The sequence below is a fragment of the Uloborus diversus genome, unplaced genomic scaffold (genome assembly GCF_026930045.1).
Source record: "Uloborus diversus isolate 005 unplaced genomic scaffold, Udiv.v.3.1 scaffold_12, whole genome shotgun sequence".
Taxonomy (NCBI): domain Eukaryota; kingdom Metazoa; phylum Arthropoda; class Arachnida; order Araneae; family Uloboridae; genus Uloborus; species Uloborus diversus.
In genome coordinates, this window is record NW_026557876.1 from 6641030 (window position 1) to 6770305 (window position 129276).

The 129276-nt window shown below is 34.2% G+C and overlaps 1 protein-coding gene across 1 annotated transcript; it reads right to left on the reverse strand.

Moving 5' to 3' along the window:
* Positions 1-62178: 62178 nt before the first annotated feature.
* Positions 62179-121245, reverse strand: LOC129232484 (receptor-interacting serine/threonine-protein kinase 4-like). The gene is made up of 8 exons (XM_054866629.1): positions 121156-121245; positions 118857-118945; positions 109653-109721; positions 109509-109568; positions 91162-91230; positions 91025-91084; positions 86701-86804; positions 62179-63398 (listed from the first exon to the last, which is right to left on the reverse strand). The coding sequence occupies exons 2-8, from the start codon at positions 118869-118871 to the stop codon at positions 62198-62200; spliced, it is 1578 nt and encodes a 525-aa protein (XP_054722604.1). The 5' UTR covers positions 118872-118945; positions 121156-121245; the 3' UTR covers positions 62179-62197.
* Positions 121246-129276: the final 8031 nt, after the last annotated feature.

The window sequence follows — 129276 nt, forward strand, 5'->3', positions numbered from 1 at the left end:
GCTCTTATACCCTCTAAGGGCTACTTGCCGATAAATTTTTATTTGATTCCGTTCATTATTTCTTGAGATACAGCAGTCACAATTGACGACAAAAAACGTTCTATAGCTCAACCCCCGTTTGAGTTATTGACACCAAAATTGAATCAACACCTGTTCCTGTTAATGGCAACATATGGACTAAATTTTGTTTGATTCCGCCAGTTACTTCCTGAGGAATAGCAAGCACGCGTAACTCAAAAAACGTCCCATTGCTCCACCCCCCTTGGAGGAATTCGCGCCAAAAACCAATGGGCACAAGTTCACATAGGGGCACATATGTGTACCAAATTTCGTTCGATTTCATGTAGTTTTTGCTGTAGAGCGGCCACAAAAAACTGGTCACACACAGACGTGACACATACACACACACACACACACACACAGACAGACAGACATTTTCCAAAAATAGTCGAAATGGACTCAGCACACCTCAAAACGTTCGAATCCGTCGAAATTCGAAAATTTGCACGAATCCAATACTTTCTTCTATATATTAGATATAGAAGAAAGTAAAAATCAACTACAAACTGCTGCAAGACTGCTTTTTTTGTGTTTGATGTCAGTAGTGCCAATGTAAACCATGCCCCCTTTCCTTCGCAATACGTTTTTCAGTGTGAGATAAATGCTGATTTATCTCACATTGAAAACGTACGCAGTTCTTCACTGCAAACCAGGATTTTTTTTTTGGCTGAAATCTTAGATGTGAAAGCTCAGAAGTATGATTTTTTTGGTTTATTTAAAATTTGTTTTAAGTCTATAAATTATAATAATAATAATTTAAAAAAATAAATAGCAGTAACTTCAGGATGTATTTACATTAAAGTGCTGATCGAAAATATCGGATATATACATATACCCAGATCAAAATATTCGGATATATATCAGAGTAACGGATATTTTCGAAAATATGATGATCTTTTCGAACCCTGATTAGGGGCCTCCACTCCTTCGTTGCCCCGGGGCCTCCACAATTCCAAATCCGGCCCTGCTAGTAATATTCATATACATTACAATAAAATAATTATTTACTAAAAAACAGCTGGGAAAATTAGATGTTTCTAAATTTGCGGCATTTTCTATGGTACGGCTAATGTTAAATGGAGGGGTCATTGAGCACCCTTTTAAAATTTGAGTAGCAAGCTAAAATTTTTACAGCATAATATTATTAGTAAGTTAAAAAAAAAAAAAAAATAGGGGGTGTCCCGGACTCTAGCTGAAAAGAAGTTTTCTTGAACCACCATACTGTATTTATTTCCTAATGCTAAAAAATAAATTACTTTTTTATGTGGTGGATTTTAGACTTTGGATTTCAGGTTAGCCGATATTTGGAGCTCTACTCCACTTGACTGTATTAATATTTTCAGCGTTACAATTCTCAATACAGTAGAAGACCGTTATAATGCACACCTTGGGACCAGAGCTTTTGCATTATATAGGTTTTGGCATTATATAGATCATTTCACAAATTTTGAAACTAATATTCAGAATATATATATATATATTAGCACTTCAGAATGAGTTCTATTTGCAATGAGTATTAAAACACTAATTATACAACTAATCATTCACAAATAAATATGCTTTACAATTAAAAGAAAGTGAATTATCCTAAACTTCTGCCAGCTTCATAGTTTGCATAAGCAAGTCTTGAGCAAAGAAGAGACCGAGGGGACATGATTCAGTTGTTTAAATTTATTAAAACGAAAGATGTTACAGGGTTAAAGTTTAGCACTGAAAACAGGACGAGGGGTCATTGTTTTAAGCTATTTAAATCTCAGGCTAACATGGATATTAGGAAGAATTATTATTTTAGCAGGGTAGTGGAACAGCTTACCGGAACAGGTGGTAATGGGCAAGGGAGTAGATAGTTTTGAGAGGGCCATTGATCTTCACTGGGGATTGTAAATTGACTAGGACCAGTCTAGCTGGGCCCAGAGCCTGTTGCTGGTCGTCACTTTTGTATTTGTATTTGTATAACAGCTGCATTTTCAAGAGCCATCTGGTATTTTTCTATTTACTGTAAGTACTAATTTTCCCTTAAAAGCTTTGAATTAAGATGGAAAGATGAGAAACTGTTTCAAAATTTAATTTTCCTAGCAATTTTTATGTTAGCAAGGCAAAACAAAGGGATTTTTTAAGCTTAAAAACCAATTGTTTACTTCTGAAAAGTTGTGCGGTTTATAGAGAATTGCGTTATATAGGTCGGCGTTATAAAGGTATTCTACTGTATTTTCCTTTGCAGACTTTAAAGAGTATATCAGAGAGGGCAGCTAAGGGAGAAAGCCTGTACTCGACTGAACTGTTAAGTTCCGAACAGCGAAGGAGGATGTTGAATAAGGAGGCCAATCTCTTAGTCGAGTTTTCACAGCCTTTATATCTCGACCCTGCTCCTGTTTCATTGCGCGAACAGTTTAAAATGAGGGAAAATTCGCTCTCCAACCCCGAATTTCACGAGTAGGTATTTTTTTTTATTGTTTGTGTATTACTTGATGCTTTCTCCTTTTTAGTAATGCTAAATGTTGTGATATTCTTTGTGGGGCAATGGTAAATCTTCAAACATTGATATTGTTAAGCATAGTTTTCAATTTAAGTTATTCATACATTTTATTGCAGTCTATAGTTGGTAGCAAACTTAACCTGGCAGCTTTGTGATGATGTGATTGGGATCTGCATAACCTTCACGATGCTGCCAGGTTAGGTTTGCCTCAACTGTAGAAGCAAACAGAGGCGGCAATTGGGGCTCACAAGGGGGGGGGGCAAAAAAAATGAAAAAAAATAAAAAATTGAAAAAAAAATATGTTTATAAAAAATTAAAAAGAAAAGAAAAAATACATGGAACTTGTAGTGGCAGCAAAAAATGAAAAAAGTACAAAATTTTGTTAGGGCTGGTTTTGAGAGCAGATAAGTGGAAATTGATGTAAATCTAACAACTGAGCTTACGTTTTTCTTAAGATTTTGATGAGTTATGTACGTAATAACTTCCCTTGAAGAAACTTAGACATGAATAAGACTTACATTATTTATTCTGAAGTATTTTTGAGGTGTCACAAACACTTGGTAATAACTTTATTAAACAAGTATGTCTTGATCTAGTTAAACAATTGATTTACTAATAAACAATGAATACATAAACTAAAAGTTATTGCTTGTGCTAAATAATGTTTCGTAAACAGACGTACAAAGTAAAACAAATAATTATGTTCTGAAAATTTTGACGTTTCTGCTTTTTTTGTAATTTCTAGTTTTGGTTCCTTAATTGGAAAATAAAATAAATTTCCCATAAAAATTGCCCCCCCCCCCCCCAATCGCTGCCACATTAGTCACATAATCGCTACTTCACAGGAGAGAAGGGAAATATTTGCCTGGTGCATACATAGGGTGGAACTTGTGCTCTTTTAACACTGGAAAATAACTACAAATAATTTTTTTTTTAGAATTACGTTCATATGCCTCGACGCGAAATAGGATTCTACATACAATGCACAAATAAACTGCAAATCGCATTTGTTGAACTTGCGCTAGTCTGGGCTCTGCGGTACAGATATTAGAATAATCTGAAGAGTCTTGTGTCTGAAGTATTTCATCAAGGTATTACAGTTAGGCCCCGATTTAACAAATTCATCGGGACCGAAACTTTTATACGTTAAATCGGGGTTATTTGTAATATCAGGGTGTGGAAAACAAAATTGCACTTACTTTATAAGCCCTAATAAGCGATTGCGCATAAATATCCAAAAGAAGAAGGTGTACACTCTTTTTCAGCATTCCACGAATTATTACACACTGGTTAATTTGAAATTTTAAAGTACTGAGTAACAGATTTTGACAATTTTTTTGACACTTGACTGGAAATAATTATCTTTTGACTTTATGGAGGGAAGAAAATACTGTGTCATTTGCAGCCTGCTGCATGAGATACAGTTTCAGGCCATTCAAAGCATTTGAAAAAGTAAGTTTTAATGGGAGTTCCATTATCGCTTTCTGCTGCAGAATCGCTTATTCATTGGTTGGCCCCTCTCCTGTCAAAAATTGCAAATTCCAACAAAAATGTTTTTCTGCTTCAGACAATATGGATATGTCGTTTGGAAAACAATCCAATATTTACTAACTCAAATTGACAAAAAAAAGGCTGTTGAAATTATTTGTTAATTCAAGGTTTATTATTCACTAGTGGTACCCGCACGGCTTTGCCCGTTATGGTGAATTTTCTCGCCAAGTGGCTTGTGCCCATGTTACGGTTCCACGTTATGACAACTTGGTAATTTACTCGTCCATCTAATGATAATTTTGCTTGGGAAAATGTTCCTACAATTGGAATAGAAAATGAACAAAATCGAATTTTCGAAAAATCGCTTCGAGGTGCTCACTCCCATGCTACAAACTAACTTTGTGCCAAATTTCATGAAAATCAGCCAAACGGTCTAGACGCTATGTGCGTCACAGACATCCAGACAGAAAGACTTTCAGCTTTATTATTAGTAAAGATTGAATAGGGGTTTTTGCTTTCATTTTAGTCCGGGGAAAATAAAAATTTGCTAAATCGCGAAATTCCTTAAATCGGGGTCCGACTGTATTAACCTTCGGAAGAAAAACTATACACTTGGAGGATTCCTCTATGGAGCAATATTGATACAATCAGAGATCAATCACACAGCCATTGATTTTGCCTTTGGTAGAGACGGGATTCGACAAACTACCATTTCTGGACATGTCACTGGCCGTGGTGAAATGCCTGATATACGAATTGGGTCGCAAAAACCTTTTCTATCTACACCAAAGAGGAATAGCAAAGGCACAGAGGAAGCTTCGCCCAGTCTGATTTTGGCTTGTCTGGGTCTAGTTAAGGGGCACCTCTTTAAATGTCGTCTACTTGTTTTTTTAACCCCCTACAAACAAAGGAAGGGGGTTATAAGTTTAACGTGTCTGTGTATCTGTGTGTCTGTCTGTGGCACTTGAGCGCCTAAACGGATGGGCCAATTTTGAAAAAGAAAAAAAATTTTGTTCGAAAGGAGAGTTGAGCAAGAGTGTTCTTAGCTAGGTTGCATCTTTGGATGACATTAATTAACGGAGAAATTTATTAAAAACCTCTAAAAGGTTTTTCGCCATTTTTGCTGTGAAAACATAGTTGAAAATTTAAAAATTCAAATCCAGAATAAAGAGAATTTTTTTCCGCATCTGATAGAATGTGTTTGGATCTTCCATGTTTCATAGAATTCGAAGTTTGACATTTTTTTAAAGCAGATTTTAATAATCGCTAAGCTTTTATGCACGCGATTGAATTCATTGTTGACCGACAAGGAAATAAAACGCAATGATTTAAAATTTTTATCCGATGCCAGTTTGTATTTAGTAGCAAATAAAAAACTTGACATTGACTTTTAATGATATAAGGCTTTTAAAAGGATTTTCATTTTTCCCTCTTGATTCTACAGTTGCAACTCAGTCTGGGTTTTTAAAATTTTTAATTTTATCATTGCTTGTATTTTATGAGGACTTCTCAGCTTATGGACCTAGTCTAGCCAAAAAGTTAGGCCAGGGCCGGATTTAGGGGAGGGCAGGCGGGGCTACTGCTCCTGGGCCTCCACAACAAAGGGGACCCTCACAATAAAATTTTTACAAAATATTCTAACTTTCATGGGTCAAAAAAATTAGAAAATATCGGATATATGCATATATATCAAAATATTCGGATAAATATCAAAGTATCGGATATTTTCAAAAATGTGATGATCTTTTTGAACCCTGATTAGGGGCCTCCACTCCTTCGTTTCCCCAGGGCCTCCACACTTTCAAATCCGGCCCTAAGTTAGGCTAAGATGGATCAGTTACAACAACAATGACAAAGTATGCATGCTGTCAACATGCATATATTTTTTAATTTTTCACAATCATTTGGAAAATTTAAGAGCATTTTGCTTTATTTTTGGTATACATTTTATATGTTCGTCGCGTTAATCTTATATGAGATGCATTCGACTGGTTAAATAAAAATGCATGTAAAGCTTGACCATGCATGATAACTTCATTTGTATCATTTGTAATAAGTTGTTTGTTATTATTTTATAATAGATAGGGCCAGTGGGAAGGTACTACTTGGTTTTGTTCTTGCTGCTATAATTTTATTAAATCATAACTTTATGGGAATACTTATTAATTGTGAAATATTTTTTAATTAATCACATAATTAAAATTAACATTAATCATAATCGAATAAATCTATAAAGAAAATGTTAATTAATCTTTGGTATGACTTGTTTTTTACATTAGAAGTAATCAAATTCAACGAAATGAAGCTGCTGAACGTAGTTGCATTATAATATTATTGCGTAATACAAAAAAAAGAAGCGTTAATTTCTCATGGTATAAATATTTGAAAATAAGTAAATAACATTTATTGAGGAAGTACAAATAATCTCTCATTAGTTTTTATGAATCATAATGCAATCTAATGTTAAAATAGTAAATGTCTATATCATTGTGCTTTTTAATTCATATATTTGTTTAAATTTTAAAAATGTAGATTTATTTTTTCTCTTTAAATCTGTATTTACTTAAAAACAACCTAGGATACCACAAGAAATTATGGTTAAGTTTGCTTAAGATACTAAACTAAAAGTAAAAACATGCACAATAGATTAAATTGGAACCAAAACAAAAGAGCTCAGCTTTAAATGTTCATTAATATCATAACAAGTATAGGTTTCATTTAAATGTATAATGTGACTCCAATAAGTTGAAGCTCGACCTTGATAGCGTTTAGTCCTTTTTGGAGCAATAGGGAAAAATGATCGGCTCAGAGTTGAGTTGGTTGCTTTTGTTAAAAGTTTTGCAAAAGTATTCCAGCTCAAATTTGTTTAGCAATAATACTTCTCATTTTTCACTGAACTTTCCAAGAAAGTAATCAATGTCAAGGTCAAGCTTGAACTTATCAGAGCTAGACTAGAATATTTTCTTTCTTGACATTAGCTTGTTAATTTATTTTAAGACTTTTGAATTTCGACTCAAAAACTTCAATTTTTTTTTTTTTTTTAATTAATTTCTTAATGCAACAATGCAACCTGCCGACAATGTTACAACATACCAATATTGCAATGTACCAGACAATTATCTCTTGTTTTCATTTTGTTAATGCATTAGTTGGCAGTGAAACAGTTATGTGACAGAAAATGTTAATTTTTGTATAAATGTACCTGTTTTTTTTTTTTTTTTTTTTTTTTTTTTTAATTGTTATTTCATTGCATATTGACCTAATATCAATAATTCTTTTTTTTAAGCTTTTACCATTTTTTAAAAAAAGCCTAGTAATTAACGCTAAATTCCAGTAGATAGCGTTAATTGTTTTAGTGTCTTCGTTTTCCTAAAATGAAAGTCTTACCAGTAGAACAGTTAGGTTACTGAATCGAGTTCAGCCTTGTCACAGTAAAGCATTTCCCTGCATGTCAGACATTACCAAAATATATTATCAAATAATTATGCCGTGGCGCGTGTTTCATTGCTGAAACATGTGCCTTACTTGATCATCCACTATTATTTATATGAGGATGTTTCTGCATTTTCAGTTAAGAAACTTAATAGTTATAGTAGGTCTGTCAAGTTTCTAATTGATAATTAATTAACCTTCAACAATACTGATAATTAACCTTCACTTAAGTAAGTGAAGGTTAATTATCATTATTCTTTCATATTAGATAACCTTTAGATTTTTGCATGTTTCATGTCATTGTTCCTTAACGAACGCTAGAATTCGTGACGTAAGTAGTCTTGGAATAGTAAACGGCATGTGTGGTGGGTGTTGTCCATGATGTCACTACTTTGGGAAAAACCCCTGACGTCGGCCCTTCTAGAACCAATGACGTCACTTGCACAGCCACTGAAGATCACCGATCAGGTAGCATCGGTGTGATAACATGCTAATGAGATTGGAGATATAAGCAGTGGCTGTTATCGGTTGACCTCACTCTCACTTCTTGCACAGCCTCGATGCGTTGCATTTGTTCCGGCAAGCCAACCTGCTGTTTGTTCAGCAAGTTTCGGCTGTTAGTCTTTATGTTTAATTGAAGTAGAATGTTGGTTATCCCTTGAAGACTTTGTTCCTTCATGAATGAAAGTTGAGTCAGTTAGGAATTAAACTAACTTAGTTGTCTAGGTCAATGGGATAACTGCAATAATGTTATGCTTTCTTATTTACTTTTATTAAAGCCATGTGCAGTCGGACCTCCATATATCGAAGTAGCAAACTGCCGGAAAAAAATTCGATATATAGAAATTTCGATATATGAAAACGATCTTATTTTATCCTAAAAATCTCCTAAAACATTAAAATTAAAGCTAATTTTCGTGTATGAAACCTAATTTCTAATTTATACGAGCATCGAATCAATTGAAAAATAATTAAAAAAATAACAGAAATTACATTTTTGCGCCTTCATACATTTTCATTTTTTGTCATTTCTTTCAATCTACTTAACTTGAATGATTTTTACTGCAGCTAAAACGACAAGGAACGATAATCAACAGACAAAATTGATGACTTGAAACTGATTTTACAATGTTACTGGTTACAACTAAGATATTTGAAATAAACTTGAGGGAATTCAAGAATTTTAGAACGAAACAACGACTTATCTACACACCTTTCAACCTCAGATTCCTTATGAGTTTCGTAGCAATCTTTAGTGAACATAATTTTCTCCCCTAACCTTTATATTTTCTTGAGACAAACAGTCTAAAGAGGAAAAAAAATCTGCGAATGTCTCGAAAAAAAATCGATATATAGAAATTTTTTCGATACATAGAAACAATTTTTCTATGTAATGAACATAAAAATTTGCTGGGATTTCGATACATAGAAAATTTTGATATGTGGAAGTTCGATATATGGAGATTCGACTGTATTATATTTTTATCTCGTAATAAACTAATTGATGTTTACTAAACTTTTTGTCTTCAGTCATATTGATTCATGAACTCGAATTTCACACTCTGCGAAATGTATCACATTGTTTGGGTAAGATTTAATATCAATCATACTTTACCAACCAACAAAACTTTAATGTACAAAAAAAGCATGCGCAAAATGATTGTTTGTTCGGGGCGGTTTGAGGGGGGAAGGGGGAGAGATCGTTTCAGGTTATAGTTTAGTTTCTGGGCATTAATAAAAAATTAAATAAGTGGGAAGGGTTTTTTTTTTCATTTCAAACCGTCCTCTCATTCAATGATTTGCATTTATCCCTTGGACTGGAAATCAATTAGCTAAAGATTGTGGCTAGCTCATCCAAAGCAAGCTTTTCCTTGTAATAATTTACATTAAAATTTTAAGCGTATAGTTAGACAATTTAGATAAAACAAATAAGATCTGCACTTATAGTGCTGAGTAAAAAATTGGAAAGAATGATGCTTAACAAAAAATATAAATATACTCTTTCCAAGCTTACGTTCGACAACCTCGACCAGTAGCTACCGATCGGTTGATCACGTGACAGCTAATGACGTCAGTGGTTACTAACCGGTTGTTCACCAACCAATGCTTTAATAAACGCTTTTGGTTGATCGCCAGTTACTTGTGCAGATGAATAACGCGCAGGTGAAAAATACTCATAATTGGCCAAAAATGTCACATTCAATCAACCAATCAACCAGCTTAACTTGCAGTCGACCGGTAGCTCAACCAATGAGGCAACACCGGTATCAACTAGTTAACCGGTAGATTTCATAGAATGCTGCGGTTAGTTGCCGGTCGACCAGTTGAAGCCATCAAACGCAACCTAATAAAGCTGTTTTTGCTACATTTCAACAAATAAAATTTTACACTAACACAGTTCTCTGCAATGAATCCCGCATTGCTGTACAACTTACTTACTCATTAGGGTCTGGTGGGGGAAAGTGGTCAATGGGGTAAAGTGGTCATACGTCAAATAAATGGCAATAGCTTGGAAATAAATGTTCGAATGAATGTAAAAATTTTATTTTAGAGTAGGGCAGTTAGAAACTACATTTTGAATACAAAATTTTACAACTGGCAAAATTTTATTTGGTTAAAAAAAATATTTTGCATGAATATGAAATTTTTTAAAATCTAAACACCTATTTTAACTTCCTTGGGAAATTTTGTTTGTTAGAATTAGGAACAGATTGACTGCACAGGAAGCTTCCTACATGTCTCAAGAACTCTTACTCGTTAGTAGTTAGCTGAATCCATTTTAGGTAATTTTTTAGAACAATTTAAGTAAGATGGGGTAAAGTGGTCATAATATTAGGCTTAACGAATATTGTTCTTCTAATGTCACTTAATCTTTAAGTATAAAGCAGATACAGATTAAATATTATTTTTACTTAATATTTATTGTTTTTACAGTAAACGGGGTTAAATATACGAGTATATGCGTATATATACGCATAAATGCTCGTGCAGGCACGTACATAGGCATATTCACATAAATGCGCCAATAAATACGTATATGGGTATGTCCAAGTATTTTTTTTATCCATACAGCTATACATTCTACTATACACGTATATGTTCGCTTATACTCGTATATAATATACGCGGTCGTACTCGAGTAGACACTTAGCATAAGAAATACAAGTATACAGGGTGAGTTTAAACTCTTGAGCAAATTATTAAAAGGTGTTCGAAGGGAGGATAAGAAGCAAGAATCATAAGGAACATATGGTCACAAACACAATGCTGACGCGCTACATGCATGCAAAGCCAGAAACTGATGGATGCAAAAAAAGTCACAAATTTACTACACAAAGACAATTTTACACAACATTTTAGGTCTCAAGAAAGTTTTCAAGAGGTTGATGAACTGCAGCTGTAATACATGTGCCTTTCAATCACAAAGCACTCTCTGTTGCAATAACGAGACTTTTGAAAAACTTTCATCAGCCGCTGCGCCTTTGTTGCGATGCTAACTACAGGCCGTAACTTTTAACAACTGCTCTAAATATTCTTAAAAACTAAAATAGTAGGTAAATTAAAATTTGTGCAACAAATTTCTGCCCTGCTTTGCATCCATCAGTTTCTGGCTTTTTGTGCATGTAGTGCGCCAGTGATTATAACTTCCTTATGATTCTCGACTTTTTATCCTTCTCTCTCACACCCTTTTGATTTTTTGCCCAAGAGCTTAAATTCACTCTGTAGGCCGACATGCATATAAGCGTATATTCTCGTGTATACATACATGTACTTTTCTCCGCACACACCCCACCTCTTAGCCGTAGGCCTTAGGTTCCACCGCCCGGGGGGTCCGCGTAGCGGGCCCCCCGCATCGGCTGGGTGCGGCGGTGTATACATACATGTACTGGTGTATGCATGTAAATGAACGTTATACGTCTATACAGGTATATGATCGTTGTTTACGCGTTTACATGCTAAAATACTTGTGCTTCCCAGAGGCGTAACTTGGCCACGTGAAGTAGGGGGGCAAAAAAAATTTTCAAGGGAAATTTATTTGATTCATATTCTGCCATCCAACAAAAATAATGAAAAAATTTACTTTTCATAAATAAGTGAATAAATTTAAGCAATCATAATAACTTTTAACGCAATGTATGTTATTCAGTTTAAACAGAACAGAGAACTACAGAGAGTAATGCGCACATACATTCGGAGAAGTTCACTCTTTCCCCAAAAAATATGCTGACCCTCTTTTGTCTTTATGTTCATAATTTACTCGATCGATGGTGCCAAGCAGTTGTGCTTACGTTTTGTAATCATAAAGTACATATTTCTTTTTCTAAGTTGCGTTGATTTCAATTCGTTAATAATTCCATGGACTAAGTAGAAAGTTCAAGGAATTCAATAAGTACTTTGGAAAAAACTTTTCTTTCTTCCAAAGTTGCTTTCCAGGATCCCAGGAATGAAGAAGTACAGAGTACACACCCCTGTTATTAGTGACCTATGCCCTGAATCAAAGTGATATTCCATTTCAATGACGCAAAGAGAAAAAAATTTTTTTTGGGGGGGGGGGGGGTCATCGGAAAAGAAAAGAAAAATTTATATCTGGTAGAAAAGGGGGGTCCGGGGGCACTCCTCCGGAATAACTTTAAAACTAGTAGCTTTTAAAACGCAATTTTAGACTTTCTTCTCTGATGTTTGGGAGACAAAAGGTCTCAGTGGAATTTCTAGAAATTGAAGCTTTAAAAACTCAATTACAGGCCATATTTATCGACGTAAGGGTAACGGAGCGAGCTTAAGGACTGTCCCCGATGGATTTTTTTCTTATAGGTCGAAATCAATACCTTCGCCCCCCAGTTTTCGACATTGAAGTTTCGAAAACTCAACTTTAGACAAATGTTGAAGATTTTTGCAGGAAGGAGGTTCTTAACTTCTGAAGCTCTTCCTAGTAAAATTTTCAAAATTAAGATGCTCAAAACTAAAGCAATGTTTTATATTCAGGGGCAAGTCCACTTAAATTTCTTGTAAGTGTAGTTTAAAAACCTAATTGCTTATGATATTAGAGAAAGGTGGGTATAGGGACCCTTGCCAGAATATATTATTCAAGTCCTGAAAACGCGATTGTTAAAGCCATAATTTGGTAGTTTTTGGGTCAGTAATTTTTCGAAATTAAAGCTCCAAAAATGCAATTTTAAGTGATTTTTGATGTAGTTCGGTATTTGGGGGCTTTACCCTCGCGAAATTGAAGACTTGAAATCAATAATAAAGAATAGTTTTGAAAAACATTCTACTCAGCATTCTGGAAGGGGGAAAGGCTGTGAGCCCCCTCTCCCTCCCCCACTGTCCTATTTTGACCCGTCAATTACATGGTTGGCTGTTCATTGACGTGAGCGCCAGTTAAAGGATTGAAAGTAAATTTCGCTTTCAAAAAAACTTTGGAAATGCAGCAACATTTCCGCTCTTTCTCGAAAACACTCATTTTTTGGACATCTAATCCTAGTTTACTACCTAAATTTAGTAAACTAGGATTACATGCCTATATATATTGGCCGGGGGGGGGGGGTTAGAGGTTCAACATCACTTTGGGATCAGGTACGCGCACAGGAGCCTCTTCTGAGTTTCAGATTGCGCCGCTATGGTGCAGTTTAAAAACAGATAAACTATAGGTTGAAATTACTAATTGTTGGCTGAAGTCAATGGTACAACTTTTGCATATAAATTATAACAATTGCATTGGTAATACGCGAATTACATTTTATTATTGTTTGAAAATAAGGTAAAGATCATTTGAAAAACAATTTAAAAAAATCCTTTGCTTAAAAACTAGGGGGGGGGGGGGCAAAATAATAACTCTGCCCATTGCTCAAAAAAGTAAGGGGGCACTTGCCCCCCTATGCTCCCCCTAGTTTACGCCAATGGTGCTTCCATATTATATATACGTGAGTAGATACATACCAAAGACGCACTGGATGTATCCACGAATTAACTCGTGTATACACCCGTATATGTATGTATGTACACATATATGCGTATATACGTCTACTATACACATATATACTCAAGTATGCACGTATTTTCTCGAGATACAAGTGCATACGCGCATATGATGTTCGTTTATACGCGTATATACTCGTATACACATGACACGTGTATACACGTGACACGTATGTACTCATGTAGACACGTATACACTCCTGTAGGTAATCACGTATACATGCTTATGTACTCGTATAGTATATGCTTATATACTCGTATATACTTGAGTAGGCACGTGCATGCATATATCTGATGTATACATGTATCTGCTCATATAGGAATGTGTTTACTCGTGTATAACACACGAATATTTTCGTGTATGCACACATGTACTCGTGAATATACTTGTAACTATAAAAACAACCGAAATATACAAGTTTTAGGGTTATTTAAAATGGTTTTGCATTTATTTTTAATTATGACCACTTTACCCCATGCTATGACCACTTTCCCCCACCCCATGGGGTAAAGTGGTCATAAAAACATCGGGAAAAGAAAGTGCTATAAAACTACTAAAATTAATGTTTTTCTTCCTAAAATTCAATGTACCGTGTTCTTTAATAATGCAATGTAAAATAACAATAAAAAAAATTTAAGTGTTTAAAGAATTTGTTGTATTTATTATCCACGTAAGTTGAAAACCTGCGATTTTATGACCACTTTACCCCACCAGACCCTATGAAGTGTAAATTCAGTAGAGATGCATAGCATGTCATTGTCACTTTAAAAGCAGATAACAAGCGACCTGCACAGTTCATCTTTTCAGTAGTGGATGATGAAGAAGTAAAAATTGTTTTTAAATATTATGTTCTGAAAGCTTTATATATGATATTAAAAGCTACGTATTTTTGCAGACTTCGTCAGAGCAGTTGGCAGTCAACTAAGTCTTCAGTTGGTTTTATTGGATGCATGAAAGACGAGGTAGAAGATGCTGCATCTGTGAGGCATGATTTTGAGGGTTTCTTGGAGGATTTCTTGCAGCTTTGCAGCGAACCATATCTAAACGTAAGTGTTTTGAGAATTGTACTTAAACTTTTTCCTCGTATAAATAATAGCCAATGATTGAGTAACCCGCATGTTTCAACAATGGCACACACGCCAAGGCACACAGTGGGGCGAAAATGCCAAAAAGCGCTTATTAATGGATTTTCTTTTCCTATACTAAACCATTTGAGGATTAATAAATTTGCACAGGCCTACCTCTTAGGCAATCAGAACTGGAATTTCAGAGCCCTTCGTTCACTACAAAGCTGAAGGCAGCCTTTAGAAAGTTGAAGAAACATGAGTGCGGGAATTTCCAAAAATTGCTTTTAAGCAGTCGAGAGATTTTTTTTCTTATTAAAGGCAGGTATATTTAATTTCTCTCATGTCCAACGATAGTAATAGGACAAAAAAATGAGTCATTGGAATCTCAAACCGAAAATTGGTTTTGATCGGCACCAAAAATTTCGGAATTCAAAGTTATTTTTTTCCAAAACACTCTACAAAAATGTCCTCTTATGTCCTCTAAGAAATGAATGTTAATGAGTCATAAATGGTCTGTAGAAAGACTCTCAAATGGAATTAGCTGCGTAAACCTGCAAACTTTGGACCCTGAGCCCAAACAAATCGAGAAAAATCCATTATAACAAACAAGCGAGACATAACTGTGTAAACAAACAAGCGAGAGAGGTTTAAAAACACTTTTAAGCGCTTTTTGGCGTTTTCGCCCCACTGTGCGGCATGGTAATTTGATAATATGCTTTGGTAATGTTTAACATGCGGGGAAAGCTTTGTTGTGACAAGGCTGAACCGGCAACTGAACTGTTTTACTGGTGAGACTCATTTCAGGGGAATAAAGAAACGAAAAATGGTCAAGAATGAATGCTACCTACTGGAATTTAGGGTTCGTCCACTGGAGTTAGGGTTACAATTTCAACTATCAAAATATCACCAAACAGGCGATGGCTTCGTTCAAATGTTGAAGAGTAGAAGCAATTTTCACCCACCATACGCTCACAGACGATTTTCTAGTTGTACAATATTGCTTATTTTGTTTCCACTGAATATAAAGCAGGAAAAAAACGTCAAAGTCCAACATTTCCCTCTAGCTAGTATGGAATTCAAAACATGTTTCTTCAAATATCTCGAAAACTCATTTCTGCAGATACTGCCTTTTACCTTCCCACAGCAGTGTAACCCTCCTCAGCATTTTTGGCGTTCAGTGGAAGTGTCAAAAACACCACACTTGTGTGGTGGGCAGTATGTGGGATTGTTAACACTAGAATTACTGCGTTCCTCGTATACCTAGAATTACGGCTGGGATCATTTTGACCCTCCGAGAAGAAATCTGCATAGTTTCCTACATAATAGCATATACAGTTGAACTGGGCAACTTTCCAGTAGAAAAATGAAATACAGCCCAAAATTCATCAATGTGAAAGGCATAGATAAGTAGGGAAGGAATGTTTGCGTTACCTGCATAGGACTGTCCTATTGGCCTATTTAATTTTTTTATAACCGCCCTGTCTTGCCAGCACACATAACTTATACAAACACGCATCAGAGTCTTATTATTTCATTCTTTGCCCCCTTATTTTAGAATAGGATCTTCCGTATTGTCTTGAAAAGTGTTTTGTCTCATTTCTTCAAAAATCGAATTTTTCTATTATTTGTTTTTTTTTTTTTTGCGATTGTAGAAGAACCATTGAATCTACAGACTTCGTTATTGGCTTAAATTAAAGTCAATTAAATATACAGCTTTTCTCAATTAGAGTTGGAATTCATGTCCATATTTGGAGTGGAATGAGATCAAAGGATAAGTTTTTTATTTATTTTTTTTTTTTTGCCAAAAATGGCCAGCTTTTTAAGTAGAATATCTCCTAAGCTATTGGTTGTACAGAATGCCACTTGAGCTTAATTTGATCAAAATTTAATGTGCTTTAAAACGTGTATTCACATTTAGTATCAAGAGTTGCATAGTTTAAAAGTTTTAATGGAGAAACTAAAAAGAGTCCATAAATTTCGCAGTTTTTCGTGAATTACGCAGCGAGCACAAGTTTTTAAAAACTGCAAACTTAGGTTTACAAACACAACTCTAACTGACCGAAACAACATATTAAAAAATCAGAACTACATCGCACTTTGCGACTTTAATGTCTAATATGACTGGACTAATAAGTTAACTTGTTCATTGAAAAATAATTCTTAGACAGACCATATAACAAGTAAATAAACATCGAAATAACTTTATTTATCATGCAGGATTCCTTATGGTGTTGCCATAAAAAATGGAAATTGTTAGTTTCGGTCGTATTCTACAGTAAAAGAAAGATCATTTCTTCATTTTGTGGGAGGGGGAGGGGAAGGAGGGATACATTCCCATATCACACCCCTTGGATACGCCACTGGTGACGCCTAAAAAAATTTCTTGTTCCTAAGCTTTTGTCATTATTGTGGGACTCGGCTAATAAGCATGATTTGGCTGTTACAAAGTTTCACCTATAGCTGTACAATCAGTAAGTTTGATTTTTCAAAAGGTATTCATACTGTATTTTGTCTTATTTGTATTGGTTACTTTTGTTTAAAGTTTTTTTTCAATATTATATAGCGTCTAAATTCTCTGTTTACTTTTTTAGACACTTGCAACTGCTCCTGCTCCTAGCTTTAAAGAATTTTTGGTAAGTTTTGTTCTTTTTCGGCATAGTTAAAACATCTTTACATGTGCATTTTTCATCATATTAATAACATGTTTTTTTCTCTTTTTTCCCAGAAGAAAAGAATAGTGAAAAATGTACCAAGAGCTAGACACAAATTGCCGGTAATTATTTTTAAGCAATATTTTTATCGTTCAATCTTACTGTCATACCTTTTACCTTTGAAGACAAATTTGAAGTATTTTATGTCCTACTGTAACATTTATTTTTACTGTTATGGTTTAGTTAATTGATTTATTTGTTTCATTTCATATTTTAGAGCTAATTCTGTTGATATTTTTATTGGAAAAACGGACTTGTTAGTGATATATCTTTTGGCGTAAATTTTCAATATGTAAAGACTACTATATTTTTATGTGTGTCAAAATTTGATTTTCCTCAAGAGTTTTTGTGATAATTTCATTAAAAACTTAAGAAATGCAATTGTTTTAATTCTTTTAAGTCAGAGTTAATGTGAGATTTTTATTTAGGGTTATTTTTTCGAGAGACAATGAAGAAGTGAGATTTATGCGAATGTGCAATGTGGCAAGATACGGAGCGATGGGAAATTGCTGTATAGATTTAAATAAGCAGTTTTATCTTGACGAAACAGGTTTAAGCTCCAACGAAAGATATCAGATTTTCAAAGTTATGCTAAATATCTTTGTTAATTCGTTTCTTTATTGTTTGCAAAATGAGGCTATTACTTTTTTGCTTATGAGTTTGACATTTTTTGTTTACCCATTTTTCAAAATCATAAGAGAAAGTTTTTAAATCTTAAGAACTAAGTTTAATAGATTTGTGTGGGATATCTTTGTTTATTATCTTTAAACCTTTCACTCATAAATCATGTTTTCAACGAATAATCAATCAAGCGATGAAAATATTCACAAAAATTTCAAGGTTCTTTTTATCCTTCGTAATGATGTGAAAGATGGCACTGTCATTCAATTTTTATACACGTGCGAAGTTTTCTGTCTCCCTCATGACATAAATCTTACGTTTTACTGTACATATAGAAACAGCTGTGGTTAAAGAGATACGGTGGATGCCGGTAAATTGAATCAGCGGTTAATTGAATTAACCGCTTTAATGAATTAACTTGTCAAAAACTGAACAAAATCCAACTTTTTTGATTTAGCTGCTTAATTGAATCATCCGCTTTATGGAATCAAAACTGTTTAGAAAAAACGTGGTTCATATAAGCGGCGGCCACTGTAGTTATCAATTTGACTACCTCTGGAATAATTTTGATGACACACATTCAATTGAGGATAAAAAATTAGGTTCAATCGGTTTGCGTAGGTGTTACATTTTAATGCATATACAGTTGGCTCTCTGTTTAACGATGCTCTATTTAACGACTTTCTCTATTTAAAGACGACTTTTTACGGTCCCGGAAGCTCCTCTGTATATTTAAAAGCATTCTATTTATAGGCCAGTGCCAATAATGTTTGAGACCAAAAAAATTTAGAACAGGATAAAACCAGTTCGAAAGGTAAGAAAATCTAATAACATTAATAGGAAAAATAAATTACGGGCGAGCTGAGTTCGGGAAGGGGGGTGTAGGGGGGTTTAAGGGGGGGAAAACGGTTTATCACGATTTCCGGAAAAACTAAGAGTCCTATCGAAAAAAACTAAATTGCAAGAAGTTGGTAATAAAAAGATCTACAACCTTTTCATTTGCACTTTTTTTCTATAACCTCAAAATATATGCGAAAAATTCAAAAAACCGACTTTTTGGTTTTTTATTTTTATCTCCCACAAAAAAAAAATTTTTTTTTCACTAAATTTAATGAAAAGTTACCTTATTATGTCCCAAATACACTGTAATTTTTTGGATTTAAAATATTTATTTTTTCTCCTTATTTTGGTTCAGTAGTAAAAAAGCATCAGAATTTTCAATCAAAAATTCTCACGTCAAAATATCTGATTTTTTCTAAAAATCGGAGCAAGTTTTTTTCGTTGGAATCTCTACTTTTTGATGGTATAAAAAACAATATACAATACTATGGAAACATTTTGCAAAAAATGAAGAAAATCAAAAAAACTCGAATTTGAAAAAAAAAAAAATCATCACTATGTAAAATTTTAAGCTATTTATTAAATTAACAGCAAACACAATAATTAACAGCAAACACAATTGGAAAGCTGATTATTTTTCATAATACTCAAGGTTACACAGTTCGAAATTGCGGAAATTACTCATTTATCCCATCCTACAGTGTAGCTTGATATTCGTAACTCTAAAGAACTATAGGGGGCACTGCAGTCACCGTCTAATGATGGACGAGAATGGTATAAAACAAATGCATGTTGTAGCTTGATTTTTAATTATTTTAATATATTTTTATTTTCAGTTTGTGACAATGTCACATGGAAAATTTCATTTTTCGAGTAATTAAAATGTACATTTTAATAAGGAGCTTAAAATTTTTACATAGTTATGACTTTTTTTTTTTTTTTTTTTCAAATTCGAGTTTTTTGATTTTCTTCATTTTTTGCGAAAAATTTCCATAGTATTGTATATTGTTTTTTATACCATCAAAAAGTAGAGATTCCAACGAAAAAAACTTGCTCCGATTCTTTAAAAAAATCAGATATTTTGACGTGAGAATTTTTGATTGAAAATTCTGATGATTTTTTACTACTGAATCAAAATAAGGAGAAAAAATAAATATTTTTAAATCCAAAAAATTACAGTGTATTTGGGACATAATAAGGTAACTTTTCATTAAATTTGGTGAAAAAAAAATTTTTTTTGTGGGAGATAAAAATAAAAAACCAAAAAGTCGGTTTTTTGAATTTTTCGCATATATTTTGAGGTTATAGAAAAAAAGTGCAAATACAAAAGTTGTAGATCTTTTTATTACCAACAACTTTGCAATTTTATTTTTTTCGATAGGACTCTTAGTTTTTCCGGAAATTGTGATAAACCGTTTTCCCCCCCTTAAACCCCCCTACACCCCCCTTCCCGAACTCAGCTCGCCCGTAATTTATTTTTCCTATTAATGTTATTAGATTTTCTTATCTTTCTAACTGGTTTTATCCTGTTCTAAATTTTTTCGACTTTTTACCATTTTCAAAGCTATTGGCACTGGTCTATTAAGGATGCATTCTACTTAAGAACGATTTTTTATAGTCCCTTGAAAGTCGTTAAATAGAGAGCACACTGTCAGGGATCTGTCCAGGATTTTTCATAGGGTCTGTTTTTTGTGAAAAATTAAATAATTTTTGTGAAAAATGAATTAATTTTGTGAAAAATCTAATAATTTTGCACAAAAAAAGTTGTTAAAACGAAATTTTAGAATTTAGAGATGGTACAAACTGCATCTTAACTTTACTTAAATTTAAAGTTGAGTGTTTTCTTCTTCTATATTGAGAATATCATTCTGGGGTTTTTCTAGCATTTGGCGGGGGGGGGGGCAGCATCACTCTCTCAAGTATTAATATTTATCTACCATTCTACATCATGTTAAATTATACTAGAAATATTTCTGTACATTATTTAAATAATTGTAACAAAAAAAAAATCAGACACGGGTTCAGCAATTAACTTTTTGATCTAAGACACGCTTAAAAAGCACATAATTTCTTTTAAAACTTATAAATTCCGTGATTTTGACAAAAAATAAAAAGAGATTTTATTTGTTTACCTCTTAACAAAGCGACCTAAACATCTAAAATTCGAAAAATCGGATTCCCCTAGCAGATGCAAAGAGATCGCAGTTCTCAAAGTAAAGGCATTAAAAGTATAAAAACGACTTGTAAAAGAAATATTTTTGACAAAATTATTTAAAATTGCATTTAAGAGTCCTATATTAAACATTAATATGTGTGGACACAGTTGAAGAAACAAAAAAAAAAATAAACCATCGATTCAGCATTTTAATTTTTGACTCATAAAAGAAAATTAAATTTTGCTTTAAAAACTTGAAATGAGAGTTCTAACAAAAATAAAGAGACTTTTCATTTATTTAATATTGTATTATATATATATTATATACAGTCGACTCCCGCTACAACGCGATTCGACTTACGCGAAATGGCTATAACGCGAGTTTTTCCCGAGTAACGAATTTTAAGATTAATGCGAATTCCTCTTCTGCAGTGTGATTTTTTTTTTTGGAAGGAAGTAATGGTATCGTTATTGTGTCCTAAATATTGATTTCGTGAGTATATTTTATCCCTATTGCGTCACTGATAGCGAAAGTTCCCTTCACCATACTAGTCCCCGCATCACTTTATTAGTGCATCAAGTGACCACTTGGCGTCTTTCTTTCTTTTTTCTTTTTAAAATATACAAATACAAATACAAAAGTGACGACCAGCAACAGGCTCTGGGCCCAGCTAGACTGGTCCTTGTCAATTTACAATCCCCAGTGAAGATCAATGGCTCTCTTAAAACTATCTACTCCCTTGCTCATTACCACCTCTTCCGGTAAACTGTTCCAAGTGCCCACGACCCTGCTATAATAATAATTTTTCCTAATATCCATGTTAGCCAGAGATTTAAATAGCTTAAAACAATGACCCCTTGTCCTGTTTTCAGTGCTAAACTTCAGCCCCGTAACATCTTTCGTTTTAATAAATTTAAACAGCTGAATCATGTCCCCTCGGTCTCTTCTTTGCTCGAGACTGTACATTTTTAGCCTTCTAAGCCTGGAATCATAGTCTAAATGAGAAAGTCCATTTATTAGCCTTGTAGTCCGCCTTTGAACTCTCTCCAATACATTAATGTCTTTCTTAAGATAAGGAGACCAAAACTGAACAGCATACTCCAAATGGGGCCTTAATAAACTTCTATATAAGGGCAGAAGAACTTCTTTAGATTTATTTAAAATAGATCTATTGATAAACCCAAGCATCTTATTGGCTTTGTTGCTAGCAATGCTGCACTGTTGGATGAACAGTGCAGTTGATGTTGAACTGTTGAATGATAGTTGTACTGTTGGATGAACATTTAAAGTTGATGAAATAAAATGGCACCTTAGTTCACTGTTTCAACTAAAGTTTGTAAAGATGCTTAACTAAAAAGTATGTTGGCGGTAGCACGATATCAAGTATAAGTGATGCACGTGTCATGTAGTTTTATTTTATGTCTTACCCTGCCATTGATCATTGTGCATCTTAACAGTCTTTTACGTTGAATAAAGCAGCTTTTTTTTTTTTTTTAAGTACAGTAAAAGTACAATTCTTAACTATAAGAAACTTTAATGTTTTGTTGAGCAATGCTTTAAGGGGAGTCAGTACCCCCGTATACCGTCAATGTTAATTTGCACAGGTTCATGTACCTTTTTCTGAAAATCTATTAAAGATACAAGTATGAATTTTTTTCTGTACCTCAAGTAGACTCTGTTCTCTATACTGAAGTAAAAATTTACAGAAAGAAAGCTTAGTTTTTTTGTAAAAAATTCTAATGTGTAAGTCACTGTATTTGTTTCAAAAAATACCATTTTGCCACACAAAATCAGCTCTATAAAAAAAATAATTTTCGAATATGAGAAAAAGTTTACTTCAGTATATGCAGTTAGATGTATGGAATAGGTGGTAAAATTTTCAGAGCCTAACACAATTTAGTTTCTGAGAAACATTTAGTTTAAAAAATACCATTTCGAGATATTGCAATTTAAAGGGGAAAATCATGCCTCATCAAAATAGGTTTTACATTTTTTAAAACTTATTTTAACTTACTTCTAATATGAGCACGTTCAAGATGTTTGTACCATTAAAAAGGTATTAAAATGGAGTTTCAAAATATATAAAAATCAAAAAATCGAATTTTTGAAAGTATTTAGGGTACTGACTCCCCTTAGTTTGAGGGGTGTTTATAAGTGTCTTAAAGAATTTGGTATGTTTCAAAAAAATTTGTATACATACCCTTTTCTACAACGCGAAATTTCAACTTACGCGAAGAGTCTCTGAACGCATCCCTCGCATAAGTCGGGACTCGACTGTTAACATACTGGCTGAGCGTACCTTATTGAGAGGTTCTACTGTATTAAATAAATACTGCACCGAGTATTAGAAGGTCTCGATATTTGAAATGTTAATCACAAGAACTTTATCATTTAATAATACCAAAAATAATTTTCGACTTACAACAAAATATTACAATATGTGCGTCAATTTTTGAAAATTTCTTGTACTTCAGTCGGCCCACCGCAATTTTCGCTTCACTACATCGCGATTTTTCCCGATTTTTTTTCCTTCCAAATATAGTAATTAACCTTTTTTACGCGCTCGTGTAAACTTTTTCCACCAAAAGAATAATAAAGTAAGTGTCTTTTAAGTAAGGTAAACTCTTCTGAAGGGCTGTAGTTTTACTAGTTGAGAGAGTGGAGGTATAAAATCGCCGAAGAAAGTGTAGGGAATCGCTATCTCATTTTGGCCATTAAACACTAACTGGAAAGTATAAATCATTGTACAGTTAACCCTCATTTATCGCGGTTAATTCGTTCCAGACTTCACCGCGATAACTGAATTTCCGCGAAGTAGGATTCTGTATTTATAAACCGAATATTTTCCTAATTAGAGGGCATAAAACTTACTGATGACAATTTAAATGGGTTTTTGACGTAGTTAGAGCCCCCTAGACATAAAACAGCAAGCACCCTTACCTAACATTACATTTGTATTACATAATATATTGCACAAAATATAAGAAAACGAGATATATTAGCCGGAATTGATATCACATTAATTATTGGGAAATAAAGTACACACACACACATGCAATTCTTGCACACTACTACTAACCTATGATAATAGCTCAACTTGAACTGGTTCAATTTTGAATTAATTTCCAGTTAATGACCGTATGTGCCCCTTTCTTCCTCTACATCGCTCCTCATCAAAGGTATTACGCATACAGCTTAAAAAGCTAGTATGTTGTTGAACACCATTAGAGATGTATTTCTCCCCTAGTAATAATACAGTGATTTATACTTTGCAGTTAGTGTTTAAGGTTAAATTGAGATAAATTTTCTTCGTCGATTTTAAGCCTCCACTCCCTCAATTAGTACAATTACAGTCCCTAAAAAGAGCTTTCCTTACTTAAAAGCCATAATTTGTATTTCTCTTGTAAGAAAAAGTTTACACGAGAACATAAAAAAGACTCATTGCTATAATTGAAAAAAAAAACGGAAAAAACCGCGATGTAGTGAAACCGCGAAAGTCAAAGCGCAAAGCAGTGAGGGACGACTGTATTATTACTTGGGGATAAATACGTTTGTAAATGGTGTTCAACAATGTACTAGCTTTTACGTAATCCCTTTAATGAGAATAAATGTAGAGGAAGAACGGGGGTACATACAGTCACTAACTGGCAATTAATTCATCATCGAACAAATTGAGCTTTTTTCATAGATTAGTAGTAGTGTGTAAGAACTGCATGTGTGTGTGTAGTTTATTTCCCAAGAATTAACAATGTGACATCTATTACGTCTAATATATCTCATTTATTCCTATTTTGTGCTATATATTAAGTAATACAAATGTAATGGCGTCTAAGGGTGCAGTTTCATGTCTAGAGAGATCTAACTAGGTAAAAACCCTATTTAAATAGTTGCAAGTAAGTTTTATGCACTCTAATTAGGAAAATATTTGGTTTATAAATACAGAATCCTACTTCTCAGAAATTCAGTTTTTCTGGTAAAGTCTAAAACAAGTTAACCGCGAAAAACGAGGGTTGGCTGTATCATATTGCTTGATTTTCAGAGGTTATTTCTTCTTGGCTGAAATAGACTACATGTGTTACTACGTAGTTAAAATGTTACTAGATAGGTGGCGCTAAAAGCAAATTAAATATTTCACCATTTCACTTTACCATACATTCCAAACAAGATATTTGCTATAAAATCCGTCCTAATGAAATCTTTCGACACCTGCGACTTTTTCTTATGAAATTAGTATGAAAACTTATTATTTGTAGAGCTTCTGTACTTTCTTCAGAATTGATAATAAATTAATAAATGTAAATTAAAATTAAAATTGGCATTTTTTACTGATTGGCATTAAATAATTATTTAAGTTCTGCATCTAATGTGACTTAAGAGTCAACACACATTTGTTTTTTCTTCCAAAATAGTTATTTTTGATAATCTGATTTCATTCTGCTTGTAACATTTTTAGGTGCTGGTGGAGGAATTTGGATTTGAATGCATAAAACTTCGCAAAGATGGCAGCAAAGAAGTTATCAAGAGAACTTTTTTTTCTGTCTTTCAAACGAAAGATGGTTCTTTTTATGCCAAAGTACATTTTACTGGGCAGAACAAACAGGTTAAAACTAAGGTGAACTGGTAAGTTTTATTTTTTATAGTGCCTAATTTTCAAGTGCATTTAATAGTATTTAATTCAGCCTTGAAATATGGAACTTTTAAATGTAAACCGACTTTTTAATTGCTCCAAATATTAATAACTGAATGAGGTTTTTAAAAAATATTTTTCAAAAATCTCTTTTCACATCAAATTAACGAAAAAGAAACACTTTTCAAATTAATGTCAAGTAAGTCCACTAAAAACATACAGGTTTAAGGCTACCCACATATTGAAAGAAAAAAAAACGGTGAAGAAAAATATTTTTTACTTTTTTTTTTAACCAATAGTTTTTTGTTTAAGACCCCTCAAAGTACTCAAAAAGTGGTAAAAAGTAAAATTCGGTGCTTACAAATTTTTTTTTTTCCGCTTCTATAAGAACCATGATATCATACTAGGTATCATTTTAAAACTCATCGAATAAGCTTTCATATGAGGATTCATTTAGCAAGGTTATTAGGCATTGATATTTCAAGGTTATAAAAAAAAATTGATTTGACCTTGAATATTTTCCAGGCCCGGCTCCTGGGATAGGCGGCCGCCTAGGGCGGCAAATTTTGAAGTTGAAACTTTTTTTTTAAAGTATGAATATCTGTTTTAACGGTATAAGATTCTTAGCTTCCATGCTAAAAACAAATAAATTAGAGTGTGTACCAGTGCTTGGATAAAATTCCGCAAGTTAAAACTCCTTTAAAATTCTGATATCTGTTTCAGTGCCATAAGATGCACTACTTTAATGTTGAAAAAGATAATTTAAAGTGTGTTGTATCAGTGCTTGGATATACAAAACCCATTTTGGAATTTAACTAGGAACTCACATTAATTTTAAGCACTTTATTATTATTTTTATTTCATTAATTAATATTAATCATTAATTATTATTTTATATTATTATTATTATCATTATTATTCAATGGGGGGGGCACTTGTCAATATCGCCTAAGGGGCAAAACTAGAGCCAGCCCTGATATTTTTAAAAGTATTAAGATCTGGAAATATATATTTTTTCCTTACTATAGTGGTCAACAGGGCCAGATTTAGGGGAGAACAGGCAGAGCTACTGCCCTGGGGCCTCCACAATAAAATTTTTACAAAATATCCTAACACTTTCACAAGTCAGCAAATTCTACATTTTTTTCTCCCAGACATCTTTTTTTTTTTTCGTAACTTCAGGATGTATTTACTATTAAAGTACTGATCGAAAGTATCTGATATATATACATATACCTATATCAAAATATTCGTATATATATCAAAGTATCAGATATTTTCGAAAATATGATGATCTTTTTGAACCCTGATTAGGGGCCTCCGCTGCTTTGTTGCCCCGGGGCCTAAACACTTCCAAATCCAGCCCTGGGGGTCAACACGAGTGAAGAATTCCAGAATGAAACTGCAGTGGGATCATACAAATAATTAACTATGAAATATTTGGATGCTGTAGAATAATGTAACTTTTCCCACTGCGTAGTTGCTAACTAATAATAGATGAAAATCCATTCTTTTGCTGTTATAGATGTGCAAAGAAATTCAGAATGAGAAGGAAATTGATTCATGTTGAAAAAGAACGAACTTTTCACCGTCGCACCATTAATGTTATTGAAGTTGAGTTGTAAGCAATTATGGTATCTGAAAATGTTTAACTGAAGACTATAGTAGAGAGTAATTTTGACTGCAGCCTCTCTCTGTGGTGTGTTAAATTTACTTTATCTACCAGCTTGTTCGCACTCTCAGCTTCAATGAGATGACATCTGCCTCCAGCTCAGTTATTCACTATCCCAGACTAATGAGCCCATAACAAGGACAAAACTCCAGTCTCCGGATGGGATAACTGGGCTGTCGGTACATTGCATGTAGTTGTGCTTTAGCCCTGGCTTAGGGACGGCAAGTTACTGCTTGAATAAATCAGTCTATTTGAATCTTTCTTTTAAAATACCAAATAAATTCTGGCAGTATATCAACTATATTCCACGTTATTAGCCCGTAAAATCAAAGTTCTGAGTTGCTTAAATGATTCATTGTAATAATGTTTATGTTAACCATGCGTTTTAACATTGACCATTCAGTAGGAGCTGTTTTTCAAATAAAACAGGTTTTTGACAGCAGTTTTTTATTGGGAGATGTTCACACCAGATTGCTTTGCTGTGTGATAGTACCAACCAAAAAGTATCAAATAGCAAGGAAAAAAAATTGAAAATGCATGGAATGACCTGATCTTGATACTAAGTTCCTCATATAGAATATTGCTCAAAGGTCAGCCCCGCTTATTCGGGTAACGGATAAACGAATACCCCGCTTATACGAATAAAAGCTCCCGGAAGCAAATATTTCCCCCATAGGTGTAATGTTAGAGATTCCTTCTGAATCGAATTATTTCCCCGGTTGATCGAATAATAGTAATCAGCTTTTACATATATTTTTGCTAAAAAATTTTGAATACGTTAAAAATAAATTAAATAAGAGCAATTATTGACGTCAAAATCCAAATAGTACTTTTTGGCATATAACGGGCGGGAAAAACAGCGTACATATTCCATCAAAGCATTTCCACTATTCTAAATAGTTTCTTTTATTGTTGCCATCAGCAAGAGACAGTCGATAATGAAATTAAAAAACACAATAAAATACAAACGCTGCAGACGATAAGAAATTGATAAATATAAATAACGTAAACCATGGTAATTGAAATTAGAAAAGTATTCTCAAAATACCTTGAGCAAGGAATCCACTATTATGGACTTTCTCCAAAAAATATGAACTGAAAAGAGATGTCGAAACAAAGACTTAATACCTCAAGTTGTAAGTTACATATTTATAATTTTCATACGTACTTGTATCATATGTACTTAATTGTTACACTATTTTGTTGATTACTTAGCTTTCTTAAAACGCTTTTTAATCTAAAACGTTTTTTCTTCTATCAGATATTGATATACAGGGTGTCTCAAAAGGTCGTTTACAAACTTAACATGCTGGTCTGTCATATGATGAGGAACAAGATTTACATAGGAAAATGTGTTCGCAAACGCAATGCTGGCGCACTCCATGCACACAAAGTCAGACACTAACGGATGCACAACATGTCACATATCTATTATACAAAGACGGTTTTATACAACATTTTACATTTTAGTCTTTTAGGAAAGCTTAAAGCAGTTGCTAAAATTTGAGTCCTGCCAGCTCTCATAATCACGTTGCAACGACAACGCAGCGATCAGAGAAATCTTGTCAGAATGGATCGTTATTACGACGGTCGGTACTTCGTTCGTTGCGACTGTGTCTGACAGTTAAAGGCAGCAAATTTCAACAACAGCTATAAGCCTTCCTTGAAAACTAAAATGTTGTGTAAAATCGTCTTTGTGCAATAAATATGCGACATGTTCTGCATCCGTTAGTGCCTGACTTGGTGTGCGTAGTGCGCCAGCATTGGGCTTGCGAACGTATGTTACTATGTAAATCTTGTTCATCATGATATGGCAGACCAGCATGTTAAGTTTGTAAACGACCTTTTGGGACACCCTGTATTATTAGGTTTTAAGACAAAAGTTGTCAACAAGGAAAGGTAAAGAAAGTTTCCCCGTTTAGTCAAATACCCTGCTTAATCGAATAATATTTCTTGGAACCGACAGTATTCATTTAAGCGGGGCCAACAGTATGTGCTTCCAACTCATCAAACTAATTTCAATGAGTCAGTTAAAAAAGTAACACAAGAGTAACTTACTAGTTCATTAGAAATTAGTTTTGTGAAATCACTTGAAATTACTCTTACAGATACTATTGGTAATAACTTGTCTGAAATGTTATAACTTTTATATTTTGGTCGTTATCACGACAACTTTGGGACTGTCAACAAAGTGTCGTCATAGCCGGAGCGACGTCATAACCGGAATAGTTTTAAAAATTCATAATTAAACATTAGTTAACCATAAAATTAGATTTAATGAAGAGATTCATACTGTTCATTTTTTAATTAGATTTAACTAATGTAAATTTGAATTATTGTTGAATATAACAAAAATAATTCAAAAAAATAAAACCCTTCACTTATTTTTTTTTTTTTTTCATTTTTACAATTCTGCAATACTTTCCAATAAAATTTTTGATAAATTTTTGAATAACATTTGTCACACTCATTCTTCACGAAATTACCAGCAAGAGTTCAAAACTCTTTTCACTTTTATCCGCAATTTGATTAGATTTTGACAGCTAAGCCCCACCTTTCCCTTTTTAATCCTTTTATCCACTTTAAGAGTTGTGTTTCCCTTTTCAATCTAATGAGGAGCCCCTTATCTCTTTTTCTCTCATGGAAGAAGCTTGTTGGGACAACCTACAGCTTAATGTAGCTATGGTCTTTCTCTTCTCTTGCTGTTTTCCTCGTCCAGTATTGCAATCCACCTGCTTTGAATTCCTTTCTATTGTCCCTCTTGTCAAAGTCTGAAACCTGTACCTTTCAGAACTTATCTACTCGACCCCCACCATTCTTGAGGTGTCGTGCCTGGTCAAATCTTTAGTCTGAAATTCCTACAACAAACATTTGCAGATGTCTTCATTATTTTACTGAACATTTTTCGATTGCAAAGAAATGTTTGATCCAGTCTGCGCAGCTCGAAGCGTCGTCATAACCGGAGTTGCACTAAAAAAACTGTCGTAAAATCCGGAGCCACATAACATTGAAATTATGTGGCATAAGTCCGGGACTTTGAAAAAGTGACGTGACATCCGGAGTGTCGTGAAATCCGGAGCCACATAACATTGAAATTATGTGGCATAAGTCCGGGACTTTGAAAAAGTGACGTGATATCCGGAGTGTCGTGAAATCCGGAGCCACATAACATTGAAATTATGTGGCATAAGTCCGGAATTTTAAAAAAATGACGTGACATCCGGAGTGTCGTAAAATCCGGAGCCACATAACATTGAAATTATGTGGCATAAGTCCGGGACTTTGAAAAAGTGACGTGACATCCGGAGTGTCGTGAAATCCGGAGCCACATAACATTGAAATTATGTGGCATAAGTCCGGGACTTTGAAAAAGTGACGTGACATCCGGAGTGTCGTGAAATCCGGAGCCACATAACATTGAAATTATGTGGCATAAGTCCGGGACTTTGAAAAAGTGACGTGACATCCGGAGTGTCGTGAAATCCGGAGCCACATAACATTGAAATTATGTGGCATAAGTCCGGGACTTTGAAAAAGTGACGTGACATCCGGAGTGTCGTGAAATCCGGAGCCACATAACATTGAAATTATGTGGCATAAGTCCGGGACTTTGAAAAAGTGACGTGACATCCGGAGCCACATAACATTGAAATTATGTGGCATAAGTCCGGAATTTTAAAAAAAATGACGTGACATCCGGAGTGTCGTAAAATCCGGAGCCACATAACATTGAAATTATGTGGCATAAGTCCGGGACTTTGAAAAAGTGACGTGACATCCGGAGTGTCGTGAAATCCGGAGCCACATAACATTGAAATTATGTGGCATAAGTCCGGGACTTTGAAAAAGTGACGTGAATTTTAAAAAAATGACGTGACATCCGGAGTGTCGTAAAATCTCCCGGAGCCACATAACATTGAAATTATGTGGCATAAGTCCGGGACTTTGAAAAAGTGACGTGACATCCGGAGTGTCGTGAAATCCGGAGCCACATAACATTGAAATTATGTGGCATAAGTCCGGGACTTTGAAAAAGTGACGTGACATCCGGAGTGTCGTGAAATCCGGAGCCACATAACATTGAAATTATGTGGCATAAGTCCGGGACTTTGAAAAAGTCCGGAGCCACATAACATTGAAATTATGTGGCATAAGTCCGGAATTTTAAAAAAATGACGTGACATCCGGAGTGTCGTAAAATCCGGAGCCACATAACATTGAAATTATGTGGCATAAGTCCGGGACTTTGAAAAAGTGACGTGACATCCGGAGTGTCGTGAAATCCGGAGCCACATAACATTGAAATTATGTGGCATAAGTCCGGGACTTTGAAAAAGTGACGTGATATCCGGAGTGTCGTGAAATCCGGAGCCACATAACATTGAAATTATGTGGCATAAGTCCGGAATTTTAAAAAAATGACGTGACATCCGGAGTGTCGTAAAATCCGGAGCCACATAACATTGAAATTATGTGGCATAAGTCCGGGACTTTGAAAAAGTGACGTGACATCCGGAGTGTCGTGAAATCCGGAGCCACATAACATTGAAATTATGTGGCATAAGTCCGGGACTTTGAAAAAGTGACGTGACATCCGGAGTGTCGTGAAATCCGGAGCCACATAACATTGAAATTATGTGGCATAAGTCCGGGACTTTGAAAAAGTGACGTGACATCCGGAGTGTCGTGAAATCCGGAGCCACATAACATTGAAATTATGTGGCATAAGTCCGGGACTTTGAAAAAGTGACGTGATATCCGGAGTGTCGTGAAATCCGGAGCCACATAACATTGAAATTATGTGGCATAAGTCCGGAATTTTAAAAAAATGACGTGACATCCGGAGTGTTGTAAAATCCGGAGCCACATAACATTGAAATTATGTGGCATAAGTCCGGGACTTTGAAAAAGTGACGTGACATCCGGAGTGTCGTGAAATCCGGAGCCACATAACATTGAAATTATGTGGCATAAGTCCGGGACTTTGAAAAAGTGACGTGATATCCGGAGTGTCGTGAAATCCGGAGCCACATAACATTGAAATTATGTGGCATAAGTCCGGAATTTTAAAAAAATGACGTGACATCCGGAGTGTCGTAAAATCCGGAGCCACATAACATTGAAATTATGTGGCATAAGTCCGGGACTTTGAAAAAGTGACGTGACATCCGGAGTGTCGTGAAATCCGGAGCCACATAACATTGAAATTATGTGGCATAAGTCCGGGACTTTGAAAAAGTGACGTGACATCCGGAGTGTCGTGAAATCCGGAGCCACATAACATTGAAATTATGTGGCATAAGTCCGGAATTTTAAAAAAATGACGTGACATCCGGAGTGTCGTAAAATCCGGAGCCACATAACATTGAAATTATGTGGCATAAGTCCGGGACTTTGAAAAAGTGACGTGACATCCGGAGTGTCGTGAAATCCGGAGCCACATAACATTGAAATTATGTGGCATAAGTCCGGGACTTTGAAAAAGTGACGTGACATCCGGAGTGTCGTGAAATCCGGAGCCACATAACATTGAAATTATGTGGCATAAGTCCGGGACTTTGAAAAAGTGACGTGACATCCGGAGTGTCGTGAAATCCGGAGCCACATAACATTGAAATTATGTGGCATAAGTCCGGGACTTTGAAAAAGTGACGTGACATCCGGAGTGTCGTGAAATCCGGAGCCACATAACATTGAAATTATGTGGCATAAGTCCGGGACTTTGAAAAAGTGACGTGACATCCGGAGTGTCGTGAAATCCGGAGCCACATAACATTGAAATTATGTGGCATAAGTCCGGGACTTTGAAAAAGTGACGTGACATCCGGAGTGTCGTAAAATCCGGAGCCACATAACATTGAAATTATGTGGCATAAGTCCGGGACTTTGAAAAAGTGACGTGACATCCGGAGTGTCGTGAAATCCGGAGCCACATAACATTGAAATTATGTGGCATAAGTCCGGGACTTTGAAAAAGTGACGTGACATCCGGAGTGTCGTGAAATCCGGAGCCACATAACATTGAAATTATGTGGCATAAGTCCGGGACTTTGAAAAAGTGACGTGACATCCGGAGTGTCGTGAAATCCGGAGCCACATAACATTGAAATTATGTGGCATAAGTCCGGGACTTTGAAAAAGTGACGTGACATCCGGAGTGTCGTGAAATCCGGAGCCACATAACATTGAAATTATGTGGCATAAGTCCGGGACTTTGAAAAAGTGACGTGACATCCGGAGTGTCGTGAAATCCGGAGCCACATAACATTGAAATTATGTGGCATAAGTCCGGGACTTTGAAAAAGTGACGTGACATCCGGAGTGTCGTGAAATCCGGAGCCACATAACATTGAAATTATGTGGCATAAGTCCGGGACTTTGAAAAAGTGACGTGACATCCGGAGTGTCGTGAAATCCGGAGCCACATAACATTGAAATTATGTGGCATAAGTCCGGGACTTTGAAAAAGTGACGTGACATCCGGAGTGTCGTGAAATCCGGAGCCACATAACATTGAAATTATGTGGCATAAGTCCGGGACTTTGAAAAAGTGACGTGACATCCGGAGTGTCGTGAAATCCGGAGCCACATAACATTGAAATTATGTGGCATAAGTCCGGGACTTTGAAAAAGTGACGTGACATCCGGAGTGTCGTAAAATCCGGAGCCACATAACATTGAAATTATGTGGCATAAGTCCGGGACTTTGAAAAAGTGACGTGACATCCGGAGTGTCGTGAAATCCGGAGCCACATAACATTGAAATTATGTGGCATAAGTCCGGGACTTTGAAAAAGTGACGTGACATCCGGAGTGTCGTGAAATCCGGAGCCACATAACATTGAAATTATGTGGCATAAGTCCGGGACTTTGAAAAAGTGACGTGACATCCGGAGTGTCGTGAAATCCGGAGCCACATAACATTGAAATTATGTGGCATAAGTCCGGGACTTTGAAAAAGTGACGTGACATCCGGAGTGTCGTGAAATCCGGAGCCACATAACATTGAAATTATGTGGCATAAGTCCGGGACTTTGAAAAAGTGACGTGACATCCGGAGTGTCGTAAAATCCGGAGCCACATAACATTGAAATTATGTGGCATAAGTCCGGGACTTTGAAAAAGTGACGTGACATCCGGAGTGTCGTGAAATCCGGGTGTCGCAATAGCGAGGTTTGACTGTAATTTTACTGTAACCACAAAAGAATAGTGTTCCTCATGTCTTAGCACTAGAACGACTGACATTTTCTGTATACCTAGAAAGACTGAAGGGGCCAGTGTGGCCCCTACCCATTTTTGGGGCGAATTACTTTAAAAATTCTTCCTGAGTGTGTCCACATGCCCAATGCACCTTCTTTCATGACTAAATAAAAACTTAGTATGCAATTATTTGTAGTGTTGCTCTCTATACTGGCCAAAAGCTTGGATCAGTTTTTCTTTTCAAGAGCAATGGCTACCATAAGGCTGGTAAGCAGTCAGTCCTGTTTATAGCATTTGGATATCCAACTGGCTGTATAAAGCGGAAGTTACAGGTTATACTAGAGAGAATGGCCTTTTTTTAAGCTAGAACAATTAGGGGAAAGGAAAAAAAAAATTTTTTTATTGTAAAAAAGCTTAGGGGGCCACTGTGGCCCCTCCCGTCTTTCTAGGTATAAGGATCAATATTAACAGTACTATGAGGCGTATGATAAAATGATTAAACAAGCATTCAAATAGTGTCATATAATGAAAAGTCAGGAAGTTACATTACGTTCCGTTAGACATTATCCGAGGTATTAAACAACAAACTATGCGAGGGGCCACACAGGCCCCTTCGTCTTTCTAGTGTTAGTGTCATTGACTATTTAATTAAATTAAATAAATGTGTATTTACCTTCTTGATATTTAGGATCAATTTTAAATGTTTATGTCTGTTTTTTTTTTTTTAGCTATGAAGTTCCAAATGCATCACAGTTGAATATGTAAGTGAAATACTGTGCAGAAAATATTCGTTGATTTCAGGTCTAATTTGGCAGAGGAGTAAAACTTAAAAAAATATATTCTGCATGAAATTACTTGTTATATTTCTCATTTATAGAGTATACTTTTCAATTTTTGTATCCTTATCTAAAGAAATACTATTTTACCTTATTGGAATTTTATTAAGGGTTAATGAGAATATTAGGTCAATGTTATTGGGTTAATGCAAGCTTTAGTTCTTATGTAATGTAGTAATGTCTTATGTTATGTATTTCTGCCTTCATTTAAAATCCAACATTCTTTTGTGTTTTAAATGAAAATATTTTACCTTGAAATGTTATATGGGAAACAAGTTTTTTTATAAAAAGAGTGCACTTTCAGAATATTTATAAAAAATTTTAAATACTTCAACATGTTCAGGGTTCCCATGGGTCCTCAAAAGCCCTTATTTTCAAGTATTGTTTGTAGTGGCTGCTTTAAAGGCTATATTTAGTACTCAGAAGTCCTAAAAGTTGATCATAGGCCCTATTTTTCCGGATTTGACAAACGCTTCGACCTTTAATAAATGCAAAGACATTTGGTAAAAAGCTACAGCCTTATAAACTGATAATTTGGAAAATAGTAGATTTAACAAAGAACTTTGCTATTTATATACAATGCTCATTTTTGAAAAAGCATATGATTTGGTTATAAGGACATAGATCACTTTCATGAAGTTTCAAAGAGTGACCTTATCACGAGGTTTGGCTGTATACCTGCACGTTTCTATGTACGTGTTTATAAGATAAACTCTTTCCACCTTGAAAAGTTTCTTGTTGCGACACTTGTGTGAAGTTGTCCTATGTGTTTAAAAACGTACCTTGAAAAAGGCCATAGAAAGCAGGGTTCGTGTTTTTTTTTTTTTTTTTCAATTTTTTTTAATCGAGAAAATCCGATATTTTTATTTAAATCGGATTTTCTTGATTTAAATCAGATTTTTTTGATTTTTTAAAAAATCTTCAAAAATTTGTAGATTTTAATTACTTTACATTTATAAACATAATATATTTCATACAGTAGATGAATCCATTCAACTTACATTTAAAATGAAGATAAGTTCTCTAAGTATTGAATAATATTTTAAGATTTATAAATACGTCATAATGCTTAGATAAGATGTGATTTTGTTTTATGCTTTGCTTAAAGATAAATTTTCCATTATGGTGTACGTTTTTAGTGTAAAATAATATGTTGAACAATTACTTTTCTGAACTATATTAGTCATGGTGTGTAAGAAAAACTCCAAATTTTAATTTTGTTCTAAACTGTAATTTTGGAGTAAAAGCAATATGGAGTGAAAATCTGTTACGCACTCAGAAAGAGGGATCTATGGCCTGTGGAAGTTAAGATAGTATAATGCAGTGTAGTTAAATTTAGAACAATACATCCTGAAAATGCACAATTAATTTATAAAAGTAAAATCAACTTATTTTAATCAATGATTTTGTTAAAAGAATCACTTAATTCAAATCAATTGATTTAAATCATTGATATCTTTTTAAAAATCACTTGATTTAAATCAATGATTTTTTTTTAATCACTTGATTTAAATCATGATTTAAATCAATGAACCCTGATATAAAGGCTCTATTTTTAAATCTGCTGGAAGAGTGGGGACTCTGAAACTTCTTTTTCTTTCTCAGGTGTCTACTGAGGCATGCAAAACTGATGACAGATGGAGTATGGCCCAGTTACCTCAGAGTTATTCATAAAATACCGTCTGGTCCTGCCCATGTTGCCTTTGATAATGTTCCTTTCTACCCTGCTAGTGTAAGTAACATACTCTTTCTGAATTTATTAACTCCTTTTCTGTAAAAGTTAAAAGCCCAATTCTTATTTTGTTGCCTCTGTATAAGTAACATCAAAAAGGCTATGTCAAGTCTTTTTAACCGACTTCAAAAAGGTTATCATTTTTTAAAAATGTATCTCACTTAGTGAATCCGTTTTGATGATTCTTTTTTGATGGATAAACGATGGTCTAACTTATTGCAAAACAGTACAACTTTGTGCCATGGCGATGATTTTGCTCTCTAGTGGCCCCTTTTTCGAACTTACGAGCTCCAAAAAAAATCATCAGGTAGTGTAACCATTAAGGTAGTTAAAGACACTTTTTCATCAGAGATTGTCGTTATTTTTGTACGCCTTAGATAACTTAGTTGTTCTTACCAGGAAACATCACGAGTTCAGTAATCATGAAAAAAGTTAAAAATGGTCGCATTCGAAAGAGTATCTTTAGAAAAAAATTTGACCCAAATATTGTGTGCCCTCGTCCTTTTGTTTTTGAGATATGGAGGGTCAAAGTCTGTCGAAATCTTACGAAAATTCGCCAAATTTAAAGACTTGGCAAGAAATGGAAAATACCACGTGATTTCATCGCCTGCGTCTAGCAAGACTCTCATTTCCATTTCTGGTCATCTGCAAAGCGCAAACGATGTTTCGAATTAACCCTTTACTTGTGTGGGTAAAATTAAAAAGTAACTATGAAGAAGCCTGTGAAATGGAAACTAGAGAGCTTTATCCAGAGGAGCTACAACTATATAACGAAATTGAACGTAGGATTTAACTTTGTAATCGTGATAATAATGCATTTCAGAATTTAAGTGCATTTCAAGTGTGTTTTACTTAACTAATTTAAGTTTGTACTATTGTAATGAAATGTGTTGTAAGTAATTAATAATTATGTACGAGAATTAATATGAATGAGTAAAAAAAAACATGCTTATTAAAGCTTATATATTGAAAATAAAATGGATAGTTTTTGATGTTGAAAGAACATGATCATGGATTGTAGTATCCCAGCTCTTATTTATTTTTTCAAAAGGTATTATCATTCATGAAGTTTTATTGTCTGACCACTGCTAGCGAAAATGTTTAATTTAAATCGAAAAAAAATAATAATTAAAAAAAGGAAAACAACGGATAGTAAATGTCAAAAATTTTCACAGCAAAACTAACGATGTCGGAAATTACTTCATAACAGATTCTTATCAAAAATTTTATAGTCGACGTTCATTACAACAACCAATGTAGTTCGAAAAAGTCTGTCACTGCAACTGAAAGTCGCTATAACGTAAATGCACATCATATTGCATGTTATTTAGTCATTTTTAAAAATACTGAAGTCACTTTTACCAATTATGTTTCACGTTAAAAGGGAATTCAAATACGAGCAAAATAAAAATTAATACAGTTTTTTTTTTTGAATTGTTAGAGGGTTTACACATAACTTGAAAACGATACACATAACGAAAAACACACTGGAAATAACTGAGAGAAATCGTTTTTTTTTAAATTTGAGAACATGGTTTGAAATCTTTAAAAATGTCGTTTTCTTCGTATTTAGATACTGTTGAAGACTTCAGATTTACGACTTTTCAAAAAAAAAAAAGACTTTAAAGTGTGTTTACCGTTTCTCTACGGTTATCATATTTTTTTCAAAACAGTTTCATCATCGAATAAACTCTTTCAGTGGAAATATTTCACCCGCAGAAGCATAAAAGTTTTAAACATCAGTTTTTTAACAGTCTTAAGAATAACAAAAAATTCCATTGTTTTTACAATAAAATAAAACAAATATTTCGGGCTGTGGCGTTTTCCCCTATACAGTTGCACGTTAACCTTTTACCTGCCGATGTTCCCAAATGGGAACATTTTTTTGTGAATTTTTTTAGTAACCTAATTATTTGTTTAGACTTGTCATATTTTCTGAAATGACACATAACAGTATGAATTTATTTTAAGTGTTCTTAATTTTTAAAGTACGTTTAACCTTTATCTTGAAATTAAAGTCAAATTTATTGAATTTCTGAACTTAGAATTTGTCTAAGTTTTTTTGTATCTGCTTTTAAAGAAAAAGTCGTAAGAAATATTTTATTGGCGTTATTTAGTAGCCAGAGGACATATATTTTATTTCAACTTAACAAAATGTTTCCAATTATTATTCCTTGTGAGTTATTTTCATAAGAACCGACACGTTCCCATTTGGGAACATCGGCGCTTAGAGTATAGTATTTGAGGGGGGTTTTAGTCAATCACGGAATTTGAGTGTGATTCCTCTTTATTTCAAATATTTTGTTGTGGAAGATCTGTTTTGTGTTAAATATGCGTGCTCGGTTCTTTCATTCACGAACATACATTTTTTATCAATCAGCTTGCCCTTCACACCACTATTCTATTGTAAGTATAACCTTCACACCCGCCTTCATGCATTCTCTCTATTATAAGTAAATCGCGTTTTCGGGGTTAGAATTCTTGTTTTCTACCCTACTCACTTTCTATGAATTGTATGTGTTTCACACTTTTAAAATGTATCTCGTGACTGACGGGTAGATAAAGATAAGGGCCTTTTATGAACTTTGACCAGCCTCATTTCGTCATTTCATTTCATTACTCGGCTCACGTGCGTTCTGTTTCTTTTAGCGAGTCTCATACGTACCAACGATTTTGTTTTTAGACTCAGAATAATGTAGTTTTAATCTATTTAGTGTTTTTGAACTATCATTCCGTAGAAACAGCAATCTCCTCGCAAGTTTTTAACGTTAGAAGCTGCGTTAGATTATTTCCACAGCTTATTCAACAGCGAACTTGATGACGAACACGAGCATGATCTTTGTATTTTGCTGCCTGATAAACACGCGAGTCTGAGTGATGAAGAACACATAAATGATGAAGCCTTAAATGAAGTTTATCCTAAAGATGTCTGCGGCCATGTTGACTTGTTGCTTAGCGATGAAGATACAGGTTCAAATAGTTCAGATGATCAGCTTCACAATTCAGGATATCAAAAGGGAAACACAACCTCATGCTCGACTCCAGAAGCAAAGAAACGGAAACAAGAACCTTATCCCAGGTGGAAAAAATATGCTAAGTTGGAAGAAAATCTTCCGGGAAAAAAACTCGAAAAATTGACTGGAAAATTCCCCGAGCTTCAGGCAATGGATCTCCTGCAGTTATTTTTCAAAATACTTCCTCTGGATTATATGCAACATCTAGCTGATATCATATTAACTCTCAGTGAAGGTGTCAAGCAGACCTGAACCTAAATCACATCTTCCTGTTCTGAATTTAAAAACAGATAACCATTATCTTGTCCCCTTCACTCAGAGACGTTGTACGGTTTGTCAGAAGAACGTGCGAAAACGGGCATTGAATGTGAAACGAGACTCCGCTCATCTTGCTTCCCCCAATACCATGGACAATAAGGAAGAAAAAGTGTCATTCAGAAGAGAAAAGTATAATAGTATGTAAAATAAACAAAAATATTCATATTTTTTCATCCATTTCGAAGTAATAAAGTATCGAGATCAATCATCCCGTTTACTTCATTCCAAACGCCGATGTTCCCAAATGGGAACATCCTGAAATTCCTATTTAAAAAAAATTTTTCGCCAAAACATGTTTAGGTTAGCTATTCTGGAGGTAAATTGAGACATTTAAGCAAAAAATTAAGAGTAAAAATTAAAAATTTGAATTACGGCGTTTAAAAGGTTAATATCCCGGAACACAAGCCCCTAAAAATTTCAACGCCGCAGTCTGTGCCACGACACCCCGCGCCACGGTAGTCACCCTGAGTAAAGAATTAATGCGATATTTCTCACGCGCTTTGGTGGTGACCAAATATGGAAGTGAAATGTCTTGTCAGATGCAGATGTTGAATTCGCGCCGTACCTTCCATTTCTGAACAAAACTCGCTAAATTTGGCGACTTTACTAAAAATTTCGGCAATTTTTAAGACATCATATTTCGATAACGTGGTCATGAGGGCACGTAGTTTCAGTGCCATAAACATGTTTTCCAATGCTCTTTCGAATGCCACCAATTTCGAATTTTTTTGAATTTCCCTGATCGTGATGTTTCCTGGTTAGTGCGTGATTCGACTCACTCGTGGACGAGCCAATAGTCTCCTTTGGGAAGACCACTTATACTGTTTTCAAAGATCTGGCAAGTTCATATTTGCTTTACTAATTTGTCAGTTATGAATTAAGCCGCTTGTTGATTTAAAATGTTTCTTAGTTTTCACAAGTTCTCAACATTTATCGAATACTAGCTGCGTCGCCCGGCTTTGCATGGTCCACCTCGAAAATAAAAGTTACGTCGAGTGACGCGAGTTCAACACTCAGACTTGAACCAAAAAAAAGTCTGTGAAATTTTGCAGCAGATTGCGGAAAAAACCCCAAAAGTAAGTAAACATTTTAAATCCCCTGATTACAGGAAAAGCCTCAAAACAAAAACCAGAATTTTACCTGTTCATATTCGAGCAAAAGAAATGGCAACAGATCTTTCATCTCAATGATTTTCTTCGCACTGTAAATTTTAATAAAAGCATTGTTACGGAAAGTTGAGGTGAAGCACTGAATAATAATTTGAATGGAGGAAAGCCTTCGAAAAATAGGGATTTTAAGTTGAAATCTGTCATAATTAATAGTTTTTAATTGATATCTCCGCTAATTATTATTTGAGGATTATGTTAAATAGCCAAACATGAAGACAAGAAGATGACGAATCCATCCATACCTGGTTCGATGGTCAGTTCACTGTCGTTCGGGAGAAGAAGCTTGGACATACATAGAAACATACGCTTAGTTTTTAATTATATAAGATGGGAATATTGGGGGTGCAACAATGGCCACCTATTTTTCATGGTTTTTTGTGGTTCTAAGCTTGATTTTATTCTCTGTAGGGATGCTTTCGTCATATTTTGTGTTACTTATTGTAAATAATGGCAAGAAAAGACCAAACAAGGCTTGGGGTTGCGGTATCCCCCGTACTCATGAGCCTGTACTAGGAGTTTTTGAGGAAGGTGCTGAGTGAAATCCAGACCAAATACAAACTGAGATAATTTTTAAAAATAATTTATTTTGAAGAGATTTGGAATAAGAAATATGATTTCGCATTTTAGTTTTCAAATTGTTTTTTTGATCTTGTTTAAAGGTTGTCAGACCTATGTATTTTCCGAGACCTATGTGTAGGTACCTAGTCTTTAGTTGTTGATGTTTAATGTTTCTACATCAAAACCTAGGCAAATAATAGAAAACGTTGCCTATGTTTACCATGTTGAAATTTATTAATCACTCAAAATGACAAGTGATGATTTAATCTTAAAAAATGTTTAAAAAAAGGTAAATGATGGACTAAAGAAAATTTGTATACAGTTTCAAGCAGAGGACAACATGTAGTCTCAAGACGACAATAGGTCAGATCGAGTGTTCCCTGTGTTTTCTAGGTTAAAATGAGGTAGCCCATAGTTATACCCCGTAGCAGTGCAACTATGGGCCACGGAGGAAAAATTTCTCTTCCTCTTCTTTCCAACTTACATTTTTTTTGAACATTTCATTCGAAAGACGAGATGTATGGTACCACTGCTAAAGTCCTCAAATTTTCTAAATTAAAGATGTACACGGAATTTTCTTTGAAAACATTGAAAAGTGGCCCATAGTTGGACCATTTTACGGTAGGTCCTACATTTTTACTTGACCATATTTTTTCCTTTAAAAAAGTCATGGATAGAAAACAGTACATTTCATGTAATTTCAGTACTGAATTATTGAATAGAACACCCATTGTTAAAAAAAAGTGGTTGCCATAAAACGAAATATTAATAATAATTATAATGAAAACTTCTCTGAAGCAAGCATGAAATTCATACCCTATGATTACTCTAGTGGTATTTTTATCTCCATCTATGACAGTAATAGATAACAGGGCCAAGTAAGGACACAAGGACGCCCATATAGGGGGGGCAAGGGGGGCTCAAGCCCCCCTTTGAGATTAGAACTTCCTTGCTTTTAGTACTTAACTGAATGACTAAGTTATTAAAAATGTTAAATTTTAATAACTCTAATTTGTGCTGAAATCAGTTTCCATTGGAAAAATATCCTGCTAAATCATGAGGAAAATATCTAAGCTCCCCCCCCCCTTAAAATTTTGCATATGGGCGCCCATGTAAGGACATAGAATTTTTAGCACGAGTAATATGGTCTGAATTGTTGTGTAACAAAAAAATGGTTTTGAAAACTGCGTTAATATTTAAATGGTTCTAATTAAATAAATTAGCACAGAAATAATTCCCGGAGAAAAAAACTTAGTTTTTATTTCCAATTGCTTAAAATTTTAGATGTGTTGATAGTTTTTTTTTTTTTTTATTTATTTTTATTTTTTAGTATGGAGCATATGTATGTGTAAAAAGAAGGTAAAGTTTTGTGATAATAGTATTATACTATTTCTGAAATACATTTACACTGAAAAGAATGAGATAAAAATATTTTGAAGCTAAAATAGCTGCAGTTTTGAAGTTGTTTCCATTTTATTTGTGTTTATTGCTCTGTTTTCTAGAGCTAACAAATAGGACTTTATAGATCGTAATGCTTCAACCTCAACTACTTTTTTACACAGGGATACACTATGCTTTCTTATTAAGCATAAAATTAACATTAATTAACTGCATGTTTATAAGTTTTTCATTAAAATGTTATTAACATATTTTATAACATTAATAAAAGTGTAACGGCATTTAGTAAAATTACAAATAATGCCTACACATTTAGGGCTCATTTAAAAAATCCCAGTGCTGATAATCTATCGAAAGTTATCAAGTATCATCTGTTACTAATAGCTAAACTTTTCTTCTCTAAAATACTGTTTATTTAACCAATAATATATTTGCGACTCTGTGCATTTATAGAAGTATGAATGTACGAAGCTAAAGAGTAAGATTATTTTCTTTAAGTAATTATTGTTTGCCAATATGTTTTCTAAAACTTATTGATCTAATGCTTGCAGTGCAAATTAAATGCTGTGAAAAACCAGCGGTTGGAAAACTACATTTTTTTTTTTTGTTGTTGTGAATTACAAATACTGTATTACAAATGCGGAGTAACTACAAGTACTTTTTTTTTTAATGTAGCAAAAAAAATTTTTTTTTTTGAAATGTAATTGCTATTTTTAGGAGACAAATTTTTCTGGAATAAACAATTTAAATTAATTTTTTCATTTTGCAAAAAAAAACAGGTGAAAAAAATTGAATAACTATTTTGCAAAAAAAAATGGTTTGGAATAATAAATTATCCTATTTCAACATGGAGAGAAATAATTAAGAATTTTACATAGATGTGTGGGTTTTTTTTTTTTCACCAATTTGTCCTAGTTAAAAAAGTGCTAGACATTTGTCAAACATTTGTGGTTTTGTTAAATATTTAAAAGATTTTTAATATCCTTCCACTTTACACCTATGGGAACATCACTGGATTACCTACGACCAGTGATGTTACCATCAATTTTTCTGAGGGTATACTCCATTATGCATAATATGTGTAAGCGATCATAAGGCGTTGATTTATTAGGTGTTAAAAATATAAAGAAATAAGGTTGCTTGTGGGAAAATGTGGTTAATATAAATACATTATTTTTGCTTTAGGAAAATTTTAAAATGCCATGATAGCATCTGAATTATGAATGAAAATTTTTGCAGCTTGAGTGTATACGCTATGATTCTAAAAATTGTTTGAGAGTATGTGGCGTATTTGGAGTATACCCTATGGGAACACCACTGCCTACGACTGCTTTTGAGAGAAAGGGTTTGGGGGGTTCTCCCCTCGACCCCCCCCCCTCGAAGAAAAAGAAGTAATATACTACTCTAAGTTACGGAGCGAAAATGTTTCTCTCCATTTAAAATGACATGAACACATTTTATTAATTAAGAATTTAAGATCATGAGCTCACATTTCCGTTTGAGTACATGACCAAAATAAGGTGTTTAATTGGCTATTATCCATAAGTAATTGCAATTTCTAAAAAAGAAGCATTATAAAATATCTCTTTTTTTTGCACTTGCTGTGCTAGGTTAAAGCATTGCTATTTCCTTTTATATTAAAGCCTTAAGAAAATCGAAAATATAAATGGGAATGAAAATAATGCTGTTATTATGCCTTCTCTGTTTTGGGTAGTTGGTTTGGTTAGTGGCAGTGGTGGTGATTTGGGGGGGGGGAGGCGATCGCCCCCGCACTTTTTTGTCACTAACGCGATTGCCTCACCATTAAGATTTTAATTTCAAAACATTCTGGGTGATATTACCCGAACTTCACCGAATATAGCTTAAAATTCCAGTTTCAAAGCTTCAATTTTGAAAATTTTCCAAGAGAAAATCTCCGAGCGCACTCCCTCCTACCTTTAAATTCAAGGATGACCTAAATTTGCATTATAAAAGACTCTAGTTTAAGGGGGGGAAATCAAGAACAGAATCCCCCTAGATAGCGTAAAACTGTGTTTTTAAGACTCCAATTTAAAAAGAAAAAAAACCCGGAGATCTTTTTCTGAAGTCCCCAAAGGAAGTTCAAAACTGAGTTCTTAGGATTTCATCAGTTCAAAAAAAAAAAAAAAAAAAATTAGGAGAACCTCCGAGCTCTTTTGTTCCTCCTTCAGTCAATAAAAGACAAGTCTGAAAGAACGTTTTAAATTTTGCAAAATTTCTCAGAGCGAACCCTAAACCCCTTGGGTTTAAACACTTAGTTTAACCAGTTAGATAGGGCCGCAAAGTCAGTTCTTTATTTTGATCCGGACCAGGAGCCGAGCAACCCCTGACCCAGCACCCCGGAGATATTGATTTGGAATAGGAATTTGAAGGAGTTTGCGATCACCAGCATATTTAGTGTGCTTCAGGAACCATTAGCGATCACGGAGGACCTTTGACCGGCTGGCATCGAACCCAGGATCCTCCGGTTATGAGTCTGGCCATGGCCTTGATGTATTCTATCCACTAACTGGAAGTCTATTAGAATGCTTCTGGTTATTGACCAGTGAGCCCAAGTTAACTGGTGGCTCTGTTCAAACGCAACCTTCACGAACTTTGAAGATAATCCTGGTTTTCAAGGCTTTTCTCAACTCGGTTCTTAATTTAAATTTAAAAAAAAATCTTTTACTGCATTCTTAGTCAAACAGTTTAAAAAGGCTCTTCATATTGTAAAGTACTGCCCCTGAATTGACTTACCTGTAAGTCAATTCAAATATGCCCCAACTGAGCTTGGGAAAACACAGGCAGGGATTAATGCTTTTGAAATGAAGGAAAGAATCCAGGGTTGGCCAGATTGAACCCAATGGTTTTTTTGAAAAAACCCATTATTTAGCCCTCTTTTGGGTTTTTTTAAATTTTCTGAGAAGTTTTTTTAAAAAATAATTAATTTAAATACTTTTACAATTTAAACTTCTTTTTTATTTGGTCTTCACCACAGAAAATGGACATAAAAAATGAATTTTGAACTTTAACGGCATTAAAAAATACTTTAAAGATTTTAAATAAATATATTTAACTACTTTCTTTAACTGGTCAATAAATAACTCAAATTATCTTGACTAAGTCCTGTCACCTGTGATTTTCTCAATATTTGTAGATTGTACAGAGTAAACTACTCTAGCTAAAAGGCTTTCATGTGAATTATGTTCTGCAAACCAACACCTCACAAATCTCGAATAAACAAGGTATATTTTTTAGAAATTAACAGGTTTACAAACGGTCGGACAGAAAACAATAGGATGTACAGTACTTTCATTATCTGATGAAAAAGTTTAATATTTGTTATTCTGTACACAGAAATAGAAAAACAGGCATTATAAAATTCAAAGAAATGTCTTGATTAAGCTGGAATTCAGTAAACATGGGAAAACAAATTGAACTACTTGATTTAAACTACTTGAGGTTTTACAGTAGTTTTGCATAACAAAATGAAATACAATAAAGTAAAATGCAAAAAAAAAAAAAATGTAGTAATTAAAAACACAATATATTTTATCACTCAAGAAGTAACTTTGCCTTAACTGTTGGTAATCATGAAAGCTAAGAAATCTGAAACTTCACCATTCTTGGGTTTCGTCGTCTTTTATACTTTTCTTCAGAAAATGCTGAATTTTAACTAGTTTTCCAGCTTTTTTTACCCCCAAGACAATTTTTGCCCTTTGTCTATATACATACGCTACAATATGCTACACGTACCCCAAATTTTCCCTAAAAAAAGACAAAAAAAACCACATTTCTTTTGAAAAACCCAGCTTTAGTTGGATTTTTTTTGGGGTTTTATTTAAAAAAACCAAAAAAACCCTGGGTCCATGGGCTTTTTTTAAAAAAAAAACCCTGAATCACATTGTAACAAAACATAGTACCTAGTAAAGAAATTCTGCAGGAGGAAGAAAACTTTCCAGTTTTTATGTATGATTAACAGCTGCCCCTTCCTTTTCCGCCAATTTACTGAGCAGCTCACCAAGAAATTGTATAATGTATAGTGTGAAATGCATACTATATATGTTTGATTTGAATTTTAAAAAATCAAATAAATTTCTCCTTTTTTATTTTAACATGCGCATTATTGGTTCAACTGCCATATGTCTACTTTTGGGCAGCATTTGGCAGAGTGCTTCAATTCTTCTTTGTTTTCGTATAAACTTTTTTTTTATTCTTGTTATTGTTATTTATCTTATTGTTATTTTTACTATTTTGGTAGATTAAAATGCCAATGGGAGTACCGTGAAAATAAAAGGCTTGGATTCTGAGAGAATACTCCAGTGATGAATGCACTAATTTAAGGGAAACACCTAAGGATAAATGCACTAATTTAAAGGAAACCACTAACAACAAATGCACTGCTTCGGAGGAAACTACTGATGGTAAATTCACTGCTTCTAAGGAAACCACCAACAACAAATGCACCGATTCAAAGGAAATCACTGGTGATCATGTTGCAGCTTCAGCGAAAACTACTAATGATAATTGTACTGATTCAATGGAAGTCACTAATGACAAAATTGCCAATTTAGTGAAAACCACTAACGATAAATGCACTATTTCTGAAGAAACCACTGATCCCAAATTGGCTGCTTCAGAGAAAACCACTAACAAGGAAGGCACTATTTCTGAGGAAGCCACTGATGCCAAACTAACTGTTTCAGAGAAACCCACAAACGAAAAAGGCAGTATTTGTAAAGAAAGCACTGACGCCGAACAGGCTGCTTCAGAGAAAACCACTAACGGGGAATGCACTATTTCTAAGGAAACCACTGATGACAAACTAACTGCTTCAAAGAAGACAGCTACTGACGAACTTGCTGCTTCAGGGGAAACCACTAACAAGAGTTTCGCTACTTCAGAGGAAACCACTAACGAAAAGTGCGCTATTTCTACGGAAACCACTGATGACAAACTGACTACTTCAGAGAAAACCGCAAACGAGGAATGCACTATTTCGAAGGAAACCACTAATGACAAGCTGACTGCTTCAGAAAAAATGACTGCTGACAAACTTGCTGCTTCAGAGGAAACCACTAACGACAAATGCATTGACTCAAAGGAAACCACTAAAGGCAGCCCTACTACTTCAGAGGAAACCACTAATGTCAGAGGCATGGATTCATAGGAAGCTGCTCATGATAAGTGCGACAGTTCAGAGAAAACTACTAACGGCAAATGCACCGATTTAGTGCCGGGGCTTCCACTTTTTAATTCATGATTTCACTTTTTGAAGCCCCCAAAAGTTTTTTGTAAAAAAGAAATCATTCCAAGAAATGGTGTTCTACAAGAAAAAAAAAGTTATGAAGCACTTCTTACATAATGTGAGGCCCCTAGTTTCAAAACCGGATACTTGCAAAAAATTCGATTTTCTTTTTTTTTTTTTTTGTTAATCTTGTAGAGAATCATAAGGCCTATTTGCCTGCTCAATATTAGGTTCAAAAACCGCTTCTTTCCCCCTTGAAATGGGGGTGGGAAGGTCTGCCTCAGTTTCAAAACCGGACTTTTTACAAGTTGAGCGTTTGTCCGCTCCTACAAGTATCCGGTTTTGAAACTAGGGGCCTCACGTGTCATAGCTTCTTGAAAGAGTTTATTACTTTTCATATGAGAAAAATGAATAACCAAAATCAATTTTGAGCCGTAAGCTGAATCGCTCAAGCAGAATCTATTTCAGAAAATCTTTCAGACAGTACTAAAACTGCTATCCAGCAAAAAAAAACAAGCTGATGTGTGCATCACATGACTTCCTTTTACTCCAATTTTGTGTCATTTTCTCATGATTGTCAGTTTTAATGTGATTCAATAGTTTACTCTCAAAATATCACCAACAGTGGCCAAATTAAAACCAGATTTAAAAAATGAATAAAGAATCGCCAAATTTGTCGCTAAGTTGGCGACCAAAAGACGGGCGTTATATCGCCAAGTGTCCGCCAAATTATAACACCACTTGAGTTTACATCGAAATTGACAATGATTTCCCCACAAAAAGGGACAAAAGACCCCCTTAGGAACATCCGAATGCAACCAAAAGGGGGAGGTGCACAACTAGACCCCACTAGGAGACTAAGTACCAAATTTCAACTTCCTAGGACATTCCGTTCTTGAGTTATGCGACATACATACACACATAGGCATACATACGTACATACAGACGTCATGAGAAAACTCGTTGTAATTGACTCGAGGATCGTCAAAATGGATATTTCGGGTGTCTGTACGTTTCTAGGCATATATCCACATGTGGTCGGGTTGAAAAAAAACCTCAACATTCATTTGGGGGTGAGCAAAATGGAAATTAAGGCCAATTTTTCAGTGAAAATGTTTTTGCGAATACAATACTTCCTTTTTTGTAAAAGGAAGTAAAAAGTTTTTCCCAAAAAAAAAGGATTCTTACTAAAATGATTTCAGTGTTTGAAAACATTTACATGTATGAAAGTTTCTTCCATGAAGTTGATTAAAAATTAGCACAAAATTTCAATTTACAGATCATTTCTAGTTATTTACCTAAAAATTGCAACTACAGGCATGGTGTCTTAATCTCACTTTACTCTGACACACTCCACTTTGATTCTGGCGAGTCAGCTCACTACTAGGTAACAAAACAATAATCCCTGGGTACAGATGTGATATACCCCCCCCCCCCCCCCCATTTGGCGACATCCGATTTTTTGCACAAAATTGAAATATTTTTCTCGCCAATGAGGCGATAATTTTTTAAGCATGGCATCCTTGGTGAAACTAACCTGTGTTTGGCAACACGAAGGCAATCTTGTTCAAACTTGTTTACTTGGGTTGTTTACACGGTTTCACTCAGGAGAGATACTGTTGTTTCGTGTAATATACCTTACAGGAAAGCTTATTTTGTGTTAGTTTAAACTCAGTAGTTGTGTTTTGAAGTAAAAACATTAGAAAATGCCAGTTTCTTCAAACTTGAGCGTTAATTAAAAGTTAACTCCAACGTGGTGTGTATCTGTAACGTGCCATTGTCAGATGATGTTTTGTTTTGGACTGAGTGTGAGGATTTATACCATAAAAAGGTAAGTTCTTTATTTTAGAATTCAAAAATAAAACTCTCACTTCCGAAATTCTTTGTTTTTACAAATCCTTGAGGGGTTCTTGTAGTTTTTAACTTTATTTTTACTGTATGTAAATTAATTTTACAAAAATAGTACGGTTATTTTGTTCTAAAAGTTCATTCTTATCGATGCCACGAATTATTTAGACATTCTATGAACGTGCCTCCTTTAGGTACTGAATTTCTGAAAATAAGTTGACTCCAGCATTTTATAAAAATATAAAATATAATAGGTATTTTGAAAGCATGTCTGGATAGCAAATAAATGTATGGTATTTTTGTATTGTTTATGTTTAGGATGGTTCTGTTGAGACATTTTTACTTTTCATACATCATACATTTGAGTAACTAAGCGCTTTCTTGGCTGAAATAGTTATTGATTTTGGGGATGTTTTCCGCTTTAAACATCGCAATTTGAATCGCTTTGCTCTTTTTTAGCAGAGTATGAGAAAAGTTTTTCTTCGATGAAATGCATGTTGGAAAATAGCTTTTATTTCTATTGGTATATATTTCATTGGTGAGCGTTATAGTAATTGGTCAATTTAAGCATTTTAAATACTTTCTAGTAATTGTTCTTTGTGTACAAAAACTTTCTAGTTTCTGGTATTTTTGAAGCGTATATTCCTGATGTTTTTTGTTGTTGTTTTATGGTTGTTTTTATATATATTGTGTTCTGAAGTGCTTTGATCATGTTTTTTATCTGATTTTTTCCTGTTGGCGCTAAAAAAAGCATCGCTAAGAACGATGTATGACATATGTCGTCATACATCGTTTTCTTGGCGCCAACAAGAAAAAGTCGCCAAGGGTGGGGTATATCACATCAGTTCCAATCCCTGTTCACTCGGAAAGTTGGTGAAAATGGTGTGTGAAACACCTCCTAAAGCTCCGACTTCAACATGTAAATTATGCAAACGTTGTTTACCGCCTTAAATTAATTAAATATAAATATGCCATGTATTACTTGGGTAGTACTGTTTTTCTAGTTTATGAAATACAAATATGTTTTATGTGTATTTTTCTATATGAATCTAACTAGGAATCTTCTTGTTGAAAATTAAACATGGATGATGGTTTACTCTGGCATAAGACCATCCATTTAATAACTGGGCAGAATGGGTCTAAACCAATAAGCTCATTATTTTGCAGGAATCCTTTTAGTATACAGTTGAAGACCATTATAATGCACACCTTGGGACCAGAGCTTTTGCGTTATACAGATTTTGGCGTCATATAGGTCATTTCACAAATTTTGAAAGTAATATTAAGAATATATATATACATTAGCACTTCAGAATTAGTTCTATCTGCAATGGGTATCAAAACACTTATTATACAACTAAACATTCACAAATATGCTTTACATTTAAAAGAAAATGAATAATCCTGCACTTCTGCCAGCTTCATAGTTTGCATAACAGCTGCATTTTCAAGAGCCATCTGATATTTTCTCTTTACTGTGAATATTAATTTTCATTTAAAAGCTTTGAATTAAACTGGGAAGATGAAAAACTGCTTCAAAATTTAATTTTCCTTACCATTTTTATGTTGGCAAAGCAAAACAAAGGGATTTTTAAAACTTAAATACCTATTGTTTACTTCTGAAAAGTTGTGCGTTATACAGGTCGGCGTTATAAAGGTATTCAACTGTAATCACTAGAAAGTCGCCCGTCAAGGTATGACAGGTGCACGGAGTAGGAAGAAGGAGAGAAATGTCCTACGGGATTGCGAGTGTAAAAGTGGCAACGTTTGTTCACTATTTCCAGAGGGCGCTGTATGTGCACCGCTCCCGACAATCGCAGCAGATCAATGTAAATGATGCTAAGTTTCTCATTTTTTAGAGGCAGCTATTAAAGCACAAAAAGAAAAGAAACTACTGGAAATTGGTTGTAATAAGGGGGACAATATAGTGGACGATGTACAGCTTTCGTCCACAGGAAGTTAGCGCAGTATTTTGATGGAAAAATTTATTTTATTTTTCATCACCAACTTGCCGAATTCGTCTGCTATTAATATTGCGCTGTGCGATGTTGTATTTTTTACGAGTTGGAATGTTTCTATTCCTGAAAATAATTGACGAAATGAGAACGTAGTAGTAATTACGTAAATTCTTTTATTAATTAGTTGTAAATTTCGTGACATGTTTCGAGAACTAATTAAAGCGAAATAAATTTTTGCTTTCACGACCTTCAACAGATAAAAATAAATATTAATGTTCCATTCACTTAACTTCAAGCTGATATTGATTATAATAATTTTAGTCACGTATTTTTATTCACGTGTTACTCACGTGATATTGATTATAATAATTTTATTACGTGTTTACTCACGTGTTTATCTGCTTAAACAGATTGCATTTTTTTCGACAACCAAATGGAAAAAAAATCGACAAACCTTATTCATTCAAAAATATTATACCTTGGAACGCTTTTTTGAGATAGTTTGTGGGGTTTTCTGTTGAAAATAATCATGTGTATTTTTTAAATGAAAAAGGTTTCCCGATTTTTTTTCGATTTGGTTGTAGAAAAAAATGCAATAATAATAAAAAAAATAATGATAACAATTCTGTTTAAGCAGTGAGTAAACACGTGAATAAAATTATTACAATCAATATCAGCTTGAAGTTAAGTGAATAGAACATTAACATTTATTTTTATCTGTTGAAGGTCGTGAAAGCAAAAAATTGTTTCGCTTTAATTAGTTTCTCGAAGCATGTCACGAAATTTACAACTAATTAAAAAAAGTATTTACGTAATTAATTCTACTATATTCTCATTTCGTCAATTATTTTCAGGAATAGAAACATTCCAACTCGTAAAAAATAAAACATCGCACAGCGCAATATTAATAGCAGACGAATTCGGCAAGTTGGTGATGAAAAATAAAATAAATTTTTCCATCAAAATACTGCTCTAACTTCCTGTAGACGAAAGCCGTACATCGTCCATTATATTGGCCCCTTATTACATCCAATTTCCAGCAGTTTTTTCTTTATTTTGCTTTAATAGCTGCCTCTAAAACAATGAGAAACTTAGCATCATTTACATTGATCTGCTGCGATTGACGGGGAGCGGTGCACATACAGCGCCCTCTGGGAAAAGTGAACAAACGTTGCCACTTCTGCGTAGTAAAGATTTATCTCCTTCCCTTTAATCTCCCTGGACAGGTGAAAATTGCTTCTATATTTGAACGAAGCCATTGCCTGTTTGGTGATAGTTTGATAGTTGAAGTGGTAACCATAACTCCAGTGGATGAACCCCTAAACTCCGGTAGGTAGCGTTCATTGTCGACCATTCTTTCGTTTCTTCATTCCCCTGAAATGACAGTCTTACCACTAAAAGTTAAGTGACCGGATCGAGTTCAGCCTTGTCGCAATAAAGCCTTTCAATGCATGTCAAATATTCTTCTTCATCAGCACAACACAGGGCATATTTTAAGGAAATTGGACTGTGTGGGCAACTCCAACTTCGTCGGAAAGGGGGTGGAATTGTAAATGTGCAGTTTATGTTCCACAAAACTCTGTTGACGTGTTACGTGCTGCCATCTATGAGTTTTGGAGTGCGAGACATTGTTGTTTAATAGTTTTATTTATTTAAAAAAACTTTTGCTTGGAACGGTTAGGGATCACGCTTCCATTTTTTATAAAAAGAGAGCGTGATCCCTAACCACAGAAATATAAAAAATCTATAAAAAACGCATAACCGATGGAAAAATTTAGGAAAATGTAGGTGGGCAATTTTATTTGACTATAGGGCCAATTTTATTTGACTGTGTGGGCAATTGCCTAAAAAAACCCCCATTAAAATATGCCCTGGCACAACAGCCTGGTGCAGGCCAAGGCATAGACTAATAATAAGAGTAGACCGAGCTATGGCAACCCTTTTGCTGCTCATAAACCAAACCATGTGACTGGTGGATATCCTAGCAACAGCGGGCGTTAATCGTAGCAGACGATCAACGCCAGCGCGAAATGAAATAAATAGAATTGATGGAACACGGAAGAATGATCTTTTATGGAGTCCGATTTGTAAATTTGTTATTCTAAGTTGTAAATATTTTGTTAATATAGTGAGTTTTTTCGTTTAGATAGTATTGTGCATTTTCTTTAGTCAATTTCAATAACTCTCTAAGCAATAAAAGATGCAAGCGACCAAGAAGAATCAGCAAACGGTAAGATTTTTACCTACAGTTTCAATTTAAGATACCGATTAGTACATTTTTGCGTTAACGCAAAACGTTTGCGCCATTTCGTTCACGCCAACGCTGACAGCTCCAAATGAAATAAAAGTTACCGAAAACTGATCAAAAACTATTACTAATGTCAAAATAGTGCATAACTAAAAGAAAAACAGTTCAATCTCTGCACCTGGAAGTTTTTTATAATGAAAACACATTGTCTTAAAATACATGTCGAGTGCCAAACTATAGATAATGCTGCCATCTAGCAACCATGCTGCCAAAGTCATCGCCAAGCCCTTCCACTAGTCACATGATACATCTATGAACCAATTTTCTTCATCAGCAAGAATGAGAAAGCTCGGTCTACTCTTATTATTAGTCTATGGGCCAAGGCTTTCTCCGTCTGCTTCCTCCAGCAGTATGACACGTTGCCAGGTTTCTCCACCTGTTCACTCCCAAAATTTCTAGGTCCTTCTCAACACTATCCAGCCCATAGACTAATAATAGGAGTAGACCGAGCTTTCCCAGACTTGCTGATGAAAAATTTGGTTCATGGATACATCATGTGACTGGTGGGAGGCTTGGCGAAAACTTTCCCAGCATGGTTGCTAGATGGCAGCATTATCTATAGTTTGGCACTCGACATGTATTTTAAGACGTAATGTATTTTCATTATAATTTTTTTTCCAGGTGCAGAGGTTAAACTTTTTCTTGTAGTTATGCATAATTTGACATTAGTAATTAGTTTTTGATCACAATTTTCAGTAACTTTTATTTCATTTGGAACTGCTACGTGAGCGTTGGCGTGAACGTAATGGCGTAAACGTTTAGCGTTAACGCAAAAATGTACTAATCGGTATCTTAAATTGAAATTGCAGGTAAAAATCTTTCCGTTTGCTGATTCTTTTTGGGCGCTTGAATATTTAATTGCTTAGAGAGTTATTGAAATTGACTAAAGAAAATGCACAATACTATCTAAACAAAAAACTCACTATATTAACAAAATATTTACAACTTAGAATAACAAATTTACAAATCGGACTCCATAAAAGATCATTCTTCCGTGTTCCATCAATTTTATTTCTCGCGGGCGTTGATCGTCTGCTACAATCAACGCCCGCTGTTGCTAGGATATCCACCAGTCACATGGTTTGGTTTATGAGCAGCAAAAGGATTGCCATAGCTGAGTCTATTCTTATTATTAGTCTATGATCCAGCCACCTTGTTGCTGTTCTTCCCCTTCTCCTTGTATCCTCAATCTTCGATAAAGTTAGCTTTTTAACCGGGTCCAGATCTGCACGCCTAAGTAAGTGCCCCAGCCATCTGATTCTGTTGGCGATGGTAAACATTACCAAAACATATTATCAAATGATCATGCCGTGCCGCGATCATTGGCTGTTATATATATGAGGATTTACTGTCCAACCACGGATTGCATGGAATATTCAAATGTCCATATAAGACAAATCTATGTGAATAAGGGGGAAAAGTAAAAATTTGATGTGCGTATTCCGCTCATTTGAATGAGACTGTGCTACTGCAAACAGGGTTGGCCGGATTGGACCCTATGGGTTTTTTTTGAAAAAACCCATTAAAAAAAACCCCATTATTTAGCCCTCTTTTGGGTTTTTTAAAAATTTTGAGAAGTTTTTAGAAAAAAGTGATTAATTTGAATACTTTCACAGTTTGAATTTATTTTTTATTTGTTCTTTACCACAGACAATGGACATAAAAAATGAATTTTGAACTTAAATAGCATTTCTTAACTCTTGACAGCATTTAAAAAATACTTCAAAGGTTTTAAATAAATATATTTAACTTTTTCTTTAACTGAAAAATAACTCAAATTATCTTGACTAAGTCCTGTCACGTCTGATTTTCTCAATATTTGTAGATAGTACAGAGGAAACTACTCTAGCCAAAAGGCTTTCATGTTAAGAATTTTCTGCAAACCAAGACGCCACAAATCTCAAATAAACAAGGTATATTTTTTAGAAATTAACAGGTTTCTCAAACGGTTAGACAGAAAACAGAATAGGAGGTACAGTATTTTCAATATCTTACAAAAAAAGTTTAATATTTCTTACTCTGTACACAGAAATAGAAAAACAGGCAACATAAAGTTCAAAGAAATGTCTTGATTAAGCTGGAATTCAGCAAAAAGGGATTTAAACTACTTGAGGTTCTACAGTAGTTTTGCATAACAAAATAAAATACAATAAAGTAAAATACAATAAAGTAAAATGCAAAAAAGAAAAAGTAATTAAAAACAAACAAATGAACAATAGATTTTATCACTCAAGAAGTAAATTTGCCTTAATTGTTGGTAAAAATGGAAACTAAAAAATCTGAAACTTTCTTCGGTTTTGTCGTCTTTTATACTTTTCTTCAGAAAACGCTGAATTTTAACTCGTTTTCCAGCTTTTTTTTTTACCCGAAGACAATTTTTGCGCTTTGTCAATATACTTACACTACAATATGCTACAAGTACCCCACACTTTCCCTAAAAAAAAACAAAAAAAAAAACCCACATTTCTTTTAAAAAACCCAGCTTTAGTTGGGTTTTTTTGGGTTTTATTTAAAAAAACCCTGGGTCCATGGGCTTTTTTATTTTTTAGAAATTAACAGGTTTCTCAAACGGTCAGACAGAAAACAGAATAGGATGTACAGTATTTTCAATATCTTACAAAAAAGTTTAATATTTCTTACTCTGTACATAGAAATAGAAAAACAGACAACATAAGATTCAAAGAAATGTCTTGATTAAGCTGGAATTCAGTAAAAAGGGATTTTAACTACTTGAGGTTCTACAGTTGCTTTGCCTAACAAAATGAAATACAATAAAGTAAAATGCAAAAAAAAAAAAAAAAATGTTGTAATTAAAAACGAACAATAGATTTTATCACTCGAGAAGTAACTTTGCCTTAACTGTTGGAAATAATGAAAACTAAAAAAATCTGAAACTTCACCATTCTTGGGTTTTGTTGTCTTTTATACTTTTCTTCAGAAAACGCTGAATTTTAACTAGTTTTCCAGCTTTTTTTACATCAAGACAATTTTTGCGCTTTGTCAATATACTTACGCTACAATATGCTGCAAGTACCCCACACTTTCCCTAAAAAAAAAACAAAAAAAAAAAAAAAAAAACCACATTTCTTTTAAAAAACCCAGCTTTAGTTGGGTTTTATTTTAAAAAAAACCCTGGGTCCATGGGCTTTTTAAAAAAAACCCGGGTTTTTGCCAACTCTGACTGCAAAAGCTGACATCGGTAAAAAAAATAATAGATTCGTCCATTTCCGGCTGTAAAACGGATGTTTGTCTTTCCATACAATCCGTGGTCAGACAGTAATTCAGTGTAAACATTCATGTTTTTTGCGTAAAATGAGGGTGTCCCCCAGTTTTGCCAACGCAAAAATCCCCCCCTCCCCTTGTTTTTCAATTTCAATCATACATTTTGATATACTTAAAGGGGGAAGAAATTTAAAATGTCAGCAAAACGCGGGAAAAGCAAAAAATGAGGCAATGTAAATTAAAGTAAAAACGAAAGCGATTAAAATTTATTGTGGCGTTTTCAACTCTTTTCATTGCTTTCATCTGTACTTTTATCTACTGCCTGGCCACCAATCAGATGGAAAGGTTAACATCCGGTTTACAGGCTGAAATGAACGCATCTATTAGTTTACAGGGATGCCAGCTTTTGCAGATGTGTGTTTTGCTCTAAATTAATCAGAGTCACATTCAAATGAGCAGAACAGGGGCATCAAATTTTTCTTCCCAACCATCATTTAGATACAGTCCAACCACGGATTGCATGGAATTTTCAAACGTCCAGATAAGACTAATCTATGTGAATAAGGGGGAAAAGTAAAAATTTGATGCGCGTATTCTGCTCATCTGAATGAGACTCTGCTGCTGCAAAAGCCGACATCGGTAAAAAATTATAGATTTGTCCATTTCTGGCTGTAAAACGGATGTTTGTCTTTCCATACGATCCGTGGTCAGACAGTAGACTTGTCTTAACTGGACATTTGCCAATTCCATATCAACCGTGGGCAGACAGTATGGTATCTCGTTTTACTCATTTCTAAGTACAAAGTTTTGATCGTTTTCACAAAAACATCTCTTTAGAGATGAACTAAACATGCATCAATAGGTAGCAAAAGGTTGATTTCTTTATTTAGTCTCATGTTAAATCAAATCTCTCAAAACCATTGTCTTACGACCAAACGGCACGACCTTGAGGGTCACGGATTTTGACAAAATTCTAGCTATAGGTCCATTTCCACTAGGTATGAGCGCAGGTAAATCGGTTTGACTGCAACGAGGGCCCAAAGTTGCCAGTTTAGCCCTAGAAATGCAATGGCGTTTCCATTGGAATTTCAGACTTCGACACTGTGTTCGATCTCCCGACACCTTTGGCATCTTTTGTTAGTAAACTGAGTATAACGGAGAACACGTATTTATTTATGGGCACTATCTAAGATATTTGAAAAGTCGAAAGGATTTCGTATTTTTTTTTTTTTTTTTTTTTTTTTTTTTGTGTGTGTGTGCCATGTGCAATAAATCAAGAGCTTTTTCATCTCTCCCATTTTTGCTTATCAATGTGGGGTATCTTTGATAGCAAACGATAAATATCCAGTTAAAGTAAATGTTTTTATTAGCAAACGATAAATACTTTTTACTAGCACACGATTAATACAAAATGAAAATAATTAGTTTCATTTGCAAACGAGAAATGTCCTGTAACTCTGTCATTTTGGCATTCAAGTTATTGAAATCAAAAGGAGTAACCAATTTAAATTTGAGAACCGCTTATAAAAAATTAGTATATCCACCATATTTAATTCGAAGGTAAGCATACAAATGGCTCATACTGCAGTACAGTAGCAGAAAAATGGATAAAAATGGTAATTTTAAAGGAAACTCCGTTGCATCCTGGGTCCAAATTATCAACTTCTGATCCCTGTTGCTGCCGAACTAGGGCCTATGCAGTCAAACCGCCTTACCTGCGCTCATACCTATTGGGAATTGACCTACAGTCGAACCTCCATATATCGAACTTCCACATATCGAAATTTTCTATATATCGAAATCCCAGCAAACTTCTATGTTCATTACATAGAAAAATTGTTTCTATATATCGAAAAAAATCTCTATATATCGAAAAAAAACGAGAGATATTCGTAGATTTTTTTTTTCCATTTTAGACTGTTTTGTCTCATGAAAAATGAAGGTTAGGGGAGAAAATTATGTTCACTAAAGGTTGCTACGAAACTCATAAGGAATCTGGGGTTGAGGGGTGTGTAGATAGGTCGTTGTTCCGTTCTGGAGTTCTTTAATTTCCTCAAGTTTATTTCAAGTCTTAGTTGTAACCAGTAGCACTGTAGTTTCAAAATATCCCTTTTGTTCTGTTGATTATCATTCCTAGTCTTTTTAACTTCAGTAAAAATCATTCATGTTATGTAGATTAATATTAAACTTTTCTCTCCATTACATTGTCAAAACAAAAATCCCCTAGTGTTGCGGATTAAGTTGAATTGCCGAAGAATGAAGATGTATGAAGGAGCAAAAATGTGTAATTTCTGTTAACTTTTTAATTATTAATTTTCGTTTAATCCGATGCTCGTATAAATTATAAATAGGGTTTCATACACGAAAATTAGCTTTAATTTTAATCTTTTATTAGATTTTAATGATAAAATAAGATCGTTTCCATATATCGAAATCGCTATATATCGAATTTTTTTTCCGGCAATTTGCTACTTCAATATATGGAGGTCCGACTGTATGTTTAGAATTTTGTCTAAATCCATGACCCTCCAGTTCGTGCCGTTTGGTAGTTGGTAAAAAAAAAATGTTTGCTTTCGATTTAATTGCTTGTACATTCAACCTTTTTATTTTGAAGAAGTAAATCTTGAAAAGTTAAATGTTCATGATACCTTCCTTATCAAAAGAAAGGTCATTTTCAGGGCCAAATATTTTATTTTATGTTGAAGGTGGAGACGTGAAAAGCAATACTATGACAAAAAAACATACCGCCATATAAGTTGCATCATTAATTATTATTAAAAGTTTCATAGAAATGTAAAACTCTAAAAGAGCAGCAAACATAAAAGATATTTTCTTGTTTCGCCAAGGTAGAAAATAAACGAATTGCCAAGTAAAGTGACGCACCTTTAATAAAAAAGTCTTTTTGGCGGATGATTATTGATAGATTTTTTAATGTTGGTTTGTTTGTTTTCAGGATTATTTTAATCAACTTTTTATTTTATTTAATGAATTAGTTTTTGTCTGGCAGATTTTAAAAACTTAATTTAATTGCTTGGTGGATATTTTTTCATTGTAATGGAGAATTTAGTCTCATTTTATTGATTGTTTTGTTAAAAATTTAAAAAAAAGAAAAGAAAAAGAAACGTACATAGATTCGCCAAAGTAGTTTCTATGTAATTTGGGGTAAAAAATGAGGCAAAGAATAACATCAAAAATTCTCGCCAAGTTAAAAATTGCGTCAAAAAAAATCCCTCTAAAATGTTCAATAATTTACAATTTTTTTGAGCAATCACGATTGCTTATTGTTCTCATTTCACAGTCCTTGACGTCCAAACCGCAAAACACTTGCATACTATTTTTGATGACTATTGCTCTTTTTAAACGTTGTCTAGTGTGTGTTACTAAAAAGACATACACATTGCAGTTCAAGTTACATTTTATTTTATATTGAGCATAGTACAAATAATACTAATGAAGAGAATTCAGCTACAAAAGACATAATACTCTTTCAAAATGATATTTTAAAACTTCGAGTCCAGCTTAATTTCTTGCGGCGAATATTGCTTTAAAATAAAAAAAAAAAAATATTCGAAAGATGAACATTACTTAATCAGTCAGTTTTGTCAGTAAACATCAATGCATTCTTCAAAGATAAAAAATATATAGGGAATAATTATGTTGACAAACGAATTCACCCAAGACTTTACTTCCTTTGACACCACTTGAAAAACGAATATATATATTTTTTTTTTTTTGGAATAGTTCTGTTGAAATCAAAATTATTCACACGGCTGAATGGATCCTCTGATGAAGAGAAAGCATCCAAATTTTATGGACGGTCCGCGTACGAGCTGCGGCCGGCCGTCGACGGATCCGACTCGTGACGAAAAGAAATTGCCAAAAAGAAAACATCCACCGTCGCTGGCTAATGCAACATTCAAACAGCAGCCGCACATCACGTTCGCCACGTAAAGCGGACAGAGTAACGTTTTCCGAAAAGGGAGAAGCATTCATACTTTGCGGAACGCGAAAAAGTCACATGTCAGTCTCTCATCCAATAGAGAGAGCGGGCTCATCTCGTAGAGACCAATGCAATGCGACGCCCAACTCTACGGACCGTCAGAAATCTGGCTTCTCGTCCCGTCGACAGGTCCCGTACAATACGGCTTGCTGTCATGGCAACGCCGGTTGAAAACTGGTTTTAGGGAGAAAAGCATACGTCGGTGACGGATGTACGGACGTAGTGTGAATGTTGCATAAGTTGGTGAAGGGACCGTGCTCGCTATTCGCAGGCACGGATGAAGTGGCGCAGGTCCCGCTCGCTCAGGTGCAGCGACACGAGGTCCGTGCACGTGGGGGGCAACTCCCGGACCGCGAGGGAGAAGCACTCCAGCCAGCGGGGGGCCAGGGCCCTCCACTTCTCCGCTTCCCCCGCGACGAGGGAGATCCAGTCGCCATAGATCGGGAAGTCGGCACGGCCCCTCCCCAGGGCCTCGAGGCACCGCGATACCCGGCTCACGTGCCTCGTCAGGACGTGCCGGTAGGACCACCGCGATCCGGGGGCGACACGGGCGTCCTTCATCCGCCGGACCTCCGCCTCGCATCGGGGGAGGAACTCGATGCAGCTCTCAATGTCTTCCTCGAGGCAATGCCCCCAGTTCAGGGCGACGCCCCTCAAGGCACACCAGGCGAGGATCGCTTTCGCTGCATCATCTCGTCGATGAAAAAAAGCCTCATTCAGGGGACCCCATCCCTCATCGTTCCGGTCCGGACGAGCGCCACTCCACAGAAGTTTCCTCACAACCCCAGTGAATCCGCATCCCGCAGCGAGAAACAGGGGAGTGTCCTTTTCTTCGTCAGGGTGGTCGATCTCGCCGTCGGCTCCCGCCAGGAGCTCCGCCGCAGCCTCCGTATCTTCGCACATGGCATAGTGGAGGGGCGTCCGTCCGGTCCCATCTTCCGCGCGCGTGTCCGCTCCGGCGGCGAGCAGTTTCCGGACGGCGCCCACGAATCCCGCCCCGGCGGCGAGATGCAGAGGAGTGCGGCCCTCGGCGTCTGCGATGTCCGTGATGCAGTCCGCATCGAGCAGGAGCTCCGCGGCAGTCTCCCGCTTAAAGTCGAGAGCAAAGTGTAGGGGCGTGTATCCTCCACTTCCAGAACGCGTGTCCGCTCCGGCGGCGAGCAGTCTCCGGATGACTCCCACGAATCCTTTCATTGCAGCCAATTGCAGAGGGACATATTCATCCTCATCTTGGACGTCGATGATGCAGTCCGCGTCCGCCAAGAGCTCCGCCGCGGCCTCCTTCCCCTTGTCCAGGGCCGAGTGGAGGGGCGTCCGTCCCCTTCCGTCCCTTGCCCTCGTGTCCCATCCTCTGTCCAGCAGCTCTTTAATCTTCTCCAGGTCTCCGTCCTCTGCCGCCCGGTGCAACGCGGTCCTCCCACACTCGTCCGTTTCCGACGCGGAGACTCCGGGCGCGGGTCTCCTGAAAGAGGAAGGAATTTGTAGAATATATTACCGCTAATAGCGTTTATAATTTACATCCACCATGAAAATAACAATTTCCGTCTGTTGAGATCAGAAGACACTTATTTAAAAGCAAATCTTTTATTGAAGATATTATAACATACATGAATTTCATATCTACGATCTTTGTTGCTAACCAAATTAACGGCATAACCTTCTAAAACAAAAACATCTTGTTTCCTTAACTTATAAGGACAGAACATTTGCATAATTCAGTTCACGGTTTGCAGTGATACTTTTCACTTTAAAAATATATAATAAAGTATGCAAATGTGCTTTCAAATGTACGTACGAAAAACAATAGAATTAAAAAAATTCTAACAGAATTCTTAGTCCGGTCATCCCGCGTCGAATCGAACAAAAGAAAAACAGATTCAGTGATTTCCATAAAATTTTCGGGTTCCAGTCTGCTCATGCACTGAATGAAATAAAAAAAAAAAAGCTTTGGATTTTTCTGACCTTCCGTTTTTCGTGCGAGTCCGCACCCAGAACTTTTCTTTTAAAACTATAACAATTAAAAATAAATACAGTCGGACCTCCATATATCGAAGTAGCAAATTGCCGGAAAAAAATCGATATATAGAAATTTCGATATATAGAAACAATTAGTTTTTATCATAAAAATCTTTTAAAACATTAAAATTAAAGCTAATTTTCGTGCATGAAACCCAATTTCTAATTTATACGAGCATCGGATTAAATGAAAGTTAATAATTGAAAAAATAACAGAAATTACTTTTGCGCCTTCACACATCTTCATTTTTCGGCAGTTCAACTTGATCCGCAACATCAGGGTCTTTTCGTTTTGACAATGTAATCGAGAGAAAAAGAAAAAACCACATTCTACTTAACCTGAATAATTTTTACTGAAACTAAAAAGACTAAAAATGATAATCAACAGACAAAAGGGAGAACTTTAATCTGAGTTTGCAGTGTTACTGGTTACAAATAAGATTTGAAATGAACTTGACGGAATTCAAGAACTCCAGAACGGAACAACGACCTATCTACACAGCCCTCAACCACAGATTAATTATGAGTTTCGTAACAACCTTTACTGAACATAATTTTCTCCCCTAACCATCATTTTTCCTGAGACAAACAGTCTAAAAGAGGGGGGGAAAATCGACGAATGTCTCGAGAAAAATTTCGATATATAGAGATTTTTTCGATATATAGAAACAATTTTTCTATGTAATGAACATGGAAACGTGCTGGAATTTCGATGTATAGAAAATTTCGATATGTGGAAGTTCGATATATGGAGGTCCGACTGTAAATAGGTAAATAAAAAAAATATTAAAAAATAAATAAGTAAAAAAAGAGGGTTAAAAATAAAAGAGTGCTAAAGGCGTTCAGAAATATTGGGGGGGGGGGTTGCCATCGAACTTGGTGGGGGGGGAGCACCCCTGCTTTATGAGCAACAAATAGGGGAAATATGTGGAGCTAAAAGATGCATGATTTTTTTACAGGACAAAGTCTAAAAGCGCTGTGAATTTACTGGATAGGAGGGGGTGAAAGGCAATAATTGAAAAGGTTTAGGTTTCATAAGTTTTTAGTTCAGACTATTGGCAATCAACTTTTTTTTTTTGTGATACAGACAGATGTCACAATTGTTTATTTGGCAGTTCTTTCACTTGATGTAAGGCAGTGGCTCCTCGCTATTGAAAAAAGAAGATATGCTACATTTACATTAATTGTTTATTACAGTGACTAGCTGCGTTGCCCGGCTTTGCTCGGTCCTACTTTAAAATAAAAATTGTGTCAAGTGACGTATATCCAACAATCAGGCGTAAAAAACAAATAAAAAAAAAACATCATGATTTTCCTTCCAAACAATGATGGCAAATATTAAAATATTTTTAAGAATTTAAATCCAGAAAGATGGATTTAAAATGCATAACCATGGAAACACAAAATAAGTTTAGGGAATTAAAATGCGAAAGAAAATGGTTCACAATTTGAATGGAATCGAGATTTCTTAAACTTGATTTAAAAAGGCTTCTAACTTTTTTTCCTTTCGAGATAAAAGCTTATTTTTTCGACCATAGGTCGAATTAATTCTGGAGTAAAAAAGGTCGCTTTTTCCAATGACGTCAAAAAGAAAGCTGTGGGACAATTCCTTCACTTTTTATTGATTTATTTAATGAAGAAAGTAGTACCTAAATTTCAGCTAAGCCTAAAAAAAATCGAGGTAAAAACGCAAATAACTCCCGCTGTAATAAAGTTAGAGCATTGAAACAAATAGCGTAGAACATGGAAAACAGGGGCGTAGCTAAGGGGGGGTTTTGGGGACAACCCCCCCCCCCCGCCCGAAACGTTAGTCTCAAAAAAAAAAGGGAAAAAGAAGAGAGAAAAGAAAGGAAAAAAAGAAAAAAAATCAAAACGACTTTTTTTTGAGTAACAAAGGTCAAAAATTCACTTCGCCCCCCCCCCCCAAGCCATTGAAAATCTGCTCCATGTGCGACCCTCAAGCATAAAGACGCCTCCCTCTGCTGCGACAATTTTCTGATAATTGAGTGAAATTTGACACTTCGCTTTAGAAATGAGATTGATTTATTAAATCCACATATATGCAGCCTTTCTTTGTCATAGATTCTGCAAATTGTTAAATATGTTTAACTTTATGAGCCACGCAGTGGGAATATTGCATACAGTCGAATCTATATATATCGAATTTCACATTAAAGGAAAAAAATCGAGATAAAGAGATTTTGAGATACGGGGGCTTTAAGAATCTTATTATAGAAGTTTGAAATATGACGGTGAAAATTTGAAATCGATACTAAAGACAATATGGGCTCTTGATTAAAATTCCTCTTTATTAGTTTTGTTAGGTATTTTTTCTATTATTACAGTATTAAGTGCTTTATTGCGAGTTTAAGGAATCATTTTGACAGTAAAAGAAACTTTAAGCATATCTTTTTCAAGAAAAAGTCTTTTATTGCTTTTTGGTCCCTGATTTTTTTTTTTTTTTTTTTTGATTCATTATTTATCCTCTTGAGGTTAGCAATTGCTGCAAATCTAACTTGGCTAGTATTCTACGATTTTTCTTTTTTCATCACTTGAAAAAAACTTATATTTTCTTTTCACTCCAATCATTTCGGTTTTCTAAGGAATCACAATTTTAAGAAAGAGAGCAACCAAAGAACAGTACTAATCCAGATAACAGAGCGAAATGGCTTTTAACTTGAATGACCTTTAACCATGAACTTGAAATGTTCATTTTTTTACATGTCAAACCTGTGAATTTCACCCTTTTACTCTTCTTCTAAGAAAGTGCGCGAAACGACTGTCCTTCGGTTAATCTTCCTGGAAAGCCTATTCGTGGAATGAATTTCTCCCTTTTTTCCATGCCTCCTCAGCTCTTGAAGACAATTCCTCTGTTTCTGAGTTGAAGAAAATGTTTTTGTTTGCTGCTTTAAAGATCATTGGGCTTCGAATTCAAAAATGATAGCATAACCGGAATTCGAAACGATAGAGGTTTTTGTTGGTCTGGTCTCATGTGTGTCATAGATCATAGTCAAAATGACCTTTGCTAACTAGAGTATCCATTGCAATCACATTGATTTTTCAGCCAGTATTTACTGCATATTCTTTTGGAAACGTACAGTCTGTTTAAAATAGTACATTCTAAGTGAAAGTTGTTGCATAATGAAGCGAGCAAAACCGATAACAAGCTTTTTAAAACCCAAAGTAAAAAATTAAAATGAAAAAAAGGATTGCTCTAAAAAGAGAAAGTTAACGTCATCTGAAGAAAACGAAGTACAGTCTGCAAAGCAGCATTAGTCCCATCAAACTCTTCCGAAGGTAATTTTATTTTAATTCAAAAGAAAAACTGCATAGCATTACATGAATAAAATGTTTAAAAACGAAATGAATCTAGATTATTTCTATTAGCTTGGTTCGCATTAAAAAGTAGAAAATAAAAAAGACTTCTGTTTATAATACACGAAAATCGCTGTTGCTCTCCCAAATAGATATTTATGTAAATAAAGACTTGAGAGGAGAACAGATGGTATGCATTTGAGCGAATAACTTTCTACTGTCTATATTTCTCCCGTAATTTTTTTCATTCAAATTTTATTAGCTGTTTTAGAATTAGCATAAATGTAAATACATAAAAAGCAACATATAAATATAACGATATGAAAAGCAATTTCATTTTTTGCGGGTTATAAATCACGAAGTCTTTTTACTTTCTTCTATATCTAATATATAGAAGAAAGTATTGGATTCGTGCAAATTTTCGAATTTCGAATTTTGACGGATTCGAACGTTTTGAGGTGTGCTGAGTCCATTTCGACCATTTTTGGAAAATGTCTGTCTGTCTGTATGTGTGTGTGTATGTGTGTCACGTCTGTGTGTGACCAGTTTTTTGTGGCCGCTCTACAACAAAAACTACCGCATGAAATCGAACGAAATTTGGTACACATATGTGCCCCTATGTGAACTTGTGCCCATTAGTGTTTGGCGCGAATTCCTCCAAGGGGGGTGGAGCAATGGGACGTTTTTCGAGTTACGCGTTCTTGCTATTACTCAGGAAGTAACTGGCGGAATCAAACAAAATTTGGTCCATATGTTGGTATTAACAGGAACAGGTGCTGATTCAATTTTGGTGTCAATAACTCAAACGGGGGTTGAGCTATAGAACGTTTTTTGTCGTCAATTGTGACTGCTGTATCTCAAGAAATAATGAACGGAATGAAAGAAAAATTTATCGGCAAGTAGCCCTTAGTGGGTATAAGAACTGATTTTATTTTTGTGTCAACAGCTAAAAAGGGGGTAGCGCAATCACCCGTTCTTTTTTTCCATTTTGAGTGTCCTATCTCAAGAAGTAATGCTACGTTCTGGTTGAAATTTGGAATATTTGTGAATCCATGTGTAAACAGGCTTTGGTTCAATTTTGACGCCGATCGCTCCAAGAGGTGTTGATTTTTTTATTTATTTTTTTTTTGCGAATAAAAATATTTTTATTAATGCAACAATAAGAAAGATAAATCGTAATAGATTGTCTTCTGCGTATTTCTCGTGATTTTAATTGTATGGAAATGATAGGAAATATTATCTCAATGATTTAAAATTTTTAACTGTTGCCATCTTATGTTTGTTAACAAATAAAATATTTGTAATTAATTCAAGCAAGGCTTTTAAAATAACTTTCAATTTTCGCTCTTTGCTTTGCTTTTGCAATAATTCAGACATTGGGATAGTCGTCAAGTTTTTGCATGTGTAATTTTGTTTTTGTTGGGAATATTGCTTCCTCGTCAAGCATGGGGAGGGATCAGAAAAAAAAAAAAGAAAAATATAGAAGAAAGTTTCGTGATGGCCACAACATACTAGTTTTATTTTGTTTCATACTTTTAGTGCAAACCAAGTTAGTAAAAATAGTCTTTATAGTCTGACCACGGATGAGATTGAAAGTCAAACATCCAGTTTACAGGCGGAAATGTAAGTATCTATTAGTTTTCAGGGTTGCCAGCTTTTGTAGATATGTGTTAGCCTCTAAATTAAGCAGTCACACTGAAATGAACGGAACGCGCTCATCAGATATTTGATTTTCCCCCTGATTTGGATAGACTGGTTTTGACAAGACCGTTGCTAGAAAATTTCTCTTTAAATTAAATGGAGGGAAAAGAAAAAAAAGTTGAATTTTCCGTAACATTAAAAAAAAATCTTTGCTTTTGTTTTGTTTTGTTTGACACAAGTATTGGAATTGGGGCACCCCATTCCAAAGTATGCAAGATTCACTGCCTCTTATTTTTTTCAATACTAAAAAAATTTACACACGCACACACACACACATATATATATATATATATATATATATATATATATATATATATATATATATATATATATATATATATATATATATATATATATATATAAAAGAAGTAATTCCCCCCCCCCCCCCGAAAGTCGAGTCTAGCTACGCCTCTGATGGAAAATTCTACCCTTTCGAACGATGTGTAATATTAATATGTGTAAGTAATTTTTCACCCCATTTTCGGGAATTTATGTGAAAATCGGGCCTAAATTGGAATAAAAAAAGAACTATTCATCGAATTGTTTTCGAACTGGTCTGCAAACCTTCTCGGGACTTAAAGGAACAAACTGTGAAAATTTCAGCGCAATCGGCCGGGTAGTTCTCGAGTTTTACGAGTTCAAACACACAGACGCTTTTTGGAGACTTCATTTTATACTATGTAGAGATTTGCTTCACTTGCGTTAGTACATTAGGGTGGTTCAAAAATACACTTAAAAAAAGGTTTCTCCTAGAAAACAGGGCACCACTCAATGTGTTTAGACTTGTGGATAGTAATATACTGGAAGAATTTTAGCTTCCTATTTCAACTGTAAGAAGATCAGCGAATTGAAATGTGATCGCTTCAGATAGGGTTACCAGCTTTAAAATTATCGCCATTTAGCGTCTGGTGTTAAACCTTCATCCTTGTTATTTTCACGACTCCAAATTTTCGGTGAATGTGTCAGAGATATTAATAATATTCATCATGCAGACCTGTTAAATGGTAGTTCTAAAATTATTTTTCTTGAATAAAGTTTTTATTTTCTGTTTTTATACTTTTAATGCTTTCATTTTGAAAAATGCAATCTGATTGCATCCGACATGAGAATCGAACTTTTACTCTTTTTTTTTCAAGCTAACTTCGCTTTATATGGAGGCAAATAAATAAAAAGTCTATTAAAACCACATTTCAAGATTTTAAAACGAAATTCCGTTTTTGTTTGAGTCAAACATTTAAATGCTGAATAGATGGCTTAATTTTAGTTTTTGCTGCAACTGTGCAGATAGACATAAATGATATGTTTATCATAAGCCTCTAAAATGCAATTCTAAAATTAAAAAAAAAAAATTCTTTTATGAGCCGTTTTTACTTTTGGAGCCCTCACTTTGCGAATTGCAATCTCTTTGCATCCGCTTTGAGAATCAGATTTTTCGAATTTTTGATGTTTAATACACTTTGTTAAGAGGTAAGCAAATAAATTCTCCTTTTATTTTTATTGAAATCACGAAATTTAAATGTTTTTAACAAAATTCCGAGATTTTTAAGAGTTTCAAAGAGTTAAATGCTAGGGCTCGACCGATGGCATTTTTTGGCCGATGGGCCGATGCCGATTGTTGGCCGATTGTTCAAAGATAGCCGATGGCCGATTGTTTTCCTCCAAATGGCCGATTGCCGATGGCCGATGGAAAAAAAAAATAATAATTTGAATTTTGATATTTTAAACTCAAATTATGTTTTTCGCCATCACGAGGCGACAGGACCCTACTTATTGGAGTTATTGTTTCTAGAAACTGCTCCTGTCCCCCCAAATCTGACACTTCTCCTAGGAGGTTACGTGTGTATAGTTGTGTGTGTGTGTGTAGGCGCGCATGCATGCGTAGGCTTGTGTGTGCGTAGACCTTTGTATAGACGTAGGCATGTGTATCTCTCTGTGTGTATAGGCGCTTGTGCATGAGTAGGCTTGTGTGTGCATAGACTTGTGTATGCATATAGGCGCGCGCGTGTGTGTGTGTATGAGCGTGTGTAGGACATGGACGCCACCAACCAGGAGAAGCGGATTTCGGGGGACATTGCTCAGGACCGGAGGGGCCGCGCCTGCATAGGACGGTGGGTTGGAATGCTGTAGAGGGAGGCAGGGGGGGATAAAATCAGGTTAACGTCAAGGACAGTCAAATAAAAACAATAAGCAATCGTGATTGCTCAAAAAAATCTAACAGAAATAAATTGATAAGATTGTCAGGGATTTAAAGTATCATTGATTCAATTCACTTTACTTCCTTTCTACGAATAAAAATTGTAATCACACAAAAAAAATCAAATTTCGACCTAAATTTCTATTTTACGATCACCAAATTTAAACTTCACAAGTTTTTTCAGCACATCTGTACATGCATATGTACCTAAGAACATATAGATGACCGAAATCTCCATTTTGAACGCCTCCTTAATTAATTATCGCTAATTCTCTTGTGATGTCTTCATGCGCGTAAACTTGCGTCCCTCAAAAACGTTAGGAAATAGTAAGTTGAAAACTCATACGTAGGTAGTATGATCTAAAAGTTCGAGGACAAGTTGTATAAAACCTTACCCTGAACCACAGTACCTTACCACAGTACCGAAGTACATCTATCTACAAAATAGTCATCTTGAACGACTATGCACTTCTGCCAACGTTCGTATAGCCTTTAGAAGGACTCCTGGAAGACATTTATCGCAACTTCCTGTAAGGCCTCTTGCGCTGCTTCTTTAACTTCATCGTGGGGAAGAAGGCGACTTTCATGTTGAGTATGCACGGTTCGATTGGTCAATGCTCTGATATGACAAACAAATTACATAACGTTTCGTCGGACTTAGCTCCGTGTGATTTTTACCTGTTCTCAACAAAAAAAAATTTGCATGTACGCCGCTTTCTTCCTTCAGGAGAAGATAAAGCTGCATCACAGAAGATAGCGAAAAATGGTTTCCAGGAGTGTTTCTAAAAGTTATATGAACACTGGCAGAAATACATACTGACTCAAGGTGACCTTTTGAAGGTGGATGTGCTTCAGTAATGTGAATTATTCTGGTAAGGTTTTATACAACTTGTCCCCCGAACTTTTTGACCGTACTACGTACAATCTGTATAGGGTGTAGTTATGCTTCTCCTTTTTTGACTGCTGTATGATGGAAGACAAAAAACAAGAGCCAAAAAAAAAAAAAAAAAAGAAAGGAAAAAACAAGGAAGAAAAACAAAAAGACTGTTTAATAACCAATTGATTTGTTTGTCTGTTTTTTTTTTTTTTTTGATTGAACATAGAAGTAAAATTTCAGTAATACTGTAATAATGTATGCATTTAGTACACTAAACATAGTTAAAAAACATTAAATTATGTTGTTTAATCATTCAAAAAAAAAATAATAATAAACTATGAAACCGTCAACAAACGCAATCAAAGTGGAAAGATTGCACGTAGACATTTTTTAGTCATCAAACAAAAAAGGTAACAGATAAATTACAATATTAAATTATAATTGGAATATTTTTATACTTATTTAAAATTTATAAATAGAAAAGTTTGCATTTTTCATAAAAGCTATAACAGTGACATAAATTTTGCGTAAAAAAGGAATAGCCATGAAAAGAGCGAGGTTCGTAAAACGCAGCCACAATAAACACACTCAATATTTACACCAAGTTAATAACTGAATACATATACTACTTAATCTGATGTTTGCTCACGTATTATTGAACAATTTGATTGTTTAATCTTTTATGAAGCACTGCAAACAAGTTCAAATTAAATTTTTCAATTTAACAATAATTTTCCGAAATTTAAAAAATTGCATAATAGAAAATCTTTGAAACTTTTCTATAACATATTATTAAAAATATGATGCGAACGAAAATAACTTATTCATTGATTTTATATAAATACATTAAAATAGTTACTTACAACAGAAAAAAAAATCAATCGCTGTTAATGATGCGAAAAAGGTGGCGCATTACGAAATATAGGCGAAACAAGTATAAGAATTACGCAAAATGACATTTCTAGAGCAAAATAAATAATTGCTAAATATTTAAGAAATGCTTTAAACGACGAGGGTTGGTTAGTGGGGTCACATTCTGAGTTTGGACATTCTGAGTTTGGAGTAACTCACAACATTATACTTCGGCCTCATTTTTTTTAGTACAGAACCGCTACCACCAATGCCTCGAGGAGTTTCTGAATCTACTTCAGCACTTCCGAAGAAAAAGTTTAAAAGTCCCTTTGCTTTCCGAAATATGTCACCATTCAAAACGTCTTTAATCAATTTCTTACATTAATGCTCTACATTCTTCCTAAACAATAGATAAAGCTTGGAAAAAAAAAAACTCAAATTTTATGAATGGTGTTAGTTTTAAACAACTAAGAATTATATAACTAGAGTTTAATTTCAGAAATTGAGGGAGTGGGAGGAGGGGCACGCAAGTGTTCTCGCAAATACAAAAAATAGTCATAAAATAAGAGTTCAAAAATGCTTATGATAAGTGTTTTACAACTTTTGCGATAGAGAAATAGGGCCCCCTAATGGCGGATGGAATAGGGCGTCGAAAATGTATTTCGACGGGCCCCAAACTTGTAGCTCCGACGAAGCGGTACAGAAAAGACATTACTGTGATTCATATTACAAATATCGAAAAATTAAAAATTACCGTCGGTTCAACTGGAATCTAACAAAATGAAACAAAACCGGTTTCGCCATCTCATAGTTGTTTCCATGGTCTCCAATTTGGCAATATATCACCAAATGATCGTCAGTCTGAGACGCTATATTAGTTTTCCATTGAAATAAGTAATTAATAGCCACAAAAATGAGTAAATAGGCTTTTTAGAACACCCGATCGAAAACAAAAATGGAAGTGCACAACTGGAACGTACGTACACCCCACATGCGAAAATTTAGCCTTCTACAGCTTACCATTTTTGAGTTATGACTTATAAGAGATACATACGTACATCCAGCCGCAAGAAACAACGCAATGATTAACTTGTTTGGTACCTGAATGCAGTATTAAAAACTCTTCCAGTTGTGACTAAAATAGAAATTCATACTGAAATTTAAGTAAACAATTTATATAAAAACAATAACTCCCTTTACTTTGTATTAAAAAGTAAAACAACAAAGGTCCCTTTTTTTTTCTAAAACATCGGCCAATTCCATCGGCTTTTCGATGTCTTTTAAGGCCGATGGGCCGATGTTTCCTGCAAGCTAGCATCGGCCGCCGATGCCGATGCCTAAATTGTTGAACCATCGGCGCCGATGCATCGGTCGAGTCCTATTAAATGCTCAACCATTGCTTGATTTTTTCCTTTTTCAATTATTAAACAGAAAATATAATATAATCGAAAAAAGAAAAATATTCACACAAACATCCATTTTGAAATTTCATTTTACTCCGCACCTCCCCCCCCCCCCCACACACAAAATTATTTGCTTTTTCACAAAAAAAAAAAAGACCATGTGAAAAATCCTGGACAGACCCCTGTTTGATAGCCAACACATGTTTGCAAATGTCAGGTGCCAACCAAGGACAGGGGGGGGGGGCATCAGATTGCACCATTGAAACTTTTAGGAGGAGGTAATTTGAGAAAGATTTTGGGCTTAGTTTTTTTGGGGGGGAGGGGGGGGGGCGGAGCGCCTCCTGTCTTATTTCAAAAATAATTATTTTTAAAAAAAAAGACTTTTTTTTTTTTATTGAAATTGAAACCACACTCGAAATTTTGCAGACAGATTATGAAGTTCTAAAAGCTTGTCACAGACAGCTACAAAACTTTTTGCCACTGGGTCTGTAACTATTTCTTTCATTGCAAAAATGCAATTTGCAAGAAAGAACAAGCCATTGATGGCTGGAAAAAGAAGACAACATTTCTTACCTGTTTTTATGTTGTTGATTAGATTATTGAAGTTCAAAGATTTTCATTTCTTTTTTATTCTTCAGTACAGTGTAATAGTATAAGAATGATTTTATATTATTTGCATACTCAATTTAACTATGAAAAGGAGTTTTACTAAATTCAGAGTGAACTCTGCTGTCAGCAGCATTAGTGAAAAATAAAAAAGGCAAAGAATTTGAAGCTTAATTTGAAATCGTCGCTCGCGTTGGCTAGTGCTGAGAGCTAGTGTTCCCGCTAAGTCGTTTTTGAAGGGCGCAGCGCCCTGCCCTTTTCCATATCGGCAGAATGCGCCCTGCCCTTCTTTTAGATCACAAAATGCGCCCTGCCCTTTTCAAGAATAACAATATGCACCCTGTGTTTTTAAAAAGATGCCTCAAGCATCTTTGGGTCCCGCAGCGATATCGGAGCGATTTTATTTGTCCAGCGATCGTCTGCAAAAATGCTCATGTCTTGCCATTGTCCCCAGAATTTCACCTTGAAAATGGCCCCATGAATAAAAGGAGATGCAAACACCTAGGCAAAGAGGGGATGAGATTCTCGGAATTCTAACAGACTTATCAGTTGGAAACTAAAGATAGATTTCTTCCTTCTGCTGAGGATTGGTTTGAAAGGGTGAGGGAAGGTGTTTGGTCGTCCGCGATGGCGGGGGAGAGATTATTGTTTAATTCCTCTCCATCTTTGAGTTTCTGAGAATCAGCAATGAGAGAGAGAGGGTGGTAGGTAGTCTTCCTATATTATTTTCATCTGTAGGACCAGGGGGCGCCAGTTCCAGGAAAAGTAGAAGGGGTACTACTTGTCAGACAAGAACAGATGCAGATGAACTGCTCCATTTCTTGTTCGAAAAGTCCGAGTGCAAACGCAAACGGTTCTTGATTTGAAAATACACGGTTATTGACGATGATGCCGGCCGAAAAAATATGAAGTTTACTGAAATATTTCAGGCTGTTCTTTTTCTTTTTTCCTGCAAAACAGAACAGAAGCAGGGTTCGTATGCTCCTGATAATCCTTGTAAAGGGATTGGAAAGAGCATTTTTTTTTTCTTTTGAAGTGATTGATAAAGTTTTGAAAGTTAACTTAGTGCTTGAATTGCTTAGAGTCTAAGGAATGCACAACCTATGGCCCGCGAGCCAAACGGGGCCCACGAATCCTGTTGAATTAATCCGCATTTTTTTTTTAAAAAATATATATAAATAAAAAAATTAAATAACTAAGTTTGTGAAATTATCGTTTTAAAACTCATATTTATTGTTCTAGTTAACAATTTCAACGTTCAATACAGGTTGATTTTACCCCATTTATAACTATCACTTCCCCGAAATCGCACTTGCAAAATCGGAAGATTAACGAAAATAATGTAACAAAAACGGCATCTTCACCAAAATAAAAATTATTTTAGAAATAGAATGTTGAATTGAGCAATAAACATCGTATGAATAGGCAATTTTCGTAGCGTTTCAGCCCTTTGTGTCCGTTTTTCTTTTGCACGTGGAAATTAGGCTTAGCTAATTTTGGCGCATTGCTAGTGATTGTGAAGCTATCTTTTCGCATCTCGTTCTGATTGGTGAACTTTCTGATTATTTTCTAAGTAGTACACAGTACAAAGTCTACTGAACCGAAATACAAGGGTATTTCTTTGTTATCTTGAATTTTTAGCCCCCTCCTCCCAAAAAAAGAACGTTTGAAATGGAAACATATTGTTCTGTGTAAAATTTGCCAGGGAAATTTCATTCATTCCTTTTTGCTGAGTATTTGTATTATCCTTGAATACGATTTGTATACTAACAGATTATTTTAAAAAAAACTTATTGACATAATTAAAAAATACTTATGACATACTTATGCTTTTTCCAACTAAAATGATCTCTCTTTTACTGTTTCTTTTTACTATATATATATAACTATAATATTGCATTTAAAAAAAAATCACAAAAATAAAATGCTGATGTATTAAATTTTCATAAAAATTGTCAGTGAAATTAAAATCGTGGATTGTCCCCAGTTGCTTGGGTAGCACATACACCTGCAAACACATCTGTGTCATGAAGTTGTGTCAAATCCAACAATAGGCATTCAAATAAAGCCTTTTTTGTTTTGCATATTGCTACGACTGCATTTTTGAAGCACTGCACACAGTATTTTAATAATTATTCTGTTTGAAGTATAATATTTTTTAAACGTTGAATTTACATTCATCATGATTTTGATGTCTACTAAAATACTTAATGGCATAAAACACATTACTAGGCAGTTTTTAGATAGGAAGGGAGGATCCGTAATTAAATACTGTTCATCATACATTGAAATTCAAAGGATTTTGAAATGCCTAGAATTTTTTATTCTTATAGGAAAAGTAGTCACAATTATAGCCTGAAATTGTTGAAACACACCCAAAGCTAAGATTCAGCATTAGCTAAATGTTCCTACGGAGTTTGAAAAATGTGCTTAGTTGGCATAGGGGGAGGGGGGCAATCTAACCGTTAAGACAAGTGCATTTTCTGGAAGAAATGATATTCAATACTGAAGTCAATGGTGGCGATGGGGGGGGGGGGGGGCAGGAGTGTGCACAGAAATTTTAGGGCCCGTCACAAATGACTTTTCCGGGTCCCCCTCCATGTTGTTTGCCTCTATATTTCACCCCTAGTTAAAAAAATATTGGACCCCCTTGAGGATCAGGCCCAGCCCCAACAGTTGTCCCTTCTCCCCCGCCCCCGCTGTGCACGCCCCCCCCCCAAGGGGGGGGTGCTCATGGTACAGAGGAATGGATGAAATTTTTGCAAGGTGTTTTAAGATGCTATTTTTCTTCTTTTTTTTGGGGGGGGGGGGTCAGTACTTTTTGAGAGGTGCGTCATTGGTCTTGGATGGGGGAAGACCACATTAAAATAGTGCCCTTTTTATAATAAATAGTGCCGACCAGCACCCTGCCCTTTTTTTTTCTAGAGTGAACACTACTGAGAGCGCTAAACAGCCAAATAAGGATTTTTGAGCCGGCCGGTTTCTAGTATGTCATCGCTTATTTAAGGTAACCACTGATGAGGCCTTCTTGTGGGTAATAATGCCTACCACTTTACTTCATAAGATAATAAAATAAAATATTGTACTTTTATTTGGAAGTCAATTGCTGCAATTTTCATCACTTTCTTTTTTATTTAATGCACGCTAGTACCCTATTCCCGCCAGCCCGTTTTTGAAGGGTGCAGAGCTCTGCCCTTTTTTTAGTTCCCAAGGCCTGCGAGGTTGTTGGAAAAATTTCCAACATAGCAGAGTTGCAGTTTCGTCGTTTAAAACAAACATCAAGCATTTATACAACAGTAACATTTTTATTAAAAACAACTACAGCGAAAATAAAAAGCAGCACACTAGCAATTCCGAATCTCAATCTCAAACAAAACACAGAAATGCCTCTTCTTATGTAGTGAAACTAATTTACATACATGCGGCAATAATGTTCTTCTTCTTGAAGATTTTAAACAATGCCAGAAAATAATATGTACCAACAGAGGTTCAAAAATAACAAATTGCGCCCTACATTTTTAGAAAGACGTCTCAAGCATCGTATAGTACCCGCCGCGATATCGGGACAATTTCATTTGTCCATCGATTGTCCAAAAAAACGTCCTTGCATTGTCTTTGCCCCCAGAATTTTACCCTAAAAATGGCCCCACAAATAAAGAGATCTCAGAGTTGTGCCCAGATTTTGCTGCAGATAGCTCAACTAATTCATCCAACACAATTTTCAAGATACCACCCACATTGACACTGTGACAAAGGCATCAATCAGTAAGCACTTTCTTCAAGTTAGAGAGCATAAACAATGTCCGTCTTTTCATTGCTTTCTTATTGTGAGCTTCTAGCCAGGGTTGGCTTTCTGCCGGAAGCAACTAGCTTTTGCCGTGCCAGTGGCAGAAACTGGTTATAACCGGCAGAAACTGGCAAAAACTTTAAAACGTCTTTAATAACTCAAGCAATTACTGAGAGATATTTGTTTAAGCAAACTAAAGAATTGAACTTCATTTCATCATTTAAAAAAATAAAATACTACTAGGGGGCTATCGCCCCCTTGCTTACGCAGTTCCTTCGGATCGCTACGCTCGCTCACCGGTCACCAAATATTGGTCTAGCTTTATGTGTATCAAAAAAAAGTAAGTTTTTCTTTTCTTAATATGAATATCATAACATTTATAATTTTCATACATTTAAAAGGGGACAATTACTTTGACATGCAACTCGTGCATTGGATTATTATAAAGCAAAAGTTTGCAATACCATTATCTTTTGAGAGAAGTACGCAAAGGAACATTTTTGTACTAAAATTACAAACATAATATAATCTTTCTTTCCTTCATTTACTGAATGCAAAAGAAATTGCAACGAAAAAAAAACCCCACAATGTTAACACACTTAAAAACATTTCATAGTCATTAACTACACTATGTTCAGTGTCAAAATATTGTGTATATATATGTTTCAAAATGTCTAACAGTTGCAAAGAGCAAGCAACTTCTGACATTCTCTGAAAGCAGTGATTTAGTAAAAAAAAATGTTAGAATGAGTGTTTTAAAAGTCAAGAAACCAAATCCAGTGGCACGACAGCTTATGAGGGCCCCCAAGGCCTACTGTACCCATCTCACTCCCTCTAACCAAGGGCTCTGGGGTAGGGAGATGTTCCGGTTAAGAGGTCAGCCTAACGCGGAACCCCCGGTGTTTAGTTCCCAAGCATACTTGGAACTTATTTTATCGACCCACTGAAGGAATGAACAGCTGAATCATGCCCAACCCGGAGATCGAACCCGGACCTGCAGTGTGGAAGGGCTACCAGTGAGCCTCTGGGCTTCAGAGCACTTGAATATAATTTAGGAAGAAGAGAGCAGTGGGCTACGGAGTCTTTTGATGAAAGATCTGAACGCAGATTGGTCAGAAATGCTGCCGATATGCTAAGGTGCACAAATTTATACCGTCTTCAAATCGAGAGAAATTTGCAAGTGTTTCCGAATACATTTACGGACTAATCATGCACTTTACTGGAGGAAAAGGGTTGACCTAAGACTGATAATTATAAAATTTCAGAAAAATATTATTGTAGCAAAAAAAAGAAAAAAATATTGATTATTATATAACGCTAATATTTCTCATACCTCGGATACCATTTATTTCATTCGATAGCAATATGCCTTTTAAATTCAAACGTAAACAATTTCCTTTTAGATTAGCCTTCCTAATGACTATAAATAAAGCAGATGGTCAAAATGATTTTGTGAAAACATATTAGCAGTAAAATCAGGTTTCCAAATTTGTTGCTTTACTTTGCCACCGTGGCTCAGTTCTTAACATCAATGCCATTGCAAAAGTATGTGAAATGTTTTGCTCTTCAGGTCTTTACGATTCAATTTGTTGCTTTACTTTGTCATTGTTGTTCAGTTCTTAACTTCAATGCATTGCAAAACTAAATGAAATATTTTGCAATGAGAATTGTCCAATAAATTCATTTAGTCTATGTGGAATAGCATAATACAGTGAAGCACGGTTTATACATTTCTCTTCTATTCGTTTTTATCAATTATACGTTTTATAAATTGTCCCTGGAGGGCCTAATATACATTTTCTTTACAAATTATACATTTTTTCATCTGTACGCTTTTTTCATAGTCCCGTCAAAAACGTATAAGCAGTGCTTCACTATATAAAAAAATGTGGGTGCAAAAAAAAAAAAAATCAGTATTTACAGGTTGCAGTTAGTTAAGCTTGACCACGAAAAGAAGGCGGATGACCTTGAAGGGAAACATCATTTGTAATACTTAGAATCTTCCAGAAAGCACCAAATAGTAAGAGGCATGGTCTCGCTAATCCTATCTATTCCAAAATAATAACAAACAGCCTATTACAAATGATGTTTTTGCATTAAGGTCATCCACCTTCTTTTTGTGATAAGCTATAGCAGGGCTGTGGAGTCGGACTGGTTTTATGGTAAAGGAGTCAGAGTCGAAGGTTTAAAATTTCAAGAGACGGAGTCAGTAATTTTCTCTCAAAGTTCGCAGCTCTCCCAATATTTGAGGAGTCACAGCCAGAGTGAGTAATTTTGGGTAAAGGAGTCGTAGTCTCTAAAAATTCTGTAGTCAGAGTAAGACATTTTTCCTCCGACTCTGCAGCTCTCGTAAGCAGGGAACTTTAATTTTTGTAAGCACTATGGTTAAGGGAAAAACCTTTCGACATCAAGATTAACGTTGCAAAGGATTTCAAAAAAAAAAAAAGAGAAGAAAATCATAATACTTCTCTGCATACACGATAGAAAATTTCTGGGTTTTCAGATACTATGACTCTTGAATGCCTTACATATCTGTCATCTGCCTTACATATTATCTTGAAGAAAAGTGGTTTTGTCAAATCTAAAAAAATTTTATCAAAAGTTTGACTCTGTGCGTTATTTATAGTTATTAGGGGAAGGCTAATCTAACAGGAAATTGTTCACGTTTGAATTTAAAAGGCACGTTACTATCGGATAAAATAAGTGGCATTCGAGGATAAGTATCAGTGTTATTATTAGCATTTTTTTAAAAATAAAATAATATTTTTCTCCAGTTTCATTATTATCACTGTCATTTCAACTCTATTCTCCGGTAAAGTGCATGATTATACTGGAAATATGTTTGACTAGTGGCACCCGCACGGCTTCGCCCGTAATAGAAAAATTAAAGGTCTTTTGGTTCGCCTGTATATTTACAAATAATGTGTGGTGAATTTTCTCGCCAATTGGCTTGTACCGACGTTACAGTTCCACGTTATGATAATTTCGTATCTCGCCAACTGGCTTGTGCCCATGTTACGATTCCACGTTATGATGATTTCGTAATTTATGATAGTTTTTTTTTTTCTTAAAGTTTGAATAAAAAAAGAACCACATCGAATTTTCGAAAAATCGCTTCGAGGTGCACACCCCCATGCTACATACTAACTTTGTGCCAAATTTCATGAAAATCGGGCCGAACGGTTTAGGCGCTATGCGCGTCACAGACATCCTCCGGACATCCTACGGACATCCTACAGACATCCTACAGACATTCAGACATCCAGACATCCTCCGGACAGAGAGACTTTCTGCTTTATTATTAGTAAAGATAACACTTACAAAACTCACTCGATTTGCAATTCGCGGTTCACGGCGTGCGTTTGCGCGCCTAATCCTATCGGCAGCATTTCTGACCGATCAGCGTTTAAATCTTTCATCTAAAGACTCCCAAGCACACTGCTCTTTTCTTAGTAAATTATATTCAAGTGATCGAAAACACTCATTCAAAAATCGAAATTCTAACGCTAGACATCTAACGCTAGAAGCGAGTCCGCAGCGCGATCGTAAACAAAGCGGATCGTTGCCAACGGAGAGAAAGAAATAAAGGCTCGTTTTGCGCCACGCATGAGCGTTTTATATATACAGATGCTAGTACCCATGATTCAGTTCTGAAAGGGAACTTTTCAATTGCAGATGCTCATAATATTTGAATTAATCTAACAAAGAGAGGTGCAATACAGAATTAAACAGGCATTATTGATTGTAATTTGCTCGCTTAAATATGTTTCATCTAAATTGCTTTGTGATTGAAATTATCATGAGCTTCAAGCAGAAAGTGCCAGAATTTTACTTGCCTATATTAACGTAGATTTTGTACCTAGTGTCGAAACTTTGCAGAACAAATTGGCCCCATTTCTCCAAACTTATTTTTCCAGTGCAATTAGATGAAAGTTTCACGAACATTGCTTGCTAGCTCTTCTGTTGCAAGAATATGCTAAAGTCTCTCATTTGCGCATATGAAATTGAGAAAGTGTTTAGATTTGAGAAACCATCTTTTCTAAGAGGCAACTGCAGGGGCCAAACAATGTAACATTTGATTTTGAATTGTGTTAATATTGCAATTAATTTATGCTTTGGTTGCAAATTAATTATCTTTTCCATGCATTTTCTATTAAATGTCAATATTTTTTTTTTTTGGCATTTTGTGAGTTTTTGCCAGTTTCTGCCGCAAATGTGGCAGAAAGTGGTTTTTGTTGTATAATATATTCAGACATAATTGGTCTTGCCATTTAAACAACCCTCTATTGTCATCATAAATATATACGTATCAATTTTCTCATTGTTTGTCTCACTGTCCGGTAGATGGCGCCATGAGTAGACATCAACTGTGCTTTTTCTGTGGGATATAAGAAGTAAGATCACACCGTGGTACTCATCAATTATTGCATGCAACGCATACCTATCCTGCTCCAATAATCTAGCAACGAAGTCAGGTAAAAGGGGGCTCCCCCCTCCGCCTGTTAGATATTACATGGCTTGGCTTGGCTTGGGTTTGTGTGGTATTTGGTGTGTGGCTATCTTGTAACATGGTGCTTTCTTTCCCTCATGTCTGAATAGTGTGTGTTATTTAGAATATTCACCTTACAGGTATGAAGTTAAATGTTCATCCATCCTGTTTTGCAACGTACATTGTAATTTCTTTAACTTACCAACTATTTTAGACTTTTAAATAAAAGCTTTTCATAGCAGAAGTATCTTTCCTTGTAATGTGTAATATTCACTCTGCTTAGTGTTAGACAGTATTAGAATATGTCAGATATCTTCGCTAATGGCGTTTGATATTCTGTACATAACAGTTTTTGCCATGCCAGTTTTAACCGGTTTCTACCAGTGGTTTCAACCGCCTCGGCAGAAACTTGCCAACCCTGCTTCTAGCACAGTAAAGGTTTTGAAGCGAAACTTATGGTCTCCTTTTTAAAAAAAATGATTTGATCGCTTTCCTTTTATTTTTCGTATTACGTCATTTTAAGCCACTCCCTACTGTAGTCAGTCGTATGTTTGCCTTCGAAGGGAGAGGATCGTCTGTGTTCGTTGAGGCGTGTGCCCTTTTTGTTTTGATATGTTTCGATATTAATTTGCTTTAGACTTTATTGCCCATTTTTAAACCACATTCGTTTTCAGTTTTGAGAGAGAGCATCCCATAACCCTAAATATAAGATTTAAAAAAAAAAAACTTTAAAATATGTTCTTTGGCTTAAAGCTTCTGTTCAGATCACGAGAAAAATACTTTTAAAAAACCATAGTTCAATTTAGGGATTGTTTATGGTTAAACAACCACTTGGCAACACTGGGCTTTAACAGAGAAACCAACAAATAATTTACCATCAAATGTTCCAAAACTAGTAGCCATAAATATATTACAGTAGAAGACCGTTATAGAGCCGACCTGTATAACGCAATTCTCTATAAACCGCAAAACTTTTCAGAAGTAAACAATAAGTTTTAAAGTTTAAAAAATCCCTCCGTTTTGCCTTGCAAACATAAAAATTGTTAGGAAAATTAAATTTTGAAACAGTTTTTCATCTTTCCATCTTAATTCAAAGCTTTTAAATGAAAATTAGCATTCACAGTGAAAAGAAAATATCTGATGGCTCTTGAAAATGCAGCTGTTATGCAAACCATGAAGCTAACAGAAGTGCAGGATTTTGATTGTGGAACATATTTATTTGTGAATAACTAATTGTAATATTGGTGCTTTAATACTCATTGCAGATAAAACTCATTCTGAAGTGCTAATATATAAATATATACTGAATGTTAGTTTCAAAATTTGTGAAATGATCTATATAACGCAAGAACCTGTATAACGCAAAAGCTCTGGTCCCAAAGTGTGCGTTGTAACGGTCTTCTACTGTATGTTTTATATTCTTATCATTTTATCTTCCAGTTACTGTAATGTTTACGCACTTGTTTAACTTTAGTTGATTAAAATCATTTGCAGGATAGGGTAAACTTTGTACCGATGGACCACCCGAGCTCCAGGTTGATTCAGATTTGGCCAGGACGTGGATGGACTACAACTTCGATTTAAGCGCAAAAAAAAAAAATAAAATAAATAAATAAATAAATAAATAAATAAAGCTCACTATTTGCCTAAACATTAATAAGTGTGTGTGGGGGGGGGCATCATAGTGCAGGGTTCGCACTCAATTTCAGAAATAAAATGAAGGAGTTTTGGAGGAGTTTTGAAGGAATAAAATGAGATTTTGAAGGAGTACTAATGGGCTGTCATTATATGATGTCAAATTTTTTTTCAACATATTTGACCCTTTCCCCCTTTGTCACTAAGTGTCACACTTCATCTAACTCCTCCTCTTGTCACATGTCATATTTTTTATAAACATATTGTTACAGTACTCTTGTGATGTCACTTTTTGTCACAGTCTCTCTTCCACTTGTCAATGACATCACTTGTGGATGAGCCATTTTAGAATATTATAAATGCGATTTACCAAACAATTGTTTTTTTTTAAACAGAATCACTTAATATAGTACTTCTCCTTATGTATCTTTAAATATTTAAAAAAAAATTAAACAAACTGACTTTTGCTGCTGAGAGTTTGGTGGAGAAAAAAGCAATAATGATAAAACTTGAAAAATTGCCAAGCACCATTTAAGCATGTTTTACTTCACTTATGAAACGTCTTAGTCATCTATCTAATAATATTTTCACTTTAAACTTTTATGACTTCTGTGATTAATTTGTAAATCACATCTTTATGAAAAATATAAATATACGAAATTACTACCGTCAAAATTATCCTTATACCTTCGCCCTTGTGACGATGTTAAGTTGTCGATCGAAGTATTTTATGTTACTGACATAGAGGAAAATTATGTAGCCTTGAACTAAAAAAGAAGGAGTTTTGAAGGAGTTTGAACTAAAATGAAGGAGTTTGAAGGGCCCTTCCAAACATTTTCCTGAATGAAGGAGTATTGGAGGAGTTTTGAAGGAGCGTACGAACCCTGTAGTGGGACTGTTACAACAACTGGGAGTTGCTGTGGCGTTGAGTATTTTACCGCTAACCAACAAATAATAATGTGGAAGACACTAGCACTAGAACAACTGACATTTTCTGTATACCTAGAAAGACTGAAGGGGCCACTGTTGCCCCTACCCATTTTCGGGGTGAATTCTTTTTAAAATTCTTCCTGAGTGTGTCCACATGCCCAATGCACCTTCTTTCATGACTAAATAAAAACTTAGTATGCAATTATTTGTAGTGTTGCTCTCTATACTGGCCAAAAGCTTGGATCAGTTTTTCTTTTCAAGAGCAATGGCTACCATTAGGCTGGTAAGCAGTCAGTCCTGTTTATAGCATTTGGATATCCAACTGGCTGTATAAAGCAGAAGTTACAGGTTAAACTAGAGAGAATGGCCTTTTTTTATGCTAGAACAATTAGGAGAAAGGAAAAAAAAATTTTTTTAATTGTAAAAAAGCTTAGGGGGCCACTGTGGCCCCTCCCGTCTTTCTAGGTATAAGGATCAATATTTACAGTACTATGAGGCGTATGATAAAATGATTAAACAAGCATTCAAATAGTGTCATATAATGAAAAGTCAGGAAGTTACATTACGCTCCGTTAGTCATTATTCGAATTATTAAACAACAAACTATGCGAGGGGCCACACAGGCCCCTCCGTCTTTCTAGTGCTAGGCTCTCTAGCAGCTAAAACAAAATCTCTTTTCAGTAGGGCCCTCTAGTTGGTGTTAGTGCATGGGGCTTCACATATCTAAATCGGTCGCTGTCAGCACTAAATGATAAGACAAAAGAGGGGGAAAAAAGGAAGAGGGCCCCCCTTTTTTTTATTGGAAAAGATATTTTTTTCAGACCTTCAACTCGGAGATTTCTTTGGGGATCTTCATAACCTCGGGGAGCCTAGGCAAATGCCTACATAGCGTATTTAGTAATCTGGCCCGTACAGTTAACAAAAATATTACAAAATAAACTAATCAAGGGATAAATTACTTGATTTCAGGGCAATTCATGGATTCTTGTCCAGAATTTGCTGAAGGAGACTCGGACAATGCACAGGTCACTAGCGGCTTAGAATTCGTTCCACTGGCAGCTTCCTGGAAGCAAGAGAATCTCGGGTTAAGCAGGACGATTGCAACTCACTAATAACAGATACAATAAATTTAGCTTTTAAAAGACCCGAAATTCGGTGGCAGAAAATGTTATTACTGCCAACGTTTCCCCCGATCCACATGAAAACTTCCACAAAACTTCATAAAGTATTAAAGGCTTCAGATAGAAACTAATTCTGTATTACTATAGCTATAGAGCAGTTTGGAATACACAAATAGTATCTTCGAAAATTTATAGACTGAACTTGTAGCTTGTCTAGGCGTAGGGATTTAAACATTAAATTAAGTAAATACATGTAAGTTTTCATCAAAAATGTTATATATTACATTTATTAAAAAATGTAAATTATTAGCCAACAAATAGTTAATGAAAATATAAAGATTGGTGATGCATAAAGAAAAGTCATTCAAAGGACAAGCGAAAAAAAAAAAAAATGAAGGGGAAAGAAAAGTTACATATTTTTAAGTTTTACTATTAATTAGGCTAGAATATTAAATAATTAAAATAGTTAATATGAGAAAAAAGTTTCAGGAAGCCTAAAACAGAGAGCTGTATTCTACTTGAACATATAATCAGGGGTCTCAGTCGACTTTTTCATAATTTTAGGAACTCTTCAGCAAAATTTTATGGGTAATTAAAAATTTTGTTTGATTACAAACAGGTAGCCTGACCATAGTTAATTACATAACAACTGACAAACCAAACTGAAAATACATTTCATCCCTTATGGTACTTTCACAATGAAAGTGTCAAAACAACAGAGAAATAAGTTGTTTCAAACTAATTTATATTAAGTAACCAGAAAGCACTTGAATTTGTAGTTTATCTTTTCAAAATTTGCTCTTTTCACTTTCAAAGATGTGCAATTTCCAAGTTTTTGCAATTAAACAGCTCCTACAGATATTAAATTCTGTCCAAAAGTCATTTTCATAATGTATTGCCTACAGCGGATTTCTAATTCCTTTGTACCCTCTTTTAACTAACATACAGCTAAACTTTCATTTTTTAAACTCATTATTTTTGTTATTTCAACAAACCTGCAAATCTAGATCCTCCTCCCCCCCCCCCTTTGTTGATTCTTTTTCAAGTTTATTCTTAGTCATTTTTACTTCCTTTTACAAAGAAGGAAGTATTGTATTCGCAAAAAAATTTTCACTCAAAAATCAACCTTGATTTCTATTTTGCTCATCCCCGAATGAATGTTAAGTTTTTTTTTTTTTCAACTCCACCACACGTGGATAAGTGCCTAAGAACGTATAAACATGCGAAATATCCATTTTGACGATTCCTGAGTTAATTACAACGAGTTTTCTCGTGATGTCTGTATGTACGTATGTATGTATGTGCGTATGTATGTCACATAACTCAAGAATGGTATGTCCCAGAAAATTGAAATTGGATACTTAGACTCCTACTGCGGTGTGCAGGTTTTCATTTTTCAATTTTTTGCATTTTTGTCATCTATTGTACATGAGCTTTATTGTACAAGCTCGCTTATTTGGTTTCCGCCGAAAAAAAGGGGTGAGAAAGACGTTTAACTCCAACAATTCCCTGTTGTTAGTATTGAATCCAAAACATCTTCAAATATCTCGAAATTACATTTCTGCAGATACTGCTGTTTACCTGCACATGGCAGCCAAGTGGGGTTGAGTTGTGCACCTCCCCTTTTGGTTGCATTCGGGAGTTTTTAAAGGGGTCTTTTGCCTCTTTTTTTGGGGGGGGGGGGGGAATCATTGTTAATTTCGATGTAAACTCAAGTGGTGTTATAATTTGTCGGACACTTGGCGACATATCACCAGACTTTTGGTCGCCAAGTTTTGTCGCCAACTTGGTGATTTTTTTTTAAATTTTTAATTTGATTTCAAATTGGCCACTGTTGGTGATATTTAGAGCGTAAACTATTGAATCATATTAAAATTATCAATAATGGGGAAATGCCCTTAAATTGGAGTAAAGGGAAGTCATGCGATGCACACATCAGCTTGTTCCTTTCAACTATTAAACACAGTGGTGCAGAACCTACGGATAGCGAAATTGGCCTGTTCTTTCTGTTATGTTCTGTTGCGTCATTACGCTACAGACAAGCCTCGATTGTTTGACGGACTCTGGAAATCGTCTGCGAGCCTCCGAAGAACAACTCAACGCAGCATGCGCGCTTAGCTCTGTTTTTGGTTTTAGCTTGTTTGCCAGGGTTGCCAGAAGGAGTATTTTTGATACTACGGTAGTATTTTTTCGCCCCAAATTAGGGGCGTAGTATTTTTTGTAGTATTTCGCTAAAAAATGGTTTATATGTGATTTTTTTTTTTATTTCGAAAAAACAAGAGAGACAAAACAAATTACAAAGTTCAAATTTTTAAAAACAAAGAAGAAATGTTGCCAATTTGAAGAAAAAAAGCGGTAAAACAGGTAAAAATGAAGTGGAACAGGAAAAATGATACAAAAAAATCTATCTATCTGTTAGTGTTAAGATTCATATACATATATGTATTTGGTTTTTTATTAAATGTAGTGTAGATGGCGGCAAATGTAGTATTTTGTAGTATATTTTCAGAGGAGGTGTAGTATTTTTCTGTTTCAAAAATCTGGCAACCCTGTTGTTCGCCGACTTGCTCGAATATGGTTGTGTTTTTGTAGACCTCCCGCAACGGAGCATAGCTTTCTTTTACAACAGGGTATTCGTCCCTAAAATTTGAACAGCTATATTGGTTAGCTGTATGTGATTACTGGAATCATGTTGTAAATATTTGTAAATAGTTTATAAAGTCTTTTTCTAAAAGCAATTAGTCATCACTAAAAACAAAACTTACAGTCCACTTAGAATATCGCCGAATCATGTTCAATGTTACGACTCTCTTTGACACGACTACAATTTTTAGTTTGTTTTTTTTTCTTCCATAGTTTCAAATGTTATTTAGAAAATTAAGAATATCAAGAAATAAGATGTGATAAGTTAATGCCATTTTTAAAACAGAACAAATAAGCAAATGGAAATGAAAAAATTGTGGAGCAGAAATCTTTTAGAACTGTTGGAACAATTAATATCATAGTTGACACAGCAGACAAAAAATTAGTAATACACTTTGATCGAACTTGAAATTCATTTTGTGCACATAAAACCATGAAACAAGTAGATATAGTGTGCTATTTACACTGTTTGAAACATATTTTTAAACAATTATCACATAATTCTCCTATTGAGGTGACTAACCTTTTAGAACATGCTGTCATTTATTGCTTGCATAGGGTTTACAATGAACTGTTTACTTAAATAATGAATAGTGACTGATTATGGGATTGACGTTTCATATTTATTTTAATTATGTACTCATTTATTTTGATTTTAAATTTTATTCTTTCCTATATCCACGCCCAATGGCCAAAACTGGACAAAACTAATTTTATCCGAGCCGGTTTTATCCATGGTTAAAACCACCACTGGCCGAAACTCTAACATCTCTCCCAGAGATTTTTTATAATTGAGCAGACAGGGAGGAAAATTTGTGCCTCACAAAACTGCTCATTAATGGTGGTGCTTCCTCACAGTGGCTTCGTCACTTATAGTTGAAATAATGGTCATTTAGGAAAACTATAGCTACAGGACTTTAATGAATTTTCCTCGTTCTCTGCCTCAATCTACATTTTTTTTTCCTATTTCAATTTAAAGTTTGGAATTACATTGAAAACATGTTACAAGTTTTGTTAAGAATAGCTGTTAGTTCATGTTGCAGGTTGTTTAGTAATCCCAATAAACGATAGTTCTTTGTCTCCATTGAGAATAACTTTTAATGTAAAACAAAATTTGCATTCAATCAGCAAATCATTTTTAAAAATTATTTCAATTATGATTAATACACATCCTATTTCTTTTAATCACTCATTAAAAGGTGCAATATTATGCATACAAACTGTATGTGTACACATATTAGTACGTTTTTATACAATACAGTTTTGGCCAGTTCTATGGTGATTAAATCCAGTTTTGGCCGGTTTACACCAGTTTCTGACAGTGGCATGGCCAAAATGGGTTTTGTCCGACCAAAACTACAACCCTGCCAAGGACAGATACAAGGGGGGAGCGATGGGGGCGATCACCCCATATATTCAATGCCATATTTTCGATGCTTTTGTTCCAAAAACATAATTTTAGATGATCTTCAAATGATCATTTCTAGATTTATATTTGAGAAATTTTGGAGAGACTTACACCTTTCCTAGGTCTTCCACGTCTGCGCTTTCCAGAAGAGGCGGATGAATTACTGTTTGCCTAAAACAGAAACTATGTATAACACCGTGTTTCAAAAGCAAAGATGTTTTGCTAGATCAAATTCTGAAGTGAAGTACCTTTTTTGCTTTACTGGCTGCACCCTTAGGGCTTCCTGGTCCCCTTGTAGCCTCAGGTTTGTCAGTGTCCTGAAAATAGTAAGCAAATCCAATTTATTTTCTTCCACTATTTGAAGATACAGTAGGCGCCGCTTAATGTGATCACGGTTAATGTTGTTATTCGCTTAATGTTATCAGAATCACAAAGTCCCGGAGCACTTGTATGTTAACACACCTTAAAGAAGTCGGATATTGTAATCAGTGTCTTCGTTCATTGTTATCACTTTTCCATAAACTTTCAATTTTTTCCCCGTTTTTGTTCCTCAATTAACAGAAATACATAGGCAAACCCTGAAGAGACTTAACTTTCTGTGTAGCATTTTGTGGTTTTCAATAGCAGTTCAAAATTTTTCTAGGAATGAAGCTACAGAAAGTTCGCCCCCAGTGACCACAGACTCCCCCTAAGAAAACTTTCTTTTGCACCTAAAAAAATTCAGTCGCTGGACATGTTGCATTAGGACCTCCATTGTTGCCATAACTTTGTAAAATATTAAAGAATTGTGTCAAGATTGAAGACAAAGTGAAGTTAAATTAAAATTTAAACAACAAGCAAAACCATGCTGGAAAAGATAGAAGAGCTGAGTGTGCTTTGAAACTGGTTTACGATTGTCAGGGAAAACGGTCATGTTTTACTTCACCTATTCAGGGGTCTGTCCAGGATTTTTTGCAGGGTCCGTTTTTTGTGAAAAATAAAATAATTTTGTGAAAAGTGAATTAATTTTGTGAAAAATCAAATAATTTCGCAAAAAAAAAAAAATTTGTTAAATCAAAATTTTAGAATTTAGAGCGGGTACAAACAGCATCATTTAATCTTAAAGTAGTGTGTTTTCCTCTTCTATGTTGAGAATATCATTCTGGTGTGTTTTTCTAGTATTTGGCAGGGGGGAGGCATCGCTCCCTCAAGTAGCAATATTTATCTCCATTCTACATTATGTTAAATTATACTAGAAATATTTCTGTACAGCACTTAAAATAATTGTAACAAAAAAATAATAAAAAAATAAAATTCAGACGAGGGTTCAGCATTGAACTTTTTGATCCAAGACACTCTTAAAAAGCACAGAATTTCCTTTAAAACTTATAAATTCTGTCATTTTAACAAAAATAAAAAGAGATTTTATTTGTTTACTTCTTAACAATGTGTATTAAACATCAAAAATTCAAAAAATCGGATTCCCATAGCGGATGCAAAGAGATCGCAATTCTCAAAGTGAAGGCATCAAAGGTATAAAAACGGCTTGTAAAAGAAATATTTTTGATTAAATTATTTTTAAATTGCATTTTAGAGTCCTATGATAAACATATCATTAATATCTGTGGACACAGTTGAAGCAAAAATAAAATTAAACCATCAATTCAGCATTTTAATTTTTGACTCATAAAGAAAATGGAATTTTGCCTTAAAAACTTGAAATGCATGTTCTAACAAAAATAGAGACTTTTCATTTATTTGCATCCTAATAAAGCGAAGTTAGCTTGAAAAAAGAACAAAATATGATTCTTATATCGGATGTTAAAAGATTGTATTTTTCAAAATGTAGACATCTAAAGAAAAAAAAAACGGCAAGTAAAACAGTTTATTTAAATTAATCATCCTTGTTAGCATTGAAAAATCAAACCTATATAATTTTCTCCCAAAATAACAGTTAAACATTGTACAGCACCATAAAAACGCAAATATTGACTAGCTGGTAAAATGATGAGAATAATTTCTAATCAAGTCATTATAAAGGATTAACGCCAGATGCTAAATGGCGATTAATTTTGAAGTTGGTAACCCTATCTGAAGCGATCATATTTTTTCCCCACCCTTACTATCTCTTTGCAGTTCTAAGTTCATTTCGCTGATATATATTATTACTATTGTGTATTAAATCATGAGCGGGGAGAAGTGCTTATGAACAACGCCTTTTTGAGAAAAGTTTACAACAATACTGCTGCTAATTAGCTGTGATAAAACAAACAAAATTATTTAAAACCAAACTTATTTTCAGCTGTTAATTTCTTTCCAAGAACCAAACAACAAGCATTATATTTATTTGGCAGTAGCAATTATTTATCGCTTGCAGGAGCATCACAAGGGTGCCGATTTTTTTTTCTTTGCAAAATTAGCAGATTTTGTATAAGCTGAACTCTCTAATTTGACTTTAAAAAAGGTTCCAAAAATTATCGGTTTAATATGCCTTACTTTGCTTTCACATTTGCTCTTTCAATAAACAATTTGTGAAAGATCAGTTCTTGTTTATCAGAATTTTGTGAAGGGTCCGTTTTGGTTGATCCGGATTTTGTGAAAGGTCCGTTTTGTTTGATCGGGATTTTGTCAAAGGTCCGTTTTGGTTGATCGGATTTTTGTGAAGGGTCCGTTAACGGAACCAAATATCCTCTGGCCAGACCCCTGCTATTACTATGAGATTAAAAATTGAATAATTTAGCTTTAACTTTTTATAATTCAGATGTTTCCATTCTATTAATTTAATAATTTATAATTTAAAACTGCATTCAGTTGAGTCATTCAGGGTTCGTACTCTATTTGGATGAAAAAATTCCATGACTTTTCCAGGACTTTTTCATGACTTCATGAACATTTTCATGACCTTGTTACATGAAGAGAATAGTACTATTTAATATAAACTTGCCTTTTTTTTTTTTTTGGAAATGAGCATTAGCAAAACTTCTATGTGTATGCCACTACCTGATTGAAAAAATATCAGTGTACACCTAAAAACTGAATAATTCTTGCCTGTTTTCATCATATAAGTTTAAGTTAAGTAAAACTACAGTGAATGATGCTTAAATGTCGACTATTTTTTTATAAACAGGCAGAATAATAATGATTGGGGAAAAGGTTGAATGAATCATTAGGTACTAAGTTTCAATAAATTTGCTTCAAAAGTTGCCTTTTAGTGTCAATTTGACAATTTTTTTATTCTTCAAAATAAAGCCACATTCTTTAGTAAATTCATGTTTCTAAACCAGATATTTATTTAAAAAAATAAAAATAAAAAACATTTCATAGTGAATAAATCTTTTGATTTAAATGTACTTGTTTACTTATTTGTACATTTTTAAATGCATATAAATTAATAGGTTCAGAAATTCCAGAACATGTTTGAATAATGACACTGAACGTACCAGTGGGTCACATGGATTAGTTTTGCGGGCCGTATATTGGGCACTACTGTTTTTGAGCATTAGAATTCCCCTATTTCTGCATTCTTTCGCCTGACTAAAGATTGTCCAAAACCTTCAACAAATTAAGATAAACTCTGATAAATTTTAAAATACAAATTTAGGAGTGATGGAAACGAACTTGCATGCAATATTTTTTGAGATCGTTCAATTTTCCAGTTTAAATAGCTTTCATGGTGCAATACTAAATCACTCAAGATGTCTAATACTCTTTTTAGTTACTCTTACTTTTTTCCAGAACATTTTTCCATGACTGAAAATAAATTTCCATGACTTAGACTGAAAATTTCCATTTTCCATGACTTTTCCAGGTCTGAAATTTGCATATTTTTTTTCCATGACTTTCCAGGATTTCCATGACCCGTACGAACCCTGGTCATTGTGATTTTAATTTAAGGTTGCCAAAATAAATGCACCTTAATTGGGAAAAAAAATCATTATTTTGTGTCTCCTGGATCCTTTTCGGTTATTGTTATCAGTCGGTTATTGTTATCAAATTATATTTGACCCAAAGTGATCACATTAAGCGGCGCCTACTGTATAAACAATAGATATACACCAATCAATGAAGAGAAATTGTTATTCAGGCACTTTTGCTGATTTTTTAAAATTGTAACATTCCAAAGCTTTAATGGCTGCGTTTTATTTTAAATTGGGTAGACATCAGGCTTGAGATACTTGACGATTATATAATCGCAATCGTAATCTAAAAAACAAAAATCTAAATCAGCCGACTTATAACCGCAAGTTTGTCCTGTGATCACGATTACATAATGGAGTCATTTCCAAAATTTTAAAAGTATTTTTAACTGAAAGAGCATGCTTAAAAACATAGGATCTGACCATTTTTTAAATAATTTATTTAAGTTTAATATTTTTAAAAAAATTCTTAAATAGGTGAGCTTTCATTGTTTACGCATATGTCCGATGACATCACAAATGATGAAATGCCATTCAATGTTGCCATTCACAGAACAAAATATTTAATTCGCATCTTTACTCGCGTGCATTGGCAACGATAGGGTTGATAGCAACCGTAGAGCTCAATTTTAATTCGCTGCTTGATTATCATAATGTGGAAACGTAGTAGAAACATGCACCAAATTCCATCATTTGTGACGTCATTGTGGGAAAATGAAAGTATTTTCTGCGTCCAAATTTTTTTTTGCTCATTCTATCCATTTCAATGACTAAAAGTAGTACTTTTGACTGAAGAAACCACCCCATTGCAATGAAAAAAGTGTTTATACTGACGGCGGATTGTATGTAATTTGGCAATGCGCCAAGTAAAGACGATTCCATCTGAATGAATCTAGCAGGGGAGAAGGGAGAATAACGATGGGATTTCTATGCACTCGTTTTATAATGTCACTAGTGCCTTATTCACTTATTGCATTCCCTAAAATAAAATAAGGGGAAACAAAAACAGTTACCATGGAAACAAGAAAAAGAAAAGAAAATATTTTCCTTTCGTTCAGGAACGTACAAGCAAAATGGTAAGCTCAAAACTTTGTTGTGAATGAATAAATCAATTCATTTTTTGCCGTGAGAATATGGATCGAATATACTTTAGATTAAAAAAATGTTGCCGAGAGCAAATTGTCACTTTTACAAAACTAAGGCAAAATAATAAAGAGGCAAAAGTGCACATCTGTAACAAACAACTAACACCCCTATAAACTAACAGATACGTCCATTTCCGCCTATAAACCGGATATTAGCCTTTCCATGCAATCGATGGTCAGACAGTATGGTCAACAGTGGCGTAGCTAGACCCGACTTTCGGGGGGGGGGGGGGGGGTTACTTCTTATATATATATATATCTATATATATATATATATATACTAATATATGTATATATATATACATATATATATATATATATATATATATACATATATATATATATATACATACATAATATATATATACATATATATATATACATACATAATATATATATATATATATATATATATATATATATATATATATATATATATATATATATATATATAATCACTTGGAATTTTTCCCTTTTCTTCTTTTTTTTTCTTTCTCTTCTCTCTTCTTTTTCTCTTTTTTTTGAGACTAACTTTTCGGGGGGGGGGGTTGTCCCCAAACCCCCCCCCCCTTAGCTACGCCCCTGATGGTCAACATCAAAGATGAAAGGCAGAAGAAGTATTCATTCAAGGTTCAGGATCGAGCCTTCGTCTCCACTTCGACCTGAATTATTCTTGAGAAGATTGTTGAAATGACGACATAGGAGTTTTGAGAGATGTTGTCACAAATTCATCATCCAGTCCAGTCATCATCAGATTTGAAGATGATTGGAGACTGGAAGCTGTCTGCTTCTCCGAGTGCTGTTAATGATATCCCTCTCAACAAACAAAGGTCATTTGAAACTATACATTGTAACCAGGTGCAAGGACTTAAACCTGAATAAAATGTAAATTTCTGATTCGGATATAGAACTGACGCTATGTAAAATGGCTTAATGAAGTTTGTGTCGAAAGAAAATGGATATAGGAAATGCATGCTTTAAGCTGAAGATGATTTGTTTTTACAATTATGTATTGCACTCGAAAAATGTGGTGAAATTGGTGAGTATTTACCTCTTTTTAATTTAACATTTTTTTGTGCATTATAAATTTTTCATTAGGGAAATATGTCAATAGCAACATTATAGGTGTTTTTTTTTTTCCACATAAGAGTTTGTTAAAAAAATAAGCGATTAAAAAAAGTTATTTTTTATTTCATTCTCTTTTCCTCATCCACATTAAGATATTTTTACAAACTTTATATTTTTAGTGAAAAAATTATTGAACAAAAAATAAAATCGTTTGACGATGCTGTAAAATAGGTTAATGAAATGCAGAAACTTATGTACACTGTACAATCCTATGATACTGAAAAATTATCTGTTGAACATATAAGTTCCTTAGAAAACAAAATTGAAATTTTGGAGGAACAACTTAAGAACAAATCTATTGAGAACAATGATAATGTTCAGTCACATAATGTTCAATGAAGTGTAGACAAACAAGATAAAGAAGTAGGGAAAATGCATGCTTCAAATATACAATACAAGTATACACGAAGACCACCTTCTCGAAAATTGATTTGTTATTATTGTAATCGTGTGGGGCACACTAGACTTAATTGTTTTCAATTTAAGAGGGCTGTTGCCTCAAATAGTCGTTTTCGTCAACAAATTCGAGGTGGAAATTTTTCTACAAATTCAAATTTCAGGGTTCGTACGCTCCTTCAAAACTCCTCCAATACTCCTTCATTTAGGAAATTTTTTTGAAGGGCCCTTCAAACTCCTTCATTTTGATTTGAACTCCTTCAAAACTCCTTTTTTAGTTCAATACTACATAATCTATCTCTATGACATTAACTTGAACTACTTCGACCAACAACTAACTTTGTCACAAGGGCAATTTTGATGTAGTAATTTAGTGTATTTATTTTTTTCATAAAGAGGTGGATGTGATTTACAAATTGATCATAGTTAAGTCATAATAGTCGAAGGTGAAAATTTTATTAGAAGACTAAGACATTTCATAAGTGAAGTAAAACATGCTTAAATGATGCTTGGCTATTTTTTCAAGTTTTATAATTATTGTTTTTCCCTCCACCACACTCTCAGCGGCAAAAGTCAGGTTGGCTAATTATTATTTAAATATTTAAAAATACATAAGTAGCTATGTACTATATTGAGTTATTCTGTTTAAAAAAAACAATTGTTTGGTAAATCGCATTTATAATATTCTAAAATGGCTCATCCACAAGTGATGTCATGCCTTGAGGAGGAGACAGGTTCACAAAATTGTGACAAGTGGAAGAGAGACGGTGACAAAAAGTGACATCACACAGTTATTGTAACAATATGTTTGTAAAAAATATGACATGTGACAAGAGGAGTTAGGTGAAGCATGACACTTTGTGATAAACGGGGCATAGGGTCAAATATGTTGAAAAAAAAGTGACATCATTTAATGACACTCCATTAGTACTCGTTGAAAATCTCATTTTACTCCGTCAACCGGGGGGGGGGGGGGGGGTAATCTTTGACCCTTATTACTTAAGTGCACCTTTGCCATAGTATTAAATAGTTCTGAGTCAAAATATTGTGTGTACATGTGATTAAATTTTTAATGGGTTACAAAGTTACTTTTGAGCTGGTGTTATACAAATTATCTTGACATTTCTTTGTCCATCTTAAGGGATAGGTGTCCATCTTAAGACGATACCATAAATAAAGTCTTTTTCCGCACGTTGAGTGCTGCCCTCTAGTGATACGTTAACAAGTTAACTTTTACATTGTTACAGTTCACTGCGAAATTAACGAAAAATTATTGACGGAAATTTTGCTGTAACTTTTTTTTGAACACGAAAATTGAGGAAGAAAGCTTTTTCTTTTTTTTTTTTTTTCAGAGAAGGGAGGAGGAATTTCGTTTAAAGTAATACAATTTGCTATCTGTACAAGTTATCCAAAAATCACTAAAAAATATGACATAAAATACAGTTATAAAGATTATTTTTCGAACTCGAAAGAGGTGTAATAGATGAAATAAAGCTTTCGATCCAAATTGTGTTGTGTTCAGCGGGGGGGGGGGGGGGATTAACGATATTGAAAAGTGATAAAAATGGAAAATAAAAATGAATGCAAATTTTTCACCTTTTTTTTTTTTTTTTTTTGCCTTTTTACTAATTTTTATATTTAACAATTATAGAAATAAATCGTACGCAAAGAAAACATCTTATACATTAAATGAAAATAATCATATTTTAGATTGTTCATAAGCTAGAATAAAAATAAGGACTCGGCTATGAAAAATATCAAACGTTGTAAATGATCAACAAAAATCCATAACACAATAAGAATTTATTTCTTGATGATTCAAACATTTCTTACTACACTACTCAAAAATTGACATTAGTAACACTCCCCCCCTTTTTTTTAGGAAAAGACGGTGGAAATATAAATGAATAAATCAGTTTTAATAAAAAACATAACTTTTAGTAATGTTATGCTTTTATCATGAAAATAAAAAGTTTGACACTTTTCCTGAAAGCGAAAATGAATAAAGTAATAAATATAAAAAGATATAAATTTGCAAAAGCTTGTACGGATGTATTTCGGGGTTACAAGGAACCCCATGTGAGCTTGCGGATTTTAAAACTCTACATCAGTCGATTGTCTCAGCTCACATCTTTTCTGCAATGAAATAATAAAAAAAGTATTCCCCTTGAGTTCAAAACGCGTGTCAGCGAGTTTTTGCAAATTAATTCCTGAAAAAAAAAAAAAAAAAAAAGAAAAAAAAAAAGAAACAAACTTTTACATGCACACTTTAGTCCTTATTTTCCACTTAACTATTAGTGAGCTGAAAGTGAATGAAAATGTCTCAGTATCAAAATAAATAATAAAAACAATAACGCATTGAAAAGAAGAAAAATACCTGAAATGTAACTAAACAAATAAATTTTGCTAAAAAACATAACTTTTAGTAATGTGTCATGAAAAACAAAAAGTTTGAAAATCAGCCTTGAAGCAAAAACGAAAACAAATGAAGAAATAAATACAAAATGACAAAACATTGCAAAAACTCGTTGGCACGTGTTTCGGGGTTACAAGGAACTCCCTTTTCCTTTCAAAACAGATGTGAGCTTGAGGATTTAAAAACTTCGCCCCAGTCGATTGTCTGTACATAAACAAGCTAACATCTTTTCTGCATTGAAAAAAGAGTTCCCTATGACTCCAAAACACGTGTCAGCGTGATTTTGCAAATTTATACTTGGGGAAAAAAACTTGGTACTTTTAAGTATTTATTTTCCACTAAACTATTAGTGAGCTCAAAGAGAATGAAGGAGTGCCACAGTATCGAAAATAAGTAAGAGAAATAATAACACACTGAAAAGAAAAAATGCCTGAAATAAAATTAAACAAATAAGTTTTGCTAAAAAGCATTACTTTCGGATATGCAAATATCATAACGAAGCAAAGTTTGAAAATTTTCTGAAAAGAAAAGCAATTAAGCAAAGTAAAAAATAAATAAATAAATAAATAATAAAAAAAAAATCTACTAAAACTCTCGGACACGTGTTTTGGAGTATATTACTTATTATTCGGAGTGTATTTACTTTAGCGGGAATATTCGAGGAATATTCCCGCTAAAGTAAAGTTCAGCAGAAATGCACTGTGCTGATTGGTCAAAGGGCAATGCGCGCCACGAAACCATAAGGGGGGAAAAAAATAGCGCAGATAAAACTAATAATACAAAGAAAAAGAAAACATTGTAGGTGATTATTCATTTAAAAACAAAAATAGAAGAAAAAACAACGATTTTCAACAATAAACTTCAGGGAAAGGGGGTGGGTTTGGGATACTTTGAAGGGAAAAAATATTTGCATTGAATGATCTCTTCAGGAATTTTTCAATGATTATGTAAGGTGATTGAAGAAAATGATTTAAATGAAAAGGTAACCCTTGAAACATGCGAAAAGAAAATTGTTTTTTGGTTTTGCATGATGCACAGAGAAGGGAACGGGGAGGGGGAATCAGGCAAAAGGAACTTCAGCTAAACTTACAAAAGAAGGGGGGGGGGGGGGAATCGCTTTTTGGCCACAAGTCTGAATTCATGGGCTCATATCTATTTTGCAAGGAAAAAGCGGTTCCTTGTAACCCCGAAACACGTGCCCGAGAGTTTTAGTAGATTTATGCTTTTTCTCTTACTTTGCTTAATTATTTTTACTTTGCAGAAAATTTTGAAACTTTGCTTCGTTATAATATTTACATGTCTAAAAGTAATACTTATTAGCAAAACTTATTTAATTATGTTTCAGGCATTTTTTTCATTTGGGTGTGTTATAATTTCTATTATTTATTTTTGATACTGAGGCATTATTTGTGCTCACTGATGGTTTAGTGGAAAATAAGAACTTACTAAAATGTATCAACAAAAGATTTTTTTTTTCAAGTATAAATTGGTAAAAACTCGCTGACACATGTTTGGAAGTCATGGGGGAACTTTTTTATTATTATTTTACTGCAGAAAAGACGTGAGCAGAGACAATGGACTAAGGTAGAGTTTTTTAATCTGCAAGCTGACATTTTTCTTGAAAGGAAAAAGGAGTTACTTTTAATCCCAAAACACTTCCATACGAGTTTAGCAAATTTGCTATTTTATATTTAATTTATCCATTTTCTGTTTTGATTTCAGGAAAAATATCAAACTTTTTATTTTCTATGATATTTTCATTACTAAGAGTTATGCTTTTTAGTAAAACTTATTTGTTCATTTACATTTTTGCCGTATTTTCCTTATAGGGTTATTAATATTAATTTTTGGATCACTGTAGTGAGAAAATTTTGAATTATCATGAAATTAATTTTTGTTGTGCTATTGATTTTTCTTTTCTTTTTTTTTTGATCATTTTACAACGTTTGATAATTTTCATACCTGTGTCATTGTTTTAATTTTAGTCCACGAACAATCTAAAATATAATTGTTTTCATTTTAATGATTTGTTTCAAAAAATTCTAATTGTAAAAGAGAAGTGAAAAGGCAAAAAAAAAAAAAACCATTATTTTCATTTTACATTTCTTTTCAATCTCGTTAATCCCCCCTCCCGTCTCTGCTGAAAACAAAATAACTTGGATCGCAAGCTTTATTTTATCTATTACATCTTTTTAGGGCTCTTTAAATGATCTATACAACTGCATTAAATGTCATATTTTTTACATTACTTTTGTAATGACTTATAAAAATCTCTAACGAACTTGTGCAGTTAGCAAATTTCATTGATTTAAACAGAATTAATCCCCTCTTCGCTGCAGAAAGGATAAAAAGTTTTCATCCTTAATTAACCACTTTCGTACTCGAAAAATAGTTTTAAACAAAATTCCAGTCAATATTTTTTCCGCTAATTTTGCAATCAACTATAATAAGCTAGAACTTAACTTGTTGTTCTATTACTAGATGGCAGCACAAGTATTTGTCGCGGAAAAAGACTTTATTTATGGTATCGTATCTTAAGGATCTTGCAGGTATATTTGATGAGTATTATATAATTTTAAAAAATTGCGGAGGTAGGAAGATAAAAAGCATAACAAAAAAAAAAACATAATTTCGGTATTTTCGGACATAAAATGACCGGAAAATACGTCCGAAAATACCGGAAATTCGGTAAAATACCGGAACACAATCACCCCTGGTTTGGTAAAAATAATCATTTCTAAGCTATGTACAAGTACTTTCTCGTCCAAAATTCAAATCTGATCAGACAAAAATATAAAATCTTTTTGTTGAAATCGTTACTAAAATACTTTGCCTCACTGTTGTCAAAGAATGCTTGATTTGCAGGTTATTTGAATCCCTAATACATTGTTTAAAGATGCTCTCTGCAATCATTTCCGACCAACGATGAGTTGTTTGGTGGTAGGCGAAGTCCCGAATCCACGTCGGAATCAAACTGAGCGTTACCATTAACACCTCGATAACGAAATAAGAGATTGACCCCAATTCTTTGAACCACGCTCTGCTCAATCATTGATGAGTTGGGTAACAAGATGCAGGAGCTTTAATTATAAGGCATTTTTTTCTCGCAGGAACCCACTATATATTGAACCACTACCTCTTTTCAGCCTGCTCGCTTTTCCACAACAAATGCACTACTGCCAATTTCTACAATGGATTCACACCACAATGAAAGATTTTAAGGAACATTTTTTGACTCCTACCCGCATTTTTTTTTCACCCTCATCGTATGTAAGTAATCAGTGAACATCTTCTCTTTCATCAAGCACATTTTTTGGTATAAAAAATGTCAGAATAATTAGCGGAAGACAGATTGTCATTTTTTCCCTCAGCTGATGCAATTAGTAAATAGTTTATGATAAAGTAAATAGTTTATGATAAATGATAGCACGCCAAAAACAGTCAAGTGAGAACAATAAGCAATCGTGATTGCTCAATAAAATATAAATTTTTGTCTCGAAAATTAACAATCTCCACGGTCAATTCTCAGGTTGATTTCATATCCTACGTTGAATTCTCCTTTAAGATTGGAAATCAATTCTTTAGACAAAATTTTTTTACAGTTGACATGAGAGAGGACCCAAATATCCTCTGGCCAGAACCCTGATTGTAATTGCGAATTTTTAGCACATTCGTGTCCAAACTGAGGATGAGATGAAATTTTAAACAGTATAACTGTTTTCATGTTTCTCAATAAAATTGTTTAAAATAACCAAAAAAAAAAAAATTGCAGCACATTTTGCTTATTTTCATTAGTTTGCAGTTAAAAGAAACACCCAATTCTACTCTGTCTTTGAAAACGAAGGCACTTAAGCATCGTCTACTTCCATCTTGTGAATGATCAAACATGGCGGCTACGTTTTACACGTAGCTAAAATGCTCGATGAAAAAACGACGTTCTCCGATCGACACTCCCCTTAGTGTTTATCCTGACACTAATGCTTCCCCAAAGCATGAAATTGTCTTCTCTTTTGTTAAGTTTGTGCTCAATTTCTGCCTTCGAGGATAGGGAAATTTCTTTTTTTTTCCTTAGAAATCGAGTTTTTTGGAATTAATCGGATTTTTGGAGTATGCAATAAAAATCGGAGAAACTCCGGGAAAATGGAGCACTTGTTACAGCCCTTGTCAAACTGACATGGATTCTACTCACAGTATTTTCTTTTCTCTATAAAGTCGAAAGAGAACTGTTTCGAGTCAAGTGCCAAGGAAATTGTCAAACATCTATTATTCAGTACCTTAAAATTTCAAATTAACTAGTGTGCAATAAGTCTCGGAATACTGATTAAAAAGTGTACACTTTCTGACTGTGGATATGTTTGAGCAGTTGCGTATTAAGGCTTTTAGATAAGAGAAATTAATTTTTTTCGATATTTTTTTCGCACCCCGACATTAGGAACAACCCCGATTTAACGCATAAAAGTTTTGGTCCCGATTAATTCCTTAAATCAGGGTCCGACTGTACTTCAGAGTCTAAATAGTGTACTCTATTCAATTTCATTACTTATGGCAGTAACAAAAAATACTTCCTGGGAAAAAGCAACACATCACAATATGCAATGTGGCAAATGTACAATATGACGATATTTTTCGTGGAATAATAATCAGAATTTGGGCAGAACCGGTACAAATAAAATGCTTCGTACCAACAAAAATTAACGACACACTTAAATGAAAACCTGAAGATCCTGCTGTCTGGTATGAGATACAACAAATATCAGCAATTGTTACTGCTTCAACTCTATTTGATCATACATAATCTTTAAGTTGTAGCGAAAGAAAAAGAGAGTGATGTTTAAAGAATAAATAGTTAAGTTTATATAAAATTGCACATTAGGATGGTCACAAAAAATCTATTTCCGAATTTCTTCTGCAGCAACCCTCTAAAATGTGCCAATGGACTAGAAAACATGATTTGCAAAGTTTCAGCTCAATCCGATAGTATTAACATGTGCCGCAAAGAGGCCAAAGTTAAGAAAAGCAGTTATTTTTTTAGCAAAAAAATCGTAGTTTTTCTTCTTTAAAACCAAAACTTTTCATCCTAAAAACTTCGTTCTGGTCTCATTTTATAGGAAATTTTATTCTCTCGTGATGAGAAATCTTATCCATTTCTTAAACAAAATTTATAGAATGGTACTGGACATTTTCCAGGTTAGGTCACGGAAGATACCATCAATAAGGAATTTTCATACAAAGATCTAAAGCATTACAATTTTCAATTACTTATTTGCTCATTGTCGATTTTAATTTATCCATTAAAAAAGGCTTCATTTGGAGGTACTTTAAATATTAAATGCAACAAATTGTTGGTTTAAAATAAAATAACTAAGCAGTTTAGAAGAGAAGGCAGAGTTAAAAAATTACAAAAAGAAAACAAAAAATCTAATATGTTTTATTGCTTACACTTAAATTATACATCATTATGTCATTACTTTTCATTGAGAAGTTAAAGTGGTAATGGCTTCAATATGACAGATTTTGATGAATGTGGAAAAATATGCCTGCATTCGGACATAGCTTGTAATAGAAACTATTGTTAGTTAGAAATTAGTTTTACACCTGTTTCAGCTGTGACATTGACAACCCTTAAACTGTTTACTATCTTTTTAGCTTTAATATAATATTGGTTTTCACACTATTCATTCATCGAGGTCAGTATTTAAAAACTTTGTATCGATTTCGAATCTCTGTAAAAAATTGTATCTCTTAAAAAGTTTGAGGAGAAATGAAAAAATCAACTTCTTTGTCCAGTAAACTAAGCTTCTTTCAGATTGAGCTGTGCTTTTGTATCCCTATCATCACAATCATCTTCATTATCTCCTACTTCGGATTTTAATTTTGCAGCCGTCTTTGTTTTGATCTTTTTTTTCTCCCGGAAGTATCATCAAAAAGGGAAATGCAACCTTCTCTGAGTTCAGGGACCACAAATGATTAATTATTTTAGGTAGTTCTGTGCCTACATCATCTTTATAAATGCTCTTGTATTGAACCAAAGATTTTACTAACTGTAGATCTTGGTTGGGGGTCAATGCTGGATCACAGACAGTAAACCATACTTTTTAATAGAGACGTACCGAGTAGCACTTTGGCCGAGTAGCCGAGTACCGAGTACTCGGCCGAGTACCGAGTTACCGAGTACTCGGCATTTCACTACTCGGCCAAGTTAACAAGTACCAATTATGTTTTAAGAAGAACCACTGACACATATGTAATCAATTTTGAACTTATTGGAATAGTAGTATAGACCTCTTTGTCCATATAAAAGTTTTTAAAACTGAACTCCTGCTGAAATTTAATTTCGCATTATTTAAAAAATTTTGTTTATGTCAAAAATTTTACAAAAAACTTCTTTTTAAAATCAAAAATTAATAAATAAAAGATATGATTAATCAAGTTGGAATTAAGACAAACTATACCAATCTATTTTAGTTCTAGTCCGCTAAACATAAATAATTTTTAAAAGCAAATGTGCAGGAACACTGCACACACTTGTTTCTGCGTTACAAGAAACGTCTTTATCAGTGCATAAAATGTGAGCTAAAGAATGGAAAGACATTCGACAAAAAAATCCGACTTTTGTCGGATGCCTTTAAATCTACAAGCTCACATGTTGTGCATTGAAAAAGGAATTCCCTGTAATGCCAAAACACGTGTCTGCAGTGTTCCTGCACTATGCTTTCAACGTTGTTTTATTTCCCTGTTTTTTAAGCAAAGGAATTTTTATATTTCTTATAACTAATTTTTGTTTGTAGCAAAAATCTATTTTTAATGTAAAATTCTGTATTTTTTATACTTACCTTTTTTCCATAATTTTTAATAAATAAGTTTTATTAACTTTGGGGACATTAAAATGAAGATTTATTCCATTAAAGCATTAAAAACTTCATTATTCTCAAAATTTAAAATTGACTTGTAAATGATTGCAGAATATTAAATATGCTTGCGCTTTTTTATAAATTTTAATATTTGTCTTGGACAATATTCAATTTTTTGCAACTACTCGGTATTGGCCGAGTATCTGATCAAAATTTGGCCGAGAACCGAGTAGTTACCGAGTACTCGGTATGTCTCTACTTTTTAATAAATATTGTTGATAAACAACCAAATATCTTCAACGCCTTTTATCTTTAAATCAATTAAGACAATCTGATCCCTGAGAAGATATATTTTTAAAGAGTATATGAGGCAGTGAGAAGCAAAGGAATGTCATTGACAAAATTAAAATTTTCGAGATAATCATTACAAATAATAGAGGAACGTCTCCTCTGCTTAGGGGCAAGAGTAGTAACACTAGTAACTCTGTAGCATGATTTAGAAAAAAAGTTCAACGAAAGCCTACCTAGGATCTGCACTTTAAACGCATTCTATGAGGAACTTTAAAAAGTCCACTTACATCCCTTTGCTTCTCACTACGTCATATGAGGTAGTGAGAAGCAAAAGGGATTAAGTGGCAAAATTAAAAATTTGGAGATAACCAGTACAAATGGTAGGTGAACCTCGCCTCTGTCTCGGGGCAAGAGATGGTACTAGTAGCCCTGGTAGGTACTACTGTATAGAATGATTTAGAAAAAAAAATTCAATTCTGATCTTTAAACGCGTTTTACTCGAAACTTAAAATAGTCCACCTGCATCTCTTTGCTGATCACTGCCTCATATGGCCATCCATCTTGTGTGATGAATAACGAAAAGTAACATTGTTTGGCGAAAGACTCCCTAAATAAGTTAAGCAAAGTGGAATGAACTTTTTATAGGCATCCCCAAGCTGCTACTGTTTTTATTTCTCAAAAAGAAAGCTTGAAATTTCACCTGGATTGCTTATTTTGTTTTTAATTTTCTATACTTGATTCGAATTGCCTCTTATCTATACCATTCATCCTGAAATACTTGAAAAATATCTGGTTGAGGACGTACCTATTTTGCAAATCAAAACTGCTTTCAAACTAACTTCTAAGATGTAGCGACATGCTAAATACAAAAACTTTTTCTGTAACAACTGTACTCGGAAAACGCAGGTTTGTACTGCAGAAAGGAGCCATAAAATGACTGTCATTTTAACGAAAGCCCTAACAAGTCCTCGTCTGAGAACTCAGGCCACTTTCCTGTGAATCGTAGTTTTTCCCTTCTCTGGGGGGGGGGGGTCGAAAACCCTTACGAGACTGGGATTTTTAAGCTGGTTTTTAGCGCTGACCACCGAGGAGGAAAGCAACGTTCCGTCAGCTATTTCATAAGTTTTACATGCAGTTGTTTGTTTTAGCTTTGAGTTTTAAAGACATAACTATATTACAGTGAAATTCTGTTACAACGAACTTCAAATTACCAGAAATTTCCTTCGTTGTAACGAGGTTTTAGTAGCAATGAAATTCAAGCAACATAATGGAAATTAAAACAGAGCTGAAAATTTCTTTCGTTGAAACAGATATTTCCTCGTATCAGTATTCATTGTAACAGGATTTTACTGCATTTCTGATAATATTACTGTTTTTGCTCTGATAGCTAAACATTGCAAGGGGGTTACAACCATTAACTAACTAAAAGAAGCAATATTATAATGATTCGTTCTTTTTACGCGATTTTGAGGATATTAGCTACGAATTGACTTGAAAAATCCTGAATAATGTGCAATCAATTTTTACAAGAATTTAGATGAAATCAGACTTAAAGAGAATAAAATTCCCTATAAAATGAGACCAGAACTATGTTTCTAGAATGAATAGTTTTGATTTTACAGATGAAAAACTACGTCTTTTTGCTAAAAATTTCCATTTTCAGTAATTTTAGCCTCTTTGCGGCACGTGTTAATATCATAGAAATGACTTGAAACTTTCCAAATCACATTTTCTAGTCTATTGGCACATTTTAGGGGGGTGCCGCAAAAGATTAGTTGAAAAAAGTTTTTCCCCCATGTACCTTGTGACCACCCTATTGCACATGCATAATGTCTGTCACAAAACCTTGTCATGTCTGTCACACTGATAAATATTTGATATTATGTTACTGTTTACAAATTTCTCAATATTTTTCTCTCTGCTTCACACATCCTAGAGTAACTTTGATTCTTAAAAAAATTTAGACTTGACATCCGTACCAATTAAGAGCAAATGGTAATAACATATGGTCACTCAAAATCTTGTCGCAATTTTGTCATTATCTGTCACAGCAGGATTGAACCCAATTAATTAAAAATATTTGTTCTCGAGTCAAAATTTTAGTGTTTATTGCAACTGGGGTGAATATTCCCATCACCCCGTGGCAACTTTTTCCCAATCAATTAAAATTTACTACTTGAAAATCAACAAAAAGTTGTCTTGTGTCATGTCTGTCACAAATGGAGTTTACCTTTTAAAACCCAATTGGAAGCTGGGAAAAAGAGAGCCACCCTTAAGAAAAGACTTTTGGTGAAAGTGAGATTAATTAAAATACATATTTAATTACTAGTATGAAATAGTTAATATGAGGATCATTCAATAAGCGTCCTTTTGAAGTTTTGTTCAGGAAAATATTTTGTAAATTGCAACTGGGATTTGGAATAAAAATGATCCTTTCTAGATTCATATTTGAGAAAATTTGGAGAGACTTACAACTTTCTTGGGTCTTCCACGTCTACGCTTTCCAGATGATCCAGATGAAGTACCGCTTGCCTAAAACAAAAACCATGTAAATTCATGAAAATTAACCTTCAATAGCGAAGAAGCTTTGTTAGATCACATCGCGAAGTAAGGTACCTTTTTTGGTTCCTTGGCTGCAGCCTTAGGCCTTCCTGGTCCCCTTGTAGCCCTAGGTTCATCATTCTCCTGTTGGATGATATACGAACCAATTAATCAAGAGTAATCTGTATTTGAAGACAAAAAAAAAAACATGATAATGCCAAGTACAGTAGAACACCAGTTATCTCGGATTTTCGGGGCCATTGCTGTTGCGAACATCTGAATTTCAAGGTTTCTGGATCGCCAAAGAATGTTTTTTGCAGATTGTTTCTAAAACCCAAACTACTATAATAAATAGTAATTTATCTTAAAGTATGAAGAAAACTGTCCAGAAATGCTTACAAACATCTAAAATTTTTAAAAGGTTAAAAGATAACAATTTAAAGTCCTAAAAATTTTACCCATTCACAACACACTAAAAAATTCAAAAAATAAAAAGAAGGGGAAGAAACATGTTTATGAATGTAAATGTGTTGACTATTTATACTAGTACTAGCAAAAATACCCGGCGTTGCCTGGGTTAGCAATAATTATGAGAAACAATCGTTACTTGCATTTGTTTTCTGTTTTAAGTGAAAGAACTTAAAACACCTTTTTGACGTGATTTAAAATCTAGCTTCTTCCTTACTCATAAAACTAAAGTAGCAGTAAGTAAAAAAAGCAAAATAGTATTCATTTAGAAACGAAAACACAAAATTTAAGCGTTTACAAATGTGAAGAATTTCCGAAATATGAAATTAAACTTCACATATTTAAAAAGATTTATCAGTTAATACTTTTTTTTTTTTACATTGAGTCTTACCTTCTCTGTATGTCTATTGAAGAACGAACTGTTTAAAAAAATGTAGCCGCGCGCCCGTGATCCCCTTAAACTTGCTTTGGTTATTTTGGAAAATCTCAATTATTGTGGGTTCTTGGTGCGATTTAAAATATTACCGAATTTGCGGGAATCGTTTGGGGATACCTTGGATAATGCTCCCCCTCCTTACTTTGTAAAACAGTATGTTACTAATTTTTGTTAAAGAGATATTTCGCCATATGCTAAAATACTTTTGGTCACCATAAAATGGCTCTAAACAATTTTATCCGTAATGTTTCCAAAATAAGTAGTAACATTTGGCGTTGGTTTGAATTTGTGCACAAAGTCACATTAATGGAAGTTTTTGTGCTGTTTATGGATTTGCCTAATTTAGTTGCTGGATTATTTTACAGTAAAAAAAGTTTTTAAAGATTTTTTGATTGGCGATATTTTGTTTATATTCTGAAAGCTGACAAACATTATTACATAGTCTTCGGCTTCAAAAATCGCGACAGTTGAAAAAACTGCCAAATGCATCCGCTACTGAAATCTTTCAACATATTAAATTTTTGCGAGGTTTCTGCTGTTAGATTGGATAATGATTAAGTGTCCAATCAGCACAAATAATTATAAAAAAACCCAGTAATTACAATTGAAGTTCCGTTTAAATGAAAAATAATCAGCCAAATCTAGTTATTATTAGCCAATCTTAGGGAAAAAACGCTACTTTAAGATTTGACTTGAGAAAAGCCTCCAACAGTCAGACGAAACACAAAAATATTCAACAATAGGGAAGTATCAACCTATCAAATATTCCAATTTTAACTATTGCACATTGTTGACAGGCTTACAAAACACAAAAATTCACCATGGCCGGATTTTTAAAACTAACGATTGATTTTTTATGAATTTTTTAAAGAGCGATGCGCAAAAAAGAGGTGTGGCCTAAAACGTCAGCAGCTGACGTCATTTCCCTGTTCCGATCAGAGCTCCATTTCCATGCCGTGTTGCGCCTACCAGGAGGTGAATAGCACTGTCTTTTTCAGCCTTTTTAAAGCCTTTAACCAGCATTTTTTCCATCATGGAGCTAGGATTCACGAAAGGTCAATCCAATAACCTTCCTCAAGTAAAGTCATTCATGGTGTTTGATTTTTGTTCGAACGGACGAGAGATTTAATGTCCTTAGAAGTACGGGGAGTGAAACAACAAAGTTTCACCATTGTTATTCTTTGAAATTGTACGTACATATCCGTCTATGTTTGCAGTTCATATTATTCGCATTATTTTCCCTTATCAAGATTGATCATTTCTATTTGTGTGTCGATGGTTTTTTTTATCTGAATATATAAATTATACAATGTAAGAGCGCTATTCCAGTTCTTACTTGGCGGCTTTTAATGAGGCGCGCATTTTGTAACAACCCTACTGCAAGTGATTCCAGTGCTAAGTTTTAGAGCAGTTTTTGCATGAAAATTTTTCGCTTTGTTGGCGATAAAAGTTGATCTTTTTTTTTTTTTTTTTTTTTGTGGAAAATTGTTTTAAATCCATTAATACATGTTTATTATACTTGAGTTTTTGTGCAACTTAGCAAAAAAAGGAAAAATATTTTTTTTTTTGCTTTTTTGATAAAAATAATAAATTTGAAAATGGTGTTCATTTCATAAAATAACTGAAAATGTGTTTTTAAATTATCAATTTGTAATAGTTAAAATTTGAAGATAGTTTGAATGTTAAAAAGAAAGTATTAATAGTTTTTGCATTGTTATTAAAATGCTAATAGTAATGCATCTATTACTTTCTATTTTAGTTTATTGTGCAGGGTTTAAATTCCTTTGTTTACTTGCATTTTTTAAAAAAATATCTCATATGCTTATTAAACATTTATTTATGAACAGTTGTGAACATATATTTCAAACTGTATTTCTCACTTGACATAGTTTTTAATTAAAATGCAGTGCAAATTTTCATTTTTAAATTTCAATTAATAAACACACTTGAAAACACTTCTTTCGAAGATCCTGCTTAGTGGGACGGAATAATAACAAATCGCTTGTGAGGAGTTTTTTTAGATGTAGATACGCATCCAGGAACGAAGCAATACTTGTAATTGATTCTACTAGCCATGACAAAGAAAATCAAATTAAAAACAATCGCCGAATGCATTAAACCCTACAGACAGCAAAGGATTTTCACTAGCCTGCTGTTAGAAGGCTCTTGTTTTCCCGCGCCTTCCCCCAAAGATCGCCAAGCACTTCTTTGTCCTAGCCAACTCCGCCGCCTCGCAGCGCGGCAGTGACGTCAGTCAAAGGACTGATTTCGTTAACAAGCAAATGACGTCACTCGCGCGTGAACTTTTAAAAAATTATTTTAAAAAAAAGTATTAGTCGTATCGTAAAAATGTTTTCGCAGATGATGTTCATGTATGTTACTCTATCATATAAAAATAAAATTAGAAAATCGAATACTTCCCTATTCTAGCTTTGAACTGGGAGTTGAGATGATACACTAAAAAATGAATTGTATTGAGGAAAGCCTTCGAACATGGAACAAAAAAAGCCCATAACTCGTTTTTCATACAACTTAGAACTTTCTAATAGATGCCATCTTCAGCAGAAAAATAAGCGCTTTCGATGGACACATAATTTTAATATGTGCACGTATTTTTTAACCGTCATATTGGGGCATTTATGCGAAAATTTGGACAAATTAGAATAAAAAAGGAACTATCAATCGGATTTTTATCGAACTGGTCTACAAACCTCCCCAGTACCAAAAAGAACAAACGGTGAAATTTTCAGCCAAATCTGCCGGGTAGTTTCTGAGATCTTAGGGAACAAATTTACCAAAGTCCATTTTTATATATATAGATATAAAAAATTTGTTTTTGTAAACTTTTTTTTTTTTTTTTTTTGTAAGGATTTTGTTTTTGAAATTACGGTAGCTGTTAATCGTTGCTCCTGCATTGAATTAATATCAATTGAAAAATTGCTCTTTAAGTGCTTTCAGCCTAATTAGTCTTTTGTTTAACAATCTCTAGGCTCCACTGCATAAAGTATCAAGATTCTTGAATCTTGTTTTTGGCATTTCTCGCAATTTCCGCGTATAATGACTTCTATGCTCTAATGGTTTGAATTACTGCCATTTCATACAAAGTAGCATCAGATTGCATTGGTATTTATTTCTTCAGTTTTTAATTGAAATAAGATGTAAGAAAAGGTCGAATTTTTGAGTGTCTTTCGTAAGTTTTGTTTCGGAAAATTATACGGTACTTTTGCCATGTCACGATTCTTCAACTTTGAAGTCTATTGTTGTACTAAACTTCCCGAGTTATAAGGTATTGAAAAGAAATAGTTTGCATCCGTTTAGATATTTTGAAAAAGCTCACTTTTTCAAAAAAATTTAAAAATGATGAATGAGATGAAAGCCTAACATTCGGTATTTAGCTTATAAAGCTACCACCTGAGCTGACGTCTTTTGTGGAAGTAATGTTTACCATGGACATTTATAGGAGGGCACTGCACCTTGCCCTGGTCTGCAATGTGCCCTCCTTGCCCCTTTGAAGTTTTCATAAAACGTCATCACAGTTTTTGTTATTGGCTTTGAAACAAGTTTCTTTTACAATTATATTTGAATATAAATCTGCACTAAATTGCTAACATATTTTCCTAAACTAAACATTAAAATGATTCTTAGTAATTTCTTTATTATAGTAAATAAAAGTAAAGTTTCAAAGAAATTCTGGAAGGAAGTCTTCGGCGGACCTGCGTCCAAGATATCTCATAGCACCTACTGTCTAGAAATTTTGTACAAAATTACTTCGAACTCCGGGGGTGTGCACTTGGGTTTTTGTTTTTTTGTTTTTTAATTCAAAGTAGTTTTTTTTTTAATTTATTTTTTAAGCTCAAAAATCATGTAAATAGCTTATTATTGCCTATTAAAGGGGTGAAAAATTACTTGCACATATTAACACAATATATCGTTGGAAAAGGTAGAATTTTCCGCGTTCCAAGCTATTTGTTTCAATGCTCTAACTCAAATACGGCAGGAGTTATTTGATTTTCTAACTTGAACTGTTTTAGGCTTAGCTAAAATTTACGCATTACTTTCTTTAGTAAATCTATCAGTAAAAAGCAAAGAAACTGTCCCACAGTTTTCTTTTTGACACCACTAGAAAGAGCGGCTTTTTTTACTCCAGATCCAACTCCACGTATGGTCGAAAAACTAAGATTCTATCTCCAAAGGAAAAAAAGTTACTATCCGTTAAAAATAAACTTTGAATAATCTCACATCCATTAAAATTTTTGATGTTTCATTTGGAGTTGGCATAGTTTGTTTTATTCGGAGTTGGCATAGTTATGTCTTTTCAATTCGGATGTTACTTCTTTCTTATTCATAAACTTTAAGGGTTTCAATTTTAACAGAAAATCTTAGGCTCAACTCCATTCAAGCATCGAGGTAAAGAACAAAATATACCACCAACTGCTGGCTATTTTTAATCACACTTTGCTAGAAAAAATTCGAAAGCATTGGCCTAGACAATGTTTAGCTATTTTTTAGTCAAACCTTTGGTTGATTTCTTTTACAGTTAATTTTATGTTCACAAGTTTTATCTGATTTTAAATCACACATTTACCTTTTACTTAATATTTATTATACTTGGAGGAAAAAATAACGTCCTGAAACAAAGTAAAAATGGTTAAATTAAGCTCATAAATTTTTTGGTAGCCTTTTTTAAGGGTTGTTTAATGAAATTGGTTTTTAGACTGTATACTTGGCTGTTTAAGAATTACAGATTTAAATGTTCATTGTCAATTGGCAATTAAACATTAGCAATTAAAAATTTTAAAACATTCAATTATATTAAAAAATCCTCATCAGTAGAAAAATGTTTTATACTTGTTGCTTATCTGTTTTACATTGTTATTTATTATTAATTGTTTGCATTGTTATTTAATATTATGTTTACCATTTTGAACTTTATTCGCAGTACACAGTAATTTCGCAGTTAAGTGATTTATCAATGAGCTAAAACTTAATAAAAGTAATCATCATAAAGTATAAGTAATTTTTGGTACAAACATAATTAGTGTTTAATTTAAAGTGGACCAGTGATGTTGTTTGAGGACCAGTACATGTTCACGTTAACTGGTCCACGGGACCAGTAGGATTTTTTACTGATTTCTAACGCTGCATGATGAGACGTAGTTACACCCATCAAGTGGGCCGTAAACAAGGGAAATTAGAGGTATTCAAAAAAAAATCAGGCAGCTTTCCAGCTTCTAAATGGCAGTTGGGCTTGTTGTCAATTCAACACGGGTATGATAAAGATTAGACAGGAAACGGGGCTATGAACAGGTGCCCATAACAAAGGTTGTATCGATGCATCGGTTTACAGAACAGTTCTAAACCAGTTTAATGATACAAGATCCACACCTATGCTTAACGATGAATTGATGCATCGCCCAGCCCTACCATCCCCCAGCCCTCAGAGAATTCAAACTAAAAGGTACTGCCTAATCTCCCATCTCTTGTGGATTGAAGAGTCGCATATTTCTGGTCGGTGGATTAGTGTCAAAATATTTGAAATTTTTATTTATTTTTCTTAACTTTCCGGTGCTGGGGAAATTATATTAATAATACTTAGTACCTATTTTTATGTGAGGGGACTCTCCATGTCTTGACGCTGCACTAGTTAAATGCAGTCCCAAGACTTTCGTTCATTCCTGCATGCGTAGTAAAAAAAATGTAAACAAACCGTACGGCAGGGTTTCCGCTACGGTCGCATTTTTCGCATAATGCGAAAACACTATCTGAATTGCGAAAATAAATCAATGCATTTTCGCTTTTTTGCTCAAATAAAAAATAAATTAGTTTTTTAAATAAAGAAGAAATGTATGATCCTAGAAAGGAAGCGTGCATGGCGATAATCCACTTAATCTTTTTTAAATCTTAGCTGAGATGTTTAAACGACAATTAAGTTCAATAACTATTAGTCTTATCCAGCATTATGTCCCCCCAAAAACTGCTTTATTAGGAGGAGGGGACTGCAACGTTCTAAACACCAATCCTGTTTTCTTTTTTTATTTTATGTTTTAAAAAAAATTGCTGTTGTACTTATTTCTTCGAAGATGTCACAGATGAAATATGAATTTTATTTTCAACCGGAGATGAAACACACTGAGGCATATATAAATATATGAGAATGTGTAACATTTTAGCATTTTGCTAACATTTTTCCATCAATTTTAGCTTTTATGCTAAAGAACTTTTGAACCCAGCTTAAACCCTGCCGTACGGTGCACGATTAATGGTTCAGTTAAAACTCACAGTGAAAAGAATCCTTTTCGTCAATGTAACGGTTTCAACGAAATTAAGTGTTGTCAATAATATTTTTGAGTTTCTTTGGAGGATTTCATCGAACTTTCAAGAAAGAATATGTAAATTGTGTGGAACGTCATCGAGGTGGTATTTAAGCGGTGGACATTCGTCCATCGATCTCTCTTTCCCCTGCTTCCACTGCGACGATGTCTCCTCCAGTATAAGTTCCTGTACTGGGCTAACTGCCCAGGGCTTTATCATCCTGCTGATGATAGGATCATGATTGATCTGATCCACCTGCCGAATGAATGGACAGTATTCACCTGACGTCACTGCGGGTAAAAACCCATAGACTAATAATAAGAGTAGACCGAGCTTTCTCATTCTTGCTGATAAAGAAAATTGGTTCATAGATGTATCATGTGACTAGTGGAAGGGCTTGGCCAAGACTTTGGCAGCATGGTTGCTAGATGGCAGCATTATCTATAGTTTGGCACTCGACATGTATTTTAAGACAATGTGTTTTCATTAAAAAAAACTTCCAGGTGCAGAGATTGAACTGTTTTTCTTTTAGTTATGCATTATTTTGACATTAGTAATAGTTTTTGATCAGTTTTCGGTAACTTTTATTTCATTTGGAGCTGTCAGCGTTGGCGTGAACGAAATGGCGCAAACGTTTTGCGTTAACGCAAAAATGTACTAATCGGTATCTTAAATTGAAACTGTAGGTAAAAATCTTACCGTTTGCTGATTCTTCTTGGTCGCTTGCATCTTTTATTGCTTAGAAAGTTATTGAAATTGACTAAAAGAAAATGCACAATACTATCTAAACGAAAAACTCACTATATTAACAAAATATTTACAACTTAGAATAACAAATTTACAAATCGGACTCCATAAAAGATCATTCTTCCGTGTTCCATCAATTCTATTTATTTTATTTCGCGGTGGCGTTGATCGTCTGCTACGATTAACGCCCGCTGTTGCTAGGATATCCACCAGTCACATGGTTTGGTTTATGAGCAGCAAAAGGGTTGCCATAGCTCGGTCTACTCTTATTATTAGTCTATGTAAAAACCCCTCACTGCAGTGCATTGTGGGAACTGTAGCAGACGAAAATCCGGCACTACAGCGTATAAAAACACTTGCTTTTGTGTGGCTTATAAACTCTTCTTTCTATTTAAAAATGGCAGGTTTTTTACGTTTTTAACTAAGAAACGTTGTAAAAGAATGATGAACGATTCATTTGATAGGAAATACTCTCTTTATTATCGTATTTTCATGGGTTTAAGCCTCTTTCGTTCCTTATCAGAAACATGGTGAAAACTCGAATTCTATTTTTATTTTCCCCGTTTCTCGCCATTTTTCATGCATTCGTAAGTCTTTTTAAGCCCTAAACATGTTCATTATGCGCATCAAGTCCAGTAATCCTTAAATAAAACGAGTTTCTTCAGCACTACTGACACTACGTAATTGGTCAAAATACCCGCAGACGGACAGCTGATGGGAGCGTTGCCAAACCGTGAATAAGGTCCATTAGGCCGGCCAGCCTTACGTGAATTTCTCAAGACTTCGATTGGAATCACCTGGCAGAAGACGGTTCAAGATTACCGGACTTTTTCATTATCAAGATAAATTTTTTAGGAGCACCTGTGGTATAACTGTTTGATTTTCTTGTTCTTGTTCGCTGCAATACTTTTATTGCTGGATTAGGATTCTACACGAATACTTTATTTTTAAGAAGCGTTTTGCTAACATGTTGTATTTTTACGATACTAATAAATGTTAATGATTTATTTAAATATGCTTCCTAATTTGACTCAACCAAGACACATTTGTGAGGTCCACTAAAAACTTTAATTAGTTTTTCCTCCTGACAATTAGAGATGACTATACGCGATTAAATGAAATACATTTTGTGCTATAGATTCATTGTCATTTTCCATATTCTGCAATTGCATGGAAGGTTTCATTAAATTGTTTAATATCGCATTTCACATACTTTTACAACGTCAGAATCACAACAGCTTTCTAAAATAGTTAATTTCTTAACATAGGTTTTTCGAGTAAAATAAAATGATCACATCAAATGCACTACAACTTACAGGGTGCATATCCATCGTTGTTTTCCAATTTTTTATTTTTCCCCCGATGCAAGCTCGGCAAACGTTCTTCGATTAAAAGTATTCTGGAGCTAAAACCAAAAGAAAGTACGTAGATTATACATTCAATACATTTATCACAGTATTTGTTTGCAATTTACAACAGTAGCAATCATTGAAGCAATTCAGAAAATTTGAACTACAAGAAAACGTAAATAGTTCTTTCTTTTACGCAAATGAAAAAACCATTAGCACAATTTTCTATACAGTTCTGCAATGCACCGAAAAAATGAAGCACGTAAAGTAAGGTGACTGTCATGTCTATGCAATTCCAATCTCTCAAGGTGAGTTACACCAGGGTTGGCAAAAACTCGGGTTTTTTTTTAAAAAAAGCCCATGGACCCACGTTTTTTTTTTTTGTCTTTTTTTAGGGAAAATGTGGGGTACTTGTAGCATATTGTTGCGTAAGTATATGGACAAAGTGCGAAAATTGTCTTCAGGTAAAAAAGCTGGAAAACCAGTTAAAATTCAGCGTTTTCTGAAGAAAAGTATGAAAGACCCAAGAACGGTGAAGTTTCAGATTTTTTAATTTTCATTATTACTAACAGTTAAGGCAAAGTTACTTCTCGAGTGATAAAATCTACTGTTTGTTTTTAATTACTACATTTTTTTTTTTGCATTTTACTTTATTCTATTTCATTTTGTTATGCAAAACTACTGTAGAACCTCAAGTAGTTTAAATCGTTTTTTACTGAACCCAGCTTAATCAAGCCATTTCTTTGAATTTTATGTTGCCTGTTTTTCTATTTCTGAGTACAGGGTAAGAAATATTAAACTTTTTCATAAGATAATGAAAATACTGTACATCCTATTGTTTTCTGTCTGACCGTTTGAGAGACCTGTTAATTTCTAAAAAATATACCTAGTTTATTCGAGATTTTTGACGTGTTGTTTTGCAGAAAATAATTCACATGAAAGCCTTTTAGCAAGAATAGTTTCCTCTGTACAATCTACAAATATTGAGAAAATCAGACGTGACAGGACTAAGTCAAGATAATTTGAGTTATTTATCGATCAGTTAAAGAGAAAAGTTAAATATATTTATTTAAAATCTTTGAAGTATTTTTTTAATGCCGTCAAGAGTTAAGAAATACTATTAAAGTTCAAAATTCATTTTTTATGTTCATTGTCTGCGGTAGAGAACAAATAAAAAAAAGTTTAAATTGTGAAAGTATTTAAATGAATCAATTTTTTAAAAAACTTCTTAGAAAATTTTAAAAAACCCAAAAGTGGGCTAAATAATGGGTTTTTTTAAATGGGTTTTTTCAAAAAAAAAAAAAAAACCATTGGGTCCAATCCGGTCAACTCTGGCTGTTCATGTGAGAAATTCCAAAGTACACTGAAGAGTAGACCCTGCTGTCATTGATGATGTCCTAAGAGAACTAATTTCTGTTTACAAAATTAAAGCTGAAATTTATGGTGTCCCAAGGTGCCCCACCTTCCCCTACTAATTTCAGCTTTACATTAAAATATATATATATTAATAAATAAAATATTGATAATAAAGAGAGCCTTAACATTAGTGGCGTAGGGTATGAGTACGAAAGTTGAGCAAATACATCAAGACATGTTAATTCATGCTGTTTCTGTCGTAGTTAATTTTTGAGAAAGGAGAGGATTGGTTACCGAAAGACAAAGCATCCACAGGAATTACATTCAGTGGCGGATTTACTAGGGGGGCGTTGGGGGCGGCCACCCCCTCCGTGACCGTAATTTTCTAAAACCAATGATATAGAATTAAAGAAATTTACCAACAATCGCTACTAATTTCAATCAAATACATTCCACAAATTTGCTTTAAATTAATACTGGTATAATATTACATTGCTATGACTTAGAACAGTGGTTTCCAACGCTGGGGGGTGATAACCCCTAAAGGGGAGATTTAACTTCAAGGGGCGATTAGTATTTAAAAGACAGGATAAAGGGGGGCTATTGACTCCCTGCCACCCTACATAACGGGTTTGAGGGGAGGAATGGCTTTTACGGTTTTCAACTGCCATCCCCTTGAACAGACTAAAAATCCGCCCCTGATTACATTATAACAATTGTGGAGACAAACATTGATAAAAGCATTCCATGATGGATGATCTCAATATTTGATTCCATCCTGAATACATGAGGCTCCAAACAGGCCCATTTAGAAAAAGGGATCAGAGTTTGGAGGCTTAAGATACAAATGAATTAATAAATAAAAGTTGACTTTCAGTTTAGTTGAGATAAATTATCATGAAACTCGCACCTTGGAAATTATTTCTTTCTTGGGCTGTTTCTTTCTTCAGCTTGGGCTATGCTTTCGTTGTTAGTTGGAATGGACAGTATTCACCTGACGTCACTGCGGGTAAAAACCCCTCACTGCAGTGCATTGTGGGAACTGTAGCAGACGAAAATCCGGCACTACAGCGTATAAAAACACTTGCTTTTGTGTGGCTTATAAACTCTTCTTTCTATTTAAAAATGGCAGGTTTTTTACGTTTTTAACTAAGAAACGTTGTAAAAGAATGATGAACGATTCATTTGATAGGAAATACTCTCTTTATTATCGTATTTTCATGGGTTTAAGCCTCTTTCGTTCCTTATCAGAAACATGGTGAAAACTCGAATTCTATTTTTATTTTCCCCGTTTCTCGCCATTTTTCATGCATTCGTAAGTCTTTTTAAGCCCTAAACATGTTCATTATGCGCATCAAGTCCAGTAATCCTTAAATAAAACGAGTTTCTTCAGCACTACTGACACTACGTAATTGGTCAAAATACCCGCAGACGGACAGCTGATGGGACCGTTGCCAAACCGTGAATAAGGTCCATTAGGCCGGCCAGCCTTACGTGAATTTCTCAAGACTTCGATTGGAATCACCTGGCGGAAGACGGTTCAAGATTACCGGACTTTTTCATTATCAAGATAAATTTTTTAGGAGCACCTGTGGTATAACTGTTTGATTTTCTTGTTCTTGTTCGCTGCAATACTTTTATTGCTGGATTAGGATTCTACACGAATACTTTATTTTTAAGAAGCGTTTTGCTAACATGTTGTATTTTTACGATACTAATAAATGTTAATGATTTACTTAAATATGCTTCCTAATTTGACTCAACCAAGACACATTTGTGAGGTCCACTAAAAACTTTAATTAGTTTTTCCTCCTGACAATTAGAGATGACTATACGCGATTAAATGAAATACATTTTGTGCTATAGATTCATTGTCATTTTCCATATTCTGCAATTGCATGGAAAGTTTCGTTAAATTGTTTAATATATCGCATTTCATATACTTTTACAACGTCAGAATCACAACAGCTTTCTAAAGTAGTTAATTTCTTAACATAGGTTTTTCGAGTAAAATAAAATGATCACATCAAATGTAGTTCAACTTACAGGGTGCATATCCATCGTCGCTTTCCAATTTTTTATTTTTCCCCCGATGCAAGCTCGGCAAATGTTCTTCGATTAAAAGTGTTCTGGAGCTAAAACCAAAAGAAAGTAAGTAGATTATACATTCAATACATTTCTCACAGTATTTGTTTGCAATTTACAACAGTAGCAATCATTGAAGCAATTCAGAAAATTTGAACTACAAGAAAACGTAAATAGTTCTTTCTTTTACGCAAATGAAAAAACCATTAGCACAATTTTCTATACAGTTCTGCAATGCACCGAAAAAATGAAGCACGTAAAGTAAGGTGACTGTCATGTCTATGCAATTCCAATCTCTCAAGGTGAGTTACACCAGGGTTGGCAAAAACTCGGGTTTTTTTTTAAAAAAAGCCCATGGACCCACGTTTTTTTTTTTTGTCTTTTTTTAGGGAAAATGTGGGGTACTTGTAGCATATTGTTGCGTAAGTATATGGACAAAGTGCGAAAATTGTCTTCAGGTAAAAAAGCTGGAAAACCAGTTAAAATTCAGCGTTTTCTGAAGAAAAGTATGAAAGACCCAAGAACGGTGAAGTTTCAGATTTTTTAATTTTCATTATTACTAACAGTTAAGGCAAAGTTACTTCTCGAGTGATAAAATCTACTGTTTGTTTTTAATTACTACATTTTTTTTTTTGCATTTTACTTTATTCTATTTCATTTTGTTATGCAAAACTACTGTAGAACCTCAAGTAGTTTAAATCGTTTTTTACTGAACCCAGCTTAATCAAGCCATTTCTTTGAATTTTATGTTGCCTGTTTTTCTATTTCTGAGTACAGGGTAAGAAATATTAAACTTTTTCATAAGATAATGAAAATACTGTACATCCTATTGTTTTCTGTCTGACCGTTTGAGAGACCTGTTAATTTCTAAAAAATATACCTAGTTTATTCGAGATTTTTGACGTGTTGTTTTGCAGAAAATAATTCACATGAAAGCCTTTTAGCAAGAATAGTTTCCTCTGTACAATCTACAAATATTGAGAAAATCAGACGTGACAGGACTAAGTCAAGATAATTTGAGTTATTTATCGATCAGTTAAAGAGAAAAGTTAAATATATTTATTTAAAATCTTTGAAGTATTTTTTTAATGCCGTCAAGAGTTAAGAAATACTATTAAAGTTCAAAATTCATTTTTTATGTTCATTGTCTGCGGTAGAGAACAAATAAAAAAAAGTTTAAATTGTGAAAGTATTTAAATGAATCAATTTTTTAAAAAACTTCTTAGAAAATTTTAAAAAACCCAAAAGTGGGCTAAATAATGGGTTTTTTTAAATGGGTTTTTTCAAAAAAAAAAAAAAACCATTGGGTCCAATCCGGTCAACTCTGGCTGTTCATGTGAGAAATTCCAAAGTACACTGAAGAGTAGACCCTGCTGTCATTGATGATGTCCTAAGAGAACTAATTTCTGTTTACAAAATTAAAGCTGAAATTTATGGTGTCCCAAGGTGCCCCACCTTCCCCTACTAATTTCAGCTTTACATTAAAATATATATATATTAATAAATAAAATATTGATAATAAAGAGAGCCTTAACATTAGTGGCGTAGGGTATGAGTACGAAAGTTGAGCAAATACATCAAGACATGTTAATTCATGCTGTTTCTGTCGTAGTTAATTTTTGAGAAAGGAGAGGATTGGTTACCGAAAGACAAAGCATCCACAGGAATTACATTCAGTGGCGGATTTACTAGGGGGGCGTTGGGGGCGGCCACCCCCTCCGTGACCGTAATTTTCTAAAACCAATGATATAGAATTAAAGAAATTTACCAACAATCGCTACTAATTTCAATCAAATACATTCCACAAATTTGCTTTAAATTAATACTGGTATAATATTACATTGCTATGACTTAGAACAGTGGTTTCCAACGCTGGGGGGTGATAACCCCTAAAGGGGAGATTTAACTTCAAGGGGCGATTAGTATTTAAAAGACAGGATAAAGGGGGGCTATTGACTCCCTGCCACCCTACATAACGGGTTTGAGGGGAGGAATGGCTTTTACGGTTTTCAACTGCCATCCCCTTGAACAGACTAAAAATCCGCCCCTGATTACATTATAACAATTGTGGAGACAAACATTGATAAAAGCATTCCATGATGGATGATCTCAATATTTGATTCCATCCTGAATACATGAGGCTCCAAACAGGCCCATTTAGAAAAAGGGATCAGAGTTTGGAGGCTTAAGATACAAATGAATTAATAAATAAAAGTTGACTTTCAGTTTAGTTGAGATAAATTATCATGAAACTCGCACCTTGGAAATTATTTCTTTCTTGGGCTGTTTCTTTCTTCAGCTTGGGCTATGCTTTCGTTGTTAGTTGGAATGGACAGTATTCACCTGACGTCACTGCGGGTAAAAACCCCTCACTGCAGTGCATTGTGGGAACTGTAGCAGACGAAAATCCGGCACTACAGCGTATAAAAACACTTGCTTTTGTGTGGCTTATAAACTCTTCTTTCTATTTAAAAATGGCAGGTTTTTTACGTTTTTAACTAAGAAACGTTGTAAAAGAATGATGAACGATTCATTTGATAGGAAATACTCTCTTTATTATCGTATTTTCATGGGTTTAAGCCTCTTTCGTTCCTTATCAGAAACATGGTGAAAACTCGAATTCTATTTTTATTTTCCCCGTTTCTCGCCATTTTTCATGCATTCGTAAGTCTTTTTAAGCCCTAAACATGTTCATTATGCGCATCAAGTCCAGTAATCCTTAAATAAAACGAGTTTCTTCAGCACTACTGACACTACGTAATTGGTCAAAATACCCGCAGACGGACAGCTGATGGGACCGTTGCCAAACCGTGAATAAGGTCCATTAGGCCGGCCAGCCTTACGTGAATTTCTCAAGACTTCGATTGGAATCACCTGGCGGAAGACGGTTCAAGATTACCGGACTTTTTCATTATCAAGATAAATTTTTTAGGAGCACCTGTGGTACAATTGTTTGATTTTCTTGTTATTGTTCGCTGCAATACTTTTATTGCTGGATTAGGATTCTACACGAATACTTTATTTTTAAGAAGCTTTTTGCTAACATGGTGTATTTTTACGATACTAATAAATGTTAATGATTTACTTAAATATGCTTCCTAATTTGACTCAACCAAGACACATTTGTGAGGTACTAAAAACTTTAATTAGTTTTTCCTCCTGACAATTAGAGATGACTATACGCGATTAAATGAAATACATTTTGTGCTATAAATTCATTGTCATTTTCCATATTCTGCAATTGCATGGAAAGTTTCGTTAAATTGTTTAATATATCGCATTTCATATACTTTTACAACGTCAGAATCACAACAGCTTTCTAAAGTAGTTAATTTCTTAACATAGGTTTTTCGAGTAAAATAAAATGATCACATCAAATGTAGTTCAACTTACAGGGTGCATATCCATCGTCGCTTTCCAATTTTTTATTTTTCCCCCGATGCAAGCTCGGCAAATGTTCTTCGATTAAAAGTGTTCTGGAGCTAAAACCAAAAGAAAGTAAGTAGATTATACATTCAATACATTTCTCACAGTATTTGTTTGCAATTTACAACAGTAGTAATCCTTGAAGCAATTCAGAAAATTTGAACTACAAGAAAACGTAAATAGTTCTTTCTTTTATGCAAATGAAAAAACCATTAGCACAATTTTCTATACAGTTCTGCAATGCACCGAAAAAAATGAAGCACGTAAAGTAAGGTGACAGTCATGTCTATGCAATTCCAATCTCTCAAGGTGAGTTACACCAGGGTTGGCAAAAACCCGGGGGTTTTTTAAAAAAGCCCATGGACCCAGGGTTTTTTTTGGGGGTTTTTTAAAAGAAATGTGGGTTTTTTTTGTCCTTTTTTAGGGAAAATGTGGGGTACTTTTAGCATATTGTTGCGTAAGTATATGGACAAAGTGCAAAAATTGTCTTTGGGTAAAAAAAAGCTGGAAAACTAGTTAAAATTCAGCATTTTCTGAAGAAAAGGATAAAAGACAAAAAAAAAAAAAAAAACCAAGAATGGTGAAGTTTCAGATTTTTTAATTTTCATTATTACCAACAGTTAAGGTACTTACTTCTCGAGTGATAAAATCTATCGTTTGTTTTTAATACTACATTTTTATTTTATTTTTTGCATTTTACTTTATTGTATTTCATTTTGTTATGCAAAACTACTGTAGAACCTCAAGTAGTTTAAATCCCTTTTTACTGAATTCCAGCTTAATCAAGACATTTCTTTGAATTTTATGTTGCCTGTTTTTCTATTTCTGTGTACAGAGTAAGAAATATTAAACTTTTTCGTAAGATAATGAAAATACTGTACCTGCTCTGTTTTCTGTCGACGGTTTGAAAAATCTGTTTATTTTTTTAAAATATACCTTGTGTTTATTCGAGATTTGTGACGTGTTGGTTAGCAGAAAATAATTCACATGAAAGCCTTTTAACTAAATTAGTTTCCTCTGTACAATCTACAAATATTGAGAAAATCCGACGTGACAGGACTTGGTCAAGATAATTTGAGTTATTTATTGACCAGTTAAAGATAAAAGTTAAATACATTTATTTAAAATCTTTGAAGTATTTTTTTAATGTTGTTAAGAGTTAAGAAATAATATTAAAGTTAAAAATTCATTGTCTGTGGTGAAGAACAAATAAAAAAGAAGTTTAAAGTGTGAAAGTATTTAAGTTAGTTGATTTTTTTTATAAACTTCTCAGAAATTTTTTAAAAAAAACCCAAAAGTGGGCTAAATAATGGGTTTTTTTTCAAAAAAAAAACCCATTGGGTCCAATTCGGCCAACCCTGGTTACAACATAAGAGAAGGGACATCAGTAACAGATTTTGCTTTAAATAAGTACATGAAACTTTCAGACATACAAAAGTTAAGACAACTCTGTCACTTTAAGGAACTACACTTATAAGGAACCAAATCACATTCACATTCAACCTTCATTATTTAAATGTACATGGAACAGAGGTACTAAAAACACTAAAACTCATGTAATGATATTTTTTTTCTAAATCAAAATATTTCAAAGGAATAATGTCATCCATAGAAACGTTTAAATCAAAACCTTATTTTATTTTAAAAAATGAAAAAAATAAAGTGTCACAGAGAGACATGATATGCAAGCCCGTGCTGGGCACCCAAAGAGGGCAGTGGAAAGACCAGCTTGGGGGCGCCTGATTTTTCATGTCAGGTGTGTATATCCCTACAATAATTTGGGTGTGGGGGAGGATATAACTAATTCATTATATGGGGGGGGGGGGGAGAGTGACGAATAAAAGTAAAATTAAAAAAATTAAGAGAAGTTAAGAGATGAAGCATGTCTTTTTTTAATCATAAAACAATATAAGTATGCGATTAAAAGGGTTTAAATGAAAATTAAGTGTTTCGAGTGTCAGGAGTGAAACGAACTTTTCTCAAACCGTTCAATCACAGATTCGTTTGTGAACTCGGAAGCTAAAATTGATAATCAATTAAATCCTTAATAATACTTTTTTTTTATAAATGAAAAGTAGTAATATCAGGATGGCATCTCTTTTTACCACTTTCAGTAACAGTGAAAAGACGGGCTGGAGGGATCATTAAGAAATGTTTTTGTCGCATATTTTTTCCGTATCTATGTTAGGATTACTTCCTATGAAAGCAAATTTTTAAATAATAACTTCTGATACTTCTCCTCAAAAAACAGAGCATCACGTTGTTATTTAATTTTGACACTTTTTGGTCAAATTCAAAGTATGCATGGAACTAGAAAATAGTTTATTACTGAAATGATTGTATGCAGTATGAAATGTACACAAAAGCCTACTTTTAAATTTACATCAAATTTTGATTTTTATTGCAATTATGGTAACTTTTTCCAGTTTTTATGCAATAATGGTCAACTTTCAGGCCCGAGCTGAACCTCTTAATATTTATTGCTGTTGAAATCCTTTTGTAAGATCAAATATCTTTACAAAAGGCAACTTTTCCGCATTATTACTTAGCATTTAACAGACTTTTATTTCTGTCACTCCACCCTAGTACATGTCCTTTTTTTAATCTCTGTCTCCTCTAATTCTATCGCATGCTAATTTCCCCATCTTGATAGCATTCAAAAATAAAAACTAAAATTAAAAAATTCACAGCTTGGCATGTGAATGTGCCCAAACAGAAAGAAAACTGGTTTAGACCTGATGTTGCTACCGAACTGTATATTCCCAGATTTCTTTATGAACTGTGCAGCCAGTGAGATCTTTTTTTTTTAATCTGGTGTCAAGCTTTAACAGAGATAACCCCTAAAGGGGAGATTCAACTTCAAGGGGCGATTAGTATTTAAAAGACAGGATAAAGGGGGGCTATTGACTCCCTGCCACCCTACATAACGGGTTTGAGGGGAGGAATGGCTTTTACGGTTTTCAACTGCCACCCCCCTTGAACAGACTAAAAATCCGCCCCTGATTACACTATAACAACTGTGGAGACAAACATCGATAAAAGCATTCCATGATTGATGATCTCAATATTTGATTCCAACCTGAATACACGAGGCCCCAAACAGGCCCATTTAGAAAAAGGGATCAGAGTTTGGAGGGCATAAGATACAAATGAATTAATAAATAAAAGTTGACTTTCAGTTTAGTTGAGATAAATTATCATGAAACTCGCACCTTGGAAATTATTTCTTTCTTGGGCTGTTTCTTTCTTCAGCTTGGGCTATGCTTTCGCTGTTGGAATTCATGAACAAATTAAAACACACGTCGGTCAATGCAGGAACGATCCTGGGTCCATGGTTACCATATTGGCGACTTCATCTATTTCAAGGCGAATTCTTATCAACATGACGAACATGATGCCAAAAAAAAAGTGGATACCATAAGCAATACAGTTGCAATTTATTTCTCCTTTTTGGAAACACTTCCTGAAGGAGTATGTTCTTTCCGATTTTAAGTGTACTTTTTTTTCATGTATTGGTATT

Bases quoted from the DNA above. Each gene is read 5' to 3' on its own strand.
- LOC129232484 (XM_054866629.1), bottom strand. The intron at 91,085-91,161 runs GTACTTCACTTC...TTTCTGTTTTAG, and splicing joins CAGCCAGTAAAGCAAAAAAG to GCAAACAGTAATTCATCCGC. The intron at 86,805-91,024 runs GTAAGTCTCTCC...TCTTGCTTCCAG, and splicing joins GTGGAAGACCTAGGAAAGGT to GAAGCTGCCAGTGGAACGAA.